Source organism: Arachis ipaensis, chromosome B3 (genome assembly GCF_059453495.1).
Source record: "Arachis ipaensis isolate K30076 ecotype BB chromosome B3, ASM5945349v1, whole genome shotgun sequence".
Taxonomy (NCBI): Eukaryota; Viridiplantae; Streptophyta; class Magnoliopsida; order Fabales; family Fabaceae; genus Arachis; species Arachis ipaensis.
The window spans coordinates 72,738,664-72,882,842 of record NC_142438.1 but is presented as its reverse complement, the minus strand read 5'-3'; the positions used below and the strand labels follow the sequence as shown (position 1 = coordinate 72,882,842).

Here is a 144,179-nt window from a genome sequence, read left to right as displayed (position 1 = left end):
GAAGATCTGAAATAAGAGAATGGAACAAGGAAGAGAACGATGTGGATGAAAAGTACAAAGTTGCTCTAATAACATGAATATAAGGTGAGGAGAAATTGGTAAAAGTTTTTTTTAGGTTAAATAACTGACATTAAGTGGAGAAGTTAATTAAAAAGAGTAATATTAGAAAGAAACTTTGGACACCAAATTTATGTATTGCCATTATATATTATAGATATAGTTATAGATAAAAAATAGAGAGTAATACTTACCGAAAAAAAGAAGAAAAAAATCTGATATTGAGGGTAAATATTAAAGGTTAATGTTTGAATTCTTTCAATATGTTGATTTTTTGATATTTTTTTATTTTTTCAGAATATAGAGAATGATTTTTGAAAAGCCAATCTGATGGGACAATTTGTGTTATACTTTTTCTTTTAATATTTTTTGAATTACAAATCAATGGGTTTTTGTGTTTTTCAGAAAAAATTTTTTAAAACACCAAATTAGTGAGACAAATTGCGTTTGTTAATAAAAAGTTAAAAAAATGAAATCGCTAGGAATAATTTGTTTTTTAAAGAAAAAATAATAAAATAGTTGAGGAAGAATTTCACATCACACATCTATAAAATACTAAAATGTACTATTTTTTGTTAAACATTATATCTACTATTAGAACTAGTCATCAGATTGGTTCAATTTAAGATAAAAATCAGTTGGTAAGAAACTAATTAAAAAATCATAAAAATACCAATCGAACTGGTACATTTTTAGTAGTTAACCGACTTAAATAATAAAACCAAAAAATTTATTTTATTTATAAATATATTATTTTTTTATATGGTGAACCTTGACTAAATCTTTGAAATTCTAACTCTACCAGTTCAATGATCAATTTGATTTTTAAAACCTTGCGTAAATAATAAAATAGAAAAAGTCGTTTGTAAAATCATTATCTTAGTAAATATTACATGAACATTATAAAAAAAGATGGGTACATCACAAAAAAGGTCAAAGCAATTTCATATAGTAATCCTAAGATACCTAGTCTAACTTAAGCATAAGAGTATCTTTGTAGGTTGTCCTTTCAATCTGGTTTGAACTAAAATAAGGAAGAAGTTCCTTATCACCTTGTAAGCTCAATAGCTTAGCATGACTTCTAAACATTTGACACCTCTATGGAAACTTTTGAGTTACAAACCATGTTAGTCCAACAACAACTTGAACATAAGGAGAAAAATTAACTCTCATCACAACTGAGAGTCCCTGCACAAACTCCTCCTCCCCCCTCTTCAAGAGGAGAAATACAAGCAAATGTACAAATTATAATAATATATAAGCATGAATTTAACGATTCAAAGTAGAATTGTAACTCTAAGGGATGGTATCATATCTCCAACACAAGACGGACATCGACCTCTTATTGGATTGAAGGATGACAATGTTAGGATGATGCAATATATAAACTATTGAATTAAATACTTGGAACGACAATTCAAGGTGAGGAAAAGAACACATTTCTTGAATCGAGAGCCTGGAAGTAAAATCTCAGTGAACCACGAGAAGTTCATGGAATTTTGGGGTAAAAAGATAACTATCTCCAAGGGGTGGACAGGCTTAAAGAGAAAAAAAAGACATTAATTTTCCAAAGGAATGATGGAACGAGGACTCGAGAAACTACTAGACAATCCTGAACCAGGTCATGTTCTCCTCGTGCCCATCAAGAGAGACTATTATCTTCTAGAAGTGAGAGCTTAAGAGAATGTAGGGTGGTCAAACTCTTGTGATAATAGGACTGATGCGTGAGCATCATTGGCATTTTTTCTATGTGATTACATGATTTCTATGTTGATTTGTTAAAGAATTTTAGTAGATTTGTCTTTATTGGACACTCCTTTGAGTTGTGTAGCATTTGATTCATTTCAGGTAGTTTTCTTTGAAGAATTGGTGAAAAAAGACTTAAAAAAGCAAAAGAAGACCAATCCCATTTAGGCACTTGGCGCTAAACGCCACGACTTAGCGTTCAACACCCAAGGCTACGTAACTCACTATTGGATTCGAGAGACCTGGCGCTAAATGCCCAACCTACGACGTTTAGTGCCCAAGCCTATTTTCAGCGTGCAAGCTCCACTGCCTGGGTGGCACCAAATGCCCAGAATCTGGCGTTTGGTGTCGAGTACGAGGATCCAAGAGTGGGGACCACGTTTGTAACTAATCAACAAGGCCTTTGGAAGATTTGATTTTGTAAATCACAAGACCGTTAGAAGAGATCTTTTAGGGTTTTATTTAAGTTTTAAATCTATTTTAATTAGGACTATAAATAGGATTTAGATGAACCCACGCGGGAGACTTCTCTTCTCCTAATTTTCATTCTAAACTTTCATACTTTTTTTCTGTTATGTTTTCTACACCATGAGCAACCTCCACAATTAATGTTAGGAACTCTGTTTACTTGAATAGATGAATAATTAATTGCTTTTCTACTCTTGATTTGTACCTTGATTATTGTTTAAGGTTTGGTTTCGCGCTTCATCTTAGGAATTAGTGATTATCGGTAAATAATGCTAATTCTACTTAAATTCTATTTGAGTCTTGAAAAACTTATATCATTAGAATTATAATTTGAAACCAATTCCTCATAAATTCTAATTATCTGGACTTAATGTGGTACGTGACATATAACTGCATTCTGATTTGGGATTCTTAGGGTTGTGTGGCGTGTAAACTATAATTTGAACTTAACCCTCTAATACAATTGATTGATCAAGGAATTGATGATCGGTTGAATTAGAGGAGATTGGATTGCCTAGGAATAGGAATTTAATCAACTGGGGTTTACTATGAACACAATCATTGTATGATCAAAGTAGTTAACAATTGTTATTAATCCAGACATTTAAATACCTCCAAAACCTTAACTCTATTCTCATACCGTTTTCTCAACCGTTTATTATTAGTTTTCTTAATTCATGACCTTCTTATGCCACTCGAACATCGCCCCTTTATTTCAAATTTTCTAACTAGATTAGCTAATCAATCATTGCTTGCTTAGTCTATTATTCCTCGTGAGATCGATACTCACAGTACTTGATATGACCCGGTGCACTTGTCGGTAAGTTATGGTATTCAAAATCCGCACCAAGGGGACAAACTTCCCTTCTCTCTAAGGTTTTACAAAATCATCTTCCCAATAACTTTGACAAACCTACAAATATCAAATATGATGGAAACTCGAAACCCCAAGAGCATCTCAATGCTTTTGAGGCTCTAAGAAAATCGGAAGAGGTGGAAGATGCAATACGGTGTAAGAAAATCCTTGTGACCCTGGTGAGGCTTGCGATTGTATGGTTTAATTACTTGCTTTCTAGCTCTATAACTCGCTTTTCTGATATCTCTATCAAGTTTTTTACTCACTTCACTACAAAACAAATTCAAGTGAAGCATCCTGTTTATCTATTGGACATTGAACAACTAGTTTGAGAGAGTATCTAAGATTACCTAGATCAGTTTAACAAGGCACTCCTAGAAGTCAACTCCTAAAGTCATGAGTTTATGTTTGATTGCAAGTTTGTTAGAAGGAGATTTTAGGAGACATTTAACATCCAGGAATATTATATCAATAGAAGAAATCTGACAAATTTCCCTAGAATACATGCACAATGAGAGAGTGTACCTGATGAGTGGATAATTTATACGCTTTTTGGCATTGTTTTTACATAGTTTTCAGTATGATTTAGTTAGTTTTTAGTATATTTTTATTAGTTTTTAATTAAAATTCACATTTCTGGACTTTACTATGAGTTTGTGTATTTTTCTGTGATTTCAGGTAATTTCTGGCTGAAATTGAGGGACTTGAACAAAAGTCAGATTCAGAGGTTGAAGAAGGACTGCAGATGCTGTTGGATTCTGACCTTCCTGCACTCAAAGTGGATTTTTTGGAGCTACATAACTCCAAATGGTGCGCTTCCAATTGCGTTGGAAAGTAGGCATTCAGGGCTTTCCAGAAATATATAATAGTCCATACTTTGAATAAGGATTGACGATATAAACTGGCATTCAACGCCAGTTCCATGCTGCATTCTGGAGTCAAACGCTAGAAACAGGTTGCAAAGTGGAGTTCAACGCCAGAAACAGGCTACAAACTGGCGTTCAACTCCAAGAGAAGTCTCTACACGTGTAAAGCTCAATGCTCAGCCCAAGCATACACCAAGTGGGCCCCGAAAGTGGATTTCTACATCATTTACTCAATTCTGCAAACCCTAGTAACTAGTTTAGTATAAATAGGACTTTTTACTATTGTATTAGACATCTTGGGACGTTTAGTTCTTAGATCATAGGGGCTGGCCATTCGGCTATGCCTGAACCTTTCACTTTTGTATTTTTCAACGGTAGAGTTTCTACACACCATAGATTAAGGTGTGGAGCTCTGCTGTTCCTCAAAGATTAATGCAAAGTACTACTGGTTTTCTATTCAATTCAACTTATTCCGCTTCTAAAATATTCATTCGTTCTTCAATATGATGGATGTGATGATCGTGACAGTCATCATCATTCTCAACTTATGAACGCATGCCTGATAACCACTTCTGTTCTACCTTAGACTGAATGGATATCTCTTGGATATCTAATACAGGGGACCGAGTCCGAGTTATTAGTGTCTTCGTGGTATAAGTTAGAACCCATGGATGGCCATTCCTGAGATCTGGAAAGTCTAAACCTTGTCTGTGGTATTCCGAGTAGGATCCGGGAAGGGATGGCTGTGACGAACTTCAAACTCGCGAGTACTAGGCGTAGTGACAGACGCAAAAGGAGGGTGAATCCTATTCCAGTATGATCGAGAACCTCCAAATGATTAGCCATACAGTGACAGCGCATCGGACCATTTTCACAGAGAGGATGGGAAGTAGCCATTGACAACGGTGATGCCCTACATAAAGCTTGCCATGGAAAGGAGTAGGATTGATTGGATGAAGACAGCAGGAAAGCAGAGATCAGAGGAATGAAAGCATCTCTATACGCTTATCTGAAATTCTCACCAATGAATTACATAAGTACCACTATCCTATTTTATATTTTATTTATTTTCATCTACTATAATTTCTTAATACAATTTAATTCGCCTGACTGAGATTTACAAGGTGACCATAGCTTGCTTCAAGCCGACAATCTCTGTGGGATCAACCCTTACTCACGTAAGGTTTATTACTTGGACGACCCAGTGTACTTGCTAGTTAGTTGTACGAAGTTGTGAAACAGATATAAGATCATGAACGTGCGTATTGAGTTTTTAGCGCCGTTACTAAGGAATGGAATGATCACGATTTCGCACGCCAAGTTTTTGGCGCCGTTGCCGGGGATTGTTCGAGTTTGGACAACTGACGGTTCATCTTGTTGCTCAGATTAGGTAATTTTCTTTTTGTTTTATTTTCAAAAAAAATTCTTCAAAAATATTTCAAAAAAAATTTTTTCCATTTGTTTTCGAAAATTATTTTAAAATTTTTAAGAGTGAATTCTAAAGTTTCAAAATGGTATGCTGAAGTTTGGCTGGCCATCAAGCTTTAGACTAACCTGGTATGATTCCTGGATTCTTGATTGAGGACTTTGAATTCATTACTTCCTTTTTCCTATATGTTTTTGAAAAAAAATTATATACAAAAATCCAAAAAAAAATCATAAAATCATAAAAATCAAAAATATTTTATGTTGTTTGTTTGAGTCTTGAGTCAATTTTTAAGTTTGGTGTCAATTGCATACTTTTATTTTTCTAAAAATTTTCGAAAATTCATACATTCATAGTGTTCTTCATGATCTTCAAGTTGTTCTTGGTAAGTCTTCTTGTTTGATCTTCATATTTTCCTGTTTTGTGTCTTTTCGTGTTTTTCATATGCATTTTTAATTTGTTAGTGTCTAATTATTGAAAATTTCTAAGTTTGGTGTCTTGCATATTTTTCTTTTCTTAAAAATTTTTAAAAATAAGTCTTGATGTTCATCTTGATCTTCAAAGTGTTCTTGGTGTTCATTTTGACATTCATTGTGTTCTTGCATGCATCACATGTTTTGATCCAAAAATTTTCATGCATTGAGTCAATTTTGTGTTTTTCTCTTTCATCATTAAAAATTCAAAAATAAAAAAAAAATATATCTTACCCTTTTTCTCTCTTAAAATTTCGAAAATTTGGATTGACTTTTTCAAATTTTTTTAAAATAATCTAGTTGTTTCTTATGAGTCAAATCAAATTTTCAATTTAAAAATCCTATCTTTTTCAAAACTTTTTCAAAAAAATCAAATCTTTTTCAAATTTTCCTTAATAATTTCGAAATTTTTTAAAATTAATTTTCAAAAATCCTTTTCTTATCTTTATTCCATGATTTTCGAAATTAATACTAACATTTAATATGATTGATTGAAAAATTTCAAGTTGTTACTTGCCTTTTAAGAAAAGATTAATCTTTAATTTTTAAAATCATATCTTTTTGTTTCTTGTTAGTCAAGTAATCAACTTTAATTTTAAAAATCAAATCTTTTCAAATTTCTTTTTCAAATCTTTTTCAAAATAAGTTTCAATCAATCATATCTTTTTGTTTCAATCATATCCCTTTTTTTTTATTTCAATCATATCTTTTTCAAATTCAATTTCAAAATCTTTTCTAACTTCTTTCCTAACATCTTATCTTTTTAAAATTGATTTTCAAATCTTTTTCAATCAATCTTATCTTTTTGTTTCAATCATATCTTTTTCAAAACTACCTAACTAATTCAATCTCTCATAAATTTTCGAAAATAACTCCCTCTTTTTCAAAATTTCATTTTGATTAACTAATTATTTTAAATTTAATTTAATTTCAATTTTTAATTTTTGAATTATAAGTTTAATTTTAAAATTTTTTTATTTCTATTTTCGAAATTTAACTTTAAATTTTAATTTTTATTTTTCGAATTCTCTCACCTCTCATCTCCTTCTATTTATTTATTCATCTACTAACACTTCTCTTTCACCCAAAAATTCGAACACCACCTCCCACTCTGTGTTCGAGTTTTTTCCTCTTCTCTTCTTTACATTACATTCTTTTCTTCTCTACTCACACAAAGGAATCTCTATACTGTGACATAGAGGATTCCATATTTTCTTTGTTATTCCCTTCTTTGTCATATGAGCAGGAGCAAGGACAAGAACATTCTTGTTGAAGCAGATCCTGAACCTGAAAGGACTCTAAAAAGGAAAATAAGAAAAGCTAAAATACAACAATCCAGAGACAACCTTACAGGAATTTTCGAATAGGAAAAGGAGATGGAAGCCGAAAATAATAATAATGCAAGGAGGATGCTTGGTGACTTTACTGCACCTAATTCCAATTTACATGGAAGAAGCATCTCCATCCCTGCCATTGGAGCAAACAACTTTGAGCTAAAACCTCAATTAGTTTCTCTGATGCAGCAGAACTGCAAGTTTCATAGACTTCCATCTGAAGATCCTTTTCAGTTCTTAACTCAATTCTTGCAGATCTGTGATACTGTTAAGACCAATGGGGTTGATCCCGAGGTCTACAGACTTATGCTTTTCCCGTTTGCTGTGAGAGACAGAGCTAGAGTGTGGTTGGACTCTCAACCCAAAGATAGCCTGAACTCTTGGGATAAGCTGGTCACGGCTTTCTTAGCCAAGTTTTTTCCTCCTCAAAAGCTGAGTAAGCTTAGAGTGGATGTTTAAACCTTCAGATAGAAAGAAGGTGAATCCCTCTATGAAGCTTGGGAGAGATACAAGGAGCTGACCAAAAGGTGTCTTTCTGACATGCTTTCAGAATGGACCATCTTGGATATATTCTATGATGGTCTGTCTGAGCTATCAAAGATGTCACTGGACCATTCTGCAGGTGGATCCATTCACCTAAAGAAAATTCCTGCAGAAGCTCAAGAACTCATTGACATGGTTGCTAATAACCAGTTTATGTACACTTCTGAGAGGAATCCTGTGAATAATGGGACGCCTCAGAAGAAGGGAGTTCTTGAAATTGATACTCTGAATGCCATATTGGCTCAGAATAAAATATTGACTCAATAAGTCAATATGATTTCTCAGAGTCTGAATGGAATGCAAGCTGCATCCAACAGTACTCAAGAGGTATCTTCTGAGGAAGAAGCTTATGATCCTGAGAACCCTGCAATAGCAGAGGTGAATTACATGGGTGAACCCTATGGAAACACCTATAATCCCTAATGGAGAAATCACTCAAATCTCTCATGGAAGGATCAACAAAAGCCTCAAGAAGGATTTAATAATGGTAGAAGAAACAAGTTTAACAATAGTAACCCTTTTCCATCATCCACTCAGCAACAGACAGATAATTCTGAGCAGAATTCATCTAGCTTAGCAAATTTAGTCTCTGATCTATCTAAGGCCACTCTGATTTTCATGAATGAAACAAGGTCCTCCATTAGAAATTTGGAGGCACAAGTGGGCCAGCTGAGTAAAAGGGTCACTGAAACTCCTCCTAGTACTCTCCCAAGCAATACAGAAGAAAACCCAAAAGAAGAGTGCAAGGCCATTGAATTGATCATCATGGCCGAACCTACAAGGGAGGAAGAGGACGTGAATCCCAGTGAGGAAGACCTCCTGAGACGTCCAGTGATCAACAAGGAGTTTCCCTCTGAGGAACCAAAGGAATCTGAGGCTCATCTAGAGACCATAGAGATTCCATTGAACCTCCTTATGCCCTTCATGAGCTCTGATGAGTATTCTTCTTCTGAAAAGAATGAGGATGTTACTGAAGAGCAAGTTACCAAGTACCTTGGTGCAATCATGAAGCTGAATGCCAAATTATTTGGTAATGAGACTTGGGAAGATGAACCTCCCTTGCTCACCAATGAACTGAGTGATCTGGATCAACTAACATTGCCTCAGAAGAAACAGGATCCTGGAAAGTTCTTAATACCTTGTACCATAGGCACCATGGCCTTTGAGAAGGCTCTATGTGACCTTGGGTCAGGAATAAACCTCATGCCACTCTCTGTAATGGAGAAACTGGGAATCTTTGAGGTGCAAGCTGCCAGAATCTCATTAGAGATGACAGACAACTCAAGAAAATAGGCTTATGGACTAGTAGAGGACGTGTTAGTAAAGGTTGAAGGCCTTTACATCCCTGCTGATTTCATAATCCTAGACACTGGAAAGGATGAGAATGAATCCAGCATCCTTGGAAGACCCTTCCTAGCCACAGCAAGAGCTGTGATTGATGTGGACAGAGGAGAGTTGGTCCTTCAACTGAATGAGGACAACCTTGTGTTTAAAACTCAAGGATCTCCTTCTGTAACCATGGAGAGGAAGCATGAAAAGCTTATCTCAGTACAGAGTCAACTAATGCCACCACAGTCAAACTCTAAGTTTGGTGTTGGGAGGCCTCAGCCAAACTCTAAGTTTGGTGTTGAACTCCCATATCCAAACTCTAAGTTTGCTGTTGGGAGTCTATAAAATTGACCTGATCACCTGTGTGGCTCCATGAGAGCCCACTGTCAAGCTATTGACATTAAAGAAGCGCTTGTTGGGAGGCAACCCAATTTTTATTCATCTAATTTTATTTTTATTTTTATTGTTCTTTCATGTTTTATTAGGTTCATGATCATATGGAGTCACAAAATAAATACAAAAAATCAAAAACAGAATGAAAAACAGCATTGAAAACAGAACACCCTGGAGGAAGGGCTTACTGGCGTTTAAACGCCAGTAAGGAGCATCTGGCTGGCGTTCAACGCCAGAACAGAGCATGGAGCTGGCGCTGAACGCCAGAAACAAGCATGAAGCTGGCGTTCAATGCCAGAAACATGCTGCACATGGGCGTTGAACGCCCAGAACAGGCATCACTTCGGCGTTTAAACGCCAGAAATGCATGCAAGGGCATTTTGCATGCCTAATTAGTGCAGGGATGTAAATCCTTGACACCTCAGGATCTGTGGACCCCACAGGATCATCTCAGGATCTGTGGACCCCACAGGATCCCTACATACCTCCACTCACCTTCCCTCCTCATAATCCTATATCACCTCAATCTCTTCCCCATCACCTCTTCACCACTCACATCCATATCTTCTTCTTCTTCTTCTATTCTTTCTTCTTTTGCTCGAGGGCGAGCAACATTCTAAGTTTGGTGTGGTAAAAGCATAGCTTTTTTTATTTTTTCATAACCATTGATGGCACCTAAGGCCAGAGAAACCTCTAGAAAGAGGAAAGGAAAGACAAAAGCTTCCACCTCCAAGTCATAGGAGATGGAGAGATTCATCTCAAGGGTCTATAGCTCAGTGGTAGAACATTTGACTGCAAATCAAGAGATCCCTGAGATACCTCAGGGGATACATTTTCCTCCACACAATTATTGGGAGCAACTAAGGGTGGAACATCAAGAGCACTCCATCATCCTTCATGAACTTAGAAAAGATTAAAGAGTAATGAGGGAGGAGGAACAAAGACAAGGAAGAGACATAGAAGAGCTCAAGGATATCATTGGTTCCTCAAGGAGAAAATGCCACCATCACTAACGTGGACTCATTCCTTGTTCTTAAATTTTTTGTTTTTCATCTTTTATGTTAAATTTTTATTTATGTTTGTGTCTTATTACATGATCATTAGTATCTAAGTGTCTATGCCTTAAAGTAGTGAATATGAATCCATCACCTCTCTTAAATGAAAAATGTTTTAAAAACAAAAGAACAAGAAGTACATGGTTTCGAATTCATCCTTGAAACTAGTTTAATTATTTTGATGTGGTGACAATACTTTTTGTTTTCTGAATGAATGCTTGAACAGTGCATATGTCTTTTGAAGTTGTTGTTTAAGATTGTTAAATATGTTGGCTCTTGAAAGAATGATAAACAGGAGAAATGTTATTTGATAATCTGAAAAATCATAAAAATGATTCTTGAAGCAAGAAAAAGCAGTGAATATAGAAGCTTGCGAAAAAAAATGGCGAAAAAAAAATATAGAAAAAAATATAGAAAAAAAAAGAAAAAAAACAAGCAGAAAAAGCCAAAAGCTCTTAAAACCAAGAGGCAAGAGCAAAAAGCCAGTAACCCTTAAAACCAAAAGGTAAGGGTAATAAAAAGGATCCAAGGCTTTGAGCATCAGTGGATAGGAGGGCCTAAAAGAATAAAATCCTGGCCTAAGCGGCTAAACCAAGCTGTCCCTAACCATGTGCTTGTGGCGTGAAGGTGTCAAGTGAAAACTTGAGACTGAGCGGTTAAAGTCAAGGTCCAAAGCAAAAGAAGAGTGTGCTTAAGAACCCTGGACACCTCTAATTGGGGACTTTAGCAAAGCTGAGTCACAATCTGAAAAGGTTCACCCAGTTATGTGTCTGTGGCATTTATGTATCCAGTGGTAATACTGGAAAACAAAGTACTTAGGGCCACGGCCAAGACTTATAAAGTAGCTGTGTTCAAGAATCAACATACTGAACTAGGAGAATCAATAACACTATCTGAATTATGAGTTCCTATAGATGCCAATCATTCTGAACTTCAATGGAGGAAGTGAGATGCCAAAACTATTCAAGAGTCAAAAAGCTACTAGTCCCGCTCATTTAATTGGAGCTAAGTTTCATTGATAGTTTGGAATTTATAGTATATTCTCTTCTTTTTATCCTATTTGATTTTCATTTGCTTGGGGACAAGCAACAATTTAAGTTTGGTGTTGTGATGAGGGATAATTTATACGCTTTTTGGCATTATTTTTACATAGTTTTCAGTAAGATTTAGTTAGTTTTTAGCATATTTTTATTAGTTTTTAATTAAAATTCACATTTCTGGACTTTAATATGAGTTTGTGTGTTTTTCTGTGATTTCAGGTAATTTCTGGCTGAAATTGAGGGACTTGAGCAAAAGTCAGATTCAGAGGTTGAAGAAGGACTGCAGATGCTGTTGGATTCTGACCTCCCTGCACTCAAAGTAGATTTTCTGGAGCTACAGAATTTCAAATGACGCGCTTCCAATTGCGTTGGAAGGTAGACATTTAGGGCTTTCCAGCAATATATAATAGTCCATACTTTGAATAAGGATTGACGACGTAAACTGGCGTTCAACGCCAGTTCCATGCTGCATTCTGGAGTCAAACGCCAGAAACAGGTTGCAAAGTAGAGTTCAACTCTAAGAGAAGCCTCTACACGTGTAAAGCTCAATGCTCAACCCAAGCACACACCAAGTGGGCCCCGGAAGTGGATTTCTACATCATTTACTCAATTCTGTAAACCCTAGTAACTAGTTTAGTATAAATAGGACTTTTTACTATTGTATTAGACATCTTGGGACGTTTAGTTCTTAGATCATGGGGGCTGGCCATTCGGCCATGCCTGAACCTTTCACTTATGTATTTTTCAACGGTAGAGTTTCTACACACCATAGATTAAGGTGTGGAGCTCTGCTGTTCCTCAAAGATTAATGCAAAGTACTACTGTTTCTCTATTCAATTCAACTTATTCTGCTTCTAAGATATTCATTCATACTTCAATATGATGGATGTGATGATCGTGACAGTCATCATTATTCTCAACTTATGAATGCGTGCCTGACAACCACTTCCGTTCTACCTTAGACTGAATGGATATCTCTTGGATATCTAATACAGGGGACCGAGTCCGAGTTATTAGTGTCTTCGTGGTATAAGTTAGAACCTATGGATGGCCATTCCTGAGATCCAAAAAATCTAAACCTTGTCTGTGGTATTCCAAGTAGGATCCGGGAAGGGATGGCTGTGACGAACTTCAAACTCGTGAGTACTGGGCGTAATGACAGACGCAAAAGGAGGGTGAATCCTATTCCAGTATGATCGAGAACCTCCAGATGATTAGCCATACAGTGACAGCGCATCGGACCATTTTCACAGAGAGGATGGGAAGTAGCCATTGACAACGGTGATGCCCTACATAAAGCTTGCCATGGAAAGGAGTAGGATTGATTGGATGAAGACAGCAGGAAAGCAGAGATCAGAGGAACGAAAGCATCTCTATACGCTTATCTGAAATTCTCACCAATGAATTACATAAGTACCACTATCCTATTTTATATTTTATTTATTTTCATCCACTATAATTTCTTAATACAATTTAATTCGCCTGACTGAGATTTACAAGGTGACCATAGCTTGCTTCAAGCCGATAATCTCCGTGGGATCAACCCTTACTCACGTAAGGTTTATTACTTGGACGACCCAGTGCACTTGCTGGTTATTTGTACGAAGTTGTGAAATAGATATAAGATCATGAACGTGCGTATTGAGTTTTTAGCGCTGTTACTAAGGAATGGAATGATCACGATTTCGCACACCAGTACCCCCGAGCATACAAGCATCATCAAGTTAGGGATTTGTGTTCCTTGATGAATTTATTTTTAACTACTCTTGGATATCCGAGGGGGTATTGAAGATGTCATCCCAAGTCAGTGTGAAGTATTTAGAGAACCAAAATAATGTTAGCGTAGGATTTTGATGAGGTAACGGGTCATTACAAGTTATATGTTCCCCACAGGAGCGTGTTAGCTATAAAATATAAATATGGTACATATCCAGACTGGCTATAGATGTATGATACTGTGTTCACCCGATTAGGAATCTAGATTCCTTTTTTTGAGTTCCAGCAAGATGTTTTCAAGCAGTGTGGTAGTGCCTCTTCTCAACTGTACCTTAATAGTTGGCTATCATCTGAGCCTTTGAACTCGTGTGTTCTCTCCTCAACCTTCTCCTTTTCACTAAGACTTTTTTCTACCTTTTTAATTTGGTTGTTTCTTAAAAGGCCAAAGGTTATGATAACTATCCATCCAGACTAACCCATCTTGTCACTTTGTTTGAAGATTCTTACCATGACTTTAAAGAGATGTACTTTAAGACAGAATAGTTTTTCGATCACCAACATTTTTTCATAACTTTAGAATATGAAAAAAAATTCAAAAGAGAATTGACGTTGTAAACTAGTGTTTTTAACCAATATGTAGTTGTTTTTATATATATAATATAGAAAAATAAAATAAATAAATATTAAATTTAAAGGTTAAAAGTTCATAAATAATATAATTTAAATTAATTAGGTTTGACTTTTTATAATAATTATTTTAAACTTATTTTTATAAAATTATATGAGAGATAAAATAAGAGAAAGACTGAATAAACTCATAGTATAAAGTTAAAGGAGTATCTCTGTTATACAAATCACCCTAAATTATATCGATCATTTTAATAAAAGTTATGAAAATAATATGTATTTAATTTTAATACACTACAGTGTAAAATATTTTTTTAGATTTATCTTAAATTATAAATAAAAAATTATTTATGAGTGAAGAAGGTTAATAACTTAAATTTATACTTGGGAGAGCTAAAAATAATTAAGATGTGAATTAAAATACTAATCTTAAATATTTTTGTCCAAAATTGGGTGAAACGGACTAAAACAAGTGAATCGGGCCTTACTTGGGCCCAAGGCCCAGTCACTTACACCCCCTACCCAACAACACATCAGCTCCACTCTTTCTATTATATCCAAAACAAAACACTTCAGCATCAAGAGTGAAGAGAAGAAGAGAAACACTTGGAAAATACAATTCATCATCTTCTTCTTTTGCTCATAACTTTCAATCCAAAGCACCGATTGAGGAGCCATTTATGGCCATGCGTTTATCTCCGAATCCTCTTCGATTCTATCTAAATAAAGTAGTAAGAAACTCAAAATTTCTTACCCAGTTCTTCCTTCTATTCAATTTTGTATTTTTGGTTTAGGTTTTGAGGAAATCTTGAATTTTTTATGTTTAGGGGAGGTTCAACCTTAAGTTCTAATAGAGTTTCAACCCAAGGTTGTGTAACAAGGTAAGGAATTTCAATTTCTCCAAATTTTTCCATTTTATGTGAAGAACCTAAGTTGAATCATGTAAATTATATGATTAGATGGAATAGAACTTGTTTGGATTGAATTTGGGGAGAAGTAGAACTAGCTAGGTACATTTTGGTATGGAATTGGATTCCAGGATAGCCTTGGTATGGCTCAGAAGAAATCATAGTGTTAGAGGAACCGTCGTCTAAGAGGTACGAATTTTAGTTTCGAGTAGGCATTATGTAAAATTATGTGAATGCCTAGGTTAATTACCTCCTAGAATCGGATTTGAATGAAATTTGGTTGTTGTTGTGAATTGTGAGTAGAATGGTTATTGGGTAGTATAAATGTATATGTGTGAATTGAATTTGAATATGAAGTTATGGTTTGATTGTAAATAAATGTGATTGATGTGTATACTGGGCCGAAATCCATGATGGGGGTGAGGAATCCCCCGCATGATAAGTGGAGGTAAGTGTTGATTTTAGGATTGATTAGATTGTTGAATTGTTGATTATTAGTTGATTAGGTGTTAAAATGGTTAGAAAGGGGGTAGAAATTGATAAATGCATGTTGAGTATGATTAAAAAAGGTTTTGGTATGGTTTGGAATTGAGTTCGATTAAAAATTGGTGAGATTGAAAAATTGTGCGAAATTTGGTAAAAACCGATTTTTGACCAATTTCGATGGGCCATAACTTGGCACTCGAAGTTTGGATTGAATGAAATTAGTCTTAAATTAAATCTAGGTGAAAGATCTTTAAAACCATATAATGATGAGGGAAATGGAATTTTATAGAGGAAGTTATGAATGTTTGAAAAATGAGGTTTAGAGTTGAAATCTGAAATGTTACAGAAAACCAAAATTTCTAGTATATGCTCCCACCCATACAATGGTGCACATGCATGAAACAGAATGGATGGGAATATTCGTGTGTACGCCCAAAATATTTTCAAGTTGTGCATACGCGCAAGCCATGTTTTCACAATAAAACTCTGTTTTTAATTGTTTGGCTTTCTCGGCAAGCTTGTAAACTTCCGTAACCCCTAATTTAGGTCCGATAACTAGTTTTTAGGCTTGGAAACGAGTGTGAACCTATGGATTTGACTAAATTAATGTTTTGGAAGAGGTTGTGAATCAAAGTGAATGATTATTAATGAAGGTTTATAGCTAATGTAATTACTGAGTAAAGATTTTACTATGAACTGAATTGAGACTTATTCTGGCAAGGTCAGTGGTTTAACTTGCTTCCGTATGGATTTACGTTACTCTTGGCAAGGACGTGGAAAGGACAGTGGTAAATCCTGCTTGCGCTGAGCCGTGTTATTCCAGAACAAGGTCGGTGGTTGATCCCACTTGTTTTATGGCTCTCTCTGGTTGTAAGGGTGGCCGGACACGCATCCCGGATAGCGCTGCCTCCGATGAGAGGTGTAAGGCTGTGCACTGCCCTTTTTGGACGACTTTTGATAAAGTCGAGATTATTATATTCCTCACGGAGATGCACGATAGAGAGATAATATCTGTGTTAGCTACCAAACGTGTCGAGTTCTGGCAATATAATCGACACGTGAGCTCATGGCCAGTAGGACAGGCAAGCATCATATGTATTTATGTGAAATTGTTTGAGTGTGCACTATTTTAGTTTGCCTACTTGTATATATCTGCTTAATGGCTATTTGCTGTATATGTTATAAATGTTCTTGATGTGCCTGCACCCTATTATTTGTGTTTGCATCTACTATTTACAATTATTGAAATCAATACCATAATTTTGTGCTATTGAATTGAAAAGAGACAGAATGAGTGGAGTGTGGGATGAGATTAAGATTTAGATCATGAACATAGTGAAGTATGTAGAGTATTTTACCCAGTTTTGGATTAGTATAGCTCTAGGCTTGGAATTTTTGTTGTCTGCTGAAGTTTTAGGATTGCCTAATTGCTTAGCCATGTTTATCTACTACTTGTTTTACTTGCTGTACCTGAATCGTAGCTGTGATTTCTTTGTTTGTCTTGTATGTGTATGTTTATCTGAGAGACCCAAGTTGGTGGAGGCATGATGAGGGTGGTTTCTGGTATGTGGTAATGAAGGTTGAGGTAAGATGGGCTAGGTGTTACCTTATTATTCTAATTTATGTATTGGTTGAATAGAAGTGAGCGATGTAAGTTGGGTAGGAAGCCATTAGGCACCTCTTTGGTCCTTTTTATTTCTTTAAACTATTCATCTTAAATATTTGTAAATTAAAGGAATTTCTTTACTACCTTTCAAAGTAAGTTTTTCACAAAACTTTTTCAAAAGGTTATTTAGGGATAAACAATTTTAATCATGAATTTCTTTCTATTTGCAAATATTTCTTTGCTTTGATGGTATTTCTTTCCCTACTGAGAACCTGCGAGGACGATGTTCTCACCCCCTATAGACTTTCTTTTTTTAGTGACAGGTTCAGGAAGCTTTGGCGCGAAGTCGTGATTAATCTACAAGCTTTATATAAATGTTTTGTATTTTCTGTTTATTGGTTTAGTTGAGATTTTACCCCTCGTCAACTGTCATTTTGAGATTTTAGAGGGGTAGGACTTGTATTTGGAAAGTTTTGAATAAGTGTATGTATTTATTATTATGTGGATATAATTATGTGATTAAGTGAATTAAAGTAAAAACTTTTCGAATTCGTAACTAAGAATTCGGTTTATATTCATGAAGGCTCAATATTAAATAATTATAATATTAAATTAAAGGATTAAAGGTAAGTAACGCTTGAACTTTTAGTACGTTCATGAGGTATTAAAAATAAGGGTGTTACATTGAGCATACTCTGGATTGTGTGTATATGTTATTTAGGATATCTTCTTGATAAACATAGCAAGTTCATGAGCATACTTTTGGGAATTTGAAGCACGAGACTTGAGATATTGAGACTGATTACCTTGATATCAATTGTTTGGTGTGAACAGGACCTGAATGACAATTTGTGGATGCAGGCGAGAGAGATAATATAGAACCGAAACTAATCGGCAAAAATCCGGTGAACTTTATGGATGCGTTAGAAAACATGGTTGCTGTTATACAGGCCACAACTGAGATTTTGGGGCAATAGGTGATCGCGGATTTTTGCAAAACCGCAAAACACTGGCAAGTGCACTAGGTCGTATCAAGTAATAAACTTAGGTGAGTGAATATCGATCCCACGAGGATTAAATGATTAATCAAGCAATAGTTAATTGATTATTCTAGTCAGACAATCAAATTTTGGGTTTTGAAAATGTTTAAACATAAACCACAATGAAATAAAGTCAAGGCAATGAGTAACGTAAAGATAATATGATTGAAAGAATTAAGGCTTTGGAGATGTCAAAACTTCTGAATTAATATTTTTCACTTTCCTCCTTAATCATGCAAAGATACTTTTATGGCAAATCATTAGTAATTAAACCCCAATCCCTTGGTGATCTAATTTCTCTTTAACCTAATTAATCGCTAATCCTTTAGTCAATTATTTAAGAAAAGAGTTGAAGAACTTCCACTGATTTATAAAACTACATAATTCGTAAGAATCTCCCCTAGTTGATTTTATGTCACTTATCAATCCAGTTTCAAAACTTAAGAATTATGAGAATCAATTTTCAAGCTTAATTCAATTAATCAACTTTTTCAAGAAGTTAAAAAAATTCAAATCAGAGAAGAATTGATTTCCAACATATTCAAACCCTTTAAGATGAAGAACGAAAACCTTTTCTTAAGAAGTAGTCAATTGCATAAATTAAAGGTAAAAAAGTTATGTATTAAACCATGGAATTAATAGAGCTCCTAACATTAACCGAGGAGAATTAGAAACTCATGTTCTTCAGATAATCCTTAAGAAATTAAAATTGTAAATTTTAGAAGAGGGGAGAGTGTGAGAGGCGAGAGACAGAGGCCAGAGAGAGTCCTCTTTGTGAGTGATCTCACTTATTTATACTAAAATTTCTACTAATTCAAATTCGAATTCAAATTATAAAACTAATCTTATCTTAATGAGAGTGGTTAAGATAACTTCTTAATTTAAATTTAAAAAACCTAAATAATATCTTTTTCTAATAAAAATCAAATACAAATATAAATTAAATACACGAGATTGCGTTCTTGAGGACGTGGGGACCACCCTGGGTGCAAGAACTGGTGCCAAACTTGAAGTCGTGGCATTTGGCGCAAAAGTTGCTTCGCGGACTGGTGCTAAACGTCAATGTCACGACATTTAGCGCTATAATGCCAGAAAGAAAGTATGGCTTATTATATCTCGTTGGAAAGTTCTAGAAGTTGGCTTTATAATACCTCTAGAACTGCATTATTTGAACATTTGTAGCTCAAGTTACACTCGTTGGAGTCTGAAAAGGTCATGGCAAATTCTCTTTGCATTTGTCTTCAATTCTTGGTTACTCCTTGTGCCTTTGCTTCACTTTTCCTAAAATTTCCCTACAAATTCAAGAAACCAAGGAAATCAAAGTACTAATAGAATAGTCTTGAAAATCATATAATTACCAAACAAAAGTCATGAATTTTCTATGAGAAATGCCCAAGAGAAGTGCTTAAGATGCTCATGCATCACAACACCAAACTTAAGCTCTTGCTTCTCCTCAAGTAAGCAAAGAATCATGGAATAATCTTCAAAATATTAAAGCTTAAAATGCAAGGGTGAATGATAGCAATTCAAATGATTTTGGTTAGCCATTTCACTTATGCACAATTCAATACAAATGGTTATAATCTTTCGAGACCTCTATCCGGATTAGATTATGTGATCCTTCCTTGAATCATCACCTTGAAGCAAGCTTATTTTCTTTCTTTGAACATTTTGTTTTTGTTGGGTGCTTTGCACCTTGAGCCTAGCCGTGACTCTAAGTGCTTTGTTTTCAAGTATTACCGCTTGATACATAAGCACCACAAGCACTTGATTGGGGCTCTTTGAGCTGATTTTTCTTTTGATATTTTCCATTAGTGGTGCTCAGAGCCTTTGGCTTTATCTTTCTTTGGGGTGGGAGAGGGGTGCTTTGCACCTTAAGTCTAGCCGTGACTCTAAGTGCTTTCGTTTCAAGTATTACTACTTGATACATAAGCACTACAGGTACTTAACTCGGATGCTTTTTCAGCTTATTTTTCTTTTAAATTCCTTAGTTAATGGTGCCCAGAGCCTTTGGCTTCTCTTCCACCCCTTTTTTTTATTCATTAGATTTTGCTTCTCCAAGGCTTTCTCAATGATACGGATCCCATAATAGTCCTCTAAACTGAGGCCTCAAGCAATTTGGCTCAGTAAGTGTTGAATAGTTCAGTTAGCTTGGCCTTCCAAACTCATATTGCCATGCTCTCTATATTCACACCTTGTTTCTTTTTGTTTATTTCTTAGCACATGATCTTTGCTTGCTTTTATGAAATAAGCACAATTATAATTGTGGGTTACGATGAACAAGTAATGATATGTACTTGACTAACAAGACTGATAAATGCATTGTATAGGATAGAACAAGATAACATATGAATATTATTAAAAAGAAAGAAAAAAAAACACATAGAAGTCAACAACCTTAGTTCTCATTGCTATCATCTTCCTTATCTTCCTCTTCATTATCCTTTTAGGCTATGTAGAGCATAGCATCCAACACCAAATTTAGAATGAGTACTTATCCTCAAGCAACAAAGAAAAACAGTGGTGATGGACTAAGGAAAAATCATGACTAAAGCTATTGAGTAACGCGAAAGCTTATCTAAGTAAAACAAACAAGATTAAAAACTAAACAAAACTAAAGCCAAAATAATGCAAGATAAATGAGTTGCTAATGTGTTTGCATGGGGTTTGGACCTTACATGAGTAAAGTGTAGCAACACCAAACTCAGTGTGAGGCAATGAATGTGAACTTGAGCCAAGTACTCAAGAAATGCAACCATCCTATTGGTGTAGAAACACCAAACTTAACCCATGAAACACACACACAAATTGAAATAAAGCAAAAATAAGAATGAAAAGAAAATACCGAACATTGGGTTGCCTCCCAACAAGCACTTCTTTAACGTCACTAGATTTACGGTTGTTTCTTACTAAGGTGGAGGTTGATAGTGCTTCACCTCCTCTCCTCTCACCTTGAATTTCCTCCCTGTGTCTTCATATGTTAGCTCAAGATGCTCAAAGAAAAGAACTCTACTCACTGTGTATGGCAATAGTGGGTGGTGAGATAATACTACTTGTCCCCTGGTGAAAAGTCTTAAGTAGGAATTTTCTTCTTCCTCCACCCTTTAAGCACTTTCTTCTTTGGAGCCTCCTCCTTGTTTGATGCACACCCAACACCAAACTTAGGTTTGATGTCAGGGAGTTTCTTGTTGATTGCAAAGGGAGACTTTGGTTGCATAATCTTTGTGACTTCAATTGAGTGGTTAACTTGTTGCACCTTTTTTGTCTCATCCTCTCTACTCAAACATGGAGAATGTATTTCTGGGAGTAATTCATTTGGTGTGTCCTTCAAATTTGGGTCCTTGGCTTCAACCTTCTTGCAATCCTCTTGGTCACTTGAATGATGCATGATCTTGAAGACATGAAAGACTTGATGCTCATCATGTACCCTCAACATTAATTCACCCTTTTCAACATCAATAAAGGTTCTTCCAGTAGCTAGAAAATATCTTCCTAGAATGATGGAGGCATTTTCATCTTCCTCCATGCCAAAAATGACAAAATCCATTGGGATAAGGAATTTTCACACTTTGATCAGGACATTTTCAACCATTCCATGTGCAAGCTTCATTGATTTGTCTGCAAGTTGTAAAGTTATTTTCGTGGGCTTCAACTCTTAAATTTACAACCTTTTCATCATAGATAAAGGTATTAGATTAATACTTCCTCTTAAATCACATAAAACTCTATCAATGGTAGTATTGCCAATAGTGCAAGGAATTTAAAAACTCCCTAGATCTTTCTTCTTTGTTGGCAAGTTCCTTTGAATAATTATACTACACTCCTTGGGGATACCATTGTTTGACCTCCCTTCAAGGATTTCTTCTTGGACAACAAATCCTTTATAAATTTAGCATGCAGGGGCATTTGTTCAAGAGCTTTTATGAATAGAATGTTGATGTGCAAAGTCTTGAATATCTCCAAGAATTTGGAGTACTACTTCTCCTTGTTTTTCCCTTGGAGCCTTTGGGAATATGAAATTCTTGACTTGTATTTAGGCACTAGAATTCTCTCTTTTGGTAAAACTTCTGTAGATGAAATTGATTGCTAGAGGGTGGGCTGCATGTGCTCTTCTTGATGAATGTCCTTTATTCCTCCTTTCTTGCCTTGACAATGAAATCCTCTTTCTTGGCTACTTCTTTCCTTTCTTCTCCTACCACCTTTGTATTTCTCAAGTAAATAGCCTTGTCCTCCTCCTTTGGATTTGGAATTGTGTCACTAGAAAGTGTTTGAGTGGGTTTGGCTAGTCGTTGAGCAAGTTGACTTATTTGCACCTCTAGATTTTTCAATGAAGCTCCTTGATTATTAAAGTTAGTTTCTGTTCTTTCCATGAATTTTTCTAAGTCTAATTCAAGGTTAGAAAGTCTCTGAGAGTTTTGTTGTGTTGGTTGTCATGAAGGTGGTGGTTGGTGAAAATAGTTCACAGGAAGGTTATTTGGGTTGTGGTATGGTTATTAAAAGTGTTCTGTTGGGGGTTATTGAATTGAGTAGGCTGGTGGGTGTTGTTGAATTGGTTAGGCCTCTAGTTTTGATTTTTCTACCCAAAATTTGGGTGGTTTCTCCATCCGGAGTATAGGTTTTAGAGAAGGAATCATTGTGAGGCTTATCTAGGTAATTGACTTGCTCCATGGACACGTATCCATAATCCATTCCTTCACGTTGAGAAAATCCATTACTCACACCATAAGAGTTTTCTTGAGAGCTCACTGCCGATACTTGCATTTCTCCTAGGTGTTGAGTAATCACATTGATTTGTTGGGACATCATTTTATTCTGAGCTAAAATGGTATCCAAAGCATCTAACTCTATAACTCCTTTTCTTGTTGATCTTTCAGAAGAGTAGAGATATTTATTGTTGGCCACCATCGCAATCAACTCTAGTGCCTTATCGGTAGTCTTCTTCATATGCAAAGATCCTCCAGCTGAGTTATCAAGTGAAACACGTGAGGTGAGGGTGATTCCATCATAAAATATCTGAAGTTGGACCCAGTCTGCAAACATATCTGGAAGGCACTTTCTAAGCATCTCCTTATACCTCTCCCAAGCTTCATAGAGGGACTCTCGTTCATGCTGTCTGAAGGTCTTCTGAACTTAGTCAACCTCTAATGTGGGAAAAACTTGTTTAGGAACTTAGTGACCAAGTCCTCCCATGTGGCTATGCTCTCCTTGCGCTAATTATCTAGCCACTGCTTAGCCCAGTCTCTCACAGCAAAAAGAAAAGAGCAATAGTTGGTAAACTTCAGCCAGGACGCCATTTGTCTTGACCATGTCACAAATTTGCAGAAAATTAGTGATGAACAGATTTGGATTTTCCTGCGGGCTCCTACTGAACTCACAATTTTGCTGAAACAATATAACAAGCTGTGGTTTCAGTTCAAAATTATTGGCCATGATAATAGACATCACAATGCTGCTTCCATAACTCCCTAGATTAGGAGTAGTGAAAGAACCAAGAGTTCTTTTTGGTGGAGGGACATTGACATTGTAAGGATTGTCTGCCATATTCTGATCAAACTCTTCCTCAACTACTTCTTCAACTCTTTGATTTCTAGCTTGTCTTCTATTACTCACACCAGTTCTTTTAATCTTTGGATCGTATTGAAGTGGTTCTCTATCTCTATTATTTTACATAGACAAAAACAATAAGAAAATCAAATTGAAATTCCCTTCACTGTGTGGAGAAAATTCCCAAGAGAAATAAAATGAACAGTAAATTTATAAAAAAAATCAAAAGAAAAAAATAAAGAAAAATAAAAATAATAAAAAAATGAAAAGAACTAAATCTGAATCCTAACATATAAAAAGATCAAAAAAGAGATTTGAAAATTCAAAATTTAAAAATTAAAATACCAAACTTAATTTCTTAAATTAATTATGCACTTTAATTTAAATAACTAACTGGCTAATTTATAAATTTAAAATTTAAATCAAATTGATTTGAATCCAAATCTTTTAAATTTAAAATTCAAAAGGACACCAAACTTAAATTCTAACTATATCTTAAAAAATTTAAATTTAAATTCACCAACGTAAATCAAATAGATTTCAACCTAAATCTTTTAAATTTGAAATTCAAAAAAAAACACCAACTTAAATTCAAATTTTATCTTAAAAATTTAATTTAAACTTTAAATTTTTTACTTAACTGAAAAAGGCTAAGATTTTGTTTTTGAAAAAAAGAAATCACGTAAGAAAAAGAGAAAAAAACGAAAAAAAAAGAAAGAAATAAAATAAAAATAATAAAATAATAATAATAATAATAACAACGAAATTAAAAAAAAATAAAATAAAAAATTAAAATTAAAAAATAAAATAAAAACTAAAAAGAAAAACGGGGGTATGTAAAGAAAAATAAAAAAATTATAAAATGAAATATCTAAATAAACTAAAAAAAATATATAATCTAAATAATCAAACAACTGGTAGTTGTCAATCTCAATTAATCTCTGGCAACGGTGCCAAAAACTTGATCACGGATCTTTACAAAACCACAAAACACTGGCAAGTGCACCGAGTCGTATCAAGTAATAAACTCAGGTGAGTGAGTATCGATCCCACGAGAATTAATGGATTAAGAAAGCAATATTTAATCGATTATTCTAGTCAAACAATCAAAATTTGGGTTTTGACCACGTTGAAACATAAGCAGTAATGAAATGAACGCAAGGCAATGAGTAACGTAAAGATAATATAATTGAAAGAGTTAAGGCTTTAGAGATGTCAAAACTTCTGGAATAATCTTTTTTACTTTCCACCTTAATCATGCAAAGATACTTTTATGGCAAATTATTAGTAAATAAACCCTAATCCCTGGGGATCTAATTTCTTTTTAACCTAATTAATCGCTAATCCCTTCGTCAATTATTTAAGAAAAGAGTTTAAGAATATCCATTGATTTATAAAACCACACAATTTATAAAAATCTCTCCTAGTTGATTTTATGTCACTTATCAATCCAGTTTCAAAACTTAAGAATGATGAGAATCAGTTTTCAAGCTTAATTCAATTAATCAAATTTTTCAAGAAGTTAAAAAAAAATTTAAATCAGAGAAGAATTGTTTCCCAACATATTCAAACCCTTTAAGATGAAGAACGAAAACCTTTTCTTAAGGAGTAATTAATTGCATAAATTAAAGGTAGAAAAGCTAATGTATTAAACCATGGAATTAATAGAGCTCCTAATCTTAACCAAGAAGAATTATAAATTCATGCTTTTTAGAAAATCCTTAAAAAATTGAAATTGTAAATTTTAGAAATTGTAAATTGTAAATTGTACTAAAATTCCTACTAATTCAAATTCGAATTCAAATTCTAAAACTAATCTTATCTTAACGAGAGTGGTTAAGATAACTTCCTAATTTAAATTTAAAAAATCTAAATAATATCTTTTTCTAATAAAAAATAAATTTAAATGTAAATTAAATACACGAGATTGCATTGCCGAGGACGTGGGGACCACTCTGAGTTCGAATCCCGCCTTCTGCATGTAACAACCCATTGGCTTGCGACAAACCCTTAAATAAAAATTTGTACTGCGGTAGATTAATCTTTGTCATGCCAAGTTGAGAAATACCATAAAAAAAAAACTATTTGTAGATAATATCTAAAGGGAACTTTTTATTAAATCAAATAAAATTTATTTATTTAAGGTAATGAATATCATCAGTTATAATTTTGATAACGTGACTTTTTCTTTTCCTACAAATTTATAAAAACATAAAATACAACAAAATGATGTGTGAAGTAATATATCAAAAATAGGACATTATCATTTTTTTTATTTAATATCCTAATTCACAAACAAATTAATAAATAAATATTAGTGTTAGATTAATATATAATAGTACGTTTGATTTGTATTTTTATTTTTAGTATTTTTTGTTTTTAAAATTTTATAAAAAAAAAAGATAAAAACAGAAAATAAAATTATACTGTTTTTACAATTTTTTTTTTTTTTGCAAAATTTTGAAAATAAAAAAATTTGAAAACAAAAACAGAAAATAAAATACAAACCAAATATAATCTAAGATGAGATGCATAGCATAGGGATACATACCCCTGCTCCGGCAGGACAAGTTTTTCCAGCCCTTCTACAATGCCAATAGGCAGCGGCCTTTCCATCAAGAGTCCCACCATACACTGAAACCCAGTTGACCTTCCTAAACAATATCCAATACCCTGAATTACGAATTGACCAGTAATTTGAAGGAGCCACAGGTGTCCCCTCTATTTGGAATTCTATCTTATTGTTCCTGCATGGCCCACTAAATGATATTTGTTTTAGCAAGAAGCTTCCTTTGGGTACGTATATTCTGGCTGGGGCACTTGATTTGCATGCTGAAGACCATGCCTTAAGAAAGGCCTTGGTGGAATCGAACCTGTTTCCGTCCTTGGCACCAAACATGACTACATTGATGAATGATGATATCTGTGGCATTTGATGATTCCAAAAACGACAGGAGCAATAAGGTGGCTAGAAAGAGAAAGATCCAGTGATTTCTTGATGACCATGGTGGTGATTCATGGCTATCATGATGGAAATTGTTTGGTATGTCGGGTTACCAGACGGTTTAGGTGTGAGGATGGGTCCTACTTCGGTCTGAGTTCTGGGAATAGTTTGCGCGATCTACTGACTTTTCGAGCTCTCGATGAGATGAGGGGGGTGCTACCTGTAAGGATACTCCGACGCCCAAGTCAGTGTGGAGTGTAGGTGGAAAAAGAGAAAAGTTATGATGACGTACCTTGGAGGAGGGGTAGGACACTCCCCTTATATACCCTGTCAGTAGAGCGGGCCCCACAAGAGGAGGCCACCTTCCAGGAAGCTTCGCTTCCCACAGCTGTCAGTCAGGATGCGTGTTTGGGTCCTGGATTCGGGTGGATTGTAGGTGCCGACCCGGCCATGCAGGCCGGTTAGTTGCGGGTCGGGCGGTATCTCTGCTCAGCTGGGCTGGGCCGTAACAATGCCCCCAACGTGCCAGGTACGGACGTAAGCACCGTGGATGGCACGTTCCTTTTCTCCTTTTGCCCAGTCGTCATCTTGTCAGTCCCTCGTGGCGAGGACGCGCCACCTAAGCGCGCACAGACTTGTTCGTTGTTGGGGTGCGTCCTTTGTCGCCTCATTTCTCGCGCTGAGCATTTAATGCTCATAATGGCAGTTTCAAAATCCTGCGAGAAAAGACCATTATACCACTGCCTTTCGCACTTCTCAGGGTTGGTTTCCTTTACAGTTTCCATTTAGTTTTGCTTCAGTTCCACTGCATTTTCATTGCTCTCTCCTCTCTATTGTAAGAACCTCCATCGCAAACCCCTACTTCAGCCAGATTCTTATCAGTTCTTCAATCCCTTCCCATCATCATCCCTATTCTGATAAGCTTCATGTCCTTTTTCTTAGTATTGGTGTTTATTTTTGGCTTTGCATGCGCGTTTGGTATGAACTGCTTGATGTGAATTGCGTATCCTCTTGTGTTTTAGCATTAGGTAGGTACTGTAGGGGGGTTACCATTTTAGGATTTTGCTTTTTCGGCCTTCTTATTTCGATGATTATGACTGATGGATAGGCAATCTGTAGTTTTCTGGTGGTGTCGTAGCTTTCTAGTAGTACTTCCGGCCTCCCGACCTTATAGGCTGATTTTGAGTGGTGCCCCCACTATAGGTATGGATCAGCGTCGTGTCGTGAGGGTCGTGAGGCCGGCTCCATACGACCGGTACGCCTGGGTGACGTCGGACGTAAAGGAGACCCCAAACCAAATGTCCCTGGAGGAACTTGACGAGTTCCGACGGGCCGACTACCTTTGCGGGGGAACCGATGAGGAAGCTAATTACGCAGCCTTCGTCCCTACCAATAACGAGCGCATAGATGAATTAAATCTGCACTCTCCCCAGGTCCCCAATTGGATGTGGTTGTATAAGGCCATGTTCACTCGCGTGGGTGTTCGCCTTCCCTACTCCCCTTTTCAGATGGCGCTACTCAATCGTTGTGACGTAGCGCCATCCCAATTGTATCCGAACAGCTGGGCTTCCAACCGCTGCTTCGAGATGGTGTGCGAGTACCTGGAGCTGCCAGTCTTTGTAGAAGTATTTCTTTTCCTTTTTACTCTTACAAACCCGTCTAAACAGGGGAAGGCTAAAAAAGGTTACATGTCCTTTCGGGCGGCCCAAGGCCGACGAATCTTTGGTATGTTTGAAGATTCCTAATTTCCTATCATGGTTTTAAGGATAAGTACTTCAAGGTCTGCCCAGCCAAAGGTCGGCACCCCTTTTGGTTGACTCTAGAGGGAAAACGTCGCATACCGACATACTGGAGTTTCGGGGCAGGGGCCAACGCTTTTACCAAGATAACATTGATAAACCACTATTTTATGATTTATATTGTGTTTCATTGTGTGGTTTTATCAAGTTTTTACCCACTTATTCATATGATTTGCATGTATTTACAAATCCTTCCTAAAAATGTTCTATGATTGAAAACTAGCTTCCTAAAGATCTTTTAATTGTATATTTTTTTTTATCCTCCTTTATACCATTCGATGCCGTGATCCGTGTGTTAAGTGTTTCAGATTTCATAGGGCAGGAATGGCTTAGAGAATGAAGAGGAAGCTTGCAAAGATGGAAGGAACACAAGAAGTTGAGGAGATGACCAGCGAGAAGTGACGCGAGCGCATGGCTCACGCGACCGCGCGAATTGAAGAAAATTGCAGTGACGCGTTCGCATTCCTGATGCGACCGCGTGGATTGGAAGCTGCACAAGTGACGCGAATGCGTGGACAACGCGCACGCGTGGCACGGAAAAATGCCGGATGACACGAACGCGTGGACGACGCGGTCGCGTGGCGTGCGCGATCTGCAGAATTTACAGAAGTTGCTGGCGTGAATTCTGGGCTGCGTTCTAACCTAGTTTTCGGCCTAGAAACGCAGATTAGAGCCAGGAAACACACAGAGACAAACGACGACATTCATTCCGCATAGTTTATAGTTTTGAGATTTGATTTTCACTCTTCCCCTAGGTTTTTTTCTATATACTCATAATTGAGGAATTGAAGATTTTGGCTTCGGTTATTGAGAAGAGTCTACCTCCGGACTTGGTCATTCTAGTTTGTTTACTTACTTTTTACTTACTCTTTCATATCCTTAATCTGTCCAGAGTTAACATTGGATTACTTTTAGAGTTCATTAATGCAAGACTATTTTTATTTTAATTGATCTCTTTGATTATTGTTTATCATGTCTCTTTTTATTTCCCCTTTTTATTTTGTAAAGTCTACATTTATGATAATGGAGTAGTTTCCCAACTTGATTGGGAGTTGATTAAAAGGAGAACCTTGAGTTGGAATACTCAAGAGTTCAATTATAATTGGTTCATTGTTGGTTGGCTTGTTAGTCACTAACTCTAATCCTTCCCAAGGGAGAGGATTAGGACTTGTGAATAGAAGTTGACTTTTAACTTGACTTTCCCTCATTCGTTGAGGGTTAACTAAGTGGAAACAACTACTAATTATTGATTGATCTTGAGAAAATTCCAACAAGCATAGAACTTCTGATTAATCTTCTCTCGGTTGAGATTTTATTTAAATTACATAAATTCTCTAATTTAATTTCCTGTTTATCAAACTAAAAAACCATTTTGGAAAACCTCTGATTAGTAAAATAGCACATCTTCCTGCTACTCGTTGGGAGATGACCTGGGACTCATACTCCCAGTATTTTATTTCTAAAATTTGTGACAACTCTTTTCTAAATTGACAAGTAGATTTTTGCTGGTTAAGAGCTGTACTTGCAATGCCATTTTTTTTAATAATTCTTAATCTGCAAATTTCTGCCAAGTCAAACATACAAAGGGTTGTCTCCCAAAAACAAGAGGGTTGCCGACGTCTTGTTGGCCGTTTTCGGAAAAAACCTTGTCAACTCTCATATTCTAATGGGTGATCGGGACATGGCTTGGAATTATATTCGTGAGTAATTGTCTAGCTTGTCTAGCGATTTGTTTTTCCTTGCATGTTGTTTTGGTTTATCTGCCTGATTTGACTCATAGTCGCTTTCCGTATTTTGCTGAAGTGTCAAGGTCTGCCGAGGTGACTGGACTGGAGGGTTTGTACAACACCTTCTTGGCCGGTAGTGATGATGATTCTGCTACTCCTACTCAGGAGACCCCTGCTAACGACGTCATTGAGCCGGAGATCCAATCCTAGTCGGCCCAGGGGGAGGGGTCGAAGGCCAATGCCTCTTTGGGTCCTCGGCTAGAGGCGGGGGATGGCTCAGGCTCACAACCTGATGGGGCTGAGGAGGAAGGCGATAATCCGAAGAAAAGGAAAACTCCTTCTAGTCCTGAATTTGAAATAATTGAGGAGCCAAGGAAAAAGAGGCCGTCTTCCAGCTCGGAGGGGGTTCTTACCGTTATGGAGAAGAACTTTGATGCCGGGAACTTCATCGACTCCCAGTTACTTCCCGGCACAGAGGACTTCTTCTACGGTAGGAACCTTACTTCGCAGGCGAGGTGGATGTATCACTGCTTGCTCAGAGGTGCCGCGATAGCACGGACTCTGGAGACAAAGCTTGAGTCTTCAGTCAAGGCCAACTCCAAGTATAGGGATGAAGTGAAACTACTTCGGGAGCAATTGGTTGCTGCCGAGGAGAGGGCCAAGGTTGATGGTGTATTTTTGGAAAATGAATTCCAAGCACACAAATCTAACCGGCAAGTGTCCGGGTCGCATCAAGTAATAATAACTCACATGAGTGAGGTCGATCCCACAGGGATTGAAGGATTGAGTAATTTTAGTTTAGTGGTTGATTTAGTCAAGCGAATCAAGTATTGGTTTGAGTGGTTTGTAATTGACAGAAGCTAAATTGCATGAAATGTAAAAGGAGAGGGAAGAATTGCAGTAAATTAAAGAGAACAGAAAGTAAAAGTGCTGAATCTTAAAGAACAAGTAAATTAAATTGCAGAAGCTTAGATTACAAGATATGTTAATGACTGAATCTTAAAGTGCAAGGAATATAAATTGCTTGAATTGTAAAAGGGTTCAGGGAGCTGCGGTTGCAGAAATTAAACAATCACAAGTGAATTGCAACAAGCAGAAGAGCAAAAGATGAATTGAATTGAAGTAGATCTCAAACAGAAAAGTAAAAATGCTTGAAAAATTTAAAACAGAAAGTAAATGTAGCTTAATTTCAGAAGTTAAAAGAGAAATGGAAGATCTCAGGAGTGGAAGAGACTAGAAAACAAGTCTAGATCTCAAATCCTTTCTTGATCCAACAAGAACAATTGCAAAAGAAATGAAAAAGTAAATTGCAGAAGAAAATAGAAGAATGAAAATAGTAAATAGAATTTGCAATCAAATCACAGTTTCTAGAATTATGCAGAGAGACAAACAAGAGATATCAAGGTGAGGTTGAAACAGAATTTCTTCAATTCTTCACCCAAGATCCAAGACAAGAAGTAAAGAGTGCTCAAGCAAGAACAAGGAAGAAGAGAGATCAATTCTCCTTCCCAATTCTCAGAAATCCAAATTCAAAGTAAAAACTCTCCAAATTACAAAAATGAAAATTCTCAAAGAAGCAAAAAAAGGTCCTCACTAAATCAAACTAGCTTCTATTTATACACTTTCTATTCTTGGATTTTAGAATTTGGAGTGGGCTTTTTAATTTAGTGAAGAATTGAATTTGAATTGAATTTTGGTCCAATTTTAGCCCAAGAGTGTTTGCTCCCAGTGGAGTGCTCTGCTCGTAGTGAGAGCGGAGAATCAATGCTTGCATTTGGCCTCTTTGTTGCGTGCCAAGGTTGGGTGCCTCAGGATAGCACTCTGCTCTTGTGGGGAGCGGAGCATTGCATTGTCTTGTAGCTTGTCTTGTGCGCACCAAGCTCCCTGGGCCGTGTCAAGTCGCGCCTCATGCACCAAGGAACAAGGGAAGTAGCGCTCTGCTCTTGCCAAGAGCGTAGCACTCCCTTTGCTTTGGAGAGGTTTCAAGTTCGAAACCTTGGGGAGGCATTGCTGGCTCTTTTTCTTTGTGAAGGAAACAAGGTTGGCGCATGCATTGAGTGGGAGTGCCTTGGGTTCGAAACTTGGGGGATGCCTTTGGCCAATTTTTGGCTTATTTCCTTTGTGAGTAGCACTCCCCCACTCTCCCTTGCTCATGAGTTCGAACCTTGTAGCTTTTACTAGCAAACTTCTTCCTTGAATTTATTTTTGAGTGAAGCCCGATAATGCTCTTGACAAGAGCGGAGCATCATTCTTCTCCCCTTTCTCTCTTGGTTCAAAATTGTGCTCCGCTCTCAAGGGGAGCGTAGCATCCAAGTCTTGCTTCCTTGGTTCATTGTTGTGCTCCCTTAGAGAGTGCTCCGCTCTTGGAGAGAGCACTGTGCTTCTTCCTTCCATGTGCCATACTTCCTTGTTTCCTTTGCCACACTCTTCTCTTCCTTGGGCCACGCTTCTTAGGCCACGCTTTCTTGGTTTCTTCTTTTCTTCACTTACAAGTAATCAAAACAACCAATCAAAGTATCACCAAATTCACAAGGTTTATAAATCATTTAAATCTCAATTAAATTTAGCTTGAACCTCATGATTTAGTATCATTTAAATGGTGGTTGATTGATTCAAAGAAACCATGCAATTCCATTCCAAATTACTTACTTACAATGCAAGAAAGTGCATGAAACCTAATAAGAACAAAGAAAAAGACTAGTAAAACTAGGCTAAGATGAATTGTCATCACAACACCAAACTTAAAACTTGCTTGTCCCCAAGCAAGCATTAAACATAATAGAAGATAAAAAGAAATAGAGAAATATGCATGTCCTTATTTAGCATATAGTTGAACTTGGTTCATGGGGTTTTATGCAGATCAATAGTAGCTCATTTATTACTTGCTGTTAAACAAACAATATTTCCTCAAGGGTTCACTAAGGTTGCTGCTACAATGCCTTACTTTTTGCTTACTTCCCTTGTTAACTTTTTCCTTCTTTCTTTTGCTTAGAGAGCTTATTAATTATTGAAGGCTTGGTGGCAAATGTTGCAGTAGCCTTTGGCTTAAATATACTCAACATTCCTTCACCACAGACACATGGCTCACCTTTTTCTTCCTAAGATCATTGATGTGCAGCATCTCTTTGGATAACTAAGTGTTTTGTAGCTAGGTTGCTCTTTATTGTGGACTTTCAGTTGGCAATCCCAAATCAATTGATCTAAGTGGCCAAGTTTTGAAATACTCCTTAGAACTTACTTGTCCAAGCATATCCTAGTACACAAACACCACAGGCATATGTCCTAGGGTCCAAGCTATTGGTGTCTAGCCTTATTATTTGTTTCTTTGCCACTTTTTGGGTTTTCTATTTCTTTTTCTTTCTGTTTTGATTTATTTTCAAGGGATTTTCATTAATTGAAGGATCATAGCAGCAACTAGCTTAAGCTTCAAGTAACATGTCATTATGCAGCATTTATTTTGTGAGATAACAATTGAATCAAACACATACCACCACTAACTTTCATTCTAACTTTTGCAACATTGAACAATTACTTTTCTAAATCAAACATCTCTCTTTTATTCAAACAGCAAGGGGAACAAAACAAAATACTCAAGCTAATGAAGGATGGCAATTATTATGCAGATAACTTTTAAGCTGAAAACATATGCAAAACAAAGAACAATTGGAGGTATATCATGTTTCAGATATACATCTTCCTTATTTAGTTTAAAATTATGAAAGAACTTCACCACCTTCTAGTTGTCATGTCCCTGGTTATTGCTTGATTCTCTCTTCTTCTTCTTTCTCTTCCAGAGCTTGGAGTAGTCCTGAGTTTCTTCACTAGGGCACCTTCTATCCCAGACAGGATCTATAAGACCTGAGAGCTCAACTGCCTCCAATCTTTCATGTATTACCTCTATGTAATGATGATACCTTGCTTTCTGTCGGACTCTAAACTCTTGGCACTCATCAAATGGTTTGATTTGTGGATCTAGTACTGGCATATTGTGGGTCAAATACTCCAACCTTGCTTGCATATTGTCATCATACTTTAATTGTTGCACATGTCTAACCTCTCTAATAGTATGATGAATGTTTTTCCACTGATACAAGTTGTGAGTATATTCCCCATATTTGGCTTGGGTCAGGAACATTTTGTCATATGACTCTTGAAGTTTTGTTATTTGTTCTCTTTGCCCCTCAAGAATCTTAGCTTGAAATTCTTGTTGTTGGACCATCATTTGTTGCTGCCTGCTCTCTTGTCTTTCCTCCATTCTGTGGTGCCAAGATTCATTTTGCTCCCTATCTTTCAAATATTGCTCCCGGTGCTCTAGATATTGCTCTTGGTGCCTTGAATATTGCTCTTGTGCTCTCACATTTTGTTGTGATATTTCCTCAAGAGCTCTTTGTAGTTGACTCAGATCTATGGCACTGTGAGCTTGCTCTTCCCCTTCCTCTGATCTTCTTCTCCTTTGGGGTCTTTCTTCTTGATCATCATCCTCACTAATTCCTTCCATATTTCTCTTTGTGATTCCCGTCCCTTTTTTTACTTTCTATGTGTCCTCATCTTCAAAAATCACTTCAGCTTTGTTGTATAGCCTTAGAATGGTGCTTGGATGACCGAGCCTAGTTGATTTGTTTGTGCTCTCAGCTATCTCTCGAATACTGTCAGCTATGAGTTGTGCAAGGTTGATTTCTCCCCCCATGTAAGATACAGTATGTCAAGAGTGCTCGCTTGATTGTGACCCCTGAGGTGTTTCCAGTAGGGAGTATAGATCTCCTTACTATCTCATACCACCCCTTGGCCTCAGGAATGAGATTTATTCTTTTTAATTGGCTTGGGATTCCTTTTGAATCTCTTTCCCAGTCTGTGTCTTCCCAGCATATCTCCTGTAAGATCTCATCAGGGTCATTCTCTCCCTGCAGTCTGGCCTCATAGCTGAGCTCTTCATAAGTTATAGTTCTCAACTTCAAGGCCCTTGTAATGGATGCTGGACTGAAATCCACTTCAACTCCTCTAACATAACTTTTGTAAGGGATGCTGTCTTCACTCTCTTTCACAGCATTTGCATAAAATTCCCTGATCATGACAGCACTAATCTTGTTGAGAGGATCGCATAAAAGATTCCACCTTCTTTCCCTAGTGATTTGCCTCATGATGGGGTATTCCCCGTCCCTCAGCTCAAAACCCCTCTCATAAATGATGTGCTTTGTTTTCATGAATCTATGATATTTTCTTTCATAAAACGGAGATCTAAACTTCCTTGTATCATAGGATGGGGGTTTGGTTACCATTGGTTCCTTCCCTTGTCTTCTCTTTGAACTTGATGAAGCCATGAATTCAATTAGAGGGAGGAGGCAAGGGTGGATTTGTGGTTGGTTGAGGTACGGTTTTATAGTGTAAAGAGAATGAAGAAAGAAATGTTGCTGTTGAGAGGGGAGTGGGACGTGTTTAGTATTGCACAAGGTGGAGCAAGGACTTATGATTGTAAGAAAGATTTGTAGGAACATGTGATACAAGAGATGTCTCAACTTTATTTATAGGCAAGGCATTAAAGCTTTGGACGAAGACCATACTTGAAGAGGAATTCGGTCATGACTTATGAAGGGTGGAGATTGACGTGAACAACATAGTAACTTCATGAGATGAACGGCTTGCATGTTCTCTTGAGGGTTGACAATGATTCTCTTCCTATTGGTTTCATGAGGTTCATCCTCCAAGGTGACTAGCATGCAGATTTTTGCTTTCCAAGGTAGGCACACCTCTCTAGGCACATGTGATCCTTCTCTCTTGGCTTGTCATAGCCGTGTCTTCATCTTGTCTTCACCTCAACCTTCTTTTTCCTAATTAAATCAAAATGGTAAACTTTAGGACACAACTGCAGCACGGTGATGAAGTGGTGAATGCTTAGATTATTTATTATGTTCCTTAGTATTAAAAGATCAATTGTGTCCCTTACTTAGTGAACCAAGGTTTGGTGAACACCAAACTTGTCTCTTGCTAAGGGATTAATGTAAAAAGCAAGCAATTTATCACAATTGATACATTCATCCAAAGTTCTAATTCATTTTCTAACATAAATTCCTAAAATGAAACAATGTATGATTCATCTATGCATGACTTTGATTCTATGAACAAAAGTTGATCCTTCTGAAATTTGGTACATATGCAGACACCAAACTTAATGTTTGGTCATATACTTCATCGAAATGACTAAGCATATGATCTAAGAATGCTTGAAAAGCTGATTTTTGTGTGCTGTCAAGCACACCAAACTTAGAAGTCTAGCATGTGTTTCAAATCAGTGTATGCATCTGTCAAGTATGTCTAATAAAATTCAAAATCATGCTAAGGTGATCATAATTTATTGAATTCAAAAATGAACAAGAATCTTAAATCATGGGTTGCCTCCCATGGAGCGCTCTTTTATTGTCATTAGCTTGACATTGGACCCCTCTTTTATGGTGGTTGATGCTGTAGTGTCTCAGCTTATACCCCCTGACTGTGAGCTTCTTCTTGGTTCCTTGATGTTCAATTTCGGCATGCTCTAGCGAGAGTATTTTGCCGACAGTATAGTAGTCATCAGCTTGTTGGATTGCCCCCAGTTGTTGATAGATCAACTGTACTTCATCACCCTTGGAGAACCCCTCTGTTGGAATCTTTTTGTTCTTCCAACCCTTTTTAGTTTTGTTCTTGTTTTTCTTCCTTCTTTTTGTTGCCCCTTTTTCCTGGACAGTGGGCTTTACTTTGGGACTTTTCTTCTCATTGATTAATACTTTAATGTCTTCTTGAATTTCTTCATCACTATGCACAATCTCTTTCTCTTTTTGCCCTACTGTATTATCTATTTCTTGCTTTGGAAGGTAACTCCTGATCGTCTTATTAATTCCTTCCTTCCACTACAAGTTTTCCTTGTCAGTTTCCATGCAGTCTTTCTTTTCATCAATGAGCTGTGTTTCTGGAAATACATTCAGGGTGACGCTTTCATCATGTATTCTGAGGGTTAACTCTCCTTGCTCTACGTCTATAATGGCCCTAGCAGTGGCCAAGAATGGTCTCCCCAGTATAATGGAATCACCTTCATCTTCATCTGAGTCTAAGACCACAAAATCTGCAGGGAATATAAATTTGTCTACCTTAACTAGAAGGTTCTCAATCACACTCCTGGGACATATCACTGACTTGTCCACCAATTCTAAAGATATCTGTACTGGTTTCGTTTCTTCTATGCACATCTTTTTCACTAGAGAAGAAGGCATCAGATTGATACTAGCCCCTAAGTCACACAGTGCCTTGTTGATGGTCATACTACCAATGGCACAAGGTAGAAAGAAACTTCCAGGATCTTCAAGTTTAGGAGGGGAGTCCTTTCTGGATTAATGCTCTGCATTCTTTAGTGAGCAGTATAGTTTCATTCTCTTGCCAACTTCTCTTCTTGTTAATAAGCTCCTTCAAAAACTTGGCGTACAGGGGCATTTGCTCTAGTGCTTCAGCCAGGGGAATGTTGATCTCCAATTTCTTGAAGATTTCGAGAAAATTAGGAAAGTGTTGGTCCTTAGTCTCGTTGTTGAACCGTTGGGGATATGGCAATGGAGGTGTGAAGTTTACTCCCTGCCTTTGATCCTTGGTTGGTTCCTCAATTGCTTCCTTCCCTTTTCTTGAAATTTGTGGCTGGTCTTCCTCTTCTTGAGCCTAATTTTGAGTTTGCTTGCTTGCTATTACATCCTCATCATTGGCTTCCTCTTTTTCACCCTGTTTCTTGTCATTTTCCTTTGGCTTCTTGGTTGCTTCTTCATCTTTTATCAAGATCTTTCCATGCCTTAGTTGTATAGCTTTGCATTCCTCTTTTGGATTAGGAATGGTGTCACTTGGGAGTGAGATTAAAGGCCTCTTAATGGCAATTTGCTTGGAAAGCTGTCCAATCTGCCTCTCCATATTCTTCATGGAAGCTTCCTAGTTCTTTGTTGTCATCTCTTGGTGCTTCATCATTTTCTCCATTAAGATCTCCAAGTTAGTGATCCTCTGAGAGTCTTGTGAGATTGGTTGGTTGTGGGGTGTTGAGGGTTGAGGGTAAGTGTTTTGATTGGTGGCTTGGTTATTGGATGGATGATGGTTAGAGTTGGGGTAAGTATTTTGTAGTTTTCTGCATGTGTTTTGGTTATTATTTTGCTGGTTGTTGTGGTTTGTGTTTTTCTAACTGTTTTGATTTGAAGTCCTTTGCCATGGCTGTTGAGTTTGATTGTGATTGTCTCCCCATCTGAGGTTGGGGTGGTTCTTCCAGGAGGGGTTGTAGGTGTCAGCATAAACCTCATTTGGCCCAGAATTTTGGTTGTGCTTATACTGGACTTGTTCTTGCTGTTGATCCTCTTGAGTTTCTTCATTTGTCCCCCATATGGATGATGGTTGGCTTGTGTTGACTGCTGCAACTTGGAGGCTATCAATCCTTTTGGCCATTTGCTCAAATTGTTGTTGAATTTGCTGCTGCATCATTTTGTTTTGAGCTAGGATTGAGTCCACTCCTTCCAACTCCATCACTCCTTTCCTTTGTAATGGTTGGCGTTGCCTTTGGTGAGCAAAGAAATACTGGTTGTTAGCCACCATATCAATGAGATTTTGGGCTTCCTCTGCAGTTTTCATGAGCTGCAAAGAGCCTCCAGCTGAGTGATCCAATGCCTCCTGAGATTTCAATGTCAAGCCTTCATAAAAATTCTGTAACCTATCCCATTCATTGAACATTTCAGGAGGGCACTTCCTGATTAGAGCCTTGTATCTCTCCCATGCCTCATAGATGGGTTCAGTGTCCATTTGTGTGAATGTTTGTACTTCAGTATTCAACCTGATGATCCTTTAAGGTGGGTAAAATTTGGCAAGGAACTTGCTCACTAGATCGTCCCAATTGTTGATGCTATCTCTTGGGAAAGATTCCAACCATTGAGTAGCTTTGTCTTTGAGAGAAAATGGAAATAGCAGTAGCTTGTAGCTGTCAGGATGCACACCATTGGTTTTGACAGTGTCACAAATCCTTAAGAAAGTAGACAAGTGTTGGTTCAGATCTTCAAGTGGTCCTCCTCCATAAGAGCAGTTATTTTGAACCAAGGTGATGAGTTGTGGCTTCAGTTCAAAGTTATTTGCATTAACAACTAGGGTAAGAATGCTACTCCCAAAATGTCTAGGATTTACAAATGTGTAGAAGGCCAAAACTCTTCTCTGTGGTAGATTGTTGTTGTTATTGGCTGCTCCTCCTGGTGGATTTGTTGTGTTTGTTGAGTGTTCCTCCATATCTTGGAACTCTTCTTCTGAATCCTCTTCTCCAACAATGCCTTTCCCTCTTTCAGCTCTTCTTGATCACCTGAGGGTTCTTTCGTCTTGTTCACAAAAGGTGGGTATAGCTCCCCTTGTCCCTGACATACAAACCAAATATAAAAATCACACAAAACCAGAAAGACAGTAACACTTCAATCCGTTGCTAGAGTGAAATTTTAGTTAGCTTAAGCAAAAATTCAAACAGTTAGTGTGTTAGTGAAGAAAAATTAAGGAAACAAAAAAGAAAAAGTGCTTGATCTAGATCTCCACTTCACTTAATCATTGTCAATCTAATCAATCCCCGGCGACGGTGCAAAAAACTTGATGGAGTATTTTTGGAAAATGAATTCCAAGCACACAAATCTAACCGGCAAGTGTACCGGGTCGCATCAAGTAATAATAACACACATGAGTGAGGTCGATCCCATAGGATTGAAGGATTGAACAATTTTAGTTTAGTGGTTAATTTAGTCAAGCGAATTAAGTATTGGTTTGAGTGGTTTGTAATTGACAGAAGCTAAATTGCATGAAATGTAAAGGGAGAGGGAAGAATTGCAGTAAATTAAAGAGAACAGAAAGTAAAAGTGCTGAATCTTAAAGAATAAGTAAATTAAATTGCAGAAGCTTAGATTGTAAGAAATGTAAATGACTGAATCTTAAAGTGCAAAAAATATAAATTGCTTGAATTGTAAAAGGTTTCAGGGAGCTGGGAATGCAGAAATTAAACAATCACAAGTGAATTGCAACAAGCAAAAGAGCAAAAGATGAATCGAATTGAAGTAGATCTCAAACAAAAAAGTAAAAATGCTTGAAAATTTTAAAACAGAAAGTAAATGTAGCTTAATTTCAGAAGTTAAAAGAGAAATAGAAGATCTCAGGAGTGGAAGAGACTAGAAAACAAGTCTAAATCTCAAATCCTTCCTTGATCCAACAAGAACAATTGCAAAAGAAATGGAAAAGTAAATTGCAGAAGAAAAGAGAAGAATGAAAGTAGTAAACATAATTTGCAATCAAATCACAGTTTCTAGAATTATGCAGAGAGACAAACAAGAGATCTCAAGGTGAGATTGAAACAGAATTTCTTCAATTCTTCACCTAAGATCCAAGACAAGAAGTAAAGAGTGCTCAAGCAAGAACAAGGAAGAAGAGAGATCAATTCTCCTTTCCAATTCTCAGAAATCCAAATTTAAAGTAAAAACTCTCCAAATTACAAAAATGAAAATTCTCAAAGAAGCAAAAAAAGGTCCTCACTAAATCAAACTAGCTTCTATTTATACACTTTCTATTCTTGGATTTTAGAATTTGGAGTGGGCTTTTTAATTTGGTGAAGAATTGAATTTAAATTGAATTTTGGTCCAATTTTAGCCCAAGAGTGTTTGCTCCCAGTGGAGTGCTCTGCTCGTAGTGAGAGCGGAGCATCAATGCTTGCATTTGGCCTTTTTGTTGCGGGCCGAGGTTGGGTGCCTCAGGATAGCGCTCTGCTCTTGTCGGGAGCGGAGCATTGCCTTGTCTTGGAGCTTGTCTTCTGCGCACCAAGCTCCCTGGCCCGTGTCAAATCGCGCCTCATGCACCAAGGAACAAGGGAAGTAGCGCTCTGCTCTTGCCAAGAGCGTAGCACTCCCTTTGCTTTGGAGAGGTTTCAAGTTCGAAACCTTGGAGAGGCATTGCTGGCTCTTTTTCTTCGTGAAGGAAACAAGGTTGGCGCATGCATTGAGTAGGAGTGCCTTGGGTTCGAAACTTGGGGGATGCCTTTGGCCAATTTTTGGCTTATTTCCTTTGTGAGTAGCGCTCCCCCACTCCCCCTTACTCATGAGTTCGAACCTTGTAGCTTTCACTAGCAAACTTCTTCCTTGAATTTATTTTTGAGTGAAGCCCGATAATGCTCTTGACAAGAGCGAAGCATCATTCTTCTCCCCTTTCTCTCTTGGTTCAAAATTGTGCTCCGCTCTCAAGGAGAGCATAGCATCCAAGTCTTGCTTCCTTGGTTCATTGTTGTACTCCCTTAGAGAGTGCTCCGCTCTTGGAGAGAGCACTGTGCTTCCTCCTTCCATGTGCCATGCTTCCTTGTTTCCTTTGCCACACTCTTCTCTTCCTTGGACCACGCTTCTTAGGCCACGCTTTCTTGTTTTCTTCTTTTCTTCACCTACAAGTAATCAAAACAACCAATCAAAGTATCACCAAATTCACAAGGTTTATAAATCATTTAAATATCAATTAAATTTAGCTTGAACCTCATGATTTAGTATCATTTAAATGGTGGTTAATTGATTCAAAGAAACCATGCAATTCCATTCCAAATTACTTACTTACAATGCAAGAAAGTGCATGAAACCTAATAAGAACAAAAAAAAAGACTAGTAAAACTAGGCTAAGATGACTTGTCATCACAACACCAAACTTAAAACTTGCTTGTCCCCAAGCAAGCATTAAACATAAGAGAAGATAAAATGAAATAGAGAAGTATGCATGTCCTTATTTAGCATATAGTTGAACTTGGTTCATGGGATTTTATGCAGATCAATAGTAGCTCATTTATTACTTGCTGTTAAACAAACAATGTTTCCTCAAGGGTTCACTAAGGTTGCTGCTACAATGCCATACTTTTTGCTTACCTCCCTTGTTAACTTTTCCCTTCTTTCTTTTGCTTAGAGAGCTTATTACTATTTTGAAGGCTTGGTGGCAAATGTTGCAGTAGCCTTTGGCTTAATTACACTCAACATTCTTTCACCACAGACACATGGCTCACCTTTTTCTTCCTAAGATCATTGATGCCCAGCATCTCTTTGGATAACTAAGTGTTTTGTAGCTAGGTTGCTCTTTATTGTGGACTTTCAGTTGGCAATCCCAAATCAGTTAATCTAAGTGGCCAAGTTTTGAAATGCTCCTTAGAACTTACTTGTCCAAGCATATCCTAGTACACAAACACCACAGGCATATGTCCTAGGGTCCAAGCTATTGGTGTCTAGCCTTATTGTTTGTTTCTTTGCCACTTTTTGGGTTTTGTATTTCTTTTTCTTTCTGTTTTGATTTATTTTCAAGGGATTTTCATTAATTGAAGGATCATAGCAGCACTAGCTTAAGCTTCAAGTAACATGTCATTATGTAGCATTTATTTTGTGAGCTAACAATTGAATCAAACACATACCACCACTAACTTTCATTCTAACTTTTGCAACATTGAACAATTACTTTTCTAAATCAAACATCTCTCTTTTATTCAAACAGCAAGGGGAACAAAACAAAATACTCAAGCTAATGAAGGATGACAATTATTATGCAGATAACTTTTAAGCTGAAAACATATGCAAAACAAAGAACAATTGGAGGTATATCATGTTTCAGATATACATCTTCCTTATTTAGTTTAAAATTATGAAAGAACTTCACCACCTTCTAGTTGTCATGTCCCTGGTTATTGCTTGATTCTCTCTTCTTCTTCTTTCTCTTCCAGAGCTTGGAGTAGTCCTGAGTTTCTTCACTAGGGCACCTTCTATCCCAGACTAGATCTATAAGACCTGAGAGCCCAACTGCCTCCAATATTTCATGTATTACCTCTGTGTAATGATGAGACCTTGCTTTCTATCGGTCTCTAAACTCTTGGCACTGATCAAATGGTTTGATTTGTGGATCTAGTGCTGGTATATTATGGGTCAAATACTCCAACCTTGCTTGCATATTGTCATCATACTCTAATTGTTGCACATGTCTAACCTCTCTAATAGTATGATGAATGTTTTTCCTCTGATACATGTTGTGAGTATATTCCCCATATTTGGCCTCAGGAATGAGATTTATTCTTTTCAATTGGCTTGGGATTCCTTTTGAATCTCTTTCCCAGTCTGTGTCTTCCAGGCATATCCCCTGTAAGATCTCATCAGGGTCATTCTCTCCCTGCAGTCTGGCCTCATAGCTGAGCTCTTCATAAGTTATGGTTCTCAACTTCAAGGCCTTTGTAATGGATGCTGGACTGAAATCCACTTCAACTCCTCTAACATCACTTTTGTAAGGGATGCTGTCTTCACTCTCTTTCACAGCATTTGCATAAAATTCCCTGATCATGACTGCACTAATCTTAGTGAGAGGATCGCATAGAAGATCTCACTTTCTTTCCCTAGTGATTTGCCTCATGATGGGGTATTCCCCGCCCCTCAGCTCAAAACCCCTCTCATAAATGATGTGCTTTGTTTTCATGAATCTATGATATTTTCTTTCATGAAACTAAGATCTAAATTTCCTTGTATCATAGGATGGGAGTTCGGTTACCATTGGTTCCTTCCCTTGTCGTCTCTTTGAACTTGATGAAGCCATGAATTCAATTAGAGGGAGGAGGAACGGGTGGATTTGTGGTTGGTTGAGGTACGATTTTATAGTGTAAATAGAATGAAGAAAGAAATATTGCTGTTGAGAGGGGAGTGAGACGTGTTTAGGATTGCACAAGATGGAACAAGGACTTATGATTGTAAGAAAGACTTGTAGGAACATGTGATGCAAGAGATGTCTCAACTTTATTTATAGGCAAGGCATTAAAGCATTGGACGAAGACCATACTTGAAGAGGAATTCGGTCATGACTTATGAAGGGTGGAGATTGAGTTGAACAACATAGTAACTTCATGAGATGAACGGCTTGCATGTTCTCTTGAGGGTTGACAAGGATTCTCTTCCTATTGGTTGCATGAGGTTCATCCTCCAAGGTGACTAGCATGCAGATTTTTGCTTTTCAAGGTAGGCACACCTCTCTAGGCACATGTGATCCTTCTCTCTTGGCTTGTCATAGCCGTGTCTTCATCTTGTCTTCACCTCAACCTTCTTTTTCCTAATTAAATCAAAATGGTAAACTTTAGGACACAACTGCAGCACGGTGATGAAGTGGTGAATGCTTAGATTATTTATTATGTTCCTTAGTCATAAAAGATCTATTGTGTTCCTTACTTAGTGAACCAAGGTTTGGTGAACACCAAACTTGTCTCTTGCTAAGGGATTAATGTCAAAAGCAAGCAATTTATCACAATTGATACATTCATCCTAAGTTCTAATTCATTTTCTAACATAAATTCCTAAGATGAAACAATGTATGATTCATCTATGCATGGCTTTGATTCTATGAACAAAAGTTGATCCTTCTGAAATTTGGTACATATGCAGACACCAAACTTAATGTTTGGTCATATACTTCATCGAAATGACCAAGCATATGATCTAAGAATGCTTGAAAAGCTTATTTTTGTGTGCTGTCAAGCACACCAAACTTAGAAGTCTAGCATGTGTTTCAAAACAGTGTATGCATCTGTCAAGTATATCTAATAAAATTCAAAATCATGCTAAGGTGATTATAATTTATTGAATTCAAAAATGAACAAGAATCTTAAATCATGGGTTGCCTCCCATGGAGTGCTCTTTTATTGTCATTAGCTTGACATTGGACCCCTCTTTTATGGTGGTTGATGACTGTAGTGTCCCAGCTTATCCCCCCTGACTGTGAGCTTCTTCTTGGTTCCTTGATGTTCAATTTCGGCATGCTCTAGTGAGAGTATTTTGCTGACAGTATAGTAGTCATCAGCTTGTTGGATTGCCCCCAGTTGTTGATAGATCAACTGTACTTCATCACCCTTGGAGAACTCCTCTGTTGGAATCTTTTTGTTCTTCCAACCCTTTTTAGTTTTGTTCTTGTTTTTCTTCCTTCTTTTTGTTGCCCCTTTTTCCTGGACAGTGGGCTTCACTTTGGGACTTTTCTTCTCATTGACTAACACTTTAATGTCTTCTTGAATTTCTTCATCACTCTGCACAATATCTTTCTCTTTTTGCCCTAATGTATTATCTATTTCTTGCTTTGGAAGGTAACTCATGATCGTCTTGTTAATTCCTTCTTTCCACTGCAAGTTTTCCTTGTCAGTTTCCATGCAGTCTTTCTTTTCATCAATGAGCTGTGTTTCTGGAAATACGTTCAGGGTGACACTTTCATCATGCATTCTGAGGGTTTAACTCTCCTTGCTCTACGTCTATAATGGCCCTAGCAGTGGCCAAGAATGGTCTCCCTAGTATAATAGAATCACCTTCATCTTCATCTGAGTCTAAGACCACAAAATCTGCAGGGAATATGAATTTGTCTACCTTGACTAGAAGGTTCTCAATCACACCCTTGGGACATATCACTGACTTGTCCACGAATTCTAAAGACATCTGTACTGGTTTCACTTCTTCTATGCACAGCTTTTTCACTAGAGAGGAAGGCATCAGATTGATACTAGCCCCTAAGTCACACAGTGCCTTGTTGATGGTCATACTACCAATGGCACAAGATAGAAAGAAACTTCCAGGATCATCAAGTTTAGGGGGGAGTCCTTTCTGGATTAATGCTCCGCATTCTTCAGTGAGTAGTATAGTTTCATTCTCTTGCCAACTTCTCTTCTTGTTAATAAGCTCCTTCAAAAACTTGGCGTACAGGGGCATTTGCTCTAGTGCTTCAGCCAGGGGAATGTTGATCTCCAATTTCTTGAAGATTTTGAGAAATTTAGGGAAGTGTTGGTCCTTAGTCTCCTTGTTGAACCTTTGGGGATATGGAAATGGAGGTGTGAAGTTCACTCCCTGCCTTTGATCCTTAGTTGGTTCCTCAATTGCTTCCTTCCCTTTTCTTGAAATTTGTGGCTGGTCTTCCTCTTCTTGAGCCTGATTTTGAGTTTGCTTTCTTGCTATTACATCCTCATCATTGGCTTCCCCTTTTTCACCTTATTTCTTGTCATTTTCCTTTGGCTTCTTAGTTGCTCCTTCATCTTTTATCAAGATCTTTCCACTCCTTAGCTGTATAGCTTTGCATTCCTCTTTTGGATTAGCATTGGTGTCACTTGGGATTGAGATTAAAGGCCTCTCAATGGCAATTTGCTTGGAAAGCTGTCCAATCTGCCTCTCCATATTCTTCATGGAAGCTTCCTAGTTCTTTGTTGTCATCTCTTAGTGCTTCATCATTTTCTCCATTAAGATCTCCAAGTTGGTGATCCTCTGAGAGTCTTGTGAGATTGGTTGGTTGTACGGTGTTGAGGGTTAAGGGTAAGTGTTTTGATTGGTGGCTTGGTTATTGGATGGATGATGGTTAGAGTTAGAGTAAATGTTTTGTGGTTTTCTGTATGTGTTTTGGTTATTGTTTTGCTGGTTGTTGTGGTTTGTGTTTTTCCAACTTTTTTGATTTGAAGTCCTTGCCATGGCTGTTGAGTTTGATTGTGATTGTCTCCCCATCTGAGGTTGGGGTGGTTCTTCCAGGAGGGGTTGTAGGTGTCACCATAAACCTCATTTGGCCCAGAATTTTGGTTGTGCATATACTGGACTTGTTCTTGCTGTTGATCATCTTTAGTTTCTTCATTTGTCCCCCATGTGGATGATGGTTAGCTTGTGTTGACTGCTGCAACTTAGAGGCTATCAATCCTTTTGGCCATCTGCTCAAATTGTTGTTGAATTTGCTGCTGCATTATTTTGTTTTGAGCTAGGATTGAGTCCACTCCTTCCGACTCCATCACTCCTTTCCTTTGTAATGGTTGGCGTTGCCTTTGGTGAGCAAAGAAATACTGGTTGTTAGCCACCATATCAATAAGATTTTGGGCTTCCTCTATAGTTTTCGTGAACTGCAAAGAGCCTCCAGCTGAGTTATCCAATGCCTCCTGAGATTTCAATGTCAAGCCTTCATAAAAATTCTGTAACCTATCCCATTCATTGAACATTTCAGGAGGGCACTTCCTGATTAGAGCCTTGTATCTCTCCCATGCCTCATAGATGGGTTCAGTGTCTATTTGTGTGAATGTTTGTACTTCAGTCTTCAACCTGATGATCCTTTAAGGTGGGTAAAATTTGGCAAAGAACTTGCTCACTAGATCGTCCCAATTGTTGATGCTATCTCTTGGGAAGGATTCCAACCAATGAGTAACTTTGTCTCTGAGAGAAAATGGAAATAGCAGTAGCTTGTAGCTGTCAGGATGCACACCATTGGTTTTAACAGTGTCACAAATCCTTAAGAAAGTAGACAAGTGTTGGTTCGGATCTTCAAGTGGTCATCCTCCATAAGAGCAGTTATTTTGAACCAAGGTGATGAGTTGTGGCTTCAGTTCAAAGTTATTTGCATTAATATTTGGGGTAAGAATGCTACTCCCACAATGTCTAGGATTTGCAAATGTGTAGGAGGCCAAAACTCTTCTCTGTGGTGGATTGTTGTTATTATTGGCTGCTCCTCCTGGTGGATTTGTTGGGTTTGTTGAGTGTTCCTCCATATCTTGGAACTCTTCTTCTGAATCCTCTTCTCCAACAATGCCTTTCCCTCTTTCAGCTCTTCTTAATCTCCTGAGGGTTCTTTCGTCTTGTTCACAAAAGGTGGGTATAGCTCCCCTTGTCCCTGACATACAAACCAAATATAAAAATCACACAAAACCAGAAAGACAGTAAGACTTCAATCCATTGCTAGAGTGAAATTTTTGTTAGCTTGAGCAAAAATTCAAACACTTAGTATGTTAGTGAAGAAAAATTAAGGAAACAAAAAAGAAAAAGTGCTTGATCTAGATCTCCACTTCACTTATCATTGTAAATCTAATCAATCTCCGGCAATAGCGCCAAAAACTTGATGGTGTATTTTTGGAAAATGAATTCAGAGCACACAAATCTAACCGGCAAGTGTACCGGGTCGCATCAAGTAATAATAACTCACATGAGTGAGGTCGATCCCATAGGGATTGAAGGAATGAGCAATTTTAGTTTAGTGGTTGATTTAGTCAAGCGAATCAAGTATTGGTTTGAGTGGTTTGTAATTGACAGAAGCTAAATTGCATGAAATGTAAAGGGAGAGGGAAGAATTGCAGTAAATTAAAGAGAACAGAAAGTAAAAGTGCTGAATCTTAAAGAATAAGTAAATTAAATTACAGAAGCTTAGATTGCAAGAAATGTAAATGAATGAATCTTAAAGTGCAAGGAATATAAATTGCTTGAATTGTAAAAGGATTCAGGGAGCTGGGATTGCAGAAATTAAACAATCACAAGTGAATTGCAACAAGCAGAATAGCAAAAGATGAATCGAATTGAAGTAGATCTCAAACAGAAAAGTAAAAATGCTTGAAAAATTTAAAACAGAAAGTAAATATAGCATAATTTCAGAAGTTAAAAGAGAAATGGAAGATCTCAGGAGTGGAAGAGACTAGAAAACAAGTCTAGATCTCGAATCCTTCCTTGATCCAAAAAGAACAATTGCAAAAGAAATGGAAAAGTAAATTGCAGAGGAAAAGAGAAGAATGAAAGTAGTAAACAGAATTTGCAATCAAATCACAGTTTCTAGAATCATGCAGAGAGACAAACAAGAGATCTCAAGGTGAGATTGAAACAGAATTTCTTCAATTCTTCAACCAAGATCCAAGACAAGTAGTAAAGAGTGCTCAAGCAAGAACAAGGAAGAAGAGAGATCAATTCTCCTTCCCAATTCTCAGAAATCCAAATTCAAAGTAAAAACTCTCCAAATTACAAAAATGAAAATTCTCAAAGAAGGAAAAAAAGGTCCTCACTAAATCAAACTAGCTTCTATTTATACACTTTCTATTCTTGGATTTTAGAATTTGGAGTGGGCTTTTTAATTTGGTGAAGAATTAAATTTAAATTGAATTTTAGTCCAATTTTAGCCCAAGAGTGTTTGCTCCCAGTGGAGTGCTCTGCTCCTAGTGAGAGCGGAGCATCAATGCTTGCAATTGGCCTCTTTGTTGCGTGCCAAGGTTGGGTGCCTCAGGATAGCGCTCTGCTCTTGTGGGGAGCAGAGCATTGCCTTGTCCTGGAGTTTGTCTTGTGCCCGCCAAGCTCCCTGGGCCGTGTCAAGTTGCACCTCATGCACCAAGGAACAAGGGAAGTAGTGCTTTACTCTTGCCAAGAGCGTAGCACTCCCTTTGCCTTGGAGAGGTTTTCAGTTCGAAACCTTGGGGAGGCATTGCTAGCTCTTTTTCTTTGTGAAGGAAACAAGGTTGGCGCATGCATTGAGTGGGAGTGCCTTGGGTTCGAAACTTGGGGGATGGCTTTGGCCAATTTTTGGCTTATTTCCTTTGTGAGTAGCGCTCCCCCACTCCCCCTTGCTCATGAGTTCGAACCTTGTAGCTTTCACTAGCAAACTTCTTCCTTGAATTTATTTTTGAGTGAAGCGTGATAATGCTCTTGACAAGAGCGGAGCATCATTCTTCTCCCCTTTCTCTCTTGGTTCAAAATTGTGCTCCGCTCTCAAGGGGAGCGTAGCATCCAAGTCTTGCTTCCTTGGTTCATTGTTGTGCTCCCTTAGAGAGTGCTCCGCTCTTGGAGAGAGCGCTGTGCTTCCTCCTTCCATGTACCATGCTTCCTTGTTTCCTTTGCCACACTCTTCTCTTCCTTGGGCCACACTTCTTAGGCCACGCTTTCTTGTTTTCTTCTTTTCTTCAACTACAAGTAATCAAAACAACTAATCAAAGTATCACCAAATTCACAAGGTTTATAAATCATTTAAATATCAATTAAATTTATCTTGAACCTCATGATTTAGTATCATTTAAATGGTGGTTGATTTATTCAAAGAAACCATGCAATTGCATTCCAAATTACTTACTTACAATGCAAGAAAGTGAATGAAACCTAATAAGAACAAAGAAAAAGACTAGTAAAACTAGGCTAAGATGACTTGTCATCACAACACCAAACTTAAACCTTGCTTGTCCCCAAACAAGCATTAAACATAAGAGAAGATAAAATGAAATAGAGAAGTATGCATGTCCTTATTTAGCATATAGTTGAACTTGGTTCATGGGGTTTTATGCAGATCAATAGTAGCTCATTTATTACTTGCTGTTAAACAAACAATGTTTCCTCAAGGGTTCACTAAGGTTGCTGCTACAATGCCTTACTTTTTGCTTACTTCCCTTGTTAACTTTTCCTTCTTTCTTTTGCTTAGAGAGCTTATTTCTTATTGAAGGCTTGGTGGCAAATGTTGCAGTAGCCTTTGGCTTAATTATACTCAACATTCCTTCACCACAGACACATGGCTCACCTTTTTCTTCCTAAGATCATTGATGCCCAGCATCTCTTTGGATAACTAAGTGTTTTGTAGCTAGGTTGCTCTTTATTGTGGACTTTCAGTTAGCAATCCCAAATCAATTGATCTAAGTGGCCAAGTTTTGAAATACTCCTTAGAACTTACTTGTCCAAGCATATCCTAGTACACAAACACCACAGGCATATGTCCTAGGGTCCAAGCTATTGGTGTCTAGCATTATTGTTTGTTTCTTTGCCACTTTTTGGCTTTTCTATTTCTTTTTCTTTCTGTTTTGATTTATTTTCAAGGGATTTTCATTAATTGAAGGATCATAGCAGCAACTATCTTAAGCTTCAAGTAACATGTCATTATGCAGCATTTATTTTGTGAGCTAACAATTGAATCAAACACATACCACCACTAACTTTCATTCTAACTTTTGTAACATTGAACAATTACTTTTCTAAATCAAACATCTCTCTTTTATTCAAACAGCAAGGGGAACAAAACAAAATACTCAAGCTAATGAAGGATGACAATTATTATGCAGATAACTTTTAAGCTGAAAACATATGCAAAACAAAGAACAATTGGAGGTATATCATGTTTCAGATATACATCTTCCTTATTTAATTTAAAATTATGAAAGAACTTCACCACCTTCTAGTTGTCATGTCCCTGGTTATTGCTTAATTCTCTCTTCTTCTTTCTCTTCCAGAGCTTGGAGTAGTCCCGAGTTTCTTCACTAGGGCACCTTCTATCCCAGACAGGATCTATAAGACCTGAGAGCCCAACTACCTCCAATCTTTCATGTATTACCTCTGTGTAATGATGAGACCTTGCTTTCTGTCGGTCTCAAAACTCTTGGCACTGATCAAATGGTTTTATTTGTGGATCTAGTGCTGGCATATTGTGGGTCAAATACTCCAACCTTGCTTGCATATTGTCATCATACTCTAATTGTTGCACATGTCTAACCTCTCCAATAGTATGATAAATGTTTTTCCACTGATACAAGTTGTGAGTATATTCCCCATATTTGGCTTGGGTCAGGAACATTTTGTCATATGAATCTTGAAGTTTTGTTGTTTGTTCTCTTTGCCCCTCAAGAATCTTGGCTTGAAATTCTTGTTGTTGGACCATCATTTGTTGCTACCAGCTCTCTTGTCTTTCCTCCATTCTGTGTTGCCAAGCTTCATTTTGTTCTCTATCTTTCAAATATTGCTCTCGGTGCTCTAGATATTGCTCTTGGTGCCTTGAATATTGCTCTTGTTCTCTCACATTTTGTTGTGATATTTTCTCAAGAGCTCTTTGTAGTTGACTCATATCTATGGCACTGTGAGCTTGCTCTTCCCCTTCCTCTGATCTTCTTCTCCTTTGGGGTCTTTCTTCTTGATCATCATCCTCAGTAATTCCTTCCATGTTTCTCTTTGTGATTCCCGTCCCCTTTTTTACTTTCTCTGTGTCCTCATCTTCAAAAATCACTCCAGCTTTGTTGCATAGCCTTAGAATGGTTCTTGGATGACCGAGCCTAGTTGATTTTTTTTTGTGCTCTCAGCTATCTCTTGAATACTGTCAGCTATGAGTTGTGAAAGGTTGATTTCTCCCCCATGTAAGATACAGTATGTCAAGAGTGCTCGCTTGATTGTGACCCCTGAGGTGTTTCCAGTAGGGAATATAGATCTCCTTACTATCTCATACCACCCCTTGGCCTTAGGAATGAGATTTATTCTTTTCAATTGGCTTGGGATTCCTTTTGAATCTCTTTCCCAGTCTGTGTCTTCCAAGCATATCCCCTGTAAGATCTCATAAGGGTCATTCTCTCCCTGCAGTCTGGCCTCATAGTTGAGCTCTTCATAAGTTATGGTTCTCAACTTCAAGGCCCTTGTAATGGATGCTGGACTGAAATTCACTTCAACTCCTCTAACAAAACTTTTGTAAGGAATGCTGTCTTCACTCTCTTTCACAGCATTTGCATAAAATTCTCTGATCATGACTGCACTAATCTTGGTGAGAGGATCGCATAGAAAATCCCACCTTCTTTCCCTAGTGATTTGCCTCATGATGGGGTATTCCCCGTCCCTCAGCTCAAAACCCCTCTCATAAATGATGTGCTTTGTTTTCATGAGTCTATGATATTTTCTTTCATGAAACTGAGATCTAAACTTCCTTGTATCATAGGATGGGGGTTCGGTTACCATTGGTTCCTTCCCTTGTCTTCTCTTTGAACTTGATGAAGCCATGAATTCAATTAGAGGGAGGAGGCAAGGGTGGATTTGTGGTTGGTTGAGGTACGGTTTTATAATGTAAAGAGAATGAAGAAAGAAATGTTGCTGTTGAGAGGGGAGTGGGACGTGTTTAGGATTGCACAAGGTGGAACAAGGACTTATGATTGTAAGGAAGACTTGTAGGAACATGTGATGCATGAGATATCTCAACTTTATTTATAGGCAAGGCATTAAAGCTTTGGACGAAGACCATACTTGAAGAGGAATTCAGTCATGACTTATAAAGGGTGGAGATTGAGTTGAACAACATAGTAACTTCATGAGATGAACGGCTTGCATGTTCTCTTGAGGGTTGACAAGGATTCTCTTCCTATTGGTTGTATAAGGTTCATCCTTCAAGGTGACTAGCATGCAGATTTTTGCTTTCCAAGGTAGGCACACCTCTCTAGGCACATGTGATCCTTTTCTCTTGGCTTGTCATAGCCGTGTCTTCATCTTGTCTTCACCTTAACCTTCTTTTTCCTAATTAAATCAAAATGGTAAACTATAGGACACAACTGCAGCACGGTGATGAAGTGGTGAATGTTTAGATTATTTATTATGTTCCTTAGTCATAAAAGATCAATTGTGTCCCTTACTTAGTGAACCAAGGTTTGGTGAACACTAAACTTGTCTCTTGCTAAGGGATTAATGTCAAAAGCAAGCAATTCATCACAATTGATACATTCATCCTAAGTTCTAATTCATTTTCTAACATAAATTCCTAAAATGAAACAATGTATGATTCATCTATGCATGACTTTGATTCTATGAACAAAAGTTGATACTTCTGAAATTTGGTACATATGCAGACACCAAACTTAATGTTTGGCCATATACTTCATCGAAATGAATAAGCTTATGATCTAAGAATGCTTGAAAAGCTGATATTTGTGTGCTGTCAAGCACACCAAACTTAGAACTGTGGCATGTGTTTCAAAACAGTGTATGCATCTGTCAAGTATGTCTAATAAAATTCAAAATCATGCTAAGGTGATCATAATTTATTGAATTCAAAAACGAACAAGAATCTTAAATCATGGGTTGCCTCCCATGGAGCGCTCTTTTATTGTCATTAGCTTGACATTGGACCCCTCTTTTATGGTGGTTGATGACTGTAGTGTCTCAGCTTATCCCCCCTGACTGTGAGCTTCTTCTTGGTTTCTTGATGTTCAATTTCGGCATGCTCTAGCGAGAGTATTTTGCTGACAGTATAATAGTCATCATCTTGTTGGATTGCCCCCAGTTGTTGATAAATCAACTGTACTTCATCACCCTTGGAGAATCCCTTTGTTAGAATCTTTTTGTTCTTCCAACCCTTTTTAGTTTTGTTCTTATTTTTCTTCCTTCTTTTTGTTGCCCCTTTTTCCTGGACAGTGGGCTTCACTTTGGGACTTTTCTTCTCATTGACTAATACTTTAATGTCTTCTTGAATTTCTTCATCACTCTGTACAATCTCTTTCTCTTTTTGCCCTACTGTATTATCTATTTCTTGCTTTGGAAGGTAACTCCTGATCATCTTGTTAATTCCTTCCTTCCACTGTAAGTTTTCCTTGTCAGTTTCCATGCAGTCTTTCTTTTCATCAATGAGATGTGTTTCTGGAAATACATTCAGGGTGACGCTTTCATCATGCATTCTGAGGGTTAACTCTCCTTGCTCTACGTCTATAATGGCCCTAACAGTGGCCAAGAATGGTCTCTCCAGTATAATGGAATCAGCTTTATCTTCATCTGAGTCTAAGACCACAAAATCTGTAGGGAATATGAATTTTTCTACCTTCACTAGAAGGTTCTCAATCACACCCCTGGGACAAATCACTGACTTGTCCACCAATTCTAAAGACATCTGTACTGGTTTCACTTCTTCTATGCACAGCTTTTTCACTAGAGAGGAAGGCATCAGATTGATACTAGCCCCTAAGTCACACAGTGCCTTGTTGATGGTCATACTACCAATGGCACAAGGTAGAAAGAAACTTCCAAGATCTTCAAGTTTAGGGGGGAGTCCTTTCTGCATTAATGCTCTGCATTCTTCAGTGAGCAGTATAGTTTCATTCTCTTGCCAACTTCTCTTCTTGTTAATAAGCTCCTTCAAAAACTTGGCGTATAGGGGCATTTGCTTTAGTGCTTCAGCCGGGGGAATGTTGATCTCTAATTTCTTGAAGATTTTGAGAAATTTAGGGAAGTGTTGGTCCTTAGTCTCCTTGTTGAATCTTTGGGGATATGGCAATGGAGGTGTGAAGTTCACTCCCTGCCTTTGATCCTTGGTTGGTTCCTCAATTGCTTCCTTTCCTTTTCTTGAAATTTGTGGCTGGTCTTCCTCTTCTTGAGCCTGATTTTGAGTTTTCTTGCTTGCTGTTACATCCTCATCATTGGCTTCCTCTTTTTCACCCTGTTTCTTGTCATTTTCCTTTGGCTTCTTGGTTGCTCCTTCATCTTTTATCAAGATCTTTTCACTCCTTAGCTGTATAGCTTTGCATTCCTCTTTTGGATTAGGAATGGTGTCACTTGGGAGTGAGCTTAAAGGACTCTCAATGGCAATTTGCTTGGAAAGCTGTCCAATCTGCCTCTCCATATTCTTCATGGAAGCTTCCTGGTTCTTTGTTGTCATCTCTTGGTGCTTCATCATTTTCTCCATTAAGATCTCCAAGTTGGTGATCTTCTGAGAGTCTTGTGAGAGTGGTTGGTTGTGGGGTGTTGAGAGTTGAGGGTAAGTGTTTTGATTGGTGGCTTGGTTATTGGATGGATGATGGTTAGAGCTGGGGTAAGTATTTTGTGGTTTTCTGTATGTGTTTTGGTTATTGTTTTGCTGGTTGTTGTGGTTTGTGTTTTTCCAAATTTTTTGATTTGAAGTCCTTTGCCATGGCTGTTGAGTTTGATTGTGATTGTCTCCCCATCTGAGGTTGGGGTGGTTCTTCCAGGAGGGGTTGTAGGTGTCACCATAAATCTCATTTGGCCCAGAATTTTGGTTGTGCATATACTGGACTTGTTCTTGCTGTTGATCATCTTTAGTTTCTTCATTTGTCCCCCATGTGGATGATGGTTAGCTTGTGTTAACTGCTGCAACTTAGAGGCTATCAATCCTTTTGGCCATTTGCTCAAATTGTTGTTGAATTTGCTGCTGCATCATTTTGTTTTGAGCTAGGATTGAGTCCACTCCTTCCAACTCCATCACTCCTTTCCTTTGTAATGGTTGGCGTTGCCTTTGGTGAGCAAAGAAATACTGGTTGTTAGCCACCATATCAATGAGATTTTGGGCTTCCTCTACAGTTTTCGTGAACTGCAAAGAGCCTCCAGCTGAGTTATCCAATGCCTCCTGAGATTTCAATGTCAAGCCTTCATAAAAATTCTGTAACCTATCCCATTCATTGAACATTTCAGGAGGGCACTTCCTGATTAGAGCCTTGTATCTCTCCCATGCCTCATAGATGGGTTCAGTGTCTATTTGTGTGAATGTTTGTACTTCAGTCTTCAACCTGATGATCCTTTAAGGTGGGTAAAATTTGGCAAGGAACTTGCTCACTAGATCGTCCCAATTGTTGATGCTATCTCTTGGGAAGGATTCCAACCAATGAGTAACTTTGTCTCTGAGAGAAAATGGAAATAGCAGTAGCTTGTAGCTGTCAGGATGCACACCATTGGTTTTAACAGTGTCACAAATCCTTAAGAAAGTAGACAAGTGTTGGTTTGGATCTTCAAGTGGTCCTCCTCCATAAGAGCAGTTATTTTGAACCAAGGTGATGAGTTGTGGCTTCAGTTCAAAGTTATTTGCATTAACATTTGGGGTAAGAATGCTACTCCTACAATGTCTAGGATTTGTAAATGTGTAGGAGGCCAAAATTATTCTCTGTGGTGGATTGTTGTTGTTATTGGCTGCTCCTTGGTGCACGAATTATGAATCACACTTTTCACAACTCGTACCACTGACCAGCAAGTGCATTGGGTCGTCCAAGTAATACCTCACGTGAGTAAGGGTCGAATCCCACGGAGATTGTTGGTTTGAAGCACTCTATGGTTATCTTGTAAATCTTAGTCAGGAAGTCAATTATGTTTATCAGTTGAATTGTAAATAAACAATAGAACATGGATTAAAGGTTACTTGTTATGCAGTAATGGAGAATATGTTGGAGTTTTGGAGATGCTTTGTCTTCTGAATCTCTGCTTTCCTCTGTCTTCTTGTTCACGCACGCACGTCCTCCTTTGGCAAGCTGTGTGTTGGTGGATCACCGTTGTCAATGGCTACCTTCCATCCTTCCAGTGAAAACTACGCTCACGCGCTCTGTCACAGCACGGCTAATCACCGGTTGGTTCTCGATCCGGTTGGAATAGGATTTACTATCCTTTTGCGTCTGTCACTAATGCCCAGCCTTCAGGAGTTTGAAGCTCGTCACAGTCATTCAATCCTTGAATCCTACTCGGAATACCATAGACAAGGTTTAGACTTTCCGGATTCTCATGAATGCTGCCATCAGTTCTAGCTTATACCACGGAGATTCTAATTAAGGAATCTAAGAGATACTCATTCAATCGTATATAGAACGGAGGTGGTTGTCAGGCATACGTTCATGATTTGAGGAAGGTGATGAGTGTCACAGATCATCACTTCCATCACAGTTAAGCGCGAATGAACATCTTAGATAGGAACAAGCGTGTTTGAATGGAAAACAGAAATACTTGCATTAATTCATCGAGACACAGCAGAGCTCCTCACCCCCAACAATGGGGTTTAGAGACTCATGCCGTCAGAGAATACAAAGTTTAGATCTAAAATGTCATGAGGTACAAAAATAAGTTTCTAAAAGTTGTTTAAATACTAAACTAGTAGCCTAGGTTTACAAAAAATGAGTAAACTATGATGGATGATGCAGAGATCCACTTCTGGGGCCCACTTGGTGTGTGCTGGGCTGAGATTTAAGCAATTCACGTGCAGAGGCCATTTGTGGAGTTGAACGCCAGTTTTTGTGCCAGTTTGGGCGTTCAACTCCAGCTTTTGATCCTTTTCTGGCGCTGGACGCCAGAATTGGGCAGAGAACTGGCGTTGAACGCCAGTTTACATCGTCTATCCTTGTGCAAAGTATGGACTATTATATATTGCTGGAAAGCCCTAGATGTCTACTTTCCAACGCAATTGGAAGCATGCCATTTCAAGTTCTGTAGCTCCATAAAATCTACTTTGAGTGCAGGGAGGTCAGAATCCAACAGCATCAGCAGTCCTTTTTCAGCCTGAATCAGATTTTTGCTCAGCTCCTTCAATTTCAGCCAGAAAAATACCTGAAATTACAGAAAAACACACAACTCATAGTAAAGTCCAGAAATATGAATTTTTCCTAAAAACTAATGGAAATAAACTAAAAACTAGCTAGATCATACTCAAAACTATATGAAATTAACCCCAAAAAGCGTATAAAATATCCGCTCATCACAACACCAAACTTAAATTGTTGCTTGTCCTCAAGCAACTAGACAAATAAAATAGAAGACTAATAGGTTGAGAAGCAATAATATCTCAGAGTTTTTGAGTGAAGCTCAGATTCTAATTAGATGAGCGGGACTAGTAGCTTTTTGCTTCTGAACAGTTTTGGCATCTCACTTTATCCATTGAAGCTCAGAGTGATTGGCATCTATAGGAACCTAGAATTCAGATAGTGTTATTGATTCTCCTATTTCAGTGTGATGATTCTTGAACACAGCTATTTTATGAGTCTTGGCCGTGGCCCTAAGCACTTTGTTTTCCAGTATTACCACCGGATACATAAATGCCACAGACACATAATTGGGTGAACCTTTTAGATTGTGACTCAGCTTTGCTAAAGTCCCCAATTAGAGGTGTCCAGAGTTCTTAAGCACACTCTTCTTTTTTTTTTGCCTTGGACCTTGACTTTAACCGCTCAGTCTCAAGTTTTCACTTGACACCTTCACGCCACAAGCACATGGTTAGGGACAGCTTGGTTTAGCCGCTTAGACCAGGATTTTATTCCTTTAGGCCCTCCTATCCACTGATGCTCAAAGCCTTGGGATCCCTTTTATTGGCCCTTGCCTTTTGGTTTTAAGAGCTTTTGGCTTTTTCTGCTTGCTTTTTCTTTTTCTTTCTATTTTTTTTTTCTGCAAGCTTTGTTCTTTGCTGCTTTTTCTTGCTTCAAGAATCATTTTTATGATTTTTTAGATTATCAATAACATGTCTCATGCTCATCATTCTTTCAAGAGCCAACATATTTAACAGTCTTAAACAACAAATTCAAAAGACATATGCACTGTTCAAGCATTCATTCAGAAGACAGAAAGCATTGCCACCACATTTAACTAATTAGAATTTCTCTTATTAAAACTCGAAATTTTATTGCCTCTTATTCAAAAGATCTACTACTTTATTCATGTTTGCTGATGATGAGAAAAATAAACTATAGCTTAATTGGAGATAAAATCAAAATAGATACTAATTACTACTATATGACTCCTAAGGTAAACTTCTATAAGGACACTGTCACAGAGTTAAGGCAGAAATTGGAAATTAACAACCTTTATTCTGGGGAAACGGGGGTTCCTCTGATCCTTGGGGTGCTCGGTCCTACAAGAGAAGACTTTTGGCGCTTCAATTCCCTTAAGTCACGCCCTTGCTCCTCTTGTTCTTTAAACATATAGGTCAGCATTTGACTGTGTTCCTTCTGTTCTTTTATTATTTGCTCCATAGCTTCCTGTATCTTGGTAACAGACGTCTCAAGATACTCCCAGTATTCAGATTGAGGGATCTCTGGGAGGAATTCCTGTGCTCTCTTCTTGATGGGATCATCCTGTGCTTGTTGTTTTTCCATTGATGCTTTGGTGATTGGCTTCTCAATTGAGATATACTCAGTTATTCCCATCCTCACTCCAGCGTCCTTGCAGAGCAGAGAAATCACACTTGGATAAGCCAACCTGGCCTCTTTAGAATTTTTGTTAGCAATTTTGTAGAGTTCAGCTGAAATCAACTGATGAACCTCCACTTCCTTTCCCATCATGATGCAATAGATCATCACTGCTCTTTTAACTGTGACTTCAGAACGGTTGCTAGTAGGCAACAGAGAATGCCCAATGAAGTCTAGCCATCCTCTGGCGACTGGTTTGAGATCCTCTCTCTTGAGTTGATTTGGGACACCCTTTGTGTTGGTGGTCCACCTGGCTCCAGGGATACATATGTCCTCTAGAATCTTATCCAGGTCAATGTCTACTCTCATCATCCTCCTGTTGAAGGAGTCTGGATCGTCCTTTAGCTGAGGTAGCTTTAAGATCTCTCTGATCTTGTCAGGGGTGGTATGAACAATCTTTCCTCTGACCATGGTCCGAAATTCATAGAAGGCAGTTCCAGATAGTTTTTGCTTTTCAGTCTGCCACATATTAGCATAGAACTCCTGGACCATGTTCTTTCCTACTTTCGTTTCAGGATTAGCTAGGACTTCCCAGTTCCTGATTCGAATTTGCTCCTGGATCTCCAGATATTCATCTTCTTTCAGATCGAATCTAACTTCCGGGATCACTGATCTCAGACCCATTATTTTAAGATAATGGTCTGAATGTTCTTTAGATAAGAACTTCCCTTGATTCCAAAGTGGTTTTGGAACGCTCTCTTTCTTGCCTCTTGGAGTGGGTTGTTTTCCTTTAGGAGCCATGATCTTAGTGATCTCGGATAAACACACCAAACTTAAAGGTTTGCTTGTCCTCAAGCAAAAGAAAAGAAAGGAGAGGGATAGAAGGAGAGCTAGGTGCAATTGTTGATGGAGGAGGAGGGAGGCCGAACCCAAATTTAAAGGGATGGGGGGTGGGTTTTCGAAAAATTGGAAAAGATAAGATAAAAAGATTGAGTTGAAAAAGATAAGATAGAAGATATAGTTTAATTTTGAAGAGATATGATAGATTTTTGAAAAAGATAAATCTGAATTTTGAAAAAGATAATATGGAGATTTGAAAAAGATATGGATTAGTTGAAAAGATTTTAAAGTGAAAAAGATAGATTTGTTTTCAGAAAAGATTTGAGAAGAGTTGGATTGAATTTGGAAAGAGGGATTTTTAGAAATTAAGGATTTTAGAAATCAGGGTTCTTAACATGTTCATGTAAAAATCATGCATTGAAACATAAAATTTGAAATTAGAATGGAAATACGTGTGGAAAAAATGAATTTGGCTCCTCCCTGCCTTCCTGGCGTTTGAACGCCCAAACACTGCCTGTTTTGGGCGTTCAGCGCCCAAATGCTGCTCTCCTGGGCGTTCAACGCCCAGCTGCTGCCATTACTGGCGTTCAACACCCAGTGGGTGCCCCTTTCTCGCGTTGAACGCCCAGATTGCTACCATTACTGGCGTTCAACGCCCAGTGGATGCCCATTTTAGGCGTTGAATGCCCAAAATATACTTTTACTGGCGTTTTCTTGCCAGTGAGCTCTTTTTCTTTGTCTTGTGTGCTGAGGTCTTCTGTAAATGATTATTTACCTTGTTGTTAATGAACTCTGTATAAACAAATAAAAATAAAAATAAAAATAAAAATAGGGCAAAATGCTTAGAGGATTGTTGCCCCATGGCTGGGTTGCCTCCCAGCAAGCGCTTCTTTATTGTCTTTAGCTGGACCTTGCTGAGCTTTTAATCTAGCTTCATCCTTGAGCATTCTTGCTCAATGTTGCCTTCAAGATAATGCTTGATTATCTGTCCATTGACAATGAACTTCTTATCAGAATCAATATCTTGAAGCTCCACATAACTATATGGTGATACACTTGTAATCACGTATGGTCCCCTCCACCGGGATTTTAGTTTCCCGGGGAATAGCCTGAGTCTAGAGTTAAACAATAGGACCTTCTGTCCTGGTTCAAAGATTCTAGATGACAGCTTTCTGTCATGCCATTTTTTTTATTTTTCTTTATAAAGCTTGGCATTTTCGAAAGCTGTGAATCTGAATTCCTCTAGCTCATTTAGCTGGAGCAATCGTTTTTCTCCTGCTAATTTGGCATCAAAGTTTAGGAATCTGGTTGTCCAGTAGGCCTTATGTTCCAGTTCCACGGGCAGGTGACATGCCTTACCATACACGAGTTGGTATGGAGATGTCCCTATGGGGGTCTTGAATGCTGTCCTGTAAGCCCACAGAGCATCATCCAAGCTCCGTGCCCAATCCTTTCTACGGGTATTTATTGTCCGTTCCAGGATTCTCTTTAATTCTCTGTTAGAGACTTCAGCTTGCCCATTGGTTTGTGGATGATATGGAGTGGCCACCTTGTGGCGAATTCCGTACCGAACCATGGCAGAGTAAAGCTGTTTATTGCAGAAGTGAGTGCCCCCATCACTGATTAGTACTCTAGGGACACCAAACCTGCTAAAGATATGTTTCTGGAGGAACTTCAGCACTATTTTAGTATCATTGGTGGGTGTGGCAATAGCCTCAACCCATTTTGATACATAGTCAACTGCCACCAGAATATAAGTGTTTGAGTATGATGGTGGGAAAGGTCCCATGAAGTCAATTCCCCATACGTCAAACAACTCAATTTCCAAGATTCCTTGTTGAGGCATGGCGTAACCATGAGGCAGATTACCAGCTCTTTGGCAACTGTCACAATTACGTACAAACTCTCGGGAATCTTTATAGAGTGTGGGCCAATAGAAGCCACATTGGAGGACCTTGGTGGCTGTTCGCTCACCTCTGAAATGGCCTCCATATTGAGATCCGTGGCAATGCCACAGGATCCTCTGTGCTTCTTCTCTAGGCACACACCTACGGATAATTCCGTCTGCACATCTCTTAAAGAGATAAGGTTCATCCCACAAGTAGTACTTTGCATCAGTAATTAATTTCTTCTTTTGTATCCTGTTGTACTTCTTGGGTATGAACCTTGCAGCTTTATAGTTTGCAATATCGGCAAACCATGGTGCTTCCTGAATGGCAAATAAATGCTTATCAGGAAACGTCTCAGAGATCTCAAGAAAGAGGAGGGACGTCCCTTCCACTGGCTCTATCCGGGACAGATGATCAGCCACTTGGTTCTCTGTCCCTTTTCTGTCTCTTATTTCTATATCAAACTCTTGCAGAAGCAATACCCATCTGATGAGCCTGGGTTTTGAATCCTGCTTTGTGAGTAGATATTTAAGAGCAGCATGGTCAGTATACACAATCACTTTTGATCCTACTAAGTATGATCTGAACTTGTCAATGGCGTAAACCACTGCAAGTAGTTATTTTTCTGTGGTTGTGTAATTTTTTTGGGCATCATTTAGAACGCGACTGGCATAATAAATGACATGCAGAAGCTTGTCGTGCCTCTGTCCCAATACTGCACCAATGGCATGATCACTGGCATCACACATTAGCTCAAATGGTAATGTCCAGTCTGGTGCAGAAATGACTGGTGCTGTGACCAGCTTAGCTTTCAGCGTTTCAAACGCCTGCAGGCACTCTATGTCAAACACAAATGGCGTGTCAGCAGCTAGCAGATTGCTTAGAGGTTTTGCGATTTTTGAAAAATCCTTTATAAACCTCCTATAGAATCCTGCATGCCCCAGAAAGCTTCTGATTGCCTTAACATTGGCAGGTGGTGGTAATTTTTCAATTACCTCTATTTTTGCTTGATCCACCTCTATTCCCTTGTTTGATATTTTATGCCCAAGGACAATTCCTTCAGTCACCATGAAGTGACACTTTTCCCAGTTTAAAACTAGGTTGGTTTCTTGGCATCTTTTCAGAACAAGTTTCAGGTGATCAAGACAGGAGCTGAATGAGTCTCCATATACTGAGAAGTCATCCATGAAGACTTCCAGAAATTTTTTCACCATATCAGAGAAAATAGAGAGCATGCATCTCTGGAAGGTTGCAGGCACATTACATAGCCCAAATGGCAACCTTCTGTAAGCAAACACTCCAGATAGACATGTGAATGCTGTTTTCTCTTGATCCTGGGGATCTACTGCAATCTGGTTAGCCTGAGTAGCCATCCAAAAAGCAGTAATAATCATGACCTGCTAGTCTTTCTAGCATCTGGTCTATGAATGGTAAAGGAAAATGATCCTTTCTGGTGGCTGTATTGAGCCTTCTGTAGTCAATACACATGCGCCACCCTGTAACTGTTCTTGTAGGAACCAGTTCATTTTTTTCATTATGAATCACTGTCATGCCTCCCTTTTTTGGGATGACTTGAACAGGGCTCACCCAGGGGATATCAGAAATAGGATAAATAATCCCAGCCTCCAGTAATTTGGTGACCTCTTTCTGCACCACTTCTTTCATGGCTGGATTTAGCCGCCTCTGTGGTTGCACCACTGGTTTGGCATTATCCTCCAATAAGATTTTGTGCATGCATCTAGCTGGGCTTATGCCCTTAAGGTCACCTATGGACCACCCAAGAGCTGTCTTGTGTGTCCTTAGCACTTGAATAAGTGCTTCCTCTTCCTGTGAATTTAAGGCAGAGCTTATGATCACTGGAAAAGTATCACCTTCTCCTAGAAATGCATATTTTAAGGATGGTGGTAATGGCTTGAGCTCGGGTTTAGGAGGTTTTTCCTCTTTCAGAAGAAATTTCAGAGGCTCTTTCATGTCCTCTGAATCCTCCAAATCAGGCTGAACATCTTTAAAGATGTCTTCCAACTCTGATTCAAGACTCTCAGCCATGTTGATCTCTTCTACCAAGGCGTCAATAAGATCAACTTTCATGCAGTCTGTTGATGTGTCTGGATGCTGCATGGCTTTGACAACGTTCAACTTGAACTCATCATCATTGACTCTCAGGGTTATTTCCCCCTGTTGGACGTCAATAAGGGATCGTCCAGTTGCTAGGAAGGGTCTTCCTAGAATGAGAGTAGCACTCTTGTGCTCCTCCATTTCCAGCACAACAAAGTCAGTGGGAAAGGCGAATGGCCCAACCCTGACAATCATGTCTTCAATCACGCCTGATGGGTATTTAGTGGAGCCATCAGCAAGTTGAAGACATATCCGGGTTGGTTTAACTTCTTCAGTTAAACCAAGCTTTCTGATAGTGGATGCAGGTATTAGGTTGATGCTTGCCCCAAGATTGCATAAAGCTGTCTTGGTACAATTATCTTCCAATATGCATGGTATCAGGAAGCTCCCGGGGTCTTTAAGCTTTTCAGGAAAGCTTTTCAGAATGACTGCACTACATTCTTCAGTGAGGAGAACTCTTTCTGTTTCTCTCCAATCCTTCTTATGACTCAAGATCTCTTTCATGAACTTGGCATAAGAAGGTATTTGCTCAAGTGCCTCTGCAAATGGAATCTTTATTTCAAGAGTCCTGAGATAATTTGCAAAGCGAGCAAATTGCTTATCTTGCTCTTCTTTCCGGAGTTTTTGAGGATAAGGTATCTTGGCTTTATATTCTTCAACCTTAGTTGCTGCAGGTTTATTGCCTACAGAAGTGGTTGAAGAAGCCTTTTTAGAGGGGTTGTCATCAGCACTTGTGTGTGTCTGATCCCTCACTGGCAATTGAGTGCCAGAGTTCGAAGCTGGAGTGACGTGAGAAGCTAACTCCTTGTCTGTTCCTGGCATTTGAACGCCAAAATTGTGCCCATTTTGGGCGTTCAGCGCCAGATCCTGCCCATTTTGGGCGTTCAACGCCAGATCCTTGCCCATTTCTGGCGTTGAACGCCAGTCCTGCTTTGTAACTGGCATTGAACGCCAGTTTTGGCCATGGTCTGGGCGTTCAGCGCCAGCCTTCCACCAATTTTCTGGCGTTTTAGCACCAAAATTATTTTTCCCTGGGCTCTTACTGTCCTCAGGTGATTTTTTGGTGGTTTGCTCATTTCTTAGCTTTTTGCTGCCTTGAGGTGGGGTATTTAATGTTTTCCCACTTCTTAGTTGAACTGCTTGGCATTCTTCTGCTATTTGCCTTGACAGCTGCTGCTTTGTTTGCTTAAACTTTTCGTCCATATGTATATTAGCCATCCTTGTCTCTTGTAGCCTGTCTTTAAATTCGGCTAGCTGCTTTGTTAGAAAGTCCAATTGCTGATTGAATTCAGCAGCTTGTTTTACAGGACTGAGTTCAGCAGTTACTGTTTTAACCTCTTCATTCATGGAAGGGTTGCTACTTAGGTACAGATGCTGATTCCTGGCAACTGTATCAATGAGCTCTTGAGCCTCTTCAATTGTCTTTCTCATGTGGATAGATCCACCAGCTGAGTAATCTAGAGACATCTGAGCTCCTTCTGCAAGCCCATAGTAGAAGATGTCTAACTAAACCCACTCTGAAAACATTTCAGAGGGGCATTTTCGTAGCATCTCTCTGTATCTCTCCCAGGCATCATAAAGAGATTCATTATCTCCTTGCTTGAACCCTTGGATGTCCAGCCTTAGCTGTGTCATCCTTTTTGGAGGGAAATATTGATTCAGGAATTTTTCTGTCAGCTGTTTCCATATCTTTATGCTGGCCTTAGGTTGGTTATTTAACCACCTCTTAGCTTGATCTTTTACAGCAAATGGAAACAGTAATAGTCTGTAGACATCCTGATCTATTTCCTTATCATGTACTGTGTCAGCAATTTGTAAAAATTGTGCCAGAAACTCTGTAGGTTCTTCCTGTGGAAGACCGGAATACTGGCAACTTTGCTGCACCATGATAATGAGCTGAGGATTCAACTCAAAGCTATTGACTCCAATGGAGGGTATGCAGATACTACTCCCATATGAAGCAGTAAAGGGGTTAGAATATGACCCCAGAGTCCTCCTGGACTGTTCATTTCCGCTTAGGTCCATGATGGAGAAAGGGAGATGATGTAAAGTAGAAAAAATATTTTTATTTATTTATTTATTAATTTATTTCGAAAATAAAATAGATCAAAATAAAATAAATAAAAATGAGTAATAGATTTTCGAAAAAGTGAGGAGAGAGAAAGTGGTTAGGAGATTTTGAAAAAGATTTTAAATTTTGAAATAAAAATCTGAATTTTTAAAGGAGAGAGAAAAACAATAAGATAACACAGGATTTAAAATTTTTAGATCTGAGGTTCCTTATTTTCGAAAATTTTGGGGGGAAAAAACACCAAGGAACACCAAACTTAAAAATTTTAAGATCAAGACACAAGGAAAACTTAAGAACACTTTGAAGATTCACAAGAACACGAGAACACAAAGGAAGAACACCAAACTTAGAATTTTTAGAAAACCAAAATAAATTTTTGAAAACACAGAAAAATCAGCAAGAAAATACCAAACTTAAAGTTTGGCACAGGATTTAATATAAAAATTATTTTTTTTTTTTGAAAAAGATTTTAAAAAGAAAATAAGGATTCTAAGATTCTAACACAACAATAAAAAGAGACTCTAAACAAAAAAGAGAAATTTTTTTCCTAATCTAAGCAACAAAATAGACCGTTAGTTGTCCAAACTCGAACAATCCCCGGCAACGGCACCAAAAACTTGGTGCACGAATTATGAATCACACTTTTCACAACTCGTACCACTAACCAGCAAGTGCACTGGGTCGTCCAAATAATACCTCACGTGAGTAAGGGTCGAATCCCACGGAGATTGTTGGTTTGAAGCACTCTATGGTTATCTTGTAAATCTTAGTCAGGAAGTCAATTATGTTTATCAGTTGAATTGCAAATAAACGATAGAGCATGGATTAAAGGTTACTTGTTATGCAGTAATGGAGAATATGTTGGAGTTTTGGAGATGCTTTGTCTTCTGAATCTTTGCTTTCCTCTGTCTTCTTGTTCACGCACGCACGTCCTCCTATGGCAAGCTATGTGTTGGTGGATCACCGTTGTCAATGGCTACCTTCCATCCTTCCAGTAAAAACTACGCTCACGCGCTCTGTCACAGCACGGCTAATCACCGGTTGGTTCTCGATCCGGTTGGAATAGGATTTACTATCCTTTGGCGTCTGTCACTAACGCCCAGCCTTCAGGAGTTTGAAGCTCGTCACAGTCATTCAATCCTTGAATCCTACTCGGAATACCACAGACAAGGTTTAGACTTTCCGGATTCTCATGAATGCTGCCATCAGTTCTAGCTTATACCACGGAGATTTTGATTAAGGAATCTAAGAGATACTCATTCAATCGTATATAGAACGGAGGTGGTTGTCAGGCATACGTTCATGATTTGAGGAAGGTGATGAGTGTCATAGATCATCACTTCCATCACAGTTAAGCGCGAATGAACATCTTAGATAGGAACAAGCGTGTTTGAATGGAAAACAGAAATACTTGCATTAATTCATCGAGACACAGCAGAGCTCCTCACCCCCAACAATGGGGTTTAGAGACTCATGCCGTCAGAGAATACAAATTTTAGATCTAAAATATCATGAGGTACAAAAATAAGTTTCTAAAAGTTGTTTAAATACTAAACTAGTAGCCTAGGTTTACAAAAAATGAGTAAACTATGATGGATGATGCAGAGATCCACTTCTGGGGCCCACTTGGTGTGTGCTGGGCTGAGATTTAAGCAATTCACGTGCAGAGGCCATTTGTGGAGTTGAACGCCAGTTTTTGTGCCAGTTTGGGCGTTCAACTCCAGCTTTTGATCCTTTTCTGGCGCTGGACGCCAGAATTGGGCAGAGAACTGGCGTTGAACGCCAGTTTACGTCGTCTATCCTTGTGCAAAGTATGGACTATTATATATTGCTGGAAAGCCCTGGATGTCTACTTTCCAACGCAATTGGAAGCATGCGATTTCGAGTTCTGTAGCTCCAAAAAGTCCACTTTGAGTGCAGGGAGGTCAGAATCCAACAGCATCAGCAGTCCTTTTTCAGCCTGAATCAGATTTTTGCTCAGCTCCTTCAATTTCAGCCAGAAAAATACCTGAAATTATAGAAAAACACACAACTCATAGTAAAGTCCAGAAATATGAATTTTTCCTAAAAACTAATGGAAATAAACTAAAAACTAGCTAGATCATACTCAAAACTATATGAAATTAACCCCAAAAAGCGTATAAAATATCCGCTCATCACTCCTCCTGGTGGATTTGTTGGGTTTGTTGAGTGTTCCTCCATATCTTGGAACTCTTCTTCTGAATCCTCTTCTCCAACAATGCCTTTCCCTCTTTCAGCTCTTCTTAATCTCCTGAGGGTTCTTTCGTCTTGTTCACAAAAGGTGTGTATAGCTCCCATTGTCCCTGACATACAAACCAAACATAAAAAATCACACAAAACCAGAAAGATAGTAACACTTCAATCCATTGCTAGAGTGAAATTTTAGTTAGCTTAAGCAAAAATTCAAACAGTTAGTGTGTTAGTGAAGAAAAATTAAGGAAACAGAAAAGAAAAAGTGCTTGATCTAGATCTCCACTTCACTTAATCAATGTCAATCTAATCAATCCCCGGCAACGGCGCAAAAAACTTGATGGTGTATTTTTGGAAAATGAATTTCAAGCACACAAATCTAACCGACAAGTGTACCGGGTCGCATCAAGTAATAATAACTCACATGAGTGAGGTCGATCCCATAGGGATTGAAGGATTGAGCAATTTTAGTTTAGTCGTTGATTTAGTCAAGCGAATCAAGTATTGGTTTGAGTGGTTTGTAATTGACAGAAGCTAAATTGCATGAAATGTAAAGAGAGAGGGAAGAATTGCAGTAAATTAAAGAGAACAAAAAGTAAAAGTGCTGAATCTTAAAGAACAAGTAAATTAAATTGCAGAAGCTTAGATTGCAAGAAATGTAAATGAATGAATCTTAAAGTGCAAGGAATATAAATTGCTTGAATTGTAAAAGGGTTCAGGGAGCTGGGATTGCAGAAGTTAAACAATCACAAGTGAATTGCAACAAGCAGAAGAGCAAAAGATGAATCGAATTGAAGTAGATCTCAAACAGAAAAGTAAAAATGCTTGAAAAATTTAAAACAGAAAGTAAATGTAGCTTAATTTCAGAAGTTAAAAGAGAAATGGAAGATCTCAGGAGTGGAAGAGACTAGAAAACAAGTCTAGATCTCAAATCCTTCCTTGATCCAACAAGAACAATTGCAAAAGAAATAGAAAAGTAAATTGCAGAAGAAAAGAGAAGAATGAAAGTAGTAAACAGAATTTGCAATCAAATCACAGTTTCTAGAATTATGCAGAGAGACAAACAAGAGATATCAAGGTGAGATTAAAACAGAATTTCTTCAATTCTTCACCTAAGATCCAAGACAAGAAGTAAAGAGTGCTCAAGCAAGAACAAGGAAGAAGAGAGATCAATTCTCCATCCCAATTCTCAGAAATCCAAATTCAAAGTAAAAACTCTCCAAATTACAAAAATGAAAATTCTCAAAGAAGCAAAAAAAGGTCCTCACTAAATCAAACTAGCTTCTATTTATACACTTTCTATTCTTAGATTTTAGAATTTGGAGTGGGCTTTTTAATTTGGTGAAGAATTGAATTTAAATTGAATTTTGGTCCAATTTTAGCCCAAGAGTGTTTGCTCCCAGTGGAGTGCTCTGCTCGTAGTGATAGCGGAGCATCAATGCTTGCATTTGGCCTCTTTGTTGCGTGCCAAGGTTGGGTGCCTCAGGATAGCGCTCTGCTCTTATGGGGAGCAGAGCATTGCCTTGTCTTGGAGCTTGTCTTGTGCGCACCAAGCTCCCTGGGCCGTGTCAAATCGTGCCTTATGCACCAAGGAACAAGGGAAGTAGCGCTCTGCTCTTGCTAAGAGCGTAGCACTCCCTTTGCTTTGGAGAGGTTTCAAGTTCGAAACCTTGGGGAGGCATTGCTGGCTCTTTTTCTTTGTGAAGGAAACAAGGTTGGTGCATGCATTGAGTGGGAGTGCCTTGGGTTCGAAACTTAGGGGATGCCTTTGGCCAATTTTTGGCTTATTTCCTTTGTGAGTAGCGCTCCCCCACTCCCCCTTACTCATGAGTTCGAACCTTGTAGCTTTCACTAGCAAACTTCTTCCTTGAATTTATTTTTGAGTGAAGCCCGATAATGCTCTTGACAAGAGCGGAGCATCATTCTTCTCCCCTTTCTCTCTTGGTTCAAAATTGTGCTCCACTCTCAAGGGGAGCGTAGCATCCAAGTCTTGCTTCCTTGGTTCATTGTTGTGCTCCCTTAGAGAGTGCTCCGCTCTTGGAGAGAGCGTTGTGCTTCCTCCTTCCATGTGCCATGCTTCCTTGTTTCCTTTGCCACACTCTTCTCTTCCTTGGGCCACGCTTCTTAGGCCACACTTTCTTGTTTTCTTCTTTTCTTCACCTACAAGTAATCAAAATAACCAATCAAAGTATCACCAAATTCACAAGGTTTATAAATCATTTGAATATCAATTAAAGTTTGCTTGAACCTCATGATTTAGTATCATTTAAATGGTGGTTGGTGCACGAAATTGTGATCTCCAGGCTCGAACAAATCCTGGTAATGGCTCCAACGCTTGGTGCTCTGATCTTAATTCATAATTGTCACAACTTCGATACAACTAACCAGCAAGTGCACTGGGTCGTCCAAGTAATACCTTACGTGAGTAAGGGTCGAATCCCACGGAGATTGTTGGTATGAAGCAAGCTATGGTCACCTTGTAAATCTCAGTCAGGCAGATATAAAGTGATAATGGTGTTTTCGAATTTAATATAATAAGATAGGGATAGAAATACTTATGTAAATCATTGGTAGGAATTTCAGATAAGCGAGTGGAGATGCTTTTCGTTCCTCTGAACCTCTGCTTTCCTGCTATCTTTATCCAATTAGTCTTACTCCTTTCCATGGCTGGCTTTATGTGATACATCACCACTGTCAATGGCTACTTTCGGTCATCTCTCAGGAAAATGATCCAATGCCCTGTCACGGCACGGCTAATCGTCTGGAGGCATCACCCTTGCCAATGGCTTCATCTTATCCTCTCAGTGAATAATATGCTCACGCACCCTGTCACGGCACGGTTATTCATCTGTCGGTTCTCGATCATGCTGGAATAGGATTTACTATCCTTTTGCGTCTGTCACTAACGCCCTGCAATCGCGAGTTAGGAGCTCGTCACAGTCATTCAATCATTGAATCCTACTCGGAATACCACAGACAAGGTTTAGACCTTCCGGATTCTCTTGAATGCCGCCATCATTCTAGCTTACGCCACGAAGATTCTGGTTAGGAGATCTAAGAGATATTCATTCTAGCTTAATTCATGTAGAACGGAAGTGTTTGTCAGGCACGCGTTCATAGGGGAGAAGGATGATGAGCGTCACACATAATCATCACCTTCATCACGTTCTTGGGTGCGAATGGATATCTTAGAACCAAAATAAGAAGAATTGAATAGAAAACAGTAGTACTTTGCATTAATCTTTGAGGAACAGCAGAGCTCCACACCTTAATCTATGGAGTGTAGAAACTCTACCGTTAAAAATACATAAGTGAAAGGTCCAGGCATGGCCGATATGGCCAGCCCCCTAAAACGTGATCAAAGGATCATAAGGTAATCCAAAGATGTCAAATACAATAGTAAGAGGTCCTATTTATAATAAACTAGCTACTAGGGTTTACATGAGTAAGTAATTGATGTACAAATCCACTTCCGGGGCCCACTTGGTGCGTGCTTGGGCTTGGGATTGAGTGTTACACGTGCAGAGGCCATTTGTGGAGTTGAACGCCAGTTTCTGTGCCAGTTTGGGCGTTCAACTCTGGTTTTGGATCCTTTTCTGGCGCTGGACGCCAGATTTTGGCAGAAGGCTGGCGTTGAACGCCAGTTTACATCGTCAATTCTTGGCCAAAGTATAGACTATTATATATTGCTGGAAAGCCCTGGATGTCTACTTTCCAACTCAATTGAAAGCGCGCAATTTTGAGTTCTGTAGCTCCAGAAAATCCACTTTGAGTGCAGGGAGGTCAGAATCCAACAGCATCAACAGTCCTTTTTCAACCTCTGAATCTGATTTCTGCTCAAGTCCCTCAATTTCAGTCAGAAGATACCTGAAATTACAGAAAAACACACAAACTCATAGTAAAGTCCAGAAATGTGAATTTAACACAAAATCTATTAAAAACATCCCTAAAAGTAACTAGATCCTACTAAAAACATACTAAAAACAATGTCAAAAAGCGTATAAATTATCCGCTCATCACAACACCAAACTTAAATTGTTGCTTGTCCCCAAGCAACTGAAAATCAAAATAGGATAAAAAGAATAGAATATACTATAAATTCCAAACTATCAATGAAACATAGCTTCAATCATATGAGCGGGACTTATAGCTTTTTGCCTCTTTAATAGTTTTGGCATCTCACTTTATCCATTGAGGTTCAGAATGATTGGCATCTATAGGAACTTCAGATTTCGAATAGTGTTATTGACTCTCCTAGTTCAGTATGATGATTCTTGAACACAGCTTCTTTATGAGTCTTGGCCGTGGCCCTAAGCACTTTGTTTTCCAGTATTACCACCGGATACATAAATGCCACAGACACATAATTGGGTGAACCTTTTCAGATTGTGACTCAGCTTTGCTAAAGTCCCCAATTAGAGGTGTCCAGGGTTCTTAAGCACACTCTTTTTTTTTTCTGCTTTGGACCTTGACTTTAACCGCTCAGTCTCAAGTTTTCACTTGACACCTACACGCCACAAGCACATGGTTAGGGACAGCTTGGTTTAGCCGCTTAGACTGGGATTTTATTCCTTTAGGCCCTCCTATCCACTGATGCTCAAAGCCTTGGGATCTTTTTTATTTGCCCTTGCCTTTTGGTTTTAAGGGTTATTGGCTTTTTCTGCTTGCTTTTTCTTTTTCTTTCTTTTTTTTTTTTGCCTATTTTTTTCTTTTTTTTTTTCCTTTTTTTTTTCTGCAAGCTTTGTTCTTTGCTGCTCTTTCTTGCTTCAAGAATCATTTTTATGATTTTTCAGATTATCAAATAACATGTCTCCTAGTCATTATTCTTTCAAGAGCCAACATATTTAACATTCTTAAACAACAACTTCAAAAGACATATGCACTGTTCAAGCATACATTCAGAAAACAAGAAGCATTATCACCACATCAATATAATTAAACTAAGTTCAAGGATAAATTCGAAACTCATGTACTTCTTGTTCTTTTGAATTAAAACATTTTTCATTTAAGAGAGGTGATGGATTCATAGGACATTTATAACTTTAAGACATAGTTACTAACTACTAATGATCATGTAATGAAGACACAAACATGGATAAGCACATAACATATAAAACGAAAAAAACAGAAGAAAAAAGAACAAGGAATGAATCCACCTTAGTGACGGTGGCGTTTCCTTCTTGAGGAACCAATGATGTCCTTGAGCTTTTCTATGTCTCTTCCTTGTCTTTGTTGCTCCTCCTTCATTGCTTTTAGATCTTCTCTGATTTCATGAAGGATGATGGAGTGCTCTTGATATTCCACCCTTAGTTGCTTCCAATAATTGTGTGTAAGAAAATGTATCCCCTGAGGTATCTCAGGGATCTCTTGATTTGCAGTCAAATGTTCTACCACTGAGCTATAGATCCTTTACATAATTGTTTTACCACACCAAACTTAGAATGTTGCTCGCCCTCGAGCAAAAGAAGAAGGAATAGATGAAGAAGAAGATGTGGAAATAAAAACTAGGATTATGAGGAGGTAAAGTGGGGATCCTGTGGGGTCCACAGATCCTGAGATGATCCTGTGGTGTCCACAGATCCTGAGGTGTCAAGGCATTTACATCCCTGCACCAATTTACGCATGCAAAATGCCCTTGCACACAACTCTGGGCGTTCAGCGCCAGGTTGGTGCCCATTTTGGGCGTTCAACGCCCCTTTGCTGCCATTTCTGGCGTTGAACGCCAGAACCATGCTTGTTCTGGGCGTTCAGCGCCAGGATGCTCCTATTCTGGGCGTTCAGCGCCAGAACTATGCTCTGTTCTGGCGTTTGAACGCCAGACAAATGCTCCTCCAGGGTGTGATTTTTCTTCTGCTGTTTTTGATTCCGTTTTCAATTTTTATATTTATTTTGTGACTCCACATGATCATGAACCTAAGAAAACATGAAAACAATAAAAATAAGAATTAGATAAACACTGGGTTGCCTCCCAACAAGCGCTTCTTTAATGTCAATAGCTTGACAGTGGGCTCTCATGGAGCCTCACAGATGTGCAGAGCTTTGTTGAGACTCTTCAACACCAAACTTAGAGTTTGGATATGGGAGTTCAACACCAAACTTAGAGTTTGGTTGTGGCCTCCCAACACCAAACTTAGAGTTTGACTGTGGGGGCACTGGTTGACTCTGCTTGGAGAGAAGCTTTGGCTGCTTCCTCTCCATGGTTGTAGAGGGAGATCCTTGAGTTTTGAATACAAGGGAGTTCTCATTCCATTGAAGGAATATTTCACCTCTGTCAACATCAATCACAGCTCTTGCTGTGGCCAGGAAAGGTCTTCCTAGGATGATAGATTCATCCTCTTCCTTTCCAGTATCCAAGACTATGAAATCAGTAGGTATGTAAAGGCCCTCAACCTTTACTAATACATCTTCTACTTGTCCATAAGCCTGTCTTCTTGAGCTGTCTGCCATCTCTAGTGAGATTTTAGCAGCTTGCACCCCATAGATTCCCAGTTTCTCTATTACAGAGAGGGGCATGAGGTTTATTCCTGAACCAAGGTCACACAGAGCTTTAAAGATCATGGTGCCTATGGTGCAGGGTATTATGAACTTTCCAGGATCCTGTCTCTTCTGAGGCAATGTCAGTTGATCCAGATCACTTAGTTCATTGATGAACAAGGGAGGTTCAACTTCCCAAGCATCTATGCCAAATAATTTGGCATTCAGCTTCATGATTGCACCAAGAAACTTGGCAGTTTGCTCTTCAGTGACATCCTCATTCTCTTCAGAAGAGGAATACTCATCAGAGCTCATGAAGGGCATAAGGAGGTTCAATGGGATCTCTATAGTCCCTAGATGAGCCTCAGAGTCCTTTGATTCCCCAGAGGGAAGCTCCTTATTGATCACTGGACGTCCCAGGAGGTCTTCCTCCTTGGGATTCACGTCCTCTCCTTTCCTCACAGGTTCGGCCATGACACTTATGTCAATGGCCTTACACTCTCCTTTTGGGTTCTCTTCTGTATTGCTTGGGAGAGTACTAGGAGGGATTTCAGTGATCCTTTTACTCAGCTGGCCCACTTGTGCTTCCAAATTTCTAATGGAAGACCTTGTTTCATTCATGAAACTTACAGTGGCCTTAGATAGATCAGAGACTAGATTTGCTAAATTAGAAGCGTTTTGTCCAGAGTTCTCTGTCTGTTGCTGAGTTGATGATGGAAAAGGTTTGCTATTGCTAAACCTGTTTCTTCCACCATTGTTAAAGCCTTGTTGAGGCTTCTGATCCTTCCATGAGAAATTTGGATGATTTCTCCATGTTGAGTTATAGGTGTTTCCATAAGGTTCACCTAAGTAATTTACCTCTGCTATTGCAGGGTTCTCAGGATCATAGGCTTCTTCTTCAGAAGATGCCTCTTGAGTACTGTTGGATGCAGCTTGCATTCCATGCAGACTCTGAGAGATCATATTGACTTGCTGAGTCAATATTTTATTCTGAGCCAATATGGCATTCAGAGTATCAATTTCAAGAACTCCCTTCTTCATAGGCGTCCCATTATTCACAGGATTCCTTTCAGAAGTGTACATGAACTGGTTATTAGCAACCATGTCAATGAGTTCTTGAGCTTCTGCAGGCGTTTTCTTTAGGTGAATGGATCCACCTGCAGAAGTGTCCAGTGACATCTTTGATAGCTCAGACAGACCATCATAGAATATATCCAGGATGGTCCATTCTGAAAGCATGTCAGAAGGACACTTTTTGGTCAACTGTTTGTATCTTTCCCAAGCTTCATAGAGAGATTCACCTTCTTTCTGTCTGAAAGTTTGAACATCAGCTCTAAGCTTGCTCAGCTTTTGAGGAGGAAAGTACTTGGCTAAGAAAGCCGTGACCAGCTTATCCCAAGAGTTCAGGCTGTCTTTAGGTTGAGAATCCAACCATAATCTAGCTCTGTCTCTTACAGCAAAAGGGAAAAGCATGACCCTGTAGACTTCAGGATTTACGCCATTAGTCTTAACAGTATCACATATCTGCAAGAATTCAGTTAAGAACTGAAAAGGATCTTCAGATGGAAGTCCATGAAACTTGCAGTTCTGCTGCATCAGAGAAACTAACTGAGGTTTCAGCTCAAAGTTGTTTGCTCCAATGGCAGGAATGGAGATGCTTCTTCCATGTAAATTGGAATTAGGTGCAGTAAAGTCACCAAGCATCCTTCTTTCATTATTATTATTTTCGGCTGCCATCTCCTCTGCCTGTTCGAAAATTTCTGAAAGGTTATCTCTGGATTGTTGTATTTTAGCTTCTCTTAATTTTCTCTTCAGAGTCCTTTCAGGTTCTGGATCTGCTTCCACAAGAATGTTCTTATCCTTGCTCCTGCTCATATACAAGGAAGAATGGACAGAAAAATAATAATAATAATAGAGATCCTTTATACCACAGTATAGGGATCCCTGTGTGAGTAGAAGAAGAGGGGGGAGATAAAGGATGTGATGTAAAGGAAGAAACACAACTGTGAGGAGGCTTTGAGAAGTGAGATGAGATGTTAGGATATGAATGAATAAGTAGAATGAGATGGGGGAAGGAAAATTTTCGAAAATTATTTTGAAAAAGAGTTAGTGATTTTTGAAAAATGGTTTTTGAAAATTGTTAGTATTTTTTTTCGAAATTTTTTTTTTTAAATTTAAAAATAAAAACAATTAGTTAATTAAAAAGAAATTTTTGAAAAAGAGGGAGATATTTTTGAAAATTGAGAGAGAGAGAGTTAGTTAGGTGGTTTTGAAAAAGATAAGAAACAAACAACAAGTTAGTTAGTTAGTTGAAACAAATTTTGAAAAGATAGGAAGTTAGGAAGTTAGAAAAGATATTTTGAAAAGATATTTTTGAAAAAGAAGGAAGATATTTTCGAAAATGAGAGAGAGAGGGTTAGTTAGGAGGTTTTGAAAAAGTTAAGAAACAAACAAAAAGTTGGTTAGTTAGTTGAAACAAATTTTGAAAAGATAAGAGGTTAGGAAGTTAGAAAAGATATTTTGAAAAGATATTTTTTTTGAAAAAGATAAGATAAGAAGATATTTTGAAAAGATATGATAGGAATTAGTTTTGAAAAAGATTTGATTTTTAAAATCACAATTAATGACTTGATTCATAAGAAATCACAAGATATGATTTTAGAACTTAAAGTTTGAATCTTTCTTAACAAGCAAGTAACAAACTTCAAATTTTTGAATCAAAACATTAATTGATTAGTTATTTTCGAAAATTTGGTATAAAAATAAGAAAAATATTTTTGAAAAATATTTTTGGAATTTTTGAAAATAACTAAGAATTTTGAAAAAGATTTGATTTTTGAAAAAGATTTTGAAAAAGATAAGATTTTCAAATTGAAAATTTGATTTGACTCATGAGAAACAATTTGATTTTAAAAATTTTTGAAAAAGTCAATCCAAATTTTCGAATTTGATGAGAGAAAAAGGAAAAGATATTTTTTTTATTTTTGAATTTTAATGAAAAACATGAAAAATATGCAATGCATGAAATTTTTAGATCAAAACATGTGATGCATGCAAGAATGCTATGAATGTCAAGATGAACACCAAGAACACTTTGAATGTCATGATGAACATTAAGAACATATTTTTGAAAAATTTTTAATGCAAAGAAAACATGCAAGACACCAAACTTAGAATTCTTTAATGCTTACGCACTAAGAATTCAAGAATGCATATGAAAAACATGAAAAGACACAAAACAAAAAATCATCAAGATCAAACAAGAAGACTTACCAAGAACAACTTGAAGATCATGAAGAACACTATGAATGCATGATATTTTCGAAAAAATGCAAGATGCATATGCAATTGACACCAAACTTATAACATGACTCAAGACTCAAACAAGAAACACAAAAATATTTTTGATTTTTATGATTTTCTAATTTTTTTGTATTTTCTTTTAATTTTTTTCAAAAATATTTGGGAAAAAAGAAGCAATGAATTCATAGTCCTCAACCAAAATCCTGGGAATTAGACATGGCTTAATAGCCAGCCAAGCTAAAACATGTTATATGAGACACTAGAATTCATTCTCAAAAATTTTGAAAAAAAATATATTTTTGAAAACATTTTTATTTATTTATTTTTTTTTTCGAAAATAGATGAGAGATTTTTGAAAATATTTTTGAAATATTTTTGAAAACAAAAACGAAAAGAAAATTACCTAATCTGAGCAACAAGATGAACCGTCAGTTGTCCAAACTCAAACAATCCCCGGCAACGGCGCCAAAAACTTGGTGCACGAAATTGTGATCTCCAGGCTCGAACAAATCCTGGTAATGGCTCCAAAGCTTGGTGCTCTGATCTTAATTCATAATTGTCACAACTTCGATACAACTAACCAGCAAGTGCACTGGGTCGTCCAAGTAATACCTTACGTGAGTAAGGGTCGAATCCCACGGAGATTGTTGGTATGAAGCAAGCTATGGTCACCTTGTAAATCTCAGTCAGGCAGATATAAAGTGATAATGGTGTTTTCGAATTTAATATAATAAGATAGGGATAGAAATACTTATGTAAATCATTGGTAGGAATTTCAGATAAGCGAGTGAAGATGCTTTTCGTTCCTCTGAACCTCTGCTTTCCTGCTATCTTTATCCAATTAGTCTTACTCCTTTCCATGGCTGGCTTTATGTGATACATCACCACTGTCAATGGCTACTTTCGGTCATCTCTCGGGAAAATGATCCAATGCCCTGTCACGGCACGGCTAATCGTCTGGAGGCATCACCCTTGCCAATGGCTTCATCTTATCCTCTCAGTGAATAATATGCTCACGCACCCTGTCACGGCACGGCTATTCATCTGTCGGTTCTCGATCATGCTGGAATAGGATTTACTATCCTTTTGCGTCTGTCACTAACGCCCTGCAATCGCGAGTTAGGAGCTCGTCACAGTCATTCAATCATTGAATCCTACTCGGAATACCACAGACAAGGTTTAGACCTTCCGGATTCTCTTGAATGCCGCCATCATTCTAGCTTACGCCACGAAGATTCTGGTTAGGAGATCTAAGAGATATTCATTCTAGCTTAATTCATGTAGAACGGAAGTGTTTGTCAGGCACGCGTTCATAGGGGAGAAGGATGATGAGCGTCACACATAATCATCACCTTCATCACGTTCTTGGGTGCGAATTGATATCTTAGAAGCGAAATAAGAAGAATTGAATAGAAAACAGTAGTACTTTGCATTAATCTTTGAGGAACAGCAGAGCTCCACACCTTAATCTATGGAGTGTAGAAACTCTACCGTTAAAAATACATAAGTGAAAGGTCCAGGCATGGCCGAGATGGCCAGCCCCCTAAAACGTGATCAAAGGATCATAAGGTAATCCAAAGATGTCAAATACAATAGTAAGAGGTCCTATTTATAATAAACTAGCTACTAGGGTTTACATGAGTAAGTAATTGATGTACAAATCCACTTCCGGGGCCCACTTGGTGCGTGCTTGGGCTTGGGCTTGAGTGTTACACGTGCAGAGGCCATTTGTGGAGTTGAACGCCAGTTTCTGTGCCAGTTTGGGCGTTCAACTCTGGTTTTGGATCCTTTTCTGGCGCTGGACGCCAGATTTGGGCAGAAGGCTGGCGTTGAACGCCAGTTTACGTCGTCAATTCTTGGCCAAAGTATGGAATATTATATATTGCTGGAAAGCCCTGGATGTCTACTTTCCAACGCAATTGGAAGCGCGCCATTTCGAGTTCTGTAGCTCCAGAAAATCCACTTTGAGTGCAGGGAGGTCAGAATCCAACAGCATCAGCAGTCCTTTTTCAACCTCTGAATCTGATTTCTGCTCAAGTCCCTCAATTTCAGTCAGAAGATACCTGAAATTATAGAAAAACACACAAACTCATAGTAAAGTCCAGAAATGTGAATTTAACATAAAAACTAATGAAAACATCCCTAAAAGTAACTAGATCCTACTAAAAACATACTAAAAATAATGTCAAAAAGCGTATAAATTATCCGCTCATCAATGATTGATTGATTTAAAGAAACCATGCAATTCCATTCCAAATTACTTACTTACAATGCAAAAAAGTGCATGAAACCTAATAAGAACAAAGAAAAAGACTAGTAAAACTAGGCTATGATGACTTGTCATCAAAGGTGGCCGAGGAGAAGGTTAAAGCCGCTCAGGAGGAAGCCAAGACTGCTGAAGAAAAGCTGAAGAATGCCGATGCATCCGTGGCACGACTTACCGAGCGGGAGCTCACTCCGGAAGGTCAGCTTAATGCCGCTCAGGGTCGGGTGGTCGCGTTAGGGAAGGAGCGTGATGAGGCTCTCTCTTCGGCCAAAATCCCTCAGGATGAAGTTGTTGAATTCAAGAAGAAGTATAAAGACACCGTTAAGCAGTGGAAAAATGCTATCTTGATGACCGAGGAGGCTCTAAAGGCACAAGAAAAGCTCCTGGCTCCCGACTTTGACACCTCCGCCGTTGGCATTTTCAAGACCATCAGGGATGGCAAGATTGTTGATATACCGAAGTAGTGATTTGTATATCTGTAACGTGTATTTTTGTGACTTGTAATCTTTCCTTGCGACCTTTTTAGACTTTGGATTTATTTGCCGTTGGTAACTTGTGTACTTTTGTGACTTTGATAGCAATGTTTGTTTCCTGCCTTGTCGGCGTTTACTTTTTCTTATTTTCTTTACCATTTGCTGGCATTAACTCGTTTGTTCATGAACGCCTTGTTGTTTAGTTGGTAATTGGTGAAGCCGGGACATGGCTTTTACCTTTTTGGTAGCCGTGTTGTGGCGTTTGTTGCTTTTGTGGTCCCCGGGGTGATCAGCCCCGAGTCCGTTTACTCGTTACGGTGCCTTACTTAATAACAAGCGGTGCGAAAAACAAAATAATAATAACAAAAGATGACAGGTAGCAATTGTAACAAGCTTAACTGTAACATGATAGCAAAGATGACAAGTAATTCGTCATAAAGCGTTCTTACTAAATCGGCCAATCTACTCTATGAGTAGAATCTTCTCAAGTTACTCGAGTTCCAAGTTGTCGGGACTTCCTTGCCATCTAGTCATTCCAACTTGTAGGCGCCCTTGCCAATCACTTCTTTCACCCTGTAAGGGCCTTCGCAGTTGGCCATCAGCTTTCCTTCCCTGGGTGTCGGGGCTCCAATATCATTGCGCCTTAGGACCAGGTCATCCTGCTCGAATTCTCTCTTGAGCACCTTGACATTGTAGCGTAAGGCCATTCTTTGCTTTAGCGCTGTCTCTCATAAGTGGGCCATCTCCCTAGCCTCATCCACCAAGTCCTTTTCCACGGCCTCCTCGATTCCTCCTAAGAGTAGTCGCGGGCTCGGCTCGCCGATCTCCACGGGTATTATTGCATCCACCCCATAAGTGAGTCGGAAAGGTGTTTCCTCGGTGGCCGACTGTTGAGTTGTGTGATAGGACCAGAGAACCGAGGCTAGTTCATCTGCCCACGCTCCTTTCTTCTGGTCAAGTCGCTTCTTGAGGCCTTGTAAGATTACCTTGTTTGCGGCCTCTACTTGTCCGTTGGTTTGGGGATGCTCAACTGACGAGAACTTTTGTTTTATGCCCAAACCGGCTAGGAATTCTCCGAATCTTTTATCAGCGAACTGGGTCCCATAATCCGAGATGATGACTTCCGGGATCCCGAATTTTGCTATTACATACCTCCACATGAACTTTCGACAATTGGCTAAGGATATGCTGGCCAACGGCTCTGCTTCTACCCACTTTGTGTAGTAATCAATTGCCACTATCAGGTACTTGACTTGTCCTGGTCCGACCGAGAAGGGTCCTAGTAGGTCAACTCCCCATTGTGAGAAAGGACAGGAAGCCGTGAGAAGACTGAGCTCGGTTGCTGGCGCTTTGTGGAAGTTAGAGTTTTTCTGGCATCTTTTGCACCTTCTCACGAACTCTTTAGAATCCGCCATCATGGAAGGCCAGTAATATCTGGCTCTGATAAGCTTCCTAGCTAAGGCCTTCCCTCCGATGTGGTGACCACAGCATCCTTCGTGGATTTCTCGGAGACCATATTCTGTTTGATCAGGGCGTAGCCATTTCAGCAATGGTTGGCTAAGCCCTTTTTTAAACAACTGGCCTTGTATGATTGCATACTTGGCCCCTTCCCGCCTTATTGTTTTGGCCGTCTTCTCGTCGCTGGAAAGCCTGGCCTTTTCCAAGAAGTTGATGATCGGGTCCATCCAAGAGGGCTCTGGCTAGGTCAGTTGTAAGACCACCGTTGGTTCTTTTATCAAACCTTGAATGAGAGACCGGTTGCCAGTCCTTGATTTTGTGCTCGCTAACTTGGACAGGAGGTCTGCCCGTGTGTTCCTTTCTCTCAGAACGTGTTGGATCGTGACCTCCTCAAATTGGTTCCTCATCTCTTTGACTTTCTCTAGATACTTCTGTAGTAGCGAGTCTCTGGCTTGGTAGGTCCCATTGATCTGAGAAGTTACGACCTATGAGTCGCTACATACTTCCAGTCTAGTGGCTCTGACCTCTTTTGCTAAGGCTAAGCCGCCCAGCAGGGCCTCATACTCTGCTTGATTGTTTGACTGGGAAGTCAAACTTGATTGACTGCTCATATACAACTCCAGCTGGGTTTTCCAAGATGATTCTTGCTCCTCCGAATGCTTGGTTGGATGCTCCGTCCACATGGAGCTTCCACCGTGTGCTCGGTGTCTCGGCACAGTCCCCCGTCACTTCTACCAGGAAGTCGGCCATGGCTTAAGCCTTGATTGTGTACCTAGGCTCATACTGCAAATCATATTGGGAGAGTTCAACAGCCCAAGTCATCATTCTACCTGCCAGGTTGGGTTTCTGGAGTACTTGCCGGATTGCTTGATCCGTCCTGACAATTACCTGATGTCCTTGAAAGTACTGCCGCAACCTGCGCGACGATGTCAGGAGCGCATATGCCACTTTCACCAGGTTGCTGTATCTTAGCTCTGCTCCTTGCAGTGCTTTACTCACAAAATATAACGGTTGCTGGGTCTTCCCTTCTTCTCGCATCAAGACCGCCGCCAAGGCCTCGTCAGTTACTGCCAAGTACAAATACAGTGCTTCTCCCTTCTTAGGCTTCGCCAGGACGGGTGGTGAGGAGATTATTTCTTTGAATTGTTTGAAAGCCTCTTCACATGTCGGGGTCCATTCAAACACGATCCCCTTTTTCATTAGGTTAAAGAAAGGTAGGGCTTTGGCTGCCGAGGCGGCGAGGAAATGAGATAGCACGGTGAGTCTGCCCGCTAACCTTTGGATACCTTTCACACTTTCCGGGCTCTTCATCTGTAGGATCGCTTCACACTTTTCCAGGTTGGCCTCCACCTCTCGTTGGGTTATCATGAACCCCAAGAATTTACCAGCTTCGACTGCGAAGGTACACTTCAGCGGATTAAGCCTCATTCCATGTAGACGGAGAGACGCGAAGATGCCTTCCAGGTCGCTAATGAGGGCCTCAGGCCTAGCGGTCTTTACCAAGATGTCATCTACGTATACCTCTACTGTCTTGCCGATGAGGTCCCTGAAGACCTTGTTCATCAGCCTTTGGTATGTGGCACCCATTTTTTTCAGTCCGAACGGCATCACCTTGTAGCAGTATGTCCCTCCTGGCGTTATGAACGCCGTTTTTTCTTCGTCTGGTGGGTGCATCGGTATCTGATTATACCCAGAATAGGCATCCACGAAGCTCAAATACCGGTACTCTGCCCTCGTGTCAACAAGAGCATCGATGTTGGGTAGGGGGAAGGAATCTTTTGGACATGCTTTGTTAAGGTCGGAGTAATCCACGCACATCCTCCATTTCCCATTGTGTTTTCTAACCAAGACAACGTTTGCCAGCCACGTCGAGTAGTCTAGTTCCCGAATGAAGCCCGCTTCTAGTAGGCTGGCCGTCTGCTTGGCCACCTCTTCTGCCCTTTCTCAGGACATTTTCTCCTCCTTTGGGCCACTGGCTTTGCCTCCGGCCTCACGGCTAGCTGGTGTGACATGAATCGGGGGTCTATACCCGGCATGTCGGCCGGAGTCCAGGCAAACAAGTCACCGTTGGCTCTAATCATCTCGATCAGAGGTTCTTTCATGTCATGGGGTAGATTCCTATTTACAAAGGTAAATTTCTCCTCGGAGTCTCCGACCCTGAACTTTTCCAGGTCTCCCTCTGGTTCCGGCCTGGGTTTGTCATCAACCCTGGCATAGGTCGGCAAGAAAGACCACGGATGCTTCCTTAGATTTCTTTCTCAGGGAGAAGATTGCATTGTCGCATGCGACTGCCATCTCCAGGTTGCCCCTGACGGTCCCTACTGACCCATCATCAGCTACGAACTTCATTAGCAATATTTTGGTGCATATCACCGCCCCGAACTCGTTGATGGTTTTCCTCCCTAGGATGAGGTTGTAGGCTATGGAGTCCCTCAAGACAACGAACTCCGCCATTAGCGACCTCTTCCCCCTACCTCCGCCGATGGAGACCGGGAGGAAAACTATACTGTCTGGCTTGATGAAGTTATCGCCTAGGCCTACCACGCCATGTCGGTGACCTCTCAGGTCGGTATCACATAGGCCCAGAGCATCAAATACATTGCAGAACATGATATTGGAGTCGGTCCCCGTGTCCACTAAGATACGCTTTACTAGGCCGGTGCCCACCCGGGTCGTGATCACCATTGGCGGGTTCTCTGCCACCTCATCAAACCATTGATCTTCGGGGCCGAAGGATATAGAGGGTACCCTCCGGGAGGCCCGTGCGGGGCCAAAGGTCATAGCTAAGACCTTGGCGTCCTTCTTGCTAGCCAATTTCGATCAGGGAGGGACATCCCTCCCAACCACCACATTTACCACCGTGACGCCGCGCTCGTTGTCCTCTTCGGGTTCTTGTCTCTGTCTTATGGCACGGCTTTTGTCCTCTGCTGACCGGTCCCTCCTCCTTGTTTCCCTTATTAGGTGGGAGAACTCGGCCAACTTTCCTTCTCGAATGGCCTGCTCCAGGGCGTCTTTCAGGTCAAAACAGTCTTGGGTTTTGTGGCCATAACCCTTGTGATAATCGCAATAGAGGTTCTTGTTTCCTCCTGTCCTATCTTTGAGTTATCGGGGCTTCAACAAGATGCCCTTGTCGGTGATCTGCTGATAGACCTCGACGATTAGAGCTGCCAGGGGAGTGCAGTTGGTGAACTTCCCAACACGGGGGAAGGGTTTTGAGGTCTTGGCCAATACTCCGTCTCTGGAGTGTTCCTTGGCCCTTTCCCCACCGCCTGGTGGGTGGGCATTAGAGTATGCGGGCTGACGTTTATTGGCTGCCACAACCCGACTCACTTCTTCATCATTGATGTATTCCCTAGCTACGCGCTGAATCTCTTGCATCGTTCAGACAGGCTTGGTGGTAAGGTGTTTCCTGGGGTTCCTGGGTACCATCATACCTCATGTCAGTCGGCTTGTCAAAGTGCTTTGGTAACCGAACTCCAAAGATCAAATGGTGGAAGGAGTCGCCCCATGATTACTGGTTACTGGGTTCGTCTCGGTCTTCCCCTATTGTGCTCCCTGTTAGGCTGGCTTCTCCTTGCCCTTGCCGCATGATGTTCTTGTTGTGGTCGGCTCCTTCTTTTTTGTTCCCTGTCGGCCTCCCAGTCTTTGTTTTCGGTATCTATTGCCGCCTCCTCGGTACCTCTCTGCTTTCCAGGCTTTTTGATTCTGACCGGGGGGTCGGGGTGCGCCTAGAGTGACTTCCTCGGAGACTCCTCTCTCCTCTTTGCATGGATTGGGAAGGTTCTTGACTAGGAGTAGGCTGACGACTTTCACGGTTGGCTACTTCTCGCTCCAGGTTCTGCACCCTATGGCGCAGCTATTGTATTATTCTGGCGCTATCACTGCCTGTTCCTCCAAAGGGGCGTCCCTCAGGTTGCCGCCGGGGGGAACCTGGTGCCCTCGTGAGCGGTGGCTCCAGCGGCTACCCTACTGCTTCTGAGATCTGCTCCTTCCCCTCCATGCCCGGCTCCAGCATCGACCCCATCAGGAACCAGAACAAAATCCATAGATCCCCACAGACGGCGCCAATGTTCAGTATGTCGGGTTACCGGACGGTTTAGGTGTGAGGATGGGTCCTGCTTCGGTCTGAGTTCTGGAAATGGTTTGCGCGATCTGCCGACTTTCCGAGCTCTCAATGAGATGAGGGGGGTGCCACCTGCAAGGATACTCCAACGCCCAAGTCAATGTGGAGTGCAGGTGGAAAAAGAGGAAAGTTATGATGACGTACCTTGGGGGAGGGGTAGGATCCTCCCCTTATATATCCTGTCAGTAGGACGGGCCCCATAAGAGGAGGCCACCTTCCAGGAAGCTTCACTTCCCACAACTGTCACGCAGCTGTCAGTCAGGACGCGTGTTCGGATCCTGGATTCGGGTGGATTGTAGGCACCGACCGTGCAGGCCAGTTAGTTGCGGGTCATGCGGTATCTCTGTTAAGTTGGGCTGGGCCGTAACAGGAATTTTGTTGGTAAGTACTAGGAAACATGCATCAAATATATATGCCCATGAAACCATAAGCATTTGGGAGATGTCTATTATTAAAATTCGACTCATCCGATTTTGCAAGTTTTTATAAAAGGAATAATTTTTTTGACTTTTTTTTTTTTAGGAATTCTACAAGTATTAACTCAAATATCAGCTAAATTACAATATTAGTCACCTAATATTTTTTATTTTTTTTTTCTATTTCTTCGAAAATTTTTATTATAGACAAGGTATCTGTTTTATCTTAGTTAATCTCACCTTACCTTATACATTGTATATAAAAGAAATTTGTGAACACAGTTAAGATATTTAATTTATTAACGATATCACATGGTTTGAATTACAAAACAAGTCAATTATAAGTTAAGTCACTTAATCCTCTCATATTGTGTCACCTTTGATAGAATTCGTTGTAAAACATGTGCATATATACATGGTTTCACAACGTACAAGGGAATTGGTCCTTCGCCCTGTCGCGCACAATTAGTGATGTTGTCTTTTGAAAATGAGCTGTTCTCACATGCCTTAGAGGAATATTGTTCATCATTTGCTTTGGTGAAAATAATTTGTAACATTTTTTATTTATTATAATTTCATATTATTAATATTTTTAACAGGTTTAGTCATTTTTATTATATTGTTATTATCATTTGATGGTGTTACAATTTTTTAAAATAAAACTTCATGTATATTTTTATTTTGGACAAGAATTACTATTCGAGGATACGAATAAATGAATATTTGAATTAAATCATAATTTTTTTTAACATGTGATTTATCCCTGCGTTTTTAGTCCCTAACATTCTATGTAAGGTGGTGGAAAGAGGAAGAAAAGAGTGAATCTAACAGGTTAGAATGTTTTGAAGTGTTCAATTATATTTATATTAGAAATAAATAGTATGATCAGAATCCAATCAATCATGTGTTAAATAATTTGTTATTGTTATTATATTAAAATGTTAATATAATGAGATCCTTGATTAAATTTAGAGATTTATCATTGTGATAGTGATCATAATATTGAAAGATAAATCTTTTATAATTTAATCTAAATTATTCTTGGTCATACGATTATTAAAAAGGACATTATAATTCGAAAAGATCAATATATATATATAATGGTCTTCATTGGATGAAGATTTTATATATATGGTGCATATAGAGATATGAGCATTGAACTGACTCATTTTCAGAATTCCTAATTGTTATAATTACCGCATATTTGTCAATAGGATATTCTCAAAATGAACAAAGTAATAGAGTTCCTTTGACTTGTGACTATCATAGTAATTGACAATGTATTTATTATACTTTGATTCCGGACACCTAATATCCGATGGTGCTAGTTGAATGGGCATTGGGTATGATTTAAATACTTGTAAAATTAATGATTAGTCAATAAAGAATCCGTCAACTCTCGGTAAAGAGTTTGAACTCTATGATTATAATGACTGAGATGAATAAAACTGTGACCAAGGAGATTGAATGAATGAATAAATGAGTTTCTTAAGTCATTCACAGTTCATTATAATAATGGTATCAAGTTAGAGTTTGATAATTAAACCATACTCTAAGAGTTAACTAAGAGCTAAAAAGATGGAAGGAATTATACTTTGTTCTTCTCGGGTTCTTAGTAAAAATATATTACTTCGTACTATCGGGTCGTTGAGGAGTATTGCTAGACGCCAACATTGATTAGTAAATTTAGTATGACTAATTTTCTACCCGCTTAGTATTGAACCTATGGGGTCACACACTAACGAGTGTCCTAATCTTTGCTGTAGAATTATTTAATTATTATTTTGATTTGATAAAAAAAAATAATTATATTAATTCAAATGGAATATTATTATATTCTTCGCTAGCACCAAGAATATAATAATAATAATAATAATAATAATAATATGATAATTGAGAATACAAAATGAGATTTGAGAATAATTAGTTATTCTATCTCTAAATTTGATTATAAATTTGGATGAGATCCTAACTGATTCTGTTTCAAATTGAATTATGATATGATTCATAAATTTGAAAGATTCAAGTTTAGAATAACAAGATATGATTCAAATTTGAATTGAGATTCAAATCTAGAATCAGTAACAAATCTCATACTATATATATATATATATATATGCCAAGAGTAGTGAAAAAAGAGGAGAATAAAAAATACAAGAGTTTTATTCCTTTACCTCTACACACATAAATGTATGTGAGCCTAATTCTTGGAGAAGAATTTTATGGCATGCAAATAGTTGCAAGAGGTTTCTCAATTTAGATCAAATGTCCATTGGTCAAGAAGTTGACAGCAAAGGTTGGTCTCGGTGTGGATACGCATAGCGCCTTCATACCATCGAAGGAGAAAGTAATTTTTAGGGATAAGTATTTTTTTCATCTCTAAAGTCTAGGGTGAAAATCAAATTCATCTCCAACCTTTTTTGTTATTAAAATCATCCTCAACCTTTAAAACACCTTAAAATCATCCTCCCCCCATCAACAAAAATTTTTGGACACATTTACCCCTGGAGTCTTTAACGATTCCTTTTCATTCCCGTGAAAGGCATTCACTATCTCATTTACATTACACACTTGAAAGCTGATGTTTCATGTTCAATGATGCCTTAGCATGGGTTTGTCGTCACCTGAGGAGTATCAAAACTGCATTTGGATGGCGTTAGCAAGGGTAAAAAAGGAGGTCAGTCCGCCGTTGTCATCGCTATTCAGGTATGTATGCAGCATTTGTTACAGTTTTGGTCGAGGTTGAACGTAATAATGTTTGAATAGATTCTTTTAGTTTCCTAAAACTGCGAGGGTTTGATTTAAATTTTTTTCTCTTTAAGAAATAGGAAGCTTTACTCTGACTGTCTACCATGGGGGTCGATTCGGATATGATAATGGGACGTTGCAGTATATTGGGGGACAAAAGATACTCATTGAAGATGTTGAGAATGATTGTTGCTCTGTATTTGAGGCATATGCAGAGCTAAGGTAGTTTGGGTACACAAAGGAGAACATTTCAGCTCTGTGGTATAAGGATCCAACAAGTGAATGGTTAGAGAAGGCTCTGAAATTATTTGCTACAGATAAAGATGCACTTGAGCTGTGTAGAATAGCGAAGTTGAGGGGTCATGTTGAGGTGTTTGTGGTGTATGTGGTTGAGGATGTAGAAGGAGTTCCTGAAGTTTGGTTTATTGATGTTGGAGGCCAAACAAAGGAAAATCCCATTAATCAGTGGTTTATGAGGATGAACAAGGTCAACAGGTGAAAAATGATGATGTGCAACAAGTTAATGAAGGATATAACTTAGAAACAGATGTGGTTGCTGAAAATGAACGGGATTAGACAAATAGCGATGATGACAGCGATGATGAGGAGTTTATTCCATCTGATCTTAAGGTGGATAGTGCAGACGACGTTCATTTTACACACACGCATATGCACGCACGCACGCACACGCACGCACGCGCATATATATATATATATATATATATATATATATATATATATATATGGTGCATATAGAGATATGAGTATTAAGCTTACTCATTTTGAGAATTCCTAATGGTTATAATTACCGCATATTTGTCAATAGGATATTCTCAAAATGAACATAGTAATAGAGTTCCTTTGACTTGCGACTATCATAGTAATTGACAATGTATTTATTATACTTTTATTCTGGACACCTAATATCCTAGGGTGCTAGTTGAATGGGCATTGGGTATGATTTAAATACTTGTAAAATTAATGATTAGTCAATAAAGAATCCGTCAACTCTCGGTAAAGAATTTGAACTCTATGATTATAATGACTGAGATGAATAAAACTGTGACCAAGGAGATTGAATGAATGAATAAATGAGTTTCTTAAGTCATTCACAGATCATTATAATAATCGTATCAAGTTAGAATGTGATAATTAAACCATACTCTAAGAGTTAACTAAGAGCTAAAAAGATGGAAGGAATTATACTTTGTTCTTCTCCGGTTCTTGGTAAAAATATATTACTTCGTACTATCGGGTCGTTGAGGAGTGTTGCTAGACACCAACCTTGATTAGTAAATTTAGTATGACTAATTTTCTACCCGCTTAGTATTGAACCTATGGGGTCACACACTAACAAGTGTCCTAATCTTTGCTGTAGAATTATTTAATTATTATTTTGATTTGATAAAAAAATAATTATATTAATTTAAATAGAATATTATTATATTCTTCGCTAGCACCAAGAATATAATAATAATAATAATAATAATAATAATAATAATAATAATAATAATAATATGATAATTGAGAATACTAAATGAGATTTGAGAATAATTAGTTATTCTATCTCTAAATTTGAATTATAAATTTGGATGAGATCCCAACTGATTCTGTTTCAAATTGAATTATGATGTGATTCATAAATTTGAAAGATTCAAGTTTAAAATAACAAGATATGATTCAAATTTGAATTGAGAATCAAATTTAGAATCAGTAACAAATCTCATACTATATATATATGCCAACAGTAGAGAAAGAAGAGGAGAATAAAAAATACAAGAGTTTTATTCCTTTACCTCTACATACATAAATGTATGTGAGCCTAATTTTTGGAGAAGAATTTTATGGCATGCAAATAGTTGCAAGAGGTTTCTCAATTTAGATCAGATGTCTATTGGTCAAGAAGTTGACAGCAAAGGTTGGTCTCGGTATGGATACGCATAGCGCCTTCGTACCATCGAAGGAGAAAGTAATTTTTAGGGATAAGTACTTTTTTCATCTCTAAGGTCTAGGGTAAAAATCAAATTCGTCCCCAACTTTTTTTTGTTATTAAAATTATCCTCAACCTTTACAAACACTTTAAAATCATCTTCCACCCCCCCCCATCAACGAAAATTTTCGGACACATTTACCCCTAGAGTCTTTAACATTTCCTTTTCATTCCCGTGAAAGGCATTCACTGTCTCATTTACATTTCACACTTGAAAGCTGATGTTTCATATTCAATGATGCCCTATGATGCACGAAATTGTGATCTCTGGTAATGGCTCCAAAGACTTGGTGCTCTAATCTTAATTCATAATCTGTCACAACTTCGATACAACTAAGCAGCAAGTGCACTGGGTCGTCCAAGTAATAAACCTTACGTTAGTAAGGGTCGATCCCACGGAGATTGTTGGTATGAAGCAAGCTATGGTCATCTTGTAAATCTCAATCAGGCGGATATAAAATAGTTATGGAGTTTTCGAAAATAGAGAAGAAAACAAGGATAGAAATACTTATGTAGATCATTGGTGAGAATTTTAGATAAGCGTGTAGAGATGCTTTCGTTCCTCTGAACCTCTGCTTTCCTGTTGTCTTCATCCAATCAGTCTTACTCCTTTCTATGGCTGGCTTTATGTAAGGATATCACCTTCGTCAATGGCTACTTTTGATCCTCTCTGGAAAATGGTCCGATGCGCTGTCACTGCATGGCTAATCGTCTGGAGGCATCACCCTTGCCAATGGCTACATCCCATCCTCTTGTGAAAAAGGTCCAGATGCTCTGTCACAGCACGGCTAATCATCTGAGGTTCTCGATCATGCTGGAATAGGATTCACCCTCCTTTTGCGTCTGTCACTACGCCCAGCAATTGTGAGTTTGAAGTACATCACAGTCATTCAATCCCACAGTCCTACTCGGAATACCACAGACAAGGTTTAGACTTTCCGGACTCTCATGAATGCCGCCATCAATCTAGCTTATACCATGAAGATTCTGTTAAGAGATCCAAGAGATACTCATTCAATCTAAGGTAGAACGGAAGTGGTTGTCAGGCACGCGTTCATAGGGAATGATGATGATTGTCACGTTCATCACATTCATCTTAGAAGCGGAATAAGTTGAATTGAATAGAAAAATAGTAGTACTTTGCATTAATCTTTGAGGAACAGTAGAGCTCCACACCTTAATCTATGGAGTGTAGAAACTCTACCGTTGAAAATACATAAGTGAAAGGTTCAGGCATGGCCGAATGGCCAGCCCCTCTGATCTAAGAACCAGGCGTCCAAAGATGTCTAATACAATAGTAAAAAGTCCTATTTATAATAAACTAGCTACTAGGGTTTACAGAAGTAAGTAATTGATGCATAAATCCACTTTCGGGACCCACTTGGTGTGTGCTTGGGCTGAGCTTGAATGTTACACGTGCAGAGGCTCTTTCTGGAGTTGAACGCCAGGTTGTAACGTATTTCTGGCGTTCAACTCTGGTTTGTGACTTGTTTCTGGCGTTTAACTCTAGACAGCAGCGTAGAACTGGCGTTCAACGCCCTTTTACGTTGTCTAAAATCGTTCAAAGTATGGACTATTATACATTGCTGGAAAGCCATGGATGTCTACTTTCCAACGCAATTGAAATCGCGCCATTTTGAGTTCTGTAGCTCCAGAAAATCCACCTTGAGTGCAGGGAGGTCAGAATCGAACAGCATCAGCAGTCCTTCTTCAACCTCTGAATCTGATTTTTTGCTCAAGTCCCTCAATTTCAGCTAGAAAATACCTGAAATCACAGAAAAACACACAAACTCATAGTAAAGTCCAGAAATGTGATTTTAACATAAAAACTAATGAAAACATCCCTAAAAGTAACTAGATTCTACTAAAAACATACTAAAAACAATGCCAAAAAGCGTATAAATTATCCGCTCATTCATGAAACTCACAGTGGCCTTAGATAGAACTAAGTTTGCAAAATTAGAGGTATTTTGTTCAGAGTTCTCTATCTGTTGCTGAGTGGATGATGGAAAAGGTTTACTATTGTTAAACCTATTTCTTCCACCATTATTAAAGCCTTGTTGAGGCTTTTGATCCTTCCATGAGAAATTTGGATGATTTCTCCATGATGGGTTATAGGTGTTTCCATAAGGTTCACCCATATAATTTACCTCTGCTATTGCAGGGTTTTCAGGATCATAAGCTTCTTCTTCAGAAGATGCCTCTTGAGTACTGTTGGATGCAGCTTGCATTCCATTCAAACTCTGAGAAACCATATTGACTTGCTGAGTCAATATTTTGTTCTGAGCCAATATGGCATTCAGAGTATCAATTTCAAGAACTCCCTACTTCATAGGCATCCCATTACTCACAGGGTTCCTCTCAGAAGTGTACATGAACTGGTTATTAGCAACCATGTGAATGAGTTCTTGAGCTTCTGCAGGCGTTTTCTTTAGGTGAATGGATCCACCTGCAGAGGTATCCAATGACATCTTAGCCAATTCAGATAGACCATCATAGAATATATCTAGGATGGTCCATTCTGAAAGCATGTCAGAAGGACACTTTTTTGGTCAGTTGCTTGTATCTTTCCCAAGCTTCATAGAGGGATTCACCTTCTTTCTATCTGAAGGTTTGAATATCTACTCTAAGCTTGCTCAGCTTTTGAGGAGGAAAGAACTTGGCTAAGAAAGCCGTGACCAGCTTGTCCCAAGAGTTCAGGCTATCTCTGGGTTGAGAGTCCAACCACACTCTAGCTTTGTCTCTTACAGCAAAAGGGAAAAGCATGAGCCTGTAGACTTCAGGATCTACTCCATTAGTCTTAACAGTATCACATATCTGTAAGAATTTAGTTAAGATATGAAAAGGATCTTCAGATGGAAGTCCATGAAACTTGCAGTTCTGCTGCATCAGAGAAACTAATTGAGGTTTCAGCTCAAAGTTGTTTGCTCCAATGGCAGGAATGGAGATGCTTCTTCCATGTAAATTAGAATTAGGTGCAGTAAAGTCACCAAGCATTCTCCTTGCATTATTGTTGTTGGGTTCGGCTGCCATCTCCTTTACTTGTTCGAAATTTTCAATAAGGTTGTCTCTAGATTGTTGTAATTTAGCTTCTCTTAGTTTCCTCTTCAGAGTCCTTTCAGGTTCTGGATCAGCTTCAACAAGAATGCCTTTTTCCTTGTTCCTGCTCATAAGAAAGAGAAGAGAACAAAAAAAGAAGAGGAATCCTCTATGTCACAGTAAAGAGGTTCCTTATTGTTAGTAGAAGAAGAAAAGGAATAGGGGTAAAGAAGAATGAAGAATCCAAACACAAGGGTAAGGATAGGAGCAGTGATGTGAGATGAAGAGAAGTTTTAGTAGATGAATAAATAATTAGAAGGAGATGAGGGAGAAGGATTTTCGAAAATTATTTTTGAAAAAGGGTTAGTGATTTTCGAAAATAGTTTTTGAAAAAGGTTAGTAATTTTCAAAAATTAAGATTTAAAAATTAAAATAATTAGTTAATTAAAAAGAAATTTTGAAAAAGAGGGAAGATATTTTCGAAAATTAGAGATAGAGAGTTAGTTAGGTAGTTTTGAAAAAGATAAGAAACAAACAAAAAGTTAGTTAGTTAGTTGAAACAGATTTTAAAAAGCAATTTTGAAAAGATAAGAAGTTAGATAGGATATTTTAAAATCAAATTTTGAAAAAGATAAGATAAAGAGATATTTTTGAAAAGATATAATTGAAATTAGTTTTGAAAAAGATTTGATTTTTAAAATCACAATTAATGACTTGATTCACAAGAAATCACAAGATATGATTCTAGAACTTAAAGTTTGAACCTTTCTTAACAAGTAAGTAACAAACTTGAAATTTTTGAATCAAAACATTAATTGATGATGTTATTTTTGAAAATTATGTGATAAAGATAAGAAAAAGGTTTTTGAAAAATATTTTTTTATAATTTTCGAAAATAAATAAGAAAGATGAAAAAGATTTGATTTTTGAAAAAGATGAGATTTTTAAATTAAAAATTTGATTTGACTCATAAAAACAACTAGATTTTAAAAATTTTTGAAAAGGTCAAATCTAATTTTCGAATTTATGAGAGAGAAAAAGGGAAAGATATATTTTTTTATTTTTGAATTTTTATGATGAGAAAAAAAAAACAAGAAAAATGATGCAATGCATGAAAGTTATGGATCAAAGCAAGGAATGTATGCAAGAATGCTGTGAATGTCAAGATGAACACCAAGAACACTATGAAGATCATGATGAACATCAAGAACATATTTTTGAAATTTTTTTTTTTTGCAAAGAAAACATGCAAGACACCAAACTTAGAAATCTTTCATGTTTAGACACTATGAATGCAAAAACGCATATGAAAAACAAGAAAAGATGCAAAACAAGAAAACATCAAGATCAAACAAGAAGACTTACCAAGAACAACTTGAAGATCATGAAGAACACCATGAATGCATGAATTTTTTGAAAAATGCAAGATGAACATGCAATTGACACCAAACTTTAAATCTGACTCAAGACTCAAACAAGAAATACAAAATTTTTTTTTATTTTTATGATTTTATGATTTTTTTTTTTGTATTTTCCTTTAATTTTTTCGAAAATCATTTTGAAAAAGAAAAATAAGTATTCCAAAATTTTTAATATGAATTCCAGGAATCTTATGCTCTTTAGTCTAAAGCTCCAATCAAAGGGTCAGGCATGGCTTAATAGCCAGCCAAGCTTTAGTATGTAACTCAGACATGACACGCCTGACATTCCCTATTCAAAAGAATTAGACATGGCTTTACAGCCAGCCAGGCTTCAACATGCTTCATGAAACACTAGAATTCATTCTCAAAAATTCTGAAGAAAAATATATTTTTGAAAACATTTTTATTTTAAAATTTTTTTCGAAAACAAAGGAGAAATTTTTGAAATATTTTTTTTGAAAATAAAACAAAAAGAAAATTACCTAATCTGAGCAACAAGATGAACCGTCAGTTGTCCAAACTCGAACAATCCCCGGCAACGGCGCCAAAAACTTGATGCACGAAATTGTGATCTCTAGTAATGGCTCCAAAGACTTGGTGCTCTAATCTTAATTCATAATCTGTCACAACTTCGATACAACTAACCAGCAAGTGCACTGGGTCGTCCAAGTAATAAACCTTACGTGAGTAAGGGTCGATCTCACGGAGATTGTTGGTATGAAGCAAGCTATGGTCATCTTGTAAATCTCAGTCAGGCGGATATAAAATAGTTATGGAGTTTTCGAAAATAGAGAAGAAAACAAGGATAGAAATACTTATGTAGATCATTGGTGAGAATTTCAGATAAGCGTGTAGAGATGCTTTCGTTCCTCTGAACCTCTGCTTTCCTGCTGTCTTCATCCAATCAGTCTTACTCCTTTCTATGGCTGGCTTTATGTAAGGATATCACCTTCGTCAATGGCTACTTTTGATCCTCTCTGGAAAATGGTCCGATGCGCTGTCACTGCATGGCTAATCGTCTGGAGGCATCACCCTTGCCAATGGCTACATCCCATCCTCTTGTGAAAATGGTCCAGATGCTCTGTCACAGCACGGCTAATCATCTGAGGTTCTCGATCATGCTGGAATAGGATTCACCCTCCTTTTGCGTCTGTCAATACGCCCAACAATCGCGAGTTTGAAGTACGTCACAGTCATTCAATCCTAGAGTCCTACTCGGAATACCACAGACAAGGTTTAGACTTTCCGGACTCTCATGAATGCCGCCATCAATCTAGCTTATACCACGAAGATTCTGTTAAGAGATCCAAGAGATACTCATTCAATCTAAGGTAGAACGAAAGTGGTTGTCAGGCACGCGTTCATAGGGAATGATGATGATTGTCACGTTCATCACATTCAAGTTGAAGTGCGAATGAATATCTTAGAAGCGGAATAAGATGAATTGAATAGAAAAACAGTAGTACTTTGCATTAATCTTTGAGGAACAGCAGAGCTCCACACCTTAATCTATGGAGTGTAGAAACTCTACCGTTGAAAATACATAAGTGAAAGGTTCAGGCATGGCCGAATGGCCAGCCCCTCTGATCTAAGAACCAGGCGTCCAAAGATGTCTAATACAATAGTAAAAAGTCCTATTTATAATAAACTAGCTACTAGGGTTTACAGAAGTAAGTAATTGATGCATAAATCCACTTCCGGGACCCACTTGGTGTGTGCTTGGGCTGAGCTTGAATGTTACACGTGCAGAGGCTCTTTCTGGAGTTGAACGCCAGGTTGTAACGTATTTCTGGCGTTCAACTCTGGTTTGTGACTTGTTTCTGGCGTTTAACTCCAAACAGCAGCATAAAACTGGCGTTCAATGCCCTTTTACGTCATCTGAACTCATTTAAAGTATGGACTATTATACATTGCTGGAAAGCGCTGGATGTCTACTTTCCAACGCATCTGGAAGTGCACCATTTTGAGTTTTGTAGATCCAGAAAATCCACTTTGAGTGCAGGGAGGTCAGAATCCAACAGCATCAGCAGTCCTTCTTCAACCTCTGAATCTGATTTTTTGCTCAAGTCCCTCAATTTCAGCCAGAAAATACCTAAAATCACAGAAAAATACACAAACTCATAGTAAAGTCCAGAAATGTGATTTTAACATAAAAACTAATGAAAACATCCCTAAAAGTAACTAGATTCTACTAAAAACATACTAAAAACAATGCCAAAAAGCGTATAAATTATCCGCTCATCACCCTAGCAGTGGTTTGTCGTCACCTGAGGAGTATCAAAACTGCATTTGGATGGCGTTAGTAAGGGTGAAGAAGGAGGTCAGTCCGCCGTTGTCATCGCTATTCAGGTATGTATGCAGCATTTGTTACAGTTTTGGTCGAGGTTGAACGTAATAATGTTTGAATAGATTCTTTTAGTTTCCTAAAACTGCGAGGGTTTGATTTAAATTTTTTTCTCTTTAAGAAATAGGATGCTTTACTCTGACTGTCTACCATGGGGGTCGATTCGGATATGATAATAGGACGTTGCAGTATATAGGGGGAAAAAGACACTTATTGAAGATGTTGAGAATGATTGCTGCTCTATATTTGAGGCATATGCAGAGCTAAGGTAGTTTGGGTACACAAAGGAGAACATTTCAGCTTTGTGGTATAATGATCCAACAAGTGAATGGTTAGAGAAGGCTCTGAAATTATTTGCTATAGATAAAGATGCACTTGAGATGTGTAGAATAGCGAAGTTGAGGGGTCATGTTGAGGTGTTTGTGGTGTATGTGGTTGAGGATGCAGAAGGAGTTCCTGAAGTTTGGTTTATTGATGTTGGAGGCCAAACAAAGGAAAATCCCAGTAATCAGTTGGTGGTTTATGAGGGTTAACAAGGTCAACAGGTGGAAAATGATGATATGCAACAAGTTAATGAAGGAGATAACTTAGAAACAGATGTGGTTGTTGAAAATGAACGGGATGAGTCAAATAGCGATGATGACAATGATAATGAGGAGTTTATTCCATCTGATCTTAAGGTTGATAGTGCAGACGACGTTCTTTTACAGATAGTGAAGAGGAATATGATGATGAAAGTGGCTATTAATAGAGAAAGAATTCAAAAGTTTAATAGAACAATTTTACCTCGAATTAGGAAGAAGATAGAGAGAAGAGGTAGGTCAGCCGGTGAGTGGAGGCCTTACTGGTCTGCTGCACAGACATATGAGGTTGTAAATGGGTTGAGCAATTATGCTGTTGATTTGTCTCTTCGTGAGAGTTCTTGTAGGAAATGGAAACTAAGTGGAATTCCATGCACACATGCCATCAGCTGCATTAACTTCAAGGGTCTTGATATGGATTCATATGTGGATGACTGCTATAAGAGAGAGGCCTATGTCAAGTGCTATGATTCAATAATCAACCCTCTCAATGGCCCAAATCTGTGGGAGCATACTAACTTTGATGATGTCATGCCACCACCCTATCGAAAGCCTAGCCACAGACCAGTAAAGAAGAGGAAGAGAGGACCTGATGAATTAGAGTCTAGAAGCCAGACTCACTTGTCTAGGAGGGGGCAGATCCATAGGTGCTCAAACTGTGGTGCGTCAGGTCACAAGAAAGGGAGATGCAGCAACCCACCCCCTCCCTGTAAGTTCATTTCACCATATGTATGTTAGGGTTTTATTGCAATGTTTTTACTACATGTAATTTTTTTCATTCTTACTGTATTGCAGGCCCAACCTCCTAAACAATCTGCTGTGAAGAAAACTAATGGAGGAAGGAAGAGATCAATTTCACAACCTGCTGTGCAATCTGCTACCAGAGGGAGGAAGAGGTCCAATCCGCAAGGAAAATCATCATCACAGCCCCAACTAGCCACCAGCACAACACCCATAACCAGGTCCAAGTCATCCCAGCCCATCCCCAAGCCCACAACACATGCATTTAGGCCCAACACAACATCAGCAGCTACTCTCCAGCAAAGGCCCAAGATGAAGCCCATCAGAAGCTCAACACAACCACCACCAACTGCCAAGGAGAAGGGTACATCCAGCTCAAGTCAATCAGTTATGAACAAAGTCTCCTTCAATCACAACATTGCACTATATATTTCTCTAAGAAAGTTAAGGCTAATGGCAAAACTGCCTCCAAGAGTGTGGGAAAAACTTTAAGAATTTTTAGATCCTAATTAAGTTGTTAGCTTCTTAATGTAGAGCTAAGTTGATCATACTCTATATTTGTGAGATTTTATTTTGGTTGCAACTTATTACATACTGTTTATGCTTAATGTTGTGTAAAAGTGAACAAAGTTACTCTTGGTTTGTTCTAGGTCCAACTGTCATCTAAGAAAACAATGGGACATATGCTTGTTAATGAATCAGGTCACATAGTTGTGTTTTAATGTATCTGCTTCTGGTTTCATTCTAATGTTGAGCAAGTATTGCATACTGTATATTATGCATTATTAAACCAGGTCATAGTTTACCATTTATGTTGACACAATTCTTCAGTCATAATCCTAGGCAACCAGATCTAGTTTCATTATCAATTTCTTGTGAAATTACAGACACACACCATCACTTACATACACATAGACAAACCTACAAAAACCAATTTCATTAACACAAATTCTATCCAGCCACAACAGCAGATTTTAATTACATAAACTAGATTTCAAAGCCTAAGTACACCCTAACTGAAATTGCCGTATTTTCTACCATACTTTCATCAATCTATTTTCAGAGACAGCAAACAAGGTAAACCCTGCTTGTGATTCAACGAAACCTGCAGCCAGAAAAATAAACAACCAACCCACTCAACCATGCCCAACACTATAGCAAACTTCAACTTCCACTCAAATGCCTTCACGTTTGCTTTCAGGGCTACAACTTTCCTCTTCAACCTTGCAACCTGCAGATCTTCGGTTTCAGCTTCTGGGTCTGCCTAATGGAAAAACTGACACTCTTCTTTAACCTATAGGATCCTACCATAGTCAGTGCCTAGAAACAAAACGTTAACATCAGCTGAGAACAAAAATACATAAACGCACCTCATAGTAGATGCAGCCCCAAAATCGTCGACCTGGGTTGCCTTTCGTTCCAGAAATTCGCAGCACCGGTCTCTTACCATGCCCACAAAGAAGCCCCCTCTTCTGCGCAGACCCCCTGGTTCGAGACAACCTTGAGCTCTCCGAGGACATGACTGCACTGGAACCCTAGCACACGCTTTATGATTTGGTTTGGGGGTGAGATTTTTAATTAAACCCCAATTAATAAAAAAACTTAACTTTTTTAATCATTAAATGGTTCAACTACTAGTAACAACCTCAAGGGTAAATGTGTCCGAAAATTTTTGTTGATGGAGGGGAGGATGATTTTAAAGTGTTTGTAAAGGTTGAGGATGATTTTAATAGCAAAAAAAGGTCGGAGACGAATTTGGTTTTCACCCCAGACCTTAGGGACGAAAAAAGTACTTATCCCTAATTTTTACTAGCGTACACAGATATTTAGATCTGATATATATATATATATATATATATATATATATATATTGAATAAAATTTAAGCACAAAATAGATCTTTAGTACTTTATTACTTCCGCTACATGTTATGAACACATAGTAATTTTTCAGTAGTATCAGAGCCAAATTTTGTTTGTGTTTAAATTTTTATTCCTAATTTCTTAAAGTTTGTAAACTAATAGGATTAATTCAAATTTTTTTTAAGCATGTCTATTAAGATGGTTTTTTAATAAATTAATAGTTAATTTATTTTAATTTTGATTATTTAGTTGTGATTAAATTATCATTCTTTGAAAAATATTAGTTATAATGTTAATTAAATATTTAATTTAATTTATTTCATCATGACTTTGGTCACATTAAAGGAATAAGTTGCAAAAATAATTTTTTTTGTTTTTTATATATATAAGTATATATATAAATGTCAAATTTGATTTGATAGTTTTACAAGACTAAATATTAGTCTATTAAAAATCAAAATTTATTTTGATTGATGTGTTTTAACATTATAATTTTAGAAATTAGTTTTTTTTAATGTTCTTGGTTATAAAGAGCAGCCTGACAACCAGTAATTTTATTTTCAAGATAATAATCAGTATATACATTTGATGTATTATGAATTTAATTTTATATTTTTACATAAACAACCTGGGAATATAAAATTTAATCAATGAGTACTGATAAAAAAAATTCTCTAACAATAGAGATAAATCCTAAAAGTTAGGAGATTGGCAAAAATAAAATCAATTTATCTCTTATTTATAAGGAGCAACCTGACAACCAGGAGAATTGTACTCAAAGATATAATTTATTTATGCATATGATGATATATAAGGAGAATTAATTTTATACTTGAACCTAGACAATCTAGGGGTATAAAATATAATTCGGTTAAATAATTGTCTGACAACCAGATTATTATTTGGGATTATAATTGTATGGGATACAATTTAATCACATTTATTTAGAATAGGTATGAGTAACAACTTGACAACCAAGTACTTATTCACGATTCTAAATAGTTTTGACAGAAATATAAATTTCTTAATATTCTTTCATATTTTAAATTTTTAAATATATCCACCATTTATATGGCATACTTATAAGTAATAGATTGAATATAATTTGAGAATTCTATTTCTAAAGGGTTATCATTGAGATGATAATCCTATTAAAATAATATCATCCAATAAAATTGGTTATGGAATGGTTAGAACTTATGAAGTATTTGGAATATTGTTTTATTACAATATGGGTTGTTTTGACGACCATGAGTTCTAATTTCAAAGGCATATACCCACTATTTATTAATGAACATCTTGAGAAGATGTATGGTGCCCAAACTAAGATAGTATCACTATAAAAAAATTGTTTAAACTAGTGGAAGTATTGAACGATATATTTTGAATTAAACAACTTTAGAAGTTGAAATGCCATTAGGCAAATGGCTTTAGCGAGAATTGTTCTTGCAAGTATTTTTGGAGATTTATTTTGTTACAAACAATTTATAATTGACCTTAATATTATTAAGGTTTGTGATCTTTTTGGAAAAACTTAATATGAGTATCGAAGATGCGAATCAAAATTTCTGTTAAGAGTTGGTTTGACCGATAATAAAGATATTGAGTATTTTTATTATAAGAGCTTAAAGTAAAATCTCTAATATCTAATTGATATTCTATTGAATAGAGAATGAGATTCTCTCAATGCACAAATACTAGTACTCTATGTACTCCATCATGTTTAAGAAACATAGAATTTGATTTAGTTGAGGATCACTATTTGTTAAATATTTGGACTATATTTTAGAATTGTTGGTAAATTAACAAATTTTTCACTAAATTAGTTTTTTTTTCCCTATATGAGATATGGAAAGGACATAAGGCAAAACTTAAGAATATCAAGAAAAATTTTGTATTTACAAAGAAAAAGTGAGAGTACAATTATTTTTATTATAATTGTTTACCACTCAATAGACGATATATTTTTCTCCTGAAAGTATAAAATGTTTGATCGTCAAACTAATTTTTTAAAAAGTAGCCTATTTGTATAATGATACAATTCTATAAAGATAGATATAACGGTTACTTAGATTTTTTATAATCATGTTCAATAAATATTGTCCTTAAAATAAAATTATGTATTATTGTAATGAGAGATTTCATGTTTTGAGAAAACGTGATATTTATTGTGCACTAGGTGTATTTTACAAAAGATTAAGCACACATGCTCAAAAGTTAAGGTGTTTAAGGTCAAAAGAGTTTTGATAAAGATAAATGTGCATTGAAAAAGTATACACATGATTGATTGGCTCTAGTACAAGTGGGAGATTATTAAGATAATAGTATGCCCATGATCCAATCTATCATGATTAGCTCTCGTGCAAGTGGGAGATTGTTTGGAATAAATAGTATGACCACAATCCAATCTATCATGTGTCAAATAATTTGTTATTATTATTATATTAAAATGTTAATATAATAAGGCCCTTGATTAAATTTAGAGATCTATCGTTGTGATAGTGATCATAATATTGAGAGATAAATTTTTTATATTTTAATCTAAATTGTTCTTGGTCATAGGATTATTAAAAAGGATATTATAATTCAGAAAGATCAATATATCTATAAAAATATATAATGTCAATACTGAGTTTTTGGTGTCCAACTTTATGTTCTAATATTGTCCTTAATGATAAAAGTTCTCCGTACATATATGCGTCAGTTATTTTAAATAAAAAAACTTCCACCATTAACAACAACACATATTCTTCTATCTCATTTTCATTCTGTGTTTTCACTAATACCCGTAGAAATGTGTAACCTCTTCTTCAATTTTTCATTCCAATAATTTATCCTTTTCAATTTTTCTTAATTCTCTCCTCCATTCTAAATGTGCTCCTTTGTATATAACAATTATTTGGATGAGTTTTTGTGGTTTTTTAAACTAGATAATGACGATACCAAATGTTAATTTTCGATGCCATGTATGAAAGAAGGAAAAGAATCATTAGCGGTGATAAATAATTTTTTATAGATCTTATCATTTTATTTTGGGTATATTCTTTATGTGAATACTTTACACCAACAGGTTGGATCTCATTTTTCTGTTATAATTTTTTTTTATTTTATTATTCGATTCGTAGTGCTTTTTCTCTCACCGCAAGATGCACTTCTCTGTATTTTTATTATTGCCATCCTTCTCCTTCCTTCAACATTGTGATTGTATCGTCTCCATCTTTCTCTCGCCTCCATTCATTACAATTACAAATTATTACCTTTTAGTTAAATCTCATTTTTTTTAATTATTTTGTATTGAATGATATTATTTTTTTATTTTTTAAATTATTGATTATGTAAAGTATTATAATCAAAATTTGAGTACATAAATATTTATTTTTAAATTAAATTAAATAAATTATATAACAAAAAATTTAATAATTTTGTATTCCACAATATTGTTTGATATACAACCCTGATTATTTGATGAGTTTAATTTTGATGGTGTTGCGTAATTAAATGCACATGAAACTATTTTACACTAATAGGATATCAAAATTAAATTCTTACTTGATTGACATAGAAAAGACGCAACAAAAAAAATTGCACCTACTAATAATTTGTTTAAATATGTTTGTACCTATCAATGATCAATTGAAAAAGTCTAAAATTTTGTTAAATCCATTGTTTTTCTTTTTTAAATTACTTCACATGGAATAATATTATTTTTTAATTTTTAAATTATTAATTATACAGAGTATAATATTTAAAAGTTGAATACATAAATATTTTTTTAAATTAAACTAAAATAAATGAATTATATTACAAAATATAATTTATTTTAACTTTTATAATATCATTTGTTTGGCATATGGCAGTGATTATTTGATTAACATATAAAAGATGTATAATTAGAGTGGGGTGAAGAGAAGGTGAAAGGAGAAGAAAAGAAAAAGAACAAAGTAATATAATAATGGTGATAAGACAATGACATGTATGTGTATAGAGAATAATAATAAGAGAAAGAATAATGTTTGATATGGTAAGGGGATATAATAAAAATGATAAATTAATAATTTTAAAAAATAATGAAATTAAAGAAAATTTAAAAAATTAAATATAAAATTAAAAAAATTATCAATTGAAATTATGCATAAAGATAAAGAGTGTTTTGAATATAAATTTTTATCTCAACTTCAAATTAAATGCTATTAAAAATAAATAATTAAACTTAATAACGTTTATAAATAGTTAATTTATAAATAATGTTTCTAAATTTTTACTTTCATTTTGTTACATATAATTTTTAATTGAATAATCTTGAAGCGTTGATATATTTATTTTTATAATCAATAAATCTGACAGTTTTTTAAGACTTAAAGAAGTTATTGATAAGGAGATGTATGATGAATTAAGAAGGATTTTTTTCAGATACATAATTTTTATACTCTCCTATTTTATTTATTGATTATTCTTATAGTTTGATATTTAAAAACAAAAAAATAAGCATTCTCATTTATTCTATTTTTTTACTATTTATAAAAAAATGAAAGTCTCTCCATATTTAGATTTATATTTTGGGCTATCACTTAAAAAAGATGAAGACAAATATGAATATCCATGATATTTAAGTAAAAATTATCTTTTATAAATAACTAATATGTATTTTGGTTTATATATACTCTTTTTGAATCAGAATAATGATATTATCATTATTTTTTGAATATATTTTGGTTTATAGTAATTTTAGTTTTAATAAAATATGATATAAATAAAGTTACGTCAACATTAAAATAAAAAATTACTTATCTAATAAATTTAAAGAGTGAATGATATATTAACAAAAAAAAAATTAATTTTTTAAAAACAATAGAAAAGCAGCTGAACAGGCACGTTAGTGCCTGTTGAGCCGCTAGTATATATAATGGTCATCATTGGATGAAAATTAATAGATCTAATTTATTAAATTATATATATATATATATATATATGGTACATATAGATATATGACCATTGAACTTACTCACTTTGAGAATTCCTAATGGTTATAATTATCGCATATTCGTCAATAGGATATTCTCAAAATGAACATAGTAATAGAGTTCCTTTAACTTGCGACTATCATAGTAATTGACAATGTATTTATTATACTTTGATTCCGGACACCTAATATCCTAAGGTGCTAGTTGAATGGACATTAGGTATGATTTAAATACTTGTAGAATTAATGATTAGTCAACTCTCGATAAAGAATTTGAGCTCTATGATTATAATGACTGAGATGAATAAAACCATGACCAAGGGGATTGAATGAATGAAGAAATGAGTTTCTTAAGTCATTCACAGTTCATTATAATAATGGTAACAAGTTAGAGTTGGAGAATTAAACCATACTCTAAGGGTTAACCAAGAGCTGGAAAGATGGAAGGAATTATAGTTTGTTCTTCTCGACTTAGTAAAAATATATTACTTCATACTATTGGGTCATTGAGGAGTGTTGCTAGACGCCAACCTTGATTAGTAAATTTAGTATGACTAATTTACTACCCGCTTAGTATTGAACCTATGGGTCACAATTACCCGCCTAGTGTTGAACTTATGGGTTCACACGCTAACGAGTGTTCTAATATTTGCTGTAGAATTATTTAATTATTATTTTGATTTGATAAAAAAAATAATTATATTAATTCAAATAGAATATTATTATATTCTTTGCTAGCACCAACAATATAATAATAGTATGATGATTGAGAATATTAAATGAGATTTGAGAATAATTAGTTATTCTATCTCTGAATTTGAATTATAAATTTGGATGAGATTCTAACTGATTCTGTTTCAAATTGAATTTTGATATGATTCATAAAATTGAATGATTCAAGTTTAAAATAATAAGATATAATTCAAATTTGAATTGAGATTCAAATTTAGAGATCAGTAACAAATCTCATACTATATATATATATGCCAAGAGTGGAGGAAAAAGAGGAGAATAAAAATTACAATAATTTTATTCTTTTACCTTTACACACATAAACGTATGTGAGTCTAATTGTTGGAGAAGAATTTTATGGCTTGCAAAGAGTTGCAAGAGGTTTCTCAGTTTAGATCAGTAGTCCATTGGTCAAGAAGTTGACAGCAAAGGTTGTTCTCAGTGTGGATACGCATAACGTCTTCATACCATCGAAGGAGAAAGTAATTTTTACTAGCGTACACAGGTATTTAGATCTGATCTATATATTGTTTATTTGAATAAAATTTAAGTACAAAATAGATTTTTAGGATTACTTTTATTACTTTCGCTGCGTATTATGAACACATATAATTCTTCAATTTTGTCATATGAGATATTCACGTTATTAGAAGGACATTGGAGAGAGGTAGTTAAATATGACAACCTGACAAAGTGTAGGTCGTTTAGTGTGAACAATGTACAGATTAATACTTGTCTTATAGAAACTGTTAACGAGTGGATACATTTCTCTATTGGCTAAAAAGGATATGAAATCTTGGTAAAGGAGATTGGGTGAGGGACATATGGTATACTGTATGTTTTCTAGAGATGGGATTAGGTGAATTTAAGGAAAAAACTATGGATTCAAGAATAAATTTTGGGGCAGCGGATAGTGCAAATGACGATTCGGCATTAAGGATGAAGACAAACCTAGCACTAATAGTCTAGGATCGAATTGTAGAGTTATCGGTGGAGGGATGATATAAGGAAAAAGGCCAACAGGTAGGCCATAATTTTACAAGACGATTTGAATTATTGGAATTCTCATTATTTTTGCATGCAATCTCACGCATTAAGTAGTGATAGAAGCTCTGAACATACCAAGACTTGGGGCTATGAAAGGAAGCAGTTGTTCTAACCCATATAACAAAGAGTGAGTACAAAAGGCGAGGGACTAAAGATGGGAGAACTGATTTGGCCAATGACAATGTCACGTTGGGAGTGAGATGCATTGAAGGAGATAAAGAAGCCAATGATGATCCAATGGATGATGGGATTGCAGAAATGGAGAATGCAATAGGATCTATGAAGGAATCAACACAGTGGTATGAATAGAAGGCAACAAAAGGCGAAGGTAACACTACAAGAAAAATGTTGAGTACCATCGGATTTAGCGAGGGATATTACTAGAAGATTTAGCGGCAGATTTTTCAATGGTTACGAGTAAAAATTCGTCCCCAAAAAAACTTTACGTTGGATTCCATAATCCATCCTTAATTTCGACGATAAAGAGAGGCACACAAATTTATTTTATAAGCGCCAATCGTACAGATAAGCCACTATTTTATGGTTTATCTTGTACTCAATTGAGTAATTTTTATCAATTCTTTGCACACTTACTCATATAATTTGCATGGTTTTACATTTTCCTTCCTAAATTTGTGCTATGATTGAAAACATGCTTCTTTGGCCTTAAATTTACTATGTTTAATCCTCTCTTATTACCATTCGATGACTTGAAATGTGTGTTAAGTGATTTTAGGGTTTATAGGACGGGAATGGCTTAGAGGATGGAAAGGAAGCATGCAAAAGTGGAAGGAATACAAGAAGCTGAAGGAATTGAAAAGCTGTCAGCCCTGACCTCTTCGCACTCAATCGATCATAACTTGAGCTACAGAGGTCCAAATGAGGCGGTTCTAGTTGCATTGGAAAGCTAACATCCGGGGCTTCACAATGATATATAATTTGCCATAGCTTCCCTAAAGATAGGTGATGCGCATGCATGGATCACGCGTATGCGTGACTTGGAGAAAATTCAATCCACGTGTATGCGTGGACGACGCGTACGCGTGACTTTGCCGCGTGCTGGACGTATCATAAATCGCTGGGGACGATTTATGGGCTATTTTTTACCCAGTTTTTAGCCTAGAAAACACATATTAGAGGCTATAAAGTGGGGGAATCCATCCATTCATTAACACAACTTTCATACACATAATTTTAGGTTTTAGATATAGTTTCTAGAGAGAGAGGCTATCTCCTCTCTCTAGATTTTAGGATTTAGGATTTCTCTTAGTTTTAGGTTTATCTCTTCTCAATTCCAGGTTCAATGTTTCTTTAATTTAGTTTTTCTTCTACTTTTATTTGTTCTAGCTTTCTAGTTTATCTATTTCCTTTGTTAATCACTTTATGTTGCTATTTGGTTTATGGATTCTCATGTTTAATTTGATTTCTTTATTTAATACAATTTGAGGTAGTTCATATTTATGATTTTAATTTAGTTTTTTATATTCTTATCTTGAATTGATTAATTGGAGACACTTGAGTTATCAAACTCCTTTGTTGATTGATAATTAGAATTTGTTGGTTGGTTTGGATCCCTCTAAAGCTAGTCTTTCCTTAGGAGTTAACTAGGACTTGAGGAATCAAATTGATTAGTCCACTTGACTTTCCTTTATTTAGTAAGGGTTAACTAAGTGGGAGCAATGAACAATTCTCATCACAATTGATAAGGATAACTAGGATAGGACGTCCAGTTTTCATGCCTTGCTAAGAGCTTTATTAGTTATTAATTTAATTCTTGCAGTTTATTTTTCTTGTTCCTTATTCAAAAACCCCAAAAAGATAATCTTCCATAACCAATAATAAACACACCTCCCTGCAATTCCTTGAGAGACAACCCGAGGTTTAAATACTTCGGTTATTATTTTTATTAGGTTTGTTTAAGTGACAACCAAATTTTTGTACGAGAGGATTCTTTGTTGGTTTAGAAACTATACTTGCAACGAGAATTTATTTGTGAAATTCTTTACCGACAGTGGTCACGCGTACGCGTGGGCGACACCTACGCGTCGCTTCGCAGATTCCATTCTTCTCCTTTTCTCTCTCCTTTCTCATTCTTTCTTCCTCCTTTCCTACTTTCATCTCCTCCCTCTTCCTTCTCATTTTTTTCCTCATTACATTTACATTCTTTCATTCATTGCATTTTAACTGTATGCATGTTTTTATTTTCTTTTCTATGTTTATTATTTTTCTATTAGTGTTAAATGTCCTTATTCCACTGTTGCATTTCTCTTGCTTTCTTTTGGTGCTTAGTGACTTGTTTTACACTGTTGGATGATATTATTTATCTGTCAATGCCAATCTTTTATGATACATGTATCCCTTTTTCATTGACATGAATTTATATTATCTTGCATTACCCACACTCTCTCCCCATTGTTGCAACTTTTGCACTATTGATATGCCATTTGCTTCTACTATTTTCTCACTTGCATGATGTAGCTACCATGTAATTGAAACTCTCATTATTTGGCATTAACCCAACCATATCTTATTTGTTTTCTATCTTTGCTTTTGGGTTACTTTTTTTTCCTTTTCTCCTCTTTCAGGCTGGCCACCGAAGAAGGGAAAGGAAGAACTTCTATGTGGGGCAACCAACAAGTCCATCTGCACATTCTTTGGAGAAAAGTATCAGTTGAAGCAACCCGTCCACTTGCACATCTTAGCATGCACCAAGGACGGTGCAATCTTTAAGTGTGGGAAGGTCGATACCGATCTCCGTGGGTTAGTTACTCTCCTATCTCAACACCAATGGTTTATTTTCTTTATTAGTTCATGGTTGCATTTGCATGTTTGATTGCACGTTTGTTGATTTTGTGCATTTTCTTCTATCACTACTTGGTTGAAGTAATATTTTCCTTTCAAGACCCTGTTTTACAATATTTCACTAATTTAAATTGAAAATTTTTGTTAAACTTGTTTGAGGATTGTAATTTGGAACATAAATTATAGCTAAGAATACACAACCTGTGAGATTTGAGCTTAATTACATGGTTATATTATTTAGCCATACTATTTCATTCCTGTGTGTTTCTTCACTATGATTGTAGACTTTACTTTGTTCCATTTTATATGTCCACTATTTAGTGTATTTACATGCTTGCATATGATTGAGGCCATTATTTGATTTTTGCTCATTTATCCCAAATAGCCTACCCTTTCAATCACCTTTAGCCACCTTGAGCCTTTTAATCCCCATTTGTTCTATATTTTACCACATCACTAGCGTTAAGCGAAAAATAATTAATTACCTTAATTGAATCTTTGGTTAGCTTAAGTTAGATATTGTGTATCAATTAAGTGTGGGGAACTGTGGGAACTTGGGTTAATGGGAATGTATTGTGTTTGTACTTTATTTGAATATTGGGAATTGGGTGCATATTCATGTGAGACCAGAAAAATTAAAAACCATGTGCATTGATATATTATGTTTGCTTTTATGATTCAAAAAAATAAAAAAAAAAATAAAAAAATAAAAAAATATAAAATGTATATATTATTACAATATAAATAAATAAATAAATAAATAAATAAATAAATAAATAAATAAGGGGACAAAATTTATCCCAATGTCAAGTTTAATAAAAGATCAATGCATATGGGGTGAAATTAAGAAAATTTGGTATATGAGTTTAGGGTTCAATGCTTGATTCTATGTTCCCTACTTTCATGAGCTATCTTCTTACTTGTCTCTTACTATATGATTTGAATTAGTGAAATCTGATTTATGTTTGTCTTGAAAAACGTGTTTATTTTCATTCAAGTAGATAGAAACATCTTAGCATATAGTTGCATTTATAGGTTGCACCTCATACTTTCTACCATTCCTCTTCACTCTTATAGCTTCTCTTGAGCTTAGCATGAGAACATGCTAATGTTTAAGTGTGGGGAGATTGATAAACCAATATTTTATGGTTTATCTTGTGCTCAATTGAGTAGTTTTCATCAATTATTTGCACACCTACTCATACAATTTGCATGGTTTTACATTTTCCTTCCTAAATTTGTGCTATGATTGAAAACATGCTTCTTTGCCCTTAAATTTGCTATGCTTAATCCTCTCTTATTACTATTCAATGCCTTGATATGTGTGTTAAGTGATTTCAGGGTTTATGGGGCAGGAATGGCTTAAAGGATGGAAAGGAAGCATGTAAAAGTGGAAGGAATACAAGAAGCTGAAGGAACTGAAAAGCTGTCAACCCTGACCTCTTCGCACTCAATCGATCATAACTTGAGCTACATAGGTCCAAATGAGGTGGTTTCAGTTTCTTTGGAAAGCTAACATCTGGGGCTTCGCAAAGATATATAATTTGTAATAGCTGCTCCAAAGATAGGCAACACACACGCGTAGATCACGCGTATGCGTGACCTGGAGAAAATTCACTTTATGTTAATCACTTTATGTATTTCTAGTTTATCTATTTCCTTTGTTAATCACTTTATGTTGCTATTTGGTTTATGGATTCTCATGTTTAATTTGATTTCTTTATTTAATACAATTTGAGGTAGTTCATATTTATGATTTTAATTTAGTTTTTTACATTCTTATCTTGAATTGATTAATTGGAGATACTTGAGTTATCAAACTCCTTTATTGATTGATAATTGGAATTTGCTGGTTGGTTTGGATCCCTCTAAAGCTAGTCTTTCCTTAGGAGTTGACTAGGACTTGAGGAATCAAATTGATTAGTCCACTTGACTTTTATTTATTTAGTAAGGGTTAACTAAGTGGGAGCAATGAACAATTCTCATCACAATTGATAAGGATAACTAGGATAGGACGTCCAGTTTTCATACCATGCTAAGAGCTTTATTAGTTATTAATTTAATTCTTGCAATTTATTTTTCTTGTTCCTTATTCAAAAATCCCAAAAAGATAATCTTCCATAACCAATAATAAACACACCTCCCTGCAATTCCTTGAGAGACGACCCGATGTTTAAATACTTTGGTTATTATTTTTATTGGGTTTGTTTAAGTGACACCAAATTTTTGTACGAGAAGATTCTTTGTTGGTTTAGAAACTATACTTGCAACGAGAATTTATTTGTGAAATTATTTACCGACCGAAAATCCGTTCGTCACATACCGTCAAAAATTTTTTATGGTAATATAAATTATGAAATACAGCGTTTCTGACAACGACTGGCACCTTACCGATGGATTTACCAGAAAGTTGAATGAAATTCAAACTCAGAAACCCTTTCCCCTCACTTCCCCCTCTCCTCTCTCCTTCTCTCTCACCTTGGTTCTCCCTCTTTTCTCCCTTGTAACGTCGTGGTCACTGCCAGGGGTTCAATCACCGTCACTGCTACCTTGTGGTTCACCGTCACTACTACCTCCTGGGTCACCTTCGCTGCTATGTCGTTCCATCGTCGTCGCTGCCTCTAGTTCTTGAACCATCACCGTCATTTTTGCCTCATTCCATCGCCATCACCGTTACGTCTTTTCCCTGTTACAGGTTCTTGAACCAATTTTTGTTTTAATTTCATTAACATGAGTTTAATTCAGTTTGGATTTGATTAGAATTTCAATTTTAAATTTTGAATTAGTTTTATAGTTGGCTCTATTTAGTTTTGTGATTTTTGTATTTTAGGTTGTTAAGATATGTTAGATTTAGGGTATTAGGTTTTAAGTTGTTGAAAGATATTTAGAATTGTGAATTGCTTGATTGATTAAAACTGTTTATTTGAATATGTTGCTAGAAATATTGTGAACTGCTGCTGCTAGTATACTATACTTGTTAATTGATGTTGAGAAAATTTTGGTTGTGTTATTTGATGTGTTTCATGATTTTGCACGCCAATTGTTTGTAAAAATGCCTCAAAGAGTTCTTAATAAAATTTTGGTTCAATTCTTAAAACTCAATTCTTACTTTCGTATTATTCTTGTTAGACATATTGAATAGTTGTGATGGTGGATTGCTTGAGATTCAATAAATTAAGGATTTATTTTATTAATTTGTACAGTCACATATTTTATCGATAAAAAAGTAATATATGTATTATAGTTATATGACCTGACTTTACTTAGTCTAAAATTTGTTAACTAGTCTCTTTCTGAGGTGTTTTTGATCTGAGTTGTAGGTTGTGACATATTTTTGCTATTATATTGTTGTTGTGACATATGTGTTTGCTAGTATGCTCTTTGCAGACATGACAACAGACAGAGGTGTCACGAATTGGCCTCATAGTCATGATAAAGGGAGGGTGTCTACTGGTATCCTAGGACTTCTCAGTCATCGCCCTTTACTCTGACTACCCCTGGGACGTTACATGCAATGGGTGCACAGGATCAGCCATTCATCATGGTCCCTAATCCCAACTATGTTTCTCATTCTGTTGTGCTACCCCCGCCACCAGGAAGTCGTCCAGCTACTTCACTAGAGTGGGCTCCTCCACCACCTCCATCTGCTCAGCAGCCCACTATTTTGACGATGACACCTCCTTCAGCGACAGACACCGAGGGGCCGGAATCCTCTCACAGATCCCAGCCAAATGCGCCTCCACCACCTCCCACCGTACGGATGACAGTATGACCTGATGGTTTGACGGGGCGAATACTATTTTAGGTCTTTTATATGTAAACTATTTTAACATTCTTATCCAACATTTATAGTTGCTAATCTTAAGTTTTCTATTTTAGTTAGTTTAATTTAGTTACATTCAATTTTCTGATTTTAGTGGATTTAGGTTGTTAAGATAGGTTTGATTTATGTTAATAGGTTTGAACTGCTAAAAATGTTTGAGAATTCCTGGATGTTGCTACTTAAGTCATATAATGCCATATTGGTTTGTTTGTGAATTATTAAAATAAATTGTTGATGGATAGAGCTTTTGGCACCTTCTAGTTATAGATGAAACTCTGTCAAAATTTCTACAAAATCTAAATATAATGGAAGTTTATAGATTACTTCAAATAATTTTTTAGTAAATTACTAATCTTAAGTTTTTCATTGATATGTTTGCACCAAATAATAATGAATATACACAAGAGTGTACTAATGTGATCAAGTTGATGTACGACCATCCATGACCGAGTTACAAGAAGATTCCTACTGAGACCAGAAAGCGATGGTTTCAAAAGTGGGCGATAAAAACTCAACTTATTCAAATCCTAGTTAATTTCTATCTTCAATTTTATTTAATTATGTATATAATTTCGATTAACTAGTTGTAAATGTTCTTTGTGTAGGAGAAATTTATATGGGACAAGACTCACGATGCCATGACCAGGAATATATTCGACCATCGGATGACTAGACTGCTTCAGCAGATGATAGAGGACGTACGTGAGAGGTACGACCACCTCACTCTTTGGCTCCATCCGGACATTAAGAAGGCACTGTACGTCCATTGGGAGACTGATGAGAGGTTCAGGTGTTGCTGTCTCACAAAAAAAACTAATAGGGCATTGACCAAGCCGTCGAAGTATACCGGCGGCTTAGCGGCTTTCATGAAGACAAAGGTATGTAACTTGTTTCATTTTGTTATTAAGTTTGTTTGTCTTTGACATTTGATATCATTATTACTTGATTTAACATATTGTTTCAACATGTATAGTCTAAGTTGTTGGATCGTGATGCGATGATGGCAGAAACCTTCAAGTGTACTCACACTTTAAGGGAGAACAGGGAGATGTTTGTTGATCAACGGTCTACGATCACTATGTGAGTAAATATCATTTGACATAAAATTTTCAATTAACTATCATTCGACTTTTAACATGTGTTATGCAGGAGTCCTACACGCAGAGACTGGAGGCCACAACCCAACAATCCCAGCCTATTGATGAGGATGGTAGCAACGCCACTAATGCAGTCGTCGACCTGATACGGTTTGGTGCGAGACTACATCTGAGCCTTACAAGAATCACATCTACAGGTTGGGATTGTTCTTCATCGACAACCTTTGCACCTCCACATTGAGGGCTTCATCTACGTCTGCCACTAGTCGTGCTATCGATTTCAAGGACAGCGTCATCGATTTGAGGGAGCAGGTGTTGAATCTCACCCAGAGTCTTCACCAACAGGCTCAGCAGCTGCAGCAGTTTGAGGAAAGATATAACGAGATCCTTGCACGCGTCTTAGACACAGATTCTCTTAGGCTGGAGCTTAGACAAGAGTTGGAACGGCTTCAGCGGATAAAGCAATAGATAGCGGTGTACCAAGAGTAGATGCTGCTAGTGGTAGCATCACTGCTAGTGGGAGCGGCGCTGCTAGAGGGACACCGACATCATCGCCTAGTCCGCCGCCTCAGTAGGACTATGGGCATGACGACGACGACGACTACTATTAGGAGCCGCTGGTAATCAAATAGTTTTCAGGCAAATAATTTGCCATAGAATCTGACAGTAAATGGTTATTTTGGTGAGAGTTATACCGTCGAATTGTGTTCGACGATAAATCTGTCGGTAATATAGTTAGTTACTAACCGATTATTTTCGTTATTCCGACGATAAATCTGATAGTATTCAATTTTTTCCTTATAGTGTGAAGGGAGAAAATTTCAGGTTAATGGAGATTGAAGAGACGAAGACCTCCTAACAAAAACTAATGAAGCTCTCAACCCAAAATTGACTTTAAAATTGGAAATGACAGATAATAAGAAAGCTTGGAAATTGACAGTAGAATCAAGAGAAATGCGTACGATGAGAAAAAAGATATACTTTAAAATTGAAAATGACAGATAATAAGAATGTTTGAAAGTTGATAGTAGAATCAAGAGAAATGATGTACGATGAGAAAAAAGATATATTGATTATTTTACAAGAACAAAATGATTCAATAGCACAGAAAAATGGGACAACGGAAACAAAGAGAAAAGTTATCAAGTTTTATTTAGGTAGAAGTTTTACTAATTCAATTCACAATTTTTATGAGTTAAAACGAACCAACATTAACGGTTCTATATGTGATTTATAGAATTTTAATCATATCAAATAGTATTTATAATTTTATTTAATCTATTATATGAGGGAATAAAACTACTATTATTAAAATTCAATTGTGTTAATTTGACACTAAAATCTGTGATCATATAGAAATACTTATTTGGTATTCATAAAAAAAATTGATTATTTTGTTGAGATGTTTGATTATTTTAATGTGTTATATTTGATTATTTTTGTAATTAATTATTTTGTTAAAAAATATTAAAATAACATATATAAAAATATACAAATACATAATAATTACTTTAGTATCTAATTTTTTATATTTATAGAATATTTTTTATATTATTTATTAATTAAGATTTATCTTAAAGCTTGACAGTTTTCAGTATTTTTAGTTGAGATCTAGAGATTAAAGCTTAATAACTTAAAGAAAAAGTGCTCAAGTGCAATTACCATCACGTTTGTCTCTTTGGGTCTTCTTACCATCAAAATTTTCTTTTTCATCTTTTGTTTTCTGGACTCAGCCTTTAAAGGCAGAAATATTCACGGCGCCACCCACAAACGGCTAGAATTCTTACAACACCAATTAGGGTTTTTCTTTTTTTTGGTGACTACACCAATTAGGGTTTCAATCACTAAAATCTTAGTTTGTGGCCCATCCAATTCTAACCCATATTTACAAAAAATAAAAATGGGTCCTTAATAAAAAATAAACATGTCGGGTCTAACAACTATCAACTAACCCATTTTCTCAGCAAAAACCCTAAAGTGCGTTTTCTATATAAGTAGTGTCTAGCCGCTACGCTTATCTCTGGGAAACCCTATTTTTGGCAGGGGAGTGAGGGAGCAAAAGAAAAAAAAAAAATGGCGGTGCCGTTGCTCTCCAAGAAGATCGTGAAGAAGCGCGTCAAGAAGTTCAAACGCCCTCAGAGCGACCGCAAGATCTCCGTCAAGGTATGTATTCACCCATTCACCCGATTCCCTTTTCTGATTTCTGTAACATCTTTCGCTCAATGTTTGATGCTGATTCTGTCTTGTACACTTTATTTTTTTGTTCAAAATTGTCATTTTTTAATGTTTATTTAAATTAGATGTATTTCGTAGTGTGGTGTCCAATTGAAGGTAATATTGAATTTATAGATGATGTGATGTTTGTTTTCTTGTTGCTCCAGTCTTACCTTAGGCATTTGTATTAGCTTTGATTTTGTCTAGTTTTGTGTTCTCTTCCGCCGTAGATTTGTTTTTTGCTATTTTAATTTTATGTTGATTTTTTTTATTTCTGGTTAAATGGGATATGAGGATAAGTTTTAAAACCAGGTCTTACTCTTCAATATAATTCATGGTGATTGATCGACTATCTGATCCCAATGATAAAGCATAATTTGTATTGTGTTGAGTGGAGCTGTTCATTTGTGATATTTATCATTTATTTTATCTGGGCATGATGAACTTTGACATCCCTACTTTGTATCTTTCAATTAACTGTTAGAAACTTCATGTTTCTAATGTTAACATCATATATTTTAAAAGAGAAAAGTTTCCCCATAGTGTACACGTTTTCTAATATTAGCTAATGAGACATGATGATTTTTATCCATCAATTCTGCAATAGAGTGATGATAAATTGATTATCAACGTACACTACCATTTGATCTTACGGCATGTTTTATTATGTTTTTCTTGTGACCAATGCACTACCACAGCATTTCAAATGTGTCCGATTTCATACTCTCAAAGCACTATCAGAGTGTGAACGTTGTCTGATTTCATACTTTCAATGCGCTACCAAAATTGTTATCTTCTGAATAGTCTGTGATTATTAAACAAAAATAACCATCTATTGGCTGCGATTTGTAGATTTGAGAATGATTGTTACTTGTTTCTCTATCTCTATGTCATGACTCGAGACTTCTAAAGCATTTCTTTATGAGCCATGTAAAGATTAAATTTTGACAATGGACTCTGTTATCTGCCAAAATTATATGATTTATACATGATCATTGCTTAGAACTCCATTCATCTGATTAGCTGTTTAGGATGCTTAACCTTTTTTTGCGGAAAAAATTGTTGGATTGGTTCCTTCTGTTCTATTTTGACAATCTTCTGCTTTTGTTTTTTTCCAACAGGAAAACTGGCGCAGACCTAAGGGTATTGATTCTCGTGTCAGGAGGAAGTTCAAGGGATGCACTTTGATGCCAAATATTGGTTATGGATCAGACAAGAAAACTCGCCACTATCTCCCAAATGGTTTCAAGAAATTTGTTGTGCACAATGTGAAGGACCTTGAACTTCTCATGATGCATAACAGGTGAATTAATTCAACTGAACTTATGAAAATGCATTTAAAATCTTTGCATTATTAGATTGCTTGCTGAATATGCTTTTTCTTTTTAAATGTTTAAATTCAGGACATACTGTGCTGAGATTGCTCACAACGTTTCCACAAGGAAGAGGAAGGAAATCGTTGAGAGGGCTGCCCAGCTTGATGTCGTTGTGACCAACAAAACTGCCAGGCTACGCAGCCAGGAAGACGAATAGATCTGAATGTGGTGGAAAGTTGTTTATGTTTTGTAGTGGGATTTCATTTTTCTTGATGGTAGATTTTGTTCCTTTCTGTTTTATTTTCTTATGGTCGAAACATATTGCATGCTATACATTTTGTTGTTGCTTATTATATTGCTGTCACAGAATACTTAAATTTTGATGCAATCTATTTATCCTGGTTTTAGTTCCTATTGAGGTCATTGATATTTTTTTTAAAAAGAAAATGATTGCCTAAATAGTTTCTGGGTAATAAGGTATATGGACGTTTTAATGAGGGTAATGAGCTATATCCACTAATCGTGTGAGTATGGTCTGTGGTGGTTCATCACTTTTTCTCTTGAACAATAGGTCCGGAGTCTGACCCATCTTGGCCATTGAAGGCATCCTGAGGCTAGCGTTTTGTCCCGAAATGGATGACCTGCAGCTAAAAGATTAGTCACTATGTTGGTGGTGACTAAGCTTGGGAAACCAAGAAAAATATATTGTTGCACAAGAATTTTGAGTTTTATTGTCAATTAAGCATTTGGATAGAGGTGGTTACGATGTGGCAATGGCGTTTTAAAGTTCTCTGTATAATCCCAAGAGTTTTTAAGCATAAAATTTTTTAAGCATTTTCGAACTTTTTGTTTTTGATATTGGAGTGGTAATGGTGTTTTTTAAAATGTGGATTGTTGGGGTGTTATTTTCAAATGTGGAACTGTTTAATTAGAGAAGTAGAAATCTAATTAGAGAAGTAGAAATCGGATTGTCTAATTTGTTAGAGATACAGAAATTGGACTGGATCGTCCTCGTCACTGGATCGTCCTCGTCCGAATTGTGAGAGGTACTGAAATAAAATTAAAAAATTTCAAAAATCGACCTTTCCATTTGTAAATTTTAAATAATTTTAAAAAATACTAAAAATTACAATGTTAAAGTATATTACTATTTTTAATTTTATATATAAAAAAATGAATTTGAATTCTCTAAAGTTTGAATTTCATTTTAAAGAGTAAAGTGTTATTTCTCATAATTTATTTCATAGGTGGGACAAATAAAAAATATGAGAGAATAATAATTTAAAGGTAAAAGATCACACTTTACTCTCTAAAATGAAAACTCAAAATTTAGAGGATCTAAATTAAAAAAAAATAGCCTATATTTTCATCACAAGGCTTTACCAATATATATAATTTATAAGTATATTTTGCATGCTGCATTCGTCAATTGAGTTCTGATAATAATTGTGAAGCGCTGTCTTTTAATTAATTTATGTGAAACATTCAAATGTCTCCAATACAAAGTATAAACCACTAGAACAAGAACAACACTGGCAACAGATGTTTGGAATACTTATTTCTGTTTGTTAACGTCAGATTTGTATCTATCCCTTTTATTTGTTGAAACATATAACTAATTTTAGTGTTAGTTGAACATTGATAATTTAATTTTAATTTATAAATATGCAGTAATGAACTAATATATAAAATATAAATAATCTGATGTGCTAGATAAAAATTTAATCTTCTTAATGTGTAGGGGTGGTAATGGGTAGGGTTTGGAGTCTATCCTAATTCTATCTATGGGTTGAAATTTTTATATAAACTTAATCTTATCATACCCGTGGGTTGAGAATATCCCAATTCCAACCCTATCCGTTCTTAATCTGCGGATATCCGATCCTACCTACGAATTACAAAAAAGATACAACATTGTTATATAACTTAATGATAATTTAAAATAGAACTGATTTTTATGTAAAAAAAAAGTATTAAATTATTAATTAATAATCTTCTTTTAGTGGCTAAGGATCCTTTACATTTAGTGAGAGGTCTTTAGTTTAATATCCACTTAAAATATATTTTTATATAAGTATATAATATATATATATATATTGGGTATGGGTTGGTCGAGTAGGGTTGAGATTCAACATCCGTATCCTACCCTACCCACTGTAGATCGGGTTAGCAATCCTGTAGATCGAGTTAGCAATCCTATCCAATCGGATAAAGTCGGATTGAGTACCCATGAGTAGAGCCTATGTTGCCACCCCTGTGGCTTGATTTTTGAGTGATACTCATTTTCATAAAGTTTCTTATTCAAGTCTTATGAAAGAAGAAAGGTTTTGTTAGAAGAGCTAATTGTACCATAGTGTTTTTGACAATATAGTTGGCCGCTTAGAATTGACAAAAGGGATTATAATAAACATAACAAGATAATTGGTAGCACTCTAATTCCAAAATTAGCTAGAAATGCTGAAGAAGGATCATGGGATCACGGTATCTTGAGATTGAAGAGTTCACTACATGCAAAGAATATCACTTGCCTAGGAGAACAGACAACAACAGATCTCAATAAGGTACTAATTAATCAAATAAAATGAACAAACCTTAAATATGTTATGCAAGTAAGAATAAGAATCCGGCATATTTACTAAGGTTAGAAGAATCGGATCAGTTATCAAACCGTTTGAATAACTGATTTAATGGTTCAATTAGGATCAAACCGTAATTGAACCGATTTAATTAAATATAGTGTAAACATTTCATGAACAAACAACACTAATGTTTTTATAGGCTTCTGAGCTTATTATAAATGGAAAACAACTATCAATTAAATGCTTAGTAATCAAATACTGCAAAAACTGCATATAAGTACTTGTGTGAATAAAAGATTGTCTTCAAATAAATTATTTTGATTGCATATATGTTCAAATACACACATCAAATCAGTAAACCATTACAAAAATTAGTTTGTTGATAAAAATATCCTTCAAAGATTGAGAATACACCTTAGTCTCTAGAAGATTGGTTCTGCTTGACTTTTTCCCACAAAATGAAGGTCATTTTGCTAGCAAACTAATATTTCGAGGATCAAATGCTAGATAATAAAAAAAATAAGGGTAAATCACTAATTTAGTATCCGAAAAATTATGTCACTTACAGTTTAGCTCCTAAAAACAAATAAATTAAACATACCTAAGATAAATGTCTAACAAAATACTCCAAAATCAAAGAAGCAAATTGGATATTTTAAATTGATTTTTGTCATACTTCATAGTAAAATATTTTAAAACCGGGTCAGATTTTTTTCAAGAGGGATTTGTTTGAGATTCTTGGACGACATTATTTTGTGATTGTTGATCAATTTGTGGTTGTTCCATCTAAATTACATACAATATATAAACTCAAAATGACAACAACTATAGCAAAATTCATAATAACAACAAAATAAAAACCCAGCCATTAAAACAACTATAGCAAAATTCAGAATGACAGCAATTTAGAATCCAGACGATTATATCAATTCATACAATTCATACAACATTCAATATAATTAAATTTAGCAATTCATACAGTTAATTCACCAAAATTCTCTAAAAAGCTATTAGATGGAAAATACCAATTTTCCTCTCTTAGGCTCGTTAGGTCAATATAGCAGAATTCATATAGCAGAATTGAACTTATATAGCGAAATTCAATATAGCAAAATTCAAAAGCCAGAGTCCCGAAATTGAACTTATATCAAATTTATATTCAGTAAAATTCAAAATTGCAGAATAGTTAATCCATATAATTAACAAAATGAAAAAAATTAAAAACAAGAAGAAGAACTCAGAAGAAGAACTCTGCATTTGACTCAAATTCGGACTAAATTTCTAACTGAATAAAAAATTAATTGAAAAAATTAAAAACCTAAGACCATCTCCAGTAGGGAACTCATCCTAGTCCCTATTTATGGCTCACCTGTCATAAAAAGTAATTCCGCATTAGCTTTTGCATTATAAATAGTAAATAGAAACTCAAAACATCTCTCTCTTCTCCATTAGGAGGAACTAACTTTAGTCCCTATTGTGGTCCCACTTATTTAATTAATTAAAATAACTAAAATTAATGTAGTTATTATTTGGTTTACAATAATATTATTAAAATTTATAAATTCAAAAATAATTCACTATTAAAAATATTCAGATTAAAAAAATTAATAATTTCATATATAATAATAGTACAACAACTATTTAATCGCTAGTATTGCAACATCTAATTTTGTAATGTAGTTAGTATTTTAAATTTTATAAATAAAAGGTTTAATTACTCTGCAGGTCCCTATAGTTTCACCAAATTTTCAATTAGATCCCTATACTTTTTTTCTTTTCAATTGGGTCCTATACTTTATTTTTTTTCAATTTAGTCCCTGTTAACGTTAAACGTAAAAAAAAACAAAAACGTTAGTGAATTGTGAAATTACTTGTATACCCTTAGGGACCCAATTGAAAAGAATAAAAGTATAGGGACCTAATTGAAAATCTAATAAAACTATAAATATTCAATGAAAGATATTCGTATAATCCATATTCAATAATTCTACAACATGAAAGATATTCCTATAATCCCTTTTATTTTGTCACTATCATTCTTTTGCTTATTTATATACAAATTTTACCAAAAATACATTCTCTTTTTTTTTGACTTTTCAAATACCTTATCTTAAGAACATACAAAAAGAAAAAAGGAATGGATAAAATGAAACAGAAATAGGAATAATAAGTATATATAAAATTTAGTTTTCATCATTCAAGTATTTATTATGATCATGTAATATTTTACATTTGTGTGGATTCATAGAATGTAGTTTGTGTCTTTATCATATCATGGTATACCATAAAAAATCACAAGGTTATGTAATTTGTGTTATTGAAAATTGAAATCTAATAACAAAAATCATAGAAAACATAGTTTCAGTTAATACAGATAATCTAAAAATCAGTTCTTATATCGCAGCCTCCCACCCTCTGAACCATTCATCTTTGTGAGGTCCATTTATCTCTTCGGGAGTTCTTCGGTTACCACCATATACACCTGGTATCGAACCAATGTCTGGACTAAAAAAGTAGTGAAAATAGTTGACCCTGCTCTTCGAGGATAGTACTCAAAGAAGGATCTGGCACATATATATGGTCAAACTTCATTTCAGTCAATAATTATGATATGCTAATTAATTAGTTAATTAGAATAATATATGGTTTATACAGATAGCCCATAGAAACAATGTAAACCTGGAAGTCCTCAAGGAAAATGTCAGCAATGAAATTAATGCACTTCCTTACTTTAAATAGTTAATGCAATTATGGTTAGAATGAGAAGTGACAATGACAAATTATGGTTTTAAAGTTGAACCAATTTGTTTCCAAAATTTTGAATAAAACACTTTTATAAATAGTGCAGAGAACTCAACTTAAGGGGAAAGAACTCAACTAACTAAATGATTATATGCACACCTTTGAAAGTGAATGGATGACTGGTGTTATTGCTACTTTTACATACACAGCAGCTGTTTGGGACAATAGTGTGATTTACAAACTTAGTAAAAAGAACACCCTTAAGCTATGACATTTTGAGCAGTTGGACATGAAGCTAAAGGGCAAATCCCATATGATAGATGCATCATAGTATACATGATCAGTGGGGCAAAGATAAATGCAAAAAGCATAGCAATTTCAGCAACCACAACTATTCCAGGAATGCACCAACAAGAAAGAATGCATTGAGGGAAAATACATACTATGTACATTGAAAGTTATACACTTACCTATGTAGACAAACATGAGCTTGGCTATATAACTTCTCTGATATTGCAGCCAAGTGAGCCACATAAATTTGGAATGAACTGGCATAGCTCAGAAGATTCAATCTTGAGATACCATAAACTGGAACACATGCATATCTTAAAGTGTTCTGAACACTAACATCATAAGTAGCTGAATGAAAATTGAAAGAAAGAACAAAAATAATTCATATTCATATTCAGAAACCAATTCAGAAACAAAATTCAACATTTAAACAACGTCAAAATAAACTAATCAACAATAAAATTCACATAAACAACATCAAAGAATCCATCATGAGAAAAAAATTGGAAATAATCTAAATTAAATTATCACCTATTGTAAAGGCAGAACCGTGGACGACGAGCAGCACTTCAGGTAGAGAAACCAGCCGCGAGGGACGGAGACGCGGCGCGGCAAGGGAGGCATGGAAGCACGGAGGCACGTAGGAGCGACGCAGTGAGGGACAGAGGTGCGGCGAGCAGAATACGAGCAGTGGAGCACACTAGGCACGAGAGAACGAGCAGAATACAAGGGACGAGGCACGAGAGGGATGTCGAGAGGTGGAGGCGCGGCGAGACAGGACCGTGCGGCAGATCCGAAGAGAGCTCGGTGAAGAGGTTAGGGCTAGGGATGCGTGGGTGGGGGTGAAATGAAAAGGGTCTTTTTGGAATTTTCAAAATATAGAAGTGTGCTGAACGAGGTTTCTTATCTCAGAAAAGAGAATATTCATTTTTTACTAAGAATATTCTGTTATCTTAAACGTTTTTGTCACGGTAGGGACTTAATTGAAAAAATTTAACGTATAGAGATTCAATTGAAAAGAAAAAAAGTATAGGGACCTAATTGAAAATTCGGTGAAACTATAGGGACTTGCAGAGTAATTAAACCTAAATAAAAATAAATAATCTAACAAAAATTATTTTATAATGTGTAAAAATTAAATTTATTTTTCATGTAAATAAATTTAATTAATTATAATTTAATATAAAAATATAAATAATGTTTAATATTAATTTTTTATAATTATTTATATTAATTATAATTTAAATAACTAATATAAATAATTAATATGTTTAATTAATATAAATTATTAATTAAATAAAAATATAATGATTTAATATAATTAATTACTATAATTATTAATAAATTAATTATAATTTAATTATTTAATATAATTATTTAACAAATTGCCATATCTAAAATTACAAAATTATTTAATATAAACATATATGTAATGTAATATTGTAATATATATATATTTTTAAAAATTTGTTTAGTAATTTGCCACATGGCAAAAAATCATTGGCTAGTGAAAGTCCCTCTATAAAGGGATTCTTGACTTCGGTCCTAGTGAAGGGACTCTCTCATTTTTTTACTCCAATGGCCTTTTTCTTCCCATGTATCAAAATAGAGCCTCCCTTTATTACTATAGGAGTTGCTCTAAGAACTGAAGAACCCAATTCATATAGTTAATTTACCGAATAAAAAAAATTAATTGAAAAACAAAAATCCAAGAACTCACCGCGGCAGAGAGCACAGAAAACTAGAGTTCACGGCTGCAGAACTGATGCCCGACGACGACAATGACAGCAGAAGTGCAGAACAACTGCTTGATGACAATGAAACCTTTAAACCGTGCTTTCGACAACGACCAGAGGACCAGACCACGATGACCAGAGGACCTTCGATCCACGACGGTGAAGTTCCTTGGAGGATGACTGGAAGAGGAAATTAGGGTTGAGGGAGGCTACGTGTGAGTGGCTCTTCGGGTGGGTTAGGTCAGCTATGGGAAATGTGTTTTGTTTTTTTTTTTTTTGTTTTTGTTTTCCGAAGCGTCAAAACGACCCCGTTTTTTTGTGAATATCAAAAACCGAAACTTGTAAAAATCCAGTCAGTTCGGCCGGTTCACCGATTAACTATCAATTTGATCGATTTTTTATTAATTTTTTGTAGGACAATTTTGGAAATCAACCAGACCGACCAAGTGACAGTTCTCAATTAACTTGGTTAAACTAGCCGGTCCGATCCGGTTTTTAAAACCTTGATATTTACTCCATCTTGCCTTGAGGCATGAAGCATCATCTTTACAACCCTACAAGGGCCTTTCGTTTTATTCACAAACAGCCTTAGCAAGAAAAGAATCAAACCTTTCATTCGCTAGTCCATATATAAGCTTCCATCACCTGGTACAAAACACATGTAGCTACAACTTTTTAGGCTTCTGAAATTCTACTTAGCCCTTTAATTTTGCAGCTTTTGCCTTATCCGAAACTACATATATAAGAATAGAGAGATGGCAAACGAGCAAACAATGAAGCCGGTAGCCACGCTGCTTTTGGGGCTGAACTTCTGCATGTACGTCATAGTTTTGGGTATTGGTGGATGGGCCATGAACAGAGCTATAGATCATGGTTTTGTCATAGGTAAAGTGATTTCTATTTTTAAATAGTCAAGATAATCTCTAAAATATTGCGCATGCATATTTCAAGAGATCAAAGGTTTAAATTGATCACTGAACAATTTATGGCATTGGGTATAAATTGTTTCGTGACATATCGTGATCTAACTGACGAAAAAATCTATTTGATTTACTGTTGTATCTTTTATAATCAATTTGATGTGTCTGAAATTTTGAAAACCAAATTAAAACACATAAATTTTCAAAGACTATTTTAATTACTAACTATTTACTTTTAGGTTCTTATTTCAACTCAAAATTATATTATAGCATATTTGTCTATTGATAGATTTATTGGAAAATAATTTCACTTTTGTCAAGTAAATCAATGAACATTATGTAACATATAAGTATGTTCAAATGACATATGTATTACTACCATATTGACAAACTATAATAGAGAAGTGCATGTTAATTTATTGTACAAAATAAAACTTTAATATACGAAATTTCTTAAAAGATATTCTATATGAACTGAAAATGAGTCCAAAAACTATTTTTAAATTAGTAGATAAAATAAAGAGTTCATAAAAAATTGTTTAGAAAAAAAAGTGACTTCATCTCCTTTAAAACGTGCCCCAATTTTAAGTAAGAATATCACTGTAATTCCTTGTGTGGCTGTGATGTTTCTAATTGGAGCATAATTTAACATGATTATGTGTGTGAAATCATGATGAATGGCAGGTGCAGGACTTGAACTTCCAGCACATTTTTCACCAATACAGTTCCCAATGGGAAATGCAGCCACTGGGTTCTTTGTGACATTTGCTTTGATAGCTGGAGTTGTTGGCGTTGGATCAGTCATCTCAGGAATCAATCACATCCGATCATGGACTTCAGAGAGCTTGCCATCTGCGGCTTCCGTTGCCACCATTGCATGGACCCTCACACTTCTTGCCATGGGGTAATCTCTTAACTTCCTCATAAGAATAGAATTGAATAATAGATAAATTTGTTTATGTTGTTGCATGATATATAGTTGCTGAGTTTTATGGTATATGGTGTATGCAGCTTTGCTTGCAAAGAGATTGAGCTAAACATCAGAAATGCCCGCCTGGTAAAAAAGAAAAATTTTGAAATTATAGGATATACGTTTGGTGTATTCTTTTTATTTTTAATTTTAATGTTTTATGTTTCCAATTTTGAAAAAAATATAAAAATAGAAAATATAATTTCATTAAATTTTATTTCTTTATAATTTTTTTAAAATAAAAAATATTGAAAATGAAAATGAAAATTAAACATGTCTTTCATTTTCTAAAGATGAATTATCTATTTAAAAAATTTAGATAATATAATCTTTTTATTTTTCTTTTCATTTATACATTTGTTTAGTATAACACGTGACAGATAAAAATAATATCGTTAAACAATAGATAAAATAAAATTATTTAAACTAATTTTATAAATATATTTTATTTTCTCATTACTTTAATACCTTTAAATTATTTTAAATTCATTTAAACATTTAAAATTAGGCAATGATTTAATAAAACAAAATGGAAGTATTTACTGCCACGTTCTTGAAGCATAAGAGCTTTGGTATGTCCAATTTTGCAGAAAACAATGGAGGCTTTTCTAATTATCCTTTCAGCTACACAGCTTTTCTACATTGCTGCTATTCATGGTGCTGCTTCATTGAGGAGATAAACTTGATAGCTTATTGTGTGTTGGTTGGCGTGCTTTCTCCATATTGTTTTTCCATCCAATTTTTTTTTTGTCTGTCTAATAAGTCTTCCTATTTAATTTGTGATGTAATTTACATGATTGGATTTGGATTTGAATTTGTGTATATTGAGAATAAGTTGTGTACAAAGACTAAGAATAAAATTATTTGAACCATTTTTCCTTTGTTGCAAATTTTCACTCTATTTTTAACCCCAACAAACATGGCATAGATTGAAAAGAGTTATCCTTTGGTTTAAGTGTTACTAGCTTGTTTAATTTTTTGGGCAGTTGCAAATATTTCCACTTGGCTAAATGGTCAAATAAAATATTTTATACTAACTAATGTAACTAGTACATGATAGAACGAAAAATAAAAGTTCCGAAGGGTGTTAAATATGATTGGGGTCGTCATTTCGTACGCAATGATAAAATTTGTCACGTCTATTCTACTAAATTAGGATGCTAGTTATTTCATCAATAAAACTTTTTAGATTTTTGATAAAAATAAATAAATGTTATATAAAAGAAAATATGTACCCTGTTAAGGTTTGTGATAGATGTGCGCTACGAGGATTTTCTTGTCAGTAGTAAATTACGTGTGATTGAGGGAGTGAGTAGTGCAAAATAAATAGATTCTGACCTACCACTAATGGCTCTTTCACTAAATCATAGAGAAAAAACAGATCGGTTAAAGGGAGAAGAGAAGAAAGTGGTGTTCTTGGAGGATGGAGATGTGAAGGAATGGATAAAAGATGGATCCAAAAAGTCTCATAGGGAGGATTATAACGGATAGAAAATTTGGAATTGACACAATTGAAGCAGTCTTTTTTGTGATATGAAATTATCCGAACGGATTCAAAATTAAAGCCCATGGTGATAATATATATTTGTTTATTTTCGAAAGAGAAGCTGATTTACTAAGGGTGGAAGGAGGATCACCATGGCTGTTTAAACAATTCGTGATCCATGTCAAACGGTGGAGTCCAGGTGTGGCAATAGAGGATAGGGATTGTTTTTAATTGTAATAATCTTTTGATCAAATTTTGATAGTGTTAAATTTTGGTTTAGAATTATCTACAACAAAATTTAATTTTCTAATTCTAAAATTTTTTAAACCGATATCTAACACTCATTCAATTTTTGGCGTCATTGTTAAATAATGCAATGTATATGTACTTATTATTAGATATTGTACATATATAAATAGTGTGAATAACTTGCTTTGTGATTGTTTTTTAGTGTTTGGTAATACTTAGGATCTTGCTTTCTTCTTCTTATTATCCTAACAAAGTGTAAATAGTGAAATATGCTTGTTTTTCAATTTTTGTTAGTTTTTTTTTCCTTTTCTTATTAATACTTATCCTTGTGGTTTTGAGTTGTGTGGTTGTGAAAATTAAATGATGGCGTACTGGTGCAGACCGGATCGTCGGTTAGGAATTTTCTCAAAAATTGGAATTGGCGTTATAAGTATAGTCCCAACAGACAAGGTGACCCACGACCAAAGTTTAGAATAGAGATGTCACAGTTCAAACCAAATTAATTGGGAGTAGAATCTCGGATCGTCTTCCCAAGAAACTAGTGACCACAAGTGTACAAATTTGGTTGTGAAATTGGGGGTTTTCAATAATGAAGCAAACAATTAAAGGAATAAAAGAACAACCAAAATTGTAACTAATGAACTAATAAACAAATTAAAGAACTATCTATGTAATATGGACAAGTAAAGCTTTAAAATGATTGACGTGTGGTTCAAAGCATAGGTGGAGCCTTGGCTTGGGGTGAGTTAGGGAATCCCTTCCTTGTCATAACCACAACTATGATAATTATAATGGGTTAATCTCATCTAGTCAACCCTTAACTTCGAAGAGTAAGTCAAGTGAGCATAGTTATTTTTAATCCATAAATCCTATCTAACTTACTAATTACCTTAGTAAAAAGCTAGCGTTAGTGGAAACAAGAACAATTAACAATCCAAGAATTATCACTAAATGTCGGACATTATGACTCTAGTATCCCATATACTCATTTTTCCCAAGACAAGTAGTGGAAATTTACCTCCTAATCGAAATTGATAATTCCACAAATACTTGGTGGACATAATCATAAAACATGGCAAAATTGAAAAAATACTTGAAACTATGGTCAGTTAATGAACAAAAATTAATAATGGTAACTCAAACAAACATATAATAACCAACAATCATCAAAGTCATCAACTAGAAATCAAAATTACAAATGATATGTATATATTAACAAAGTGTCTTTAACTATAAGAAAGTGTAGCACAAGTGTAGAAATTAAAGATAAAATAAAAAAATACTTACAATGGAAGCAAGCTAGAATCTAAGATCAAAATGGAAGTTGCACTTGTAATATAAACCCTAATAAAACTCTAAGAAAGTTGAGAGAAAAACTCGAGAAAAACTAAAACTAAAAGCTTCCTAAACTATCTAATACTACTCCTAATGGTATGGTATGGTTTCCTCAAGTTTGCCCCTTCCATATGAGCTCTAGGCCATCAGATTTGGGCCTCCAAAGCCTTCAATTCGCAAGCCACGTGACTTTTTAATGAAGTCACGCGCTGGTTGTAACACCCCAATTACCCTAAACCTTACCTCTAGCCGTAAGGCAAGGATTAATCAGAGGTTACGACAACCCTAAGACTTATACATATTTATATATAGAAGGAAATAATATAATCTAGAAGCCTGATGAAGAAGTAAGCTCAAAACAGAATTTCAGAAGCGCGAATCGTTCACAGGAAACTAACGCACAAGATACAAGATATAGGTGCAAGAGAATAGAACAAATGTATAGATATAGTAATATAAACATAGGGAACTAGTCGTAGCTTGTGGAGTTTAAGCCGACTAGTTACAAATATAAAAATACAGAGTTTTAGAATTAAAACAGCTTATACAACCTATCTCTCAACATAGCCTTAGGCCATAAAGATAAAATACAAAAAGATGTGAGAGTAACTATAACAAGTAAAATAAATTAAACCAAGGAGGAACCATACTTCGCTCTGTCACTATATCCGCAATCTCACCGAAGTAGATTACGACCTGCATCTGAAAAACAACAACAAAGTATGGAATGAGAACCCGAGGTTCTCAGTATGGTAACAGTGCCCAATGATGTAAGATGTAAGGCTCCGGGACGCCGAAGGAAATCCTAGAACTTCACATCACATACTGATATTCAAGCTTAGAACAAAATAAATAAAAGAACTTAAACCATAAACCAGGGTTATCTAAACTTAGGGGGAGTCTAACTAACACTAATCACACCGCTGTATCCCACAACTTTCGTCAACCTTACCTCCGTGCGATCCCATCGCCACCTCCTACCTAACCACCTCAGCACCAGACAATCACAATTTATGCAGACAAGTAAAACACAGATAATTTTCATATACAGCAAGTAAGTCAAGAAGCAAATAGGCATGTTATACAATTAGGAAAACTCAAGTAATCAAAGCAAGCAAGCACATAAGAGATGCATATGATGAATGTCTATCCTATTGGCTCATGATATCACTTGTTGGTCCATAAATGCCAACCCGACACATCCTTTCAAATGTAGCTTTTCTGCCATGCCCACGGATATAGTGCCGGGTACACTCTATTCACCCACGGATATAGTGCCGGGCACACTTGCATGCGTAACCCCAAGGGTATAGTGCCTGGCACACTCTTGCAGCAGAAAAGATTATCAATCATAATTCAATCCTAGGGACATAATACCCTGCACACTATCATACTTAACCCAAGGATATAGTGCCTGGCACACTCTCATTATTCAACAAGATCATCATTCCTCTTTGAGTCTTCAACTCATCATAACCATCATCAATTCATCACTTCCATTCCGAGCTCATTAGCTCATCAATTTCCCAATTCATTGTCAACATTCACCATATGCACCACTATTCCTTCCCTCTCAACTAACTCATCCGTAATACACCAGAAACCTAAACCTCCGTTTGCTAACTTTTCAAAGGAATATCCAACTTCAACTCCTAGGACCTTTCCCATATTTCAATGCTCTAAAATGAGTTCAAGAGTCTTAAAATGGTGTTATAGAAGCTCACAACCTTGTCGGGAAGGTGAAATAGTTGAAAACAAAGTTTAAAATTATGAAACAGGATGTGTGCGTGCGCACAGGGGTGTGCGTGCGCACACCCAGGAAGATTTTGAAAGTGTGCGTCCGCACAGTAGTGTGCGTACGCACAGGTACTAAAATTTTATAAAGTCTGTTCACTCGCACAAGCTGTGCGAGCGCCCCTAACAGACATCCCTTCCCGACTTGTGCGTGCGCACAGGGCTGTGCGTTCGCACAAGTCATAATTCTTCATTGCGCACAACCTATGTTAGCGCTGCTACCAGAGCCCTTTCCCCTGCCTGTGTGTACACACAGGTCTGTGCGTACGCACAGAATAACATTTTTGCAGGGTTGTGTGGGAGCACAAGGCTGTGCGTGCGCACATATCAAAAATCCTGAAATTCTGCAACTTTGCAGAATTTCAGATTTTCAAAACCAACTTTGAATGATCATATCTTCCTCTACAAAATTCCATATTTTACAAACTTTATATTGAATTAAAGGGTTTTTAATGACCTTTAATTTCAAGCAATTTTCAACCAATTTTGAAAATCGAGGCAAAAGTTATGATCAGACAAAGTTCACCAAAAATCAACTTTTACCAAAAGCCTTAAAGACTCGAAATTCACCAACTCTCTCAATTAAAAACCAAACCAATCACAACCCAACAATACCAAACAACCTAAAGTCCATACCCTTCCTTTTCCAACTCAACCATCCACAATATCCCAATTACACTACTCAATACCATCAAATTCCTTAATCATCAACATCTAACATTATCATAAATAATCTTTAACCAACAAACAAGCATCAACAACCACTTCAAATCCTCATCACTTAACCTCAACATTATCAATCATACACACATTCATATTACCGCAGTCAACATACTCACTCACCAGTATCATAATTAACACCAACATCAATATTCATCATCAATTATCAACATACATCCTTACACATCATAATCATCAATATCCTTTATTTCAAACCACCACAACATTTTACATTAACTCATTACCTAAAATTCTCATAATCCTCAATATTAACCAATATAATTAACCACCATGAATACTCATCAGTACCAATAATCTCCAACAATCATCTTCAACCACACTAATCTAATACAACCAACAATTAGCATCAATTCATATATAATCATTTATACACCAACAACATTCAATCCTATCTTAGGGTCAACTAGCCTAACTGTCCATGAACATTACATATTACATAAAGGAAATCGAAACCATACCTTGGCCGATTTCCAAACGCACCAATCACCAAAATGAAACCACCAAGCTTGATCCAAAGCCTCAACCAACACCAACAAACACCAAAGCTCACTAACAACACATATATCGTCAAAATCAAAATCTAAGATACACAAAACAACTAAACACAAGGGTTTAGTGAAACCTTACCTTACCCAACGTGATTTGGGGTAAAATTCAATATTTACCCGCCACTAGAGATCACCTAAATAAGCAAAACTACAAAACTTGCTCAAAACCCCCAACCAAAAATGCACAGAAACTTAGGACACGAAACTGGAGAGTGAGATGAGAGCCCTTACCAGATTTCTTTAGAGAGAAAGGAAGATCTCGTCGAGGGCTTCGCGTGGCTGCAAACGGCTCGTCAATCGGAGGTCCGTAGCTCAAGTTACAAGCAAAAGAAGGTGAGGGTGAATAGTGATTTCTCTTTTCCCTCTCCTCTCATGGCAGCTGCGCCCCTCTCTCTCTCTCTTAGGGCTGTAAAAATGAGCTCAAAGCTCATTAAATGAGCTTATATATGTTGGACATTGGGCCTGGTTTGGATTCGGTCCAACCCGTTAGCGTTTTTGGTCCGTTTGACCTACTTTAGGCCAAAACCTTTAAGATTAGTGTCCGGTTTTTTATTCAAAATTATTTTTATCTTCTCAAAACAAAAAATCAATTTTCTAAATATTATTTTCCAAAATACGTGGTACTGGACAGTCTAGAGCCAGCACTGCCAGCTTAAGCACCAGTACGCATTTTTACAAAAATCTTTTCGAAAAGGTACATTTTCCAACTCAGAAAAATTCAGTGAAATCAAATTTCACATTTTTATTTTCAAATTAAAACTTCTAAATTTTGAATCTATTTCGGGTACTAAAATTATTTTATTAGAACGGTTTTACATGAAAACGCGGGTTCTTATATCCTCCCCTCCTTAAAAAGATTTTCGCCCTCAAAAATCCGAATCACGCGATGGGATATATATATACATATATTCCCCACGAAGCATCCTGCTTTCAACGTTGCTAATCCAACAAGTTGCCAAGGCACCTCGTTCGTCATCATCCTACCGTGTTGACGTTCTCTCTTGCCAACTCCTCCATAGAATAGTTGACTTGGATAGGCAGAAAATGAGCGAATTTGGTTAGGCAAACCACGATCACCCAAACCGCATCATAGCCCACTTCCACTGAGGAATCTCAAGAGGTTGTATCATTCCTGACGGCTTCTGATGTTCTATCTTCGCCTTCTGACACGTCAAACACTTGGAGGCCACTGTAGCTACATCACCTTTCATCCCAGGCCAGCAGAACATCTTCTTTAAGTTACAATACATCTTCGTGCTTCCAGGATGACTAGAAAATCTACTGTAGTAAGCCCCCGACAACAAGTCTTGTCTCAAACTTCCGACATCCTGTTTGCAAACTCTCCCCTTATCTCTCCACAATCTTTTACCCTCCTTAGTGAATTCTTCATGCCTCTTATCACCAACTGGTTGCAACAATTTTTTGAAGCTTCTGCTCATCTTGCTGAGCCCTTTGAATCTCCGTTTTAAACGTGCTTGAAGTCTGCAACTGGCTCAAACAAGCTCTTCCGGCCACCTCAGCAATGTCTAGCTTAAGATCCACAACTTATCCACTAACTCTTCTTCTTTGATTCTCACCCAAGCAATTGTTAAAGACTTCGTTCAGACCCAATGCACCTGCGACCACCTCTGCCTTTCCAGGGTGATAACTCAGTTCAAAATCATAATCATATAGTAACTCCATCCGTCTCCTCCAACGCATTGTAAGCTCTTTCTGATCAAGGACATACTTGAGACTCTTATGATCAGAAAAGACGCTAAACCTCACTGCGCACAGGTGGCGCCTCCAAATCTCCGGTGCAAACACAATCGCCGCTAATTCCAGATCATGAGTTGAATAGTTCACCTCATGCAGTCCCAGCTGACGCGGTTCGTTAGCTCCCACACTTCGATGTTGTATCAACACGTAATTTAAACCCTTCAGAGAAGCGTCATAGTATACTTCGAACGGTTCATGCGGTTCCAACAAGATTAAAACATGTGCTGCGGTTAACTTCTGCTTCAAAGCCTGAAAACTCTCTGCACACTCTGACATCCAAACAAAAGCGCTTCCTTTCTTGTCAACCTAGCCATCGGTAATGCAATCCGGGAAAATCCTTCAATGAGTCTCCGGTACTATCCAGCTAAACCCAAGAAGTCTCTGACTTTCGTCACCGTTGTCGATCTTTCCCATCCCATCACCGTTTCTACCTTATAAGGATCTACGGCTATTTCTCCCTTGCTCACCACATGACCTAAGAGCTTCACTTCTTCCTTCCAGAACTCACACTTCGACAACTTGGCGTACAACTTCCGATGCGTCACTCTGATTATCGTCACTAGAAATCCGAAAGTCCTTTCTTTTAAACCAAAATACTGAATTTGTAATACTTTTCAAAACCTTTAAAACAAGTTTATTCTAAATGAGTTCATTGTTAAAGCTCTTTTAAAGGAGTCAAAATCGTTTATTAGTAAGTCTAACAGTTGAAATAACAATTTTCTTAAATAAAAACTTTTCAGTTTGAATTCCTTTCGATAAGATAATTTGGAAACCAAATTCACAAATGAGCATAATCGGAGAACTCACTTTTCTTTTTAAACAATATCTTCCAAACCTAGAATTTTCGACGTAGTTTCAAAACCAAAGACTACTTTTGTAAATTTCACAAAGCTATGAAAACAAGTTCAATCTAAACCAGTTCATTATGAAAGCTTTTTCAAAAGGCTCAAAAATTTTTATTCTTAAATCAAACATTTCAATTTGAATCCCTTTTTGATAAGATAAATTTGCAGACCAAGATCACAAGTTATTAAAATCACACAACCCACCTTCCTTTTTAAATCGTATCATTTGATCAAAAGTCCAAATCCTAGTTTCAAAACCAAATCAGTTAAGCCAAAGCTCCAAACCATATTTGAAAATCACTCTAAATCTTAAAACAGCAAAATCATAGTTAAAAATCGCAAGGACGTTAGTTGGTATTTCCGTTGCCACTAGTGCTGAGCCGCACCCATCGCCCCACACAGGGAACCGTCAAGACTTCTAGTCATACCTGGTAACCATTCCAGCACACCAATCTCGGATCGTTCGTCACCACAAGTCCGAAATCCTCGGCTACCGTCGCTAGAATCCTTCTTTCTCCATGGTCTACTTGATAAACCCCGTTTTGACGGTTTATCCTGTATTGATTTTAAGAGATTTTATCACCTTTTACCCACATTTATTCAATGAAATAGCATTGTTTTGTGATTGTCTCCTTATTTGTGCTTAGATGTGAAAACATGCTTTTAGACCCTTAATTTGATGGTTTTAATCTCCCTTTGATTCCACTAGATGTCTTGATATGTTTGTTAGTGATCTCAGATTGAAAAGGCTAGGAATGGATCAAAGGAGTGAAGAGGAAAGCATGCAAAGTGGAGAAATCATGAAAAGTCAAAGAAGTTGAACTCGCCCATGGACGCGCGCGCGCACCTGGCGCTTGCGCGCACCTGCGAATCACCCTATGGACGCGTACGCGTGCTGTGTGCGTACGCGTCGGTGCTGGTTTATGAATTTTTAATGAAAACGTGACCAACGAATTCTCAAGGGTTGTGGGGCCCAATCCCGACCAACTTTGGCACCAAAGATGCTATTTAAAGCCAAAGATTGAAGAGCAATGGGGATTGCAATCATACACACTCATTAGGATTAGTTTAGAGTTAGTTTCTAGAGAGAGAAGCTCTCTCTTTTCTCTAGAATTAGGATTAGGATTAGGTTTAGTTCTTAGATCTAGGTTTTAATCTTTGCTTTCTTCCACTTCTATCTCTCAATTCTCTGTTGCTACATTCATCTTCTTCTATTCTTTTGTTATAATTTCCTTTATGTTGTTCTTATATTTTGTTGTAGATCTAGTATTGTTCCTTCTACATTCTTTCAATTCAATAAGAGGTAATTCATAATAATTGTTTTTCTTTGCTTTTCTATTGTTGATCTCTTGCCTTTGTAGTTGTATATTCCTTTAATTGTTGCAATTAATAATGTTTACTTCCATTGCACTCTATGTGTTTGTTGAAATGCCTCTTCTAGATATAGTGTAGATTTTGTTCCTCTTGGCCTAGGTAGAGTAATTAGTGACACTTGAGTTATCTAATCCCTTTGTTGATTGATAATTGGAGAGATTGCTAATTGATTTGGAGTGCACTAAAGCTAGTCTTTCCTTGGGAGTTGGCTAGGACTTGTGGCTCAAGTCAATTCATCCACTTGACTTTCCTTTAATTAGTAAGGGTTAACTAAGTGGTAGCAATGAACAATTCTTATCACAATTGAGAAGGATAACTAGGATAGGACTTCTAATTTTCATAACAAACCAAGAGCCTTTTATAGTTGTTAGTTTATTTTCATTGCCATTTACTTTTCATGCTTCTTATCCGAAACCCCAAAATAACTCATAACCAATAACAAGACACTTTATTGTAATTCCTAGGGAGAACGACCCGAGGTTTGAATACTTCGGTTATTAATTTTAGGGATTTGTTTTAGTGACAAACAACTTTTTGTATGAAAGAATTAGTGCTTGGTTTAGAAACTATACTTTACAACGAGATTTTATTAGTGAATTTCTAAACCGTCAAAAATCCGTTCATCAAAATGGCGCCGTTGCCGGGAATTTGCAATGGTGTTATGTTATTGGTTATTGTATATATGTGAATAGTGTGAATATGTTTGCTTTTGGTAGCTCTTGATAGTTTTAGGATTTAATTTTCTTGCTTCTTATTTGATTTTGTTTTCATTTTTTTCTTGCTATCATGAATTCTCACCTTGGCTATGAGTTTGGTTATCAACATGTTGTAGGAAATGAGGACTATAATGAAGATGTGTGTCAAGAATGGGATGACCAAATGTGGGAGGAGCCATATGCTTATGATCAATCCTCATGGCAACAACCCCCACCAATGCACTATGAAGAAGAGCCATTCTATGATGCATATCAATCCAATGGCTATGGTGAATCACCTTGTGACTTTCAAGAACCACCACCATATGCCTATGAAGCATGTCCTCAACATAACTCTCAACCATACTCACAAGCCCCTTCTTACCAACCACCTTCATATGACCCTAATCTATATCCATCCTACCAACAACCATATGAGCCATATGAACCACATATAGAGCCACCACAATTCCAACATCAATATTTTCGTGAGCCACCTCCTCCACATTATTACCAAGATGAACCACCTCCAATATATGAAAATTTTCAACCACAAGAGGAATTCTACCTTCCACCACAACCTCACATGGAAGAATATTCATGTCCATCGATCCAAGACCCATATGATCCCTATCATGATATCCAAGCGGAACAAGAGTCAAGGGATCGTCTCAAGGAAGCATTGGATCAATTTCAAGCAACCATGGAGTGTGCTGTGCAACAAGTATAAAGAGTGGAAAACATAGAACCACCACAACTCTACCAAGAAGAACCACCTTCCTACTATGAACCCTCCCCCCAATTTAATGAACCATTCCACCCACCCCAATCTCTAATGGATGAAACCTTTGGTGTTCTTGTTCAAGGGCAAGAAGAGATGAAAAGGGATGTGCAAAATTTCATGGCCACCTTGGATGCGGTAACAAATCAATTAGCCTCCTAATGCTTGAACACTCAAGGAACTCCCATGGCTACATGTGGAGAATCAAATGAAGAACATAGCATGAAGGAGAGATTGGAAACTCCGGTGGGAAATGACGGAAGTTGCTTTGTATTGGAACAATTGGAGGAAGCTTTAATTGTTGAAGACAAGGAAGAAGTGGTAGAAGACTTAGGAGATGCGGAGCTTCCATGGGAACATAGAGTTGAAGAAAATCCCTCCAAGATGATTGAAATTGATGCTAGGGAGGAAAGTGCACACCTACCAAGCCATATTCTATATGAAGACTTGGATGGGATAGAGCAAGAATTGAGTTCCCATGGCAATGAAGAGCAAGCATCAAGTCCTAGTGGTGGAGAATCTTTTGAACTTGAAGAAACTTCTCCCGGTGCGTTTGAAAATGTTGCGGAGGTAAACTTCTTTCACCCTCCCAATTATAGTTTGATTAAGGGAAAAGGCTTAGATAGTATTAATGAACAAAGGATTGAATTAGAGAGATCTTGTGAAGAGGTGGAAGTCCTTAGAAATAGAAGGATGGGAGTGGAATACGCTCTGTCAAGATCGTTGGAAGCATCTTTGCCTAGGTTGTCATCTACCCCTTCACTTGAGTGGGTAAAATTCATTTCTATTAGCTTTATTGTCCCACTTGAGTATGGCTTGCTTGAAACGGATGGTCAACTTAGGATGCTTTGTGGGATGAAGCGTAAGCGAAAGATGTTTCGTGGTTGGCGTTGCAAATCAAAGCTCATTTTGGTTGATACTTCAAGAGTTGAATACAAAGGTGGGAATAGTGCTCAAATAGATGGGTCTAGGAGGATTGTTGGGCATTTCATAGAGAATTCATCTTGTTCACCACCCGGATGGATTAATAATGATGATCAACTTCAAGACGGGTGTGAAAACAAAGTGTGGGATCCCGGATTACAAGAAGAGGATCAACTTTGGGAGCCCCAAGCTTGTGAAGAACTCCATCAAGACTTGGCTCAATCCATGAAGAATCTTGGGGCACAATGGAGAACCAAGCATTGGTGGGAGTTCCAAGATGAATACAAGCACAAGCCACCTTGATGAGGAGCTCCCCATAAGTCCAACTTAAGGACAATAAACAAAAGTGCTAGGTGGGAGACAACCCACCATGGTAAAATCCTTTCATTTTCTCTTTTGTACATATTGATAGAATTAGTTTAATTTCATGTTTTGTTTAGATAGTTGAGTTTAATTGGTAGTTTAGTATGTTAAATAAGGTTTTATGGTATTTTGGTAGCTGTTTGGAGGTTTGGAATGCTTGTATTGGTGCAAAAACATAGCAAAAAGCTTTTTGAAAAACAGAGCACCATCCACGCGCACGCATACATGGCGCGTACGCGCACTTCAAGCATTTTCGACCATTTACGCGTCCGCGTACATGGCGCGCGCGCGTAGATGCAGAAGTTTCACTCCCAGCTACCAAACCCGAGAGTTAGGCCTTCACTGTGCGAATGTTGAGCCCCCGGCCCAACACCATCCGCGCGTCCGCGCACCTGGCGCGTACGCACCCATCATGCTGAATTCGCAACACACGCGCAAGCGCACATGCCGCGCGCGTCGATTAGGCCACTTGCACTTCTGGTACTTTTACCAGAGAGTTGTGCCAACTCCGGGCCAACAGTAGGCGGCCGGCCTTGCTAGCCATTCACGCAGATGCGCAAGGTACGCGTCCGCGCCCATTCCCACAACCCCATCTACGCGTGAGCGCAGAGTACGCGTCCGCGCCTCCCTTTCTATTTCCACCACCCGCGCGCCCGTGCCATGCTTGCGTGCGCGTGGATGCCCTTTCTTCCATCCATTTCTTTTCTTCTCCTCTTTCCATTTCTTCCCTTCTCCTCTTTCCATTTCTTCCCTTCTTCTTTCTTCTTCCCTCCTCCTACCCCTCATCCAACACTTCCAAACACCATCAATAACCAATTATTTTAGTTACCTAGTTAGTTAGTTAGTTAGTTAGTTAGTCGATTAGTTAGTTTTAGTTTAGTTTTCATTTTATTTTCTATCTTTTTCATTGTAAGTGTTGGATTGTTATTCTTGTTTACCATTAATTACTGCTGGGTATTAAAAAGGGGATGTTATCTTAACATCATTATGTATATAAACTTTGTTGGATCCTATGATTGAGGTTATATTTTGTTACTTGGTTTTGAGTTTTTCATGCTTACCTTTTGAAAAATACCAAGTGATGAGAATTGTCTTCGAGCTTATAACTCTTTTGAATTGCATGATTTGGCCACCATGTGATTTGAACCGTATTCTTTGATTGGGCAATCTCTTGATGGATGATGTTGAGCATTTACCTTAATGCATTGTATTTCATGATTATATCCATCCATATGTTTGACTTGAATGCTTTCATACTTCTCTAATGCTTGTCTTACCTTACAAGCTTACTTAAAGCATCTCAAGCACACTAGGATAAGTGACGTGCATGCTTCTTTTGTGACATAGCTCTTTATACTAATGTGTATTCTAAACCGCGCAATTTAGAATTCACACACCTAATATTTCTTAATGTCACACTAATTCACTCACCTCATTCTAGTGATTTACCTCATTCCAACAATGTATGCTCCCTTGCTTTTATATCTTCTGATCTTATGGTGTTATATTTTTGTTTTTCATAACGAATGCACCACAAGCAACCATGGAAGCAGAAGAAAGAACACATAGCAATCCGGAGAGTCGCCGTACCCCCTTGCTCATCTTTGAGTGCACCGAGGACGGTGCAAACTTTTAAGTGTGGGGAGGTCATCCGACCGATCGGCGATCTTGGGTGACAAATTTCTAATTCCAATACTTTTGCATTTCATTCTAGGATTTTAGGATTTTTACTTTCATTTTCTTATTTTTGCATATGTATACACAATAAGCTTAGTCAAAATAATGAAATTTTTCAAATAATGAAATTTTTCAAGATTTTTATCTATAGGGCATCTCAATTGATTTGAGTGAAAACTTTTCATAGAACTTGCTTGAATTATATATATTATGGATCATGTTTTGAGCTAAGAACACAAGCTTGTGAGACTTGAGCCTAATAGCGTGGTTACATCTTATAACCACTTAGTTTTCCTTCTTGTGTGCATTATTCTCTTTCTATGATTGTAATCTTTGATCTGTTTGATTCTTTATGTCCATTATTTTGTGTATTCATGCATTTATATGATTGAGGCCATCATTTCATTTAGCTCACTTACCCAAATAGCCTTACCTTTTATCTTCCTTTGTTAGCCAAATTTGAGCCTACGCTTAACCCACTTATTCTTTAATTTAGCACATTACTAGCCTTAAAGCGAAAAACAATAAATGTCCTTAATTTGGATCTTTGATTAGCTTAGGCTAGTGTGTGTGAGTATCATTCAACTGTGGGAACCTTGGGACATTGGGTGAATAAAAGGGTAGTTTTGTAATGT

General features: G+C 36.9%; 5 protein-coding genes, 2 non-coding genes and 2 pseudogenes across 7 annotated transcripts; 4 read left to right on the top strand and 5 right to left on the bottom strand.

Annotated features, from left to right (window-relative positions):
• Positions 1–7,664: 7,664 nt before the first annotated feature.
• On the bottom strand, positions 7,665–7,772 carry LOC148571116 (small nucleolar RNA R71). Its single transcript, XR_015908021.1, has one exon. It is a non-coding gene; the product is annotated as a small nucleolar RNA R71 (small nucleolar RNA).
• Positions 7,773–33,719: 25,947 nt separating this feature from the next.
• LOC148571115 (uncharacterized) lies at positions 33,720–35,301 on the bottom strand (annotated as a pseudogene).
• A 1,563-nt stretch (positions 35,302–36,864) lies between these two features.
• LOC107633166 (uncharacterized) lies at positions 36,865–37,272 on the bottom strand. Its single transcript, XM_016336802.1, has one exon. It carries the CDS (start codon positions 37,270–37,272, stop codon positions 36,865–36,867), a length of 408 nt encoding a protein of 135 aa, XP_016192288.1.
• A 13,663-nt stretch (positions 37,273–50,935) lies between these two features.
• LOC148571114 (uncharacterized) lies at positions 50,936–52,515 on the bottom strand (annotated as a pseudogene).
• A 23,699-nt stretch (positions 52,516–76,214) lies between these two features.
• Positions 76,215–76,322, top strand: LOC148571113 (small nucleolar RNA R71). Its single transcript, XR_015908446.1, has one exon. It is a non-coding gene; the product is annotated as a small nucleolar RNA R71 (small nucleolar RNA).
• Positions 76,323–84,382: 8,060 nt separating this feature from the next.
• LOC148571112 (uncharacterized) lies at positions 84,383–85,262 on the bottom strand. The gene is made up of 2 exons (XM_088507213.1): positions 84,808–85,262; positions 84,383–84,689 (listed from the first exon to the last, which is right to left on the bottom strand). Exons 1-2 carry the CDS (start codon positions 85,260–85,262, stop codon positions 84,383–84,385), a joined length of 762 nt encoding a protein of 253 aa, XP_088363339.1.
• A 14,295-nt stretch (positions 85,263–99,557) lies between these two features.
• Positions 99,558–100,376, top strand: LOC148571111 (uncharacterized). Its single transcript, XM_088508414.1, has 2 exons — positions 99,558–99,844; positions 99,932–100,376. Exons 1-2 carry the CDS (start codon positions 99,558–99,560, stop codon positions 100,374–100,376), a joined length of 732 nt encoding a protein of 243 aa, XP_088364540.1.
• Positions 100,377–118,209: 17,833 nt separating this feature from the next.
• On the top strand, positions 118,210–120,148 carry LOC107630523 (large ribosomal subunit protein eL32z). The gene is made up of 3 exons (XM_016333692.3): positions 118,210–118,369; positions 119,542–119,723; positions 119,824–120,148. The coding sequence occupies exons 1-3, from the start codon at positions 118,280–118,282 to the stop codon at positions 119,951–119,953; spliced, it is 402 nt and encodes a 133-aa protein (XP_016189178.1). The 5' UTR covers positions 118,210–118,279; the 3' UTR covers positions 119,954–120,148.
• Positions 120,149–127,734: 7,586 nt separating this feature from the next.
• LOC107634451 (membrane protein PM19L) lies at positions 127,735–129,846 on the top strand. Its single transcript, XM_016337949.3, has 4 exons — positions 127,735–127,969; positions 128,689–128,908; positions 129,016–129,061; positions 129,565–129,846. Exons 1-4 carry the CDS (start codon positions 127,840–127,842, stop codon positions 129,652–129,654), a joined length of 486 nt encoding a protein of 161 aa, XP_016193435.1. The 5' UTR covers positions 127,735–127,839; the 3' UTR covers positions 129,655–129,846.
• The last annotated feature ends 14,333 nt before the right edge of the window (positions 129,847–144,179 follow it).

Bases quoted from the DNA above. Each gene is read 5' to 3' on its own strand.
- LOC107633166 (XM_016336802.1), bottom strand. From the start codon at position 37,272: ATGACCATCAACAAGGCACTGTGTGACTTAGGGGCTAGTATCAATCTG.
- LOC107630523 (XM_016333692.3), top strand. From the start codon at position 118,280: ATGGCGGTGCCGTTGCTCTCCAAGAAGATCGTGAAGAAGCGCGTCAAG. The intron at 118,370-119,541 runs GTATGTATTCAC...TTTTTCCAACAG, and splicing joins ACCGCAAGATCTCCGTCAAG to GAAAACTGGCGCAGACCTAA. The intron at 119,724-119,823 runs GTGAATTAATTC...GTTTAAATTCAG, and splicing joins CTTCTCATGATGCATAACAG to GACATACTGTGCTGAGATTG.
- LOC148571111 (XM_088508414.1), top strand. From the start codon at position 99,558: ATGGATTCATATGTGGATGACTGCTATAAGAGAGAGGCCTATGTCAAG. The intron at 99,845-99,931 runs CCCTCCCTGTAA...CATTCTTACTGT, and splicing joins GGGAGATGCAGCAACCCACC to ATTGCAGGCCCAACCTCCTA.
- LOC148571112 (XM_088507213.1), bottom strand. From the start codon at position 85,262: ATGACCTTTGGCCCCGCACGGGCCTCCCGGAGGGTACCCTCTATATCC. The intron at 84,690-84,807 runs GTCAGTAGGGAC...GACCTATGCCAG, and splicing joins AAGTTCGTAGCTGATGATGG to GGTTGATGACAAACCCAGGC.
- LOC107634451 (XM_016337949.3), top strand. From the start codon at position 127,840: ATGGCAAACGAGCAAACAATGAAGCCGGTAGCCACGCTGCTTTTGGGG. The intron at 128,909-129,015 runs GTAATCTCTTAA...TGGTGTATGCAG, and splicing joins CTCACACTTCTTGCCATGGG to CTTTGCTTGCAAAGAGATTG. The intron at 129,062-129,564 runs GTAAAAAAGAAA...CCAATTTTGCAG, and splicing joins ACATCAGAAATGCCCGCCTG to AAAACAATGGAGGCTTTTCT.